Raw genomic sequence first — 141,382 nt, forward strand, 5'->3', positions numbered from 1 at the left:
CAGCTCAGGGAGTGATCCTGGCGTCCCGGGATCGAGTCCCATATTGGGCTCCTTGCAGGAAGACTGCTTCTCCCTCTGCCTGTGTCTCTGTCTCTCTGTCTCTCTGTCTCTCTCTCTCTCTCATGAATAAACAAATATCTTTAAATAAAGGGCTGATATTATGAAATGTTGGTGAGGAAATGAAGCAACTGGAATGTTCACCTTCTGCTGGGGAGAGTAGTTTGCAAATTGACTTTACCACTTTTGGGAACTAAATAGAATTAGAATTAGAGCCATGAGTTATTGGGGACCATTGAGGCACTGGGGACCCCCAAACACCTTACCCACCTGAATTGAGTCTTGTCCTTTTTGCCCCAGCCCTACAAAGTAGGAATTAGTATTGGTGACATTCTATAGAAGAGAATAAAGGGGCATAGAGCCATCTGCAGGAAGCATATGGTCTGTTCTGGTTGCTAATGCTCTACAAACAAACCACCCCAAAACTTAATGGCTTAAATCAGGGTGTCATGGACTGAATGTTCATGTCCTTCATTTCATATATTGAAACCCTAACCACTAGTGTGGCTGTATTTGGAGTAAGGAAGTAATTAAGGTTAAATGAGGTCATAGGGGTGGGACCCTGATCCCACTGGATGAGTGTCCTTGTAAGAAAAGTCAACAGTTTTCCCATTCTCTCCCTCCCTACCACGTGAGGACACAGTGAGAAGGTGGCCATCTGCAAGCCCAGAACATGGCTCTCCCCAGAAACTGACCCTGTTGGCATGCTGAGCTCAATTTCCAACCTCCCGTACTGTGAGAAATAAATTCCCATTATTTAAGCCACTCAGCCTATGGTAGCCTGAGTAGACTAAGACACAAGACTTCGCACATTTTTTCTATAAAGGACAAGATGGTGAGTGGTTTAGGCTTTATGGGCCATGTGTTTTCTGTCGAAATGCAACTTTGCCGCTGTAGTGTGGAATCATTCGTCTGTAGCTGTGTGCACATGAACGGGTATGGTTGTGTTCCAATCAAACTTTGTCTCTATAAACAAACATTTGGCCCCTGACCTATAATTTACCCGACCTCTGCCTGGCTTAACATAACAGCAGTATTTATTTTGTTCAGAAATTGAAATTAAGATGGAAACAAGTGTCCACTGATGGATAAATGGGTAAAGAAAATGTGGTGTATATACATATAATGGAATATTATTAAGCCATAACAAAAGAAGGAAATCTTTCCATTTGCAACAACATGGCTGGACCATGAGGGCATTATGCTAAGTGAAATAAGTCAGTTGGAGAAAGATAAATACCATATAATCTCACTTATATGTGGAATCGAAAAAGACAAAACAAAACAAACTAAGCTCATAGATACAGAGAACCGACTGGTGGTTGACAGAGGTGCAAAGTAGGAAGTGGGCTGAATGGGTGAAGGAAGTTGAAAGGTACAAACTTCCCACTATAAGACAAATAGGTCACAGAGATCTAACGAACAGCATGGTGACCATAGTTAATAATACTGTAGTGCATATTTGAAAGTTGCCAACAGAGTAGATCTGAAAAGTTCTCATAAGAAAAAAATTGTGTCGGGCAGCCCAAGTGGCTCAGCGGTTTAGCACTGTCTTCAGCCCAGGGCGTGATCCTGGAGACCCAGCATCGAGTCCCACATCCAGCTCCCTGCATGGAGCCTGCTTCTCCCTCTGCCTATGTCTCTGTCCCCCTCTCTATCTCTCTCTGTGTTTCTCATGAATGAATGAATGAATGAATAAATAAATAAACATTTAAAAAAGAAAAAAATTGTGTCACTATGTGTGGTGATGGGTGTTACCTAGACTTATGGTGTTGACTATTTTGCAATGCATATTAAATCATTATGTTGTACACCTGAAACTAATATGGTGTTGTATGGCATTATACCTCAATTTTTAAAAATTGAAATCATGACAAGGCACAGTGAAGAAAGCTCCATGGGTGGGGGCTCTGCTCCATGTGGCAATAGCCAGGGTCACCCGCCGGGAGCTGGAGGATCTGCTTTGGAAATGGTACACTCATGCAACTGTCAGCAGTTCTGGCTGTGGGCTGGGGGTCCAGCTGCTGATGTGGGCTGGAAGCTCTGTTTTTCTCTCTCTGTGTGCATCTTCACGGGCTGCTTGGGCTTCCCCATAGCATGGTGACTGGATTCTAAGCACAGCATCTGAGAGTAGGAGCAGAGACTCTGTTGCCATTCACCTGACCTTCAAAGCCATGTTGTATCACTTGGGCTACACTCAGCAGCAATAGGATTGTCGGTGTCCTGTTGCAGGAGAGCACACAGAATGGGACAATCCAGTGTTCGGGTAAATGCAGACATGACAAGAAGATGAGCAAGTACCTGTGAGCTGCTGCTCAGTTGTCTGAAGGAAGTAAACAGGCTTCTGTGGAGATGTAAAGGGGCGGTGTCCTTTATCTAGGGAACCCAGGAGCCTTTCTGGGTCTGAAACCGGAAAACTTCTGGGCCATGGGGAGAGATAGAAGGCAAGGGAGAGGCAGTGCTCACATCTGGAGGCCAGAGAGCTTCCAGGGTGGATGAGCAGTCGACTTGGGCAGCAGTCCTGTCATTCTGTTCCCTTCCTCCGGCCACTTTTTGGAGGCAGTCTCCAAGTCGGTTCTTAAGAAAGGTGAGTATGTAAGTGCAGGTCACCTGAGGAGTATCTGTGAGGTCACTATGGCAAGGTCCTCATCCAGAGCCTGAGGCACAGAGCCATGAAATTCTAATGGTGCTATGGCTTTTTTTTAAATAAGTTTTTTAAAAAGATTTTTATTTTATTTATTCATGAGAGACAGAGAGGCAGAGACATAGGCAGAGGGAGAAGGCAGGCTCCCTGTGGGGAGCCTGATGGTGGACTTGATCCCAGGACCCCAGGATCATGCCCTGAGCATGACACTCAACCAGTGAGCCACCCAGGCATCCCCATGGCTTTTTGTTTTTTTCTTCTGGTTTTTGTTTTGAAATTGCTGGGTTGTACTGTGTTTATAGCCTTAGAGAGTTTCCTCCAAAATGAAATCAATACCACCAGCCATACTTCATGGGAAAATGATTTCCAAATGGCACAAAATGAATGCCTCTAATACCTGCATTTCGGAGAATAAAGCCTGTCAGTGCTGAAGCTAATGTGACCATGCGTGGGAGAGGAGGCAGGTTCGGCTTAGAGCGGTCAGAGGACGGGTCTGTTGGAACTGCCAGGGGAAGGGTATGCATTAGCCAGAGGTAGAGGGTGCTGACCAGAGACTGCTTGAGGCCTCAAGTCCTCATGTTCCAACAAGACCTCAATTGTGATCCACCACTGGTGTGAGGAAGGGCTGCTGAATCAGCAAAAACTGGGTTGGAAATAAAATGGAAGAAAGGAAGTGCAGAGTGTACAAGGCAATGGCAATTTTACTTCAATGAGGCTTGGGGGGAATGGGCGGGTGTCCCATGTAGGAATCCATGACCTCCGCTGAGGGTCTGGACTCCTGATGACAGCGCCACTTCCCCTTCTTCAGTGCTTACCATGCCCCCGGTGTCAGCTCCTTGAATCCTCACAGTAATCTTATAGCAGCTAGTAGATGCTCATTTCACAGATGAGAAAACTGAGCACAAAGGTGGTAAGTGTCTGCCCAAACCCCACAGCTGGCCAGCTCCAGAGGCAGGATTGGAACCTGAATTTTGTTTGTGAGGAGCATCTGCAGCCCTTTGGTCTACACATTCACAATATGTAATTTTTCATTTACACCAAACAGTCCCTGAGACACTATTTCCTATCTATTTAGGATTAACAGAAGAGGGGATCCCTGGGTGGCTCAGAGGTTTAGCGCCTGCCTTTGGCCCAGGGCATTATCCTGGAGTCCTGGGTTTGAGTCCCACATCGGGTTCCTTGCATGGAGCTTGCTTCTCCCTCTGCCTCTCTCTCTCTCTCTCTCTCTGTCTCTCATGAATAAATAAATAAATAAAATCTTTTTTTTTTTTAAAGGATTAGCAGAAGAAAATAAATGGAAACAGAATATTAAGTCTCATAATACCAAGGGGTGGCCAGGGCACGCGGAGAGCCAGAAACTCGGGGCACTGCAGGGAGGGAAGGAAACCGCTCCAACCTCTATTAAGTCCAAGATGTGCTTGGCCCAACAATTCTACCCCTAGGCATTTAGAGAAACCTTCCAGGTCGCTTAGGGAGGCAGACACCAACCAGAAGGCGCATTGAATCATTGTTACCGCAAATCACAAAGCAAAGCGGAAAACTCCCTACATGGACCTCCACTTGCAGAGTGGACAAGGTGGTGACTCCTCTCCAGGCTGGTGGAGCTTCAGGCAGGGGGCTTTGGCCGAGGGCAAGATGGAAAGTTGAGCTTGAACTCTTGAGAGTCCTGGACGGGCTGATTTAGCCAAATATGGGAACAAGGAGGGCAGGACGAGGTGTGAGCTGGGCCCCTGGTTGACTGGGAGACTTCAGATCACGCCTCTTCCTTGGGCTAAGTCTCGGGCTCTACTGCCTGGCTTGCAATTCCTGTCTCCCTGCAGGCGGAGTCTCTCTCCAGCGGCACTGCAATTAGCCGGACCCTGCGCTATCTCCTCCCTCCCCCAGCAGCACTTGTCTGCTGCCATTTGCCGCGCACGTTCCGTTCCGGGAGACCTGAGAACCGGGCTCCTGCCTGCGGATTTATGGTCCAGGAAATGCATTTTAAATTGGTCCCAGGATACTCGGATCCAGGAATCAGACACCATCACTTGGGGGTGGGGGGCGGGAGTATGTATGGAGAAAGACCCAGTAACGCCCTGTGACGATCCCACTTTGCTCCCCCAAAGTGCAACCGCTCTCGGACTTGGGGGCTACCTGTTGGTCAGGGCGCAGGTAGGGACAGCATTTGGGTATCTTTACTCCAAAGCAGGTGTGTGTGGCCGGACTTTGTCAATTGACGGTGATGCATGTTTTCTGAGGTGATTGCCCCCCTTCCTCCCCCACGCAGACCTCAAACGGCCCCGTAAGGAAGAAGGATGGATTATTTGTCCTAGGGAAAAACCACCTGTGGTCTGCCAAGAGCCTCTCCAGGCAGGCCAGGGACAGGTGCTGGGCGCCAGAGGCGAGGCGCAGGGTGGGAGGGAGCGAACACGAGGGGCGCCCCAGAACACCCGGGGCCTGCTCCGCCAGGCTTCACCCCGCGGCTCCCGGGAGGGGAGGAGGGCGCCCTGGGTGCTGGGCGCCTTCCCGTTACGCAGTTCCTGTCCCTTTAAATCTGAGTCCCGGGAAAGGGGGGCGGGGGCGACCCGTCTGGACCCCTATTTCCAGGCCAGCCGCGGCAGAGGAAAAGCCGGGCGGGCGGGAGCGCCGCGTGGGGGTGCGGGGGTGCGGGCGCCCGGGGTCCCAGCCCGCGCCCCGCGCCCTCCACCCTCCGCCCTGCGCCCTGCGCTCTGCGCTCTGCGCGGGGAGGGGCAGCGGGGCCCGGGGGCTGGTTCGGGCGCGCGCGGGGCCGGGAGGGGCGGGTGGGGCGGGGAGCCGGCGCGGGGGCGCGCGCGTGGGAGTCGCGCGGGCGGGCGAGGGGCTGAGCCGGGGGCGGGAAGGGAGGCGCGTGAGCGGAGGGTCGGCTCGGGGGCGCGCAGGGGGCCGCGCGAGGCCGGGGGCCGGGAGAAGGCACGCGGGCGCCGGAAGGGAGCGGATCGGGGGTGGGGGGCGCGGGCGCGCAGGCCGGGGGCGCGGGCGGGGGGTGCAGGCGCGCAGGCCGGGGGCGCGGGGGGGGGTGCGGGGGGCGCGGGCGCGCAGGCCGGGGGCGCGGGTGGGCGCGGGTGGGTGCGGGCGCGCAGGCCGGGGGCGCGGGTGGGCGCGGGTGGGTGCGGGCGCGCAGGCCGGGGGCGCGGGTGGGCGCGGGTGGGTGCGGGCGCGCAGGCCGGGGGCGCGGGTGGGCGCGGGTGGGTGCGGGCGCGCAGGCCGGGGGCGCGGGTGGGCGCGGGTGGGTGCGGGCGCGCAGGCCGGGGGCGCGGGTGGGCGCGGGTGGGTGCGGGCGCGCGCCGCGCCTCCCCGAGCGCGCGAGCCGGGCCCGGAGCGCACGCCGCCGCCGCCGCCGCCGCCGCCCGCCCCGCCGCCCGCCCCGCCGCATTGCTGCTGCCGCCGCCGCCCGGCCCGGTCCGCGGCCCCCAATATGGTGCAGCCGCCCGCGCCGCCGCCCGTGCCGCCGCCGCCCGCGGGCCCCGCCGCCGCCCTCGGGCGCCCGCAGCGCGGCAGCCGCAGGTGGGGGGCTGCGCCCCGGGCCTGAGCCGCCCGCCGTCCCCGCCCCGGCCTGCGCGGCCAGCCCGGCGGGCTCGCCTCCGAGGGGCACTTGCCGCTGAGGTGGAGCCGTTTGCACCAGACGCTCCTGCTCCTGCCCCCTCCCTCCCCCTCCCCTCCCCTCCCCCTCCCTCCTCCCCTCCGGTCCTGTCTCCAGCGGGAGCGCGAGACGCTGGTCAGGCTCCGCGGCGCAGCTCGAAAAGGAAGAATCGCCCCCAATTGACTTAAATTCCGCCGAAGCCGGCGCCGCGGCCGCCCGCCGCCCGGGATCTGCTCGCTGTGGTGTTTGCTTTCTCCATTCTTCCTTAAAAAAAAAAAAAAAAAAAAAAAAAAAAAAAGGCAAAACAAAACCAGCCAGCCAGCCAACCAAGAATCCGGTTTGTTGATCGCCTTGGTTTTTTTTTTTTTTTTTTTTTTCACCGTTTGCGGGATTTGCAAACCGAGTTACATGCATGTCCAGTGGGGGTAGGTTTAATTTTGACGATGGAGGGTCCTACTGTGGAGGCTGGGAGGACGGCAAGGCGCACGGCCATGGCGTCTGCACCGGTCCCAAGGGCCAAGGCGAATACACCGGCTCGTGGAGCCACGGCTTCGAGGTGCTGGGCGTCTACACCTGGCCCAGCGGCAACACGTACCAGGGCACTTGGGCGCAGGGCAAGCGCCACGGCATCGGCCTGGAGAGCAAGGGGAAGTGGGTGTACAAGGGCGAGTGGACGCACGGATTTAAGGGGCGCTACGGGGTGCGGGAGTGCACGGGCAACGGGGCCAAGTACGAAGGCACCTGGAGCAACGGGCTGCAGGACGGCTACGGCACGGAGACATACTCTGACGGAGGTAGGTGCCGCTGGCGGCGGCCCCCGGGCAGGGCAGGGCAGGGCAGGGCAGGGCAGGGCAGGGGGCTGGGCGGAGGAGGGACCTTCTCCTCTGCCTCTTCTGTTTACCTCTGGGGAAGTTGAGCTTCTCCCTCCAGTGGGGCCGTCCGTGTGCACCTGGGGCATTTCCTGGGGCTCCCTGGAGGCCATAGCTGCCCTGGCTACAGGTTGCCCCACTGCCTGGTGGGGGACAGCACCCCTGTGCCAGCTGACGATTGTTGGGGGCTTTCCAGGAGCAGAGCCAGGCCCAGAGCCGTGGGGCTGAGCAGTGTCAGTGCATCATCCAAGCACAGGCCAGAGACCTGCTGGAAAGGCCAGGCTGGGCCCCAGGCCCTGGGCCCAGGGCCTCATCTGGGACCCACCAAGGGTGGAGGGGAGCTGGGAGAGGCCCCCCCCCCGGCCCGTGTTGGCAGAGCTCCCTTGGTGCTGGGCCTCCAGAAGTCAGGCCCCAGCTCTGCTTGTTTTCCTGCGGTGCCGAAGGGCCTCCCTTAGTCCTGATCAACCCAAGCCAATGGAAAGGGAGTGATTGGGAGAGGAACACAAACCCAAAGCAACACAACACGGCAATAAACTTCTAGGTGGTTGGACGCGGGCTAGCGCAGCCAGAGAGGCTGCTAGAGGGAGGGAGGAGGAGGCCCATCTGTTTAGCGAGAGCCCAGGAATCTTGCCTTCCAGTGGCTGAATCATTTTCACCGGTAGTTTAGGGAATGCTCTGTGCCTTCATTCTAGCATGCCACCACATTCAGGGCTGAGCCTGCCTGCTTGCCTGCCCTGGCTGCAAGATGGTTTCTGTGCAGGGAGCCTTGGCCAGCTTTGCAGCTGCCCGCTTGTCCTGGACACTCCAGTGTCCACTTCTCCGTGCATCGGAGAGGCATGGAGCATTTACTGTTCCTGGAAGCCAGACCCCAAACAAGCCTGCTCTCTAGATGCCCCCGGCCCCCCATCTGGGAGCTTATCCTCAGAAGTGGCTCTGTGACTTCCTCTTGGTAATTTGTCAGGCATGGATGCCTGGGAAAAGCATGGGGCACAGCAATGACTTGTGTGCTTCTGCTGGGCATGGAGATCATGAACGTACGTGTGGTCTTCTCCTTGCCTGCTTGCTGCCTCCACGTCTCATGAAGCAGGCACTAAACACCTGCTCCCCGGCCACATCCAGGACTGATGGAGGGCTGGAGAGTAATTATTATTTTGGCTTATGCAACTGAGAGGCAGGTTCATTATTACTCAAAGGAGAGAAGGCGTGGGGGGCAGTTAATTATATAATGCTCCTGCCTGTCAATGCCGTGCCCGGCCCTGTCCCAGGCGGCCTCTTCTGTGCTGTTGTTGTTTTCATGGAGCAGGTTGGAGAGCATCCCTGACCCTGGCGCGCAGGGGCTCAACTGAGCAGACTCTCTGGGTTTTAGGCGGTGCGTGTGTGCGCGCGCACACAGCGAGGCTCGGGCAGCAGATGTGGGTGGCTGAGGTGGGCGACTCAGCAGCCTGGCGCTCCCAGCTGGGCTCCTCGGGAGCCCAAGGGTAGTTGTCACCCTGGGGGCTCTGGCTGTGCTGCTCTGCGGATCTGTGCTTCCAGAGGTGCTGCCAGCTGTGCCTGAGCCAGGAGAGCAGCTTCGCGGTCTCATGTGGGAGCCCGGGGAGAAAGGAGGCAGGCCCCTGTCCCTGTGGAAGTCCCCAGAATATCTAAGAGTGAAGTCTAGCCCTCCAGGCTGTCCACCTTCCCGGACACCTTGGGTGGCCTGCAGAAATCTCTCCTTTGTTCAACAGATACTGAGTGCCTGCTATGAGCAGGTGCTCTGGGTTCTGGGAAACCAGCAGTGAGCAAAACAGACAAAAGTTGTTGTCCTCAGAGAGCTTCCATTTTAGAGGGAAGGGTAGGAATTCCTTTGTGCTAATGGAGGGAAGAGACCTGATTCTGTGGCTGGCCATGAGTTTAGGGTCTGATATGTTGATGTGAGAAATGCTTCCTTCTGTGGATTGATGTTCTTGGGTCCCTATCCCCCATCCAAGCAGCTACATAGCCTTCTGCTCCCCAAAGCACCTCCTTCTACATTGCCCTGCTTGGGCCCTCCCATGGTGGAGAGAGGGGGACCATGTCCAGTTTACAGATGAGGCCGGAGAGACCCAGGAGCCCGTGGGACAGGCCAGAGCCCCCCACCCACGGTGGCAGAGTCATGGTTGGAACTTGGATTTGTCCAGAGCGGAGCCCCCAACCCCCCCCTCCCCCCCCCCGCATCACACCACCTGTAGGCCAACCAGGGTAGGCTTAACAGGCACTGGGTGCGGGAGCTGACTGCTCCCTGTCGGTTGGTAACATGGCATGATGGAAAATTGAATTGACCCTTCCGGCCTGGGATAATCAGGCTGGACATCTGGGGCCACCTTTCTGCGACATGGTCCGTGCTTATCCTCAGGAAGGAAGTGACTGTTGAGAATGTGTGCCCTGCAGCAGCCCATTAGGCAAGCAGAACCAAAGCGGGGTGTTGCAGCTGTGAGTCTGGATGTCCCGTGTGTCCCCGCTCAGCTGGTGGGTGTGGCGGCTCATGCTTTGGGGAGGGCAAGCAGAGCCCTCAGGGAGTTCATGGTCCTGACTCCGGTCTGACTTTTCCCTTGCACAAGGGGTGGGGAGATTGGGCAGGCATCAGCCCAGCTCGCAGTGCTGACTTTGGGAAACGGGGATTTTCATGAATAATGCAGAAACGGCAAATGTATTCTACATTTGGCTGGAATTGGTATGGACTCCATTTCAACTGGGGCCGCCTCTGCCAACTCCTCCTCCTCTGGGTTCATCCTCCCCACCGAGTGCAAGGCGCACGCTTTCTGCCCAAGTGAGCCCAGTGACTTCCAGGGTCCATCTGTTGGGGGGACACCTTGGAGATGGGGAGACTGCAGGGGCCGGGCCCGCAGGAGCATGTGCTTTGGAGTTGCAACCCTTAGGCTTTGTGACCTTGGGCAAGTTCTTGAACTTCTCTGAGCCTCTATCTCTTCATCTGTACGAAGGGCTGATAACATCTGTAAAGTAGGTGGGGATTGATTGAGGTGCGTGCACGGCTGTGCTAGGATCCTAGTAAGCTTTCATCATTACTTACCACTATTCTGCTCTCACGGTACACATGCAGTGAATGCCACTTACAATGATCATTACTGGAGCCAATAGCCAGGTGTGATCATGGTGATAATGATGATAAATGGCAATATCAAACACTTATTAAACAGGTACTGTGTGTCAGGCATGGGGCACGTGTTTGCATGGATTCTAGCACTTAATTCCCGTACCTCTGTGGGGTTAGTTTTCTTATTTCTCCCATTTTCCCACATTGGGAAGCGGAGGCTCACAGAGGGCAGAAGACCTGACTGGCGGGTGCCGGGCAGCACCAGGATTCGCGCTCAGGACGGTGATTCCAGAGCCTGTGCTTTTGTGTGGAACACATTCTCTAAACTCCCTTGTGCAAAACGACCTCCTCGTTCCTTCCTCTTCCTCCGCACCCCGCTTCTTCTTGGGGCGCGGCAGCCCGGAGTTGTAGGCAAAGGCACAGGTGCACACCCAGCTGCTCCCTCCAGCCCTGCTGGCACTGCATGGCCCCTTCTCCACTTGCTGGACTCCGCACAGGTAAATATTTCCTCCTGGTGCCGTGTACACAGGACCCCTCGGACCAAAGTTACCCCCACAAATAAACCCTCCCACAGCCTGAAAGATGTGAGTCATCTCACACACCAGGCCTCCCCCCTCAAATGCAGATTCCGTTCACTGGCCCAGATCCCTCGGCCCACACAAATCACACACGCCCACAGTCTAAATTCTAGTCCCTCTGCGCCTGTGCGCGCGCACACACACACAATACACCTGTCACCCAGAGACGTTTCCACCTCGTCCCCCAAAACACAGCCACGTGTACCCTCCAGATCCCTCCCAACTCCTGCTCCTGAGAAGCAGGTGTCCCTGTGAAGGGTGAGTGCCAGCCTCCTAGGAGGGTCAGATGGAGCTCTGTTTCCACTTTAAGCACATGTTTATGTAGTTAATGCCCCTTTTAAAGGGGAAGAAGCCCTCATCCAAACAAAATAAATGACCATGGGGCATATTTTTTATACTAGGCCATGAATATGTGAAAGCAAACTTAAAAAAAAATCCACATGCCCAGGTTAGGGAGGAAGCAGGTCCATGGACATGGACGGACGGACAGACCACGTAGGCCAATTGGAATTCATTTCGGAAACAAAAGCAGCTCCTGAAGATAAGCATCTCCTCAGAGATTCTGGTTCAGCCACTTTGGTGAGGGAAAAGGCTCCGGGAGATGAAGGGAGAAAGAAAAAGCAAATAACTAGTTCTTTGTTGCCAATAATAGCTGAGGAGGAAGTGTTTCTGCACGCTCCCCTCACCCAGCGCAGCCCTGGAGCGATGTGGGTGCTTCAGATCAGGCACCTTACCACACGCGGGTGAGGAGATGAGGGTCAGCACCCTCCGGAAATAGCCGCTCCCTGGCCGCTGAGGTAGCGAGGAGCCCTGGTTGATGGTGACAGCACAGCTGACCGAGGGAGGAGGACTGTGGGCTGGAGGGGGCATGGCTGGGAAGACAGAGAGTGGTGGTGGCTCCTGGGGCTCCTTTTCCTCCTCGCTTTCCCCCAGCACAACTCTGGATAAGTGGTTGTCGACTCTGAGCTGACAGCTGTGTATCTAATGCTCAGCATCCTTCGAGGACAACAGGATATGTGGATTTGTGGGATCTAGAGGGGGTGATGTTTCTTTGGATTTCCCACCGTGGTCGCCCCCTCTTAGATCAGCCACTCCCCCAATTTACAGTCTCCCGACTCGTGCAAGGCACATGGTGGGTGGAGTGAGCGCTAACCTGGGGTCCTGGTGTTGCTCTGTGCATCCGACCAGGGGTTCCCTCAGACCCACAGGACCCACTGTGTCTTCCTTTAGGACAGAGGAGCGGCTGGTCTCTTCAGCACCGTGGAGAGCGCCGCACACACGCGCCCGTGCTTTGCTCTCTTTCTCTTCCAGCCGGGCCGCCAAACTGAGCCTCCCGGCCGTGACCACTACCCCTGACCTGTCCAGCACCCTCGGCCACCAGAAGTTTTCCCGTTCCTGCCCGCCCTGTCAGTGTGTGGGTTCCATATTCCAACAAACACCGCCCCTGGCGGGGGGGGGGTTTGCTGTTTGCACCCCAATACTGTCAGGTCGGGTGCCTCCTGGTGTCTGCTGGTGACCTAAGAGTATCTCCTGGATGGTGGGGTGGGTCTGGAGTGAGGTCTTTGCCTGAGGCTCACTTTTGTGCCTCTGTGTGCGCCTCTGCTCTCGCGAGGTGTGCAGAGGCTGTAGGTGTACAACCAGAGCCAGGCAGAGGGATGATCTTGTCTGTAGCAGCCAGTAAGAGACTGCTGTGCCACCTTTCTCCTTAAATCAGTGCTGGGGTTCCTCACCTGTACCAACCCTACCCAATACAGTGGCTGCTGGCCACATGTGGCCTTTTGAATTTAAATTTGAATCATGGTGAAACACAATGTAGATATTCAGTGTTTCCATCTCACTAGCTGTATTTCATGTGCTCGATAGCAATGTGGGACTTAATGGATGGTGCAGAGATAGAACTTGTCCACCATCACAGAAGGTTCTGCGAGTGTGTAAGCTTCGCACAGGGAGGGATGGGTCTATGCCGGTCACTGCCGTGTGTCCAGTGACTGCGGTGGTGCCGGCATGCTGACTGTGGATGAATGAGGGCAATGTATCACTACCATTACGCCGCACGTCCACTTCATTGCAAGCACTTACAGCTGGGCATTGAGCATTAAAGGGAAAGTTTTCCCTGAGACTCTCATGCCAGTAGGTCACCCTCACTCATGGTTCTCTGAAAGCATCTCTGTGATAAGTCCCTGATGGGTTTTGTTTTGCTCTTGGCTCTGTCATTGCTTGTAAGGCTCTGCCATTGTTTCCCAGGAGTGAGATGGATGGTATAGAATAAAGGGAACCCATTCTGATGGTGTTCCGACATCCTGAGGGTGCGACGCAGTTGTGACCAGAGGGCACGGTGGGAGCACTGTCTAGTGAGCAGCGTTAGTGGCAAAGTGCTGGGAGAGATGCAGAAAAACAAGCAGCCTTTCCTCCACCTGCTTTATAACTCTCTTTGCTGCTATAGTTGCCTTGGTTTGACTCGTCCAGTTGCTGAGGTGCGTTTCGTGAGTCTCTACTATGTTCAGGGGGGAAAGGACACACAAGCCCAGGGTGGCCTTTTGTGAATCAACCTGGAAATAGCTGCTGAGCCTGACTGTGCTTGTGTCTGTTGGGGCTGCTGTCACAGAATTCCACAGATTGGGGGCTTCTGAACAATGACATGTATCTCTCACAGCTCCCGAGGCTGGGAAGTTGGAGGTCAAGGGGCAAGCAGATTGGTGTCTGGTGAAGGCCTGCTTCTGGATTGCAGACTGCCATGCTCCCTGTGTCCTCACGTGGGGAAAGGGCCAGAGGAGTGCTCCGGGTCTCCTTTATCAGGCACTAATCCCATTCCTAAGGACTCCCTGAAGGCCCCACCTCCTAACACCATCTCATTTATTACCTGTGAATCTGGTTGATGCCCGAGGTATGCCGTATGTAGTTTGCAGCGATGTACAAGAAGCAGGATGAAGTGACTTCTACCAAAAAGTCTGGATGTGAAACTAAAACATGTAAATAATCAAGGGTTTCTCATTCTGGAGTCGGGGGGGCTCTGATGGAACCCCGCAGGCGAAGGTTCTGAGGAGGGAAGGGGGAAGTGTGTGTGTCCCTGAGAGCAGCAGAGGTGTCCAGGGGAGGGGACAGCCGAGCTCAGGCTGAATGACAGCGGGCAGGGGGCCGTGGCTTCAACACTAGCATTGCCGACTCTGCAGGAGGCATGTCTTCTGTGGTGGAGCCATCACACTCTTTGCCTCTCTCCATGTGCGGCTCCCACCTTCCTGGGTGTCCAGAGAAACCACAGTCCTCTGTGCTGCTGATAGAGCAGGTGTTGGGCAGGGGGCTGGCCCACCACTGTCGCTATTGGCCGGAGTGTTTTGCAAACTTGACTGTGCATCAGAATTGCCTGGAAGGTGCCCAAAGCAGATTTGCTGGCCCCACCCCTGAATTTCTGGTCTGAGATGCTGCCTGACGATGTATGTTTCTAACAAGTTTCAGTTGGTGCTGCTGCTGCTTCTTGTCTGAGAACCCTACCTTTAGAAGCATGGCTCTAGGCTGGTGCTTCTTGTTTCTTTTTTTAAACTTACATTCAATTAATTAACATATAGTATATTATTAGTTTCAGAGGTAGAGTTCAGTGATTCATCAGTTGCCTATAACACCTTGTGCTCATCACAAAAAGTGCACTTCTTACTGCCCATCCCCCAGTTACCCCATCCTGCTATTCCCCTGGCCTCCAGCAACTCTGTTTCCTAGAGTTAAGAGTCTTTTGTGGTTTGTCTCTGTCTCTGATTTCACCTTGTTTTATTTTTCCCTCCCTTCCCCATGTTCATTTGCTTTGTTTCTTAAGTTCTACATATGAGTGAGACTGTATGGTCTTATCTTTCTCTGACTGACTTATTTCGCTCAGCATAATACTCTAGTTCCATCCACGTCGTTGCAAATGGCAAGATTTCATTCTTTCTGATGGCTGAGTAATATTCCATTGTGTATGTAGACCACATCTTCTTTATCCATTCATCTGTCACTGGACATCTGGGCTCTTTCTGTAGTTTGGCTATTGTGGACATTGCTGCTATAAACATTTGGGTGCAGGTGCCTGTTCAGATCACTATGGTTGTATTTTTTTTTAAAGATTTTATTTATTTTTTCACGAGAGACACACAGAGAGAGGCAGAGATACAGGCAGAGGGAGAAGCAGGCTCTATGCAGGGAGCCTGATGTGGGACTCGATCCCAGGTCTCCAGGATCACACCCTGGGCTGAAGGCGGCGCTAAAACACTGAGCCACCCGGGGCCGCCCCACTACATTTGTATTTTTGGGGTAAATACCCAGTAGTGGAATTGCTGGATCATAGGGTAGCTCCATTTTTAACTTTTAAAGGAAACTCCATACAGTTTTCCAGGTGGCTGTATAGGCTGGTGCTTCTTAACCCCAGCAGCACAGCAAAGCCACAGAAAATGGTTCCCCAGGAGACTGTTAACAATGCAGAATCTCAGCCCCCCACCCGCAGCCCTGGCCCAGGGACATCCAGGGCCAGAAGCCGCATGTTTGCAAGATGCCCGGGTGGCTCAAATGTAGGAACAACCACTAGTCCCAGTCTCAGCTACACGTGGAATCATGTGGCTGCTTTGGAAAATGCTGAGGCCCAGGCCTCACCCAGAGATACTGACTGAGGTGGTCTGGGTGCAGCCTGCGCATTGGGATCCTTTGAAGACTGTCCTGGTGATGCTGGTGTGCATCTGGGATGGACGGCTGGCTATGCATCCAGGGTGTTGCAGGGAGGATGGCAGCGAAGACCCAGCTGGAATTCCAGCCAGGCTCTGGGAGGGTGGCCTCCTGGCCTGGGTCTGTGATAAAACCCAGCAGGGCTGAGAGCCCCTGCTCTAGGTGGTTCTTCAAACGCCAGGTCAAGTGGCTCATGAAGTAGATGCTGTGCTTCCTTAAAAAAAATAAATAAATAAAACAGATGTACAGATTTTCAAGCATTTGCCCATGTTCCAGCGAGGGGAGCTGCTGTGTGTGTGTGGCCCCCACTCTGTCTCTGCCTTTTCCTCTTCCTTCCTTACAGGGCACTGTCCCTACATTTAGGGCCAAATTCCAGGATAGTCTCTCCAGATCTTTAATTTAACTTCATTGCACCCACAAGAACCCTGTGTCTGTGCAAGGGCATATTCATGGGTGTTGGGGTTGGGACAAGGACATGTGTGTCTGGGGGACACTAGTCACAGACTTCAGTTTGAAAGTGCTCCAGAGCACATATGTGGTCACCTACAATCCCAAAGCCATGGAGAGTCCTTTGAAGGAAGGATACTCAAAAAATTTTTAAAAGATTTTATTTATTTGAGAGAGAGTGAGAGAGAGACAGAGAGAGCAGAGGGAGGAGCAGAGGGAGAGGGAAAAGCAGACTATCCGCTGAGCAGGGAGCCCAACAAGGGGCTGAATCCAGGGCCCTGGGATTGTGACCTGAGCTGAAGGCAGATGCTTCACGGACTGAGCCACTGAAGTGTCCCAGTACTCACTATTTTTGAACGTCTCTGTGCTTTACCATAGATGTTATCCCTTTTAGTCCTTAAAATAGTGCTTTGTGTTGAGGCACGCAATGTGCTCCCATGAAAGAGGGGAGAAGGTAATGCTCCCAGCACTGGGTGGCTTGGCGAGGCCGCAGGGCCGGTGGGCAGCGGGGCTGGCCTAGAGCTGTCTGCAGCACTGTGGGGACAGTAGCGTCAGCTACCCCCTTGGTCTACAGTTGAGGCAGCTGAGGACCAGGGAGGCACCCACGGTCCAATAGTAACACAGAGGCAGGGACGAGTGGCCGCGTCTTCTGAAGCTGGGCCCTCGGTGGCTCTTTGCTCGGCATTCATGAACTCGTGGGTTTTCCAGACTCCTCTGAGAGTGTAGTGGAGCTGAGGGTCCTCTCCCAGGACACATGCAGGTCCTTGCACACGTGACGTTTTGTGGGTGCTTGTGGGGGTCCACAGACTCCCTAAGACTCATCCATGGACCCCAGGATAGGAACCCTCCAACTTTTCATGGTGCCCAGACACGATCATCAGTGTGCACAGCAATTGGGACCCGGAGGGAGGGCAAAGCCAGCAGATGCCTGCAGCCGGTGAGTCCAGAGCAAGGGCTGGAGCGGGTGGCACTGGCCTTCCCCTCCTCCTGTCCCATGAACACGCCCCTTCCCGTGCCCAGGCCCCAGGGCCCTCAGCTTCTCCTGCAGGACCATCGGCTGGTCCAGGCAGTATTTGACCCCTGAAACTTCTTCATCCTGCGCCCTCCCCACCAGTTCAGCTAGACTGGAGTGTTAGCAGCTGTCTGGTCAGGAGCTAGTTGCTGCCTGTGCCTTCCTTCATTCGGCCTGCCTGGAAGGCGTCACTCCCCCATTCTGGAGGGGGAAGCAGAGGCCCAGTGAGGCCAAGGAGATGGGGGTGCTGGCTAAGGGTCTCAACAGCTAGTGATCTACTCCAGACCTTCCACCCTGGGCTCCCCAGGAGGGAACCTAGCAGAGGACACACGTCTGGGGCCATCTGGGGCCAGAGTCCTGAGGACCACACCTGAGAACCACCTGCCCCTTCCCGTCAGCCTCTGCCTTGGGCGAGGACCGCTAACCGGAGAAGAGAAGACCTCTGAAGGTGCCGGAGGGTTGGTCTCACTGTAGGGAGCTCGGGAGGGTTTTTCGGTGGAGAGGGTTCCAGGTACTGAGGGAGGCCCTGAGGGTGCGCCCAGGAGTCCCGCCGGGTGGGGGGTGTGCATGGCAAACCAGTGCAGGGTTTCTCGGAGGCTGGTTGCAGAGGCTAAGCCGGAGGACCATGAGCTAGCGCCCCTCTGCCCACCTGGGGACTGGGCAGCCAGCTTCTGTGCACGACCATTCAGTGCCCCCTCCCTCAGCTGTCTGTTTGCTTGCTGCTGAGGTCAAAGGCCTGGCTGGCGGGGGGTGGCTCTGGGGGAGAAAAGGCAAGAGTTGAATGCATTTTGATGAGCCTGGTGTGGGGCGCCAGGGCCCCAGAGTGCCTCTGGGCTCTCCATGCACACATGCTCCCGTGAAGGTCCCGTCCTGTGGACCGGAGGCTCTGGGCGGTGAGACTGGGTCTGGTGAGTTCCTCACTGTGACCCCGCAGCAGGGAGAGCTCTGGAAATACTGCTTGGCTGATGCATGGATGATAAACCCGTGGAGAGCTGGAGGATAGGAGCGGCAGCCTCATGCAGAGCAGGAGCAGGGGTGTGCAGGGAGGGAGAACAGCGGTGCAGAGGCTCACAGGCCACAACAGGTGGCTCATTAACCTAAGGAAAGGGGTCCAGGGGCAGGGGGTCTGAGCCTAGCTGCCAGGGCCCCACCGGAGGAAAGGAGGTTCATACTCTTGTAGTTAAGTTTTCGTTTCAAGATGCATGTGGACTCATCCTAACTAACACAGAGGCATCCCCTGTGAGACTAACACAGAGGCATCCCCTGTGCCCTCCACCCAGTCTCCCCAAAGGTAGCACCTGACGTAAGAACCACACAGCGTTGCAGCCAGGATGCCCACAGAGACACAGAGCGTTTCATCAGCAGGGACCCCCAGCCGCCTTTCAGAGCCACACCCTCCTCCCTCCCATCCCTGGCACCCACTCATTGCTCTCCCTCCTGTCATTTTCTCATTTCCAAAATGTTCTATACATGGGATTATATAGCATGCGACCTTTTGGGACTGGCTTTCTTCACTTACTGTGGTTCTCTGGAGACCCATCCATGTCGTTGTGTGCATCCATACCTCATTCCTTTTTTCTGCCAGCCGGGGTCCTGGGCTGTGCGTGTGTGCAGACCACACTGTGTAACCATGTACCATGGAGGGGTGTCTGGGGCCGTGATGAATACAGCTTCTGCAGATTTGCATGGAGAGGCTCTTAGGTGAACATAGCCTTCGTGTCTCTGGGATATATGCCTAGGAGCGCAACTGCTGGACCATTGCTGCTTGTGCGGTGTGTTTGGGTCATCGCTCTGGCTGCTGGCGGGGAAGGAGATGGGAGCCAGAGTAGAAGCCGGAGACCCCTGGGAGGGTGCTTGTGTCCAGGGGAGGAGAGATGATGGCTTGGGTCTGGATGGGGGCAGTGGGTTGGGCAGAAACAGAGGCCCAAGTGTTTGGAGGTTGGCTGAGCAGTGTGCGGAGCCCAGACAGCCAGCTCTCAGTTGTGAGCGACCTCCTGGACCTTCCCTTTCAGACAGTGGGGACCTGAGGGCTGAGCGGGTCTATGGGCAAGAATTGCATGTGGGACGAGTGTGGTGTGAGAGGCTTCATGTGGCCAGATGAGGGTGGAAGGCTGCAGGGAGATTGTACACCTAATCTAGGTGAGGGCACCACCCACTGGGACTTGTCCCATGAAGTCAGGAGGGGTGGCACTAGAGGGGAGAGGCACCAGGACTCAGAGCGAATGGGAGAGCTGGTGAAGGTTTCTATGCATGTGCCTGCTGCATGCAGATGTCCCATGAGCCAGCTGCCAGTACTTTGTGTTGTTATCCGTTAAGGGCACCGGTGCTGGATTATGGCCCCTGCTATGCACCTCACCTTCTTCCCACTTGTCCTTTCTGCACCCTAGATGTGGTTCTGTGTCTGCACCCTGAGAGGGGGCAAATGGTAGCACCGTGATATGTCTTTGGTATCACCTTTGTGGCGGTGTAAGTGACATAAAGTTTGCCTTTTCAAGCGTACGATTCAGTGGCTTTTAGTATGTTCACGAGGTTGCACAGCTGTCACCACCACCTGATTTTAGAACATTAAGAAATATTTTTTTCAAGATTCTATTTGTTTGAAAGAGAGAGAGTGAGAATGAGCGGGGTAGTCGTGAAGGGAGAGGGAGAAGCAGGTTCTTGGCTGAGAAGGGAGCTTGTTGCGAGACTCGATCCCAGGATCCTGGGATCATGATCTGGACTGAAGGCAGACGCTCAGCCACTGAGCCACCCATGCACCCCTAGAACACTTTTTATGACCCAAGAGAGAAACCCCTCGTGCAGTAAGCAGTCTCACCCTGGACAGCCCCCGATCTGCTTTCTGTCTCTGGGTCTGGATGCTTGGTGTGGATGGGGTCCCACAGGGAGCCTTTGTGGCAGGGTTCGCCCTCAGTGTGTTGTTTTCCGAGTCATTCACGGATGTCCCCAGGCCGTCACCTGTGCCACGACTTGATTCCTCCTTAAGACTGAATAATATCCCATGGTGTGGTGAGCACACGTTTCATTTATCCATACATCGGTCCGTGGACATTGAGGTGGGTTCCACCTCGGGGCCAGTGTGAAGAGGGCAGCTGTGAACAGTCCTGGGTAAGTTGTTGTGCGGACATGCGGTTTCGGGTCTCAGTTCTATAGAGACCTGGGTGGGGTGATGGGGATTGCTGGATCCCAGGGTGACTCCGTGTTGGGCCTTGTGCCGCCGTTGTTCTGTTCTCCACGGCAGCTGGCCATCCTGGGCTCCCACCAGCACTGCATGGGGGCCGCTTTCCCCATGTCCTCACCAGCACCTGCTACGCTGTCCTTCCGTTCCGGCCATCCTGGTGGCTGTGAAGTGCTGTCTCCTGTGGTTCGGATGTGCGTCTCCCTGAGGACTGGCCGTGTTGGATCTCTGTCCACGTGCTCGTGGGCCACATGCAGGTCTTTGGAGACATGTCTGTTCAGGTCCTTGCCTGCTTTAAAACTGGCTTGTCTTTTGATTGTTGAGTTGTAGATGTTTAAAATACATTGTAGATAGCACATTGACTTAAAGTCCAGCGCCCGCCTCCTGACTGCCCCCCAGGATTCCCCTGTGCCTGCTGCCTCCCCATTGGATGGTGGATTCCTTGAAATAAATCTGATGCCTTTCTCTTGCCTGTAGAGTATGAGCGCGGTACCAGGACACAGTAGGTGTTCAGTAAATGTTGGCTTGACAGAACTGGAGCCACTGCCCACCGGCTAGGAGGTCAGAGTTCCCATCCAGGCTCTGCAGTGGAGGCTTTGAGGGGCCGCATTTAGGGGCTGTTTCACCAGCAGGGACATAACAGCCGTGGTGTCCGCAGGATAGTTGGGACCCACACAGGTATTTATTGAGCACTGACCATGTCCCTGGCAATGAGCCGGCCCCAAGTATTATGGTACTATTGGGCCGGCTGAGGGGACCTGTCCGTGCACCTGTTACATAGCTCCCCTTTTACTGCTGACAGGATGGAGGGACCTGGGCCAGGGCTTTCCCACAGAGACCCAGAGGATGGTGGAGGGGGGCTGGGCAGCCTGGGAGCTTGCAGATGCTCCAGGAGGAGTGTTTTTAAGTGTGCGTGTAGGCAAAGGAAACAGGACCCCCCGGGAGCATGGGGAACCAGCGGCTGTGGCTGTGGTTGTGCCAGACTCAAGGGGCAGTGTCCAGGGGTCAGGCCCTGCCTGGGTCTGCACAGAGCCAGCCTGACTCTTAGGGGCCAGGAGGTAACCCACTGGAGATGAAGATCTCAGCCCAAAGCTGGCCTGGAGCCTCCCTGGGCTCAGGTGTCCCCCACCACCTGGACGACATGGGGCTGAGTGGCGCGTCTGCGGTGCAGGGCCCCATCTGGAGGAAATTAATTGTGGATCCCCGAGACAATGCGGCAGAAATATAGCAGAGGTCAGAGTTTTCTCGGGACTGGAGGCGGCCCTGGTGACAGTGACCATGAAGTGTTCACAAGTGCAGAATGCCCTGTTAGCTGGAGGCCTGAGCAGGAGGAGGGCAGGGCAGGAATGTGCCAGCCAGGGGAGGAAGTTAGTGGAGAGACAGAGAGGGAGGGAGGGAAGGTGGGAGAGACCAGGAGAGGGAGAGAGACAGGGGGAGACAGAGGGAGAGAGACAGAGATGGAGAGACAAAGAGTCAGAGAGGGAGAGACAGAGACAGAGATGGAGAGACAGAGACAGAGATGGAGAAAGACAGAGATGGAGAGACAGAGACAGAGATGGAGAGAGTCAGAGAGGGAGAGACAGGACAGATGGAGAGAGATAGATGAGGAGAGAGAGAGGAAGAGAGAGAGGGAGAGATGAGCCGAGGGAGGAGACAGGGAGAGGGAGGAGGGATGCACACCTACTACTTCTCACCCGTCCTTTGTTTTCACTGGCACCGAGCATCTCTGGGCAGGCACCCCTGCCTCAGTTTCCAGCCCTGCCCCTGCCCCTCAGGCCTGTGAGGAGCAGGAGCCTTAAATGAGAATGAGGTCCCCAGAGCATGGGGGATTCATGATGCCCATGAGCACAGCTCTCCACCCCTGGCTGCCAGAGCTCATCCCCCCTGAGCTTGTTTCCACGTGGCCCAAAGTGGAGAGGTGAAAACCCTGCCTTCACCTGCCTGATGCAACAGGGTCCTGTCCTGGGGACCCCCTTCTGTCTGGAGCCCTGGCCTGGGGGCCCCCCTCCATCCTTGCAATGCTGCAGGATCCCAGGTCCCCAGCAAGGCAATCAGGCCCAGGGCTGTCTGAGCTGATTCTGAGTTGAGGGGTCAGCACTGGGGCTTCCTCATCCCTCAGGAGGGCCTGCAGACCCCTGCTTCTGGGCCTTCCCCTCCTCCCACAGCAGCCAGAGGAGTTCCTGTAGAAATGTCCAGAACTCCCTCGGGGGGTCCAGGCCTTCCAGCCAAGACACCCAGGAACCCGCCTGCCTCGCGGTGGAACAGTCTGGTTTCTTCCTCGTTGCAGGGAGTGGGGGACCCTCCCATGGAACCATGGGGCCAGAAGTTAGAGCCTGCTGTGGGGCTGGGGCTCTGGGTGGGTGGTTTGGGGAGGGCGGGGTTCCCTCTGCTCTTCCTCTCTCAGCCTCCAGGACTCTGGCTGATGGCCAAGGGAAATGGTTTCGGGAAAACCCAATCTCAAGGGCCTGTCAGCCGGACTGAGACAGCTGTCTGGACAGAGTCCCCAAGGGCGCAGGTGGACAGGTCTGTGCGGGTACTCACGGGCCATCGCCCCGCTGGCTGGGCCCCTCCCTGTCCTCCCTCCGCCCTCCAGAGCTGCTCTGTGCCGAGACGCCTGTGGAGCTTCTAGTATCCCTCCTTGCTCTGGACAGCAGCGCGCTGGGGGCCTGAGGACACACTGCTGGACGTCCCTCCCCAGGCCCAGCACGCATTTGGAGCTGGCGACCACGGGGGCCGCAGGGGCAGGCGGGGACCCCAGCCCTGCATGTCCTTGGCCTGGCCCACCCTCAGCCGGCCACACTGCCATCCAGCGGGGCAGGTGTGAGGTTCCTCCTGGGCTCTGGCCCTGCTTCTGGGGGGCAGGCCTGGGGTGTCTTGCTCCCCCAGGATATTTGTAGTTACTCTCCCGGGACGTGCCGTTTCTGTCGCTGACCAAATCGCAGGTTTGGCCACTGGCCACTGTGGTTCGCTGCCCGTCTAGACCTCAGGTAGAGAGAGGGTAGTGAAAATAAAGGTGTAAATTCTTTCCCCACGGCTCCCAATTCCATCCACGGACCTGCTGGGAGTCTGCACACTCGTGCTGGGGGACCGTGCTCCCACCTCATCCCTTGGGAGCAGATGTCATGTCTGAAATTGGACTGTCCACCTCCGTGTCCTGTGGGGAGTCCTGCCCCGAGCACTCTCCACTGCACGGGCCCGTGGGACCCCCTGGGCCATAGAGCAGAAGCCCCCTGGGGCGCCCAATAAACAGGGGGATTGAGGAGGGTTACTTGGCAATTCTGGGAAGTAGGGGTGTGTCCCCCTGCCAGCAATGTCTGTTGGGAGGGGTTGAAACCCCGTCTCCCTCCCCAGGAAGGCTGGAGCTGCCTCACACCATGGCCCGTCCTTTGCAGGGGCTGCAGAGCGGGGTGCTCCTAACCCAAGGCTTTAGTTTTTGTAATTCATTGAGATAGAGTTCACCTAGCACACATGACACCTACTCCAAGTGCACAATTCAGTGATTCCTGGTGTGTTTGGAGTTGTGCACACATCACTGCCATCAACCAGAGAGCACTTCATGGTCTCAGAGAGAAACCCCGTACCTAGCCGTCCTCTCCCCAGCTCCCCACTCCCCTTGGCAACCACCGAATCTCCTCTCCGTCGCTGGGTTGGCCTGTCCTGGACACCTCATGTCCTTGTGTCCTATTTGACACGGGGCCTCTTGCATCCTCAAGTCCCTTACCATTTTCTACGGGAAGTGCCAGAGCTCTGCTCCTCCTGAAGACTTTGCAGTACCCCAGGGCATGGAGGGAGCACATCTGGCTCGCCCAGTCATCCGTTGATGACCATCTGGGCTGTTCCCACCCTTGGCTGTTTGAAGAACGCTGCTGTGGACGTTTGTGTGCGGGTGTTTGTGGGACAGGCGTTCTCTTTTCTCTTGGGGGTGGACCTAAGCATGGAGTTGCTGGCACATATGGTAATTCCTGGTTTAATGGTTTGAGGAACTGCCAGACTGTTTCCCAAAGTGTCTGCACCCTTGTACATTTCCACTCAGCTTATTTTTTAAGAAGAATCTTCTGGAAGCTAAGAAGTCCTTCCCAGCATCCCCCCACCCCCAGGTGGGGGGTGGATTTATTCCCCAACGTGGCATATTCTGTGTGTGGAGAAAACCCTAGCAGGGATGGGGATGGCAGTCATGCCAGGCATGGGGAGCAGCCCTCAGTGCCACCTCCTGCAGGTGGTCCCGCCACAGCCCTGCCCCTCTGCCTCTCCCCTGCTCTCATCCTCTTCCTGCCAGTAGTGTTCTCACCCTGTCCCTCTCAATCTCAAGTCCAGGGGGTTCTTTGTTCTGCATATTCTCTGCCCGGGTACGTGGATGGTCCTTTGCAGGTAGTGGCTAGGTAAATGAACGTTATTTAGAGAAGGGGTCTTCTCCCCACCCTGCAGGAAAGTGAGGCCTAGGGGGTGGGGAGGGACCTAGAGGGAGCTCTCTAGCTAGGTGGTCATCGCGATCCTGCTCTCTACAGGAGAGGTCATGGCAAAGGACACTGATGTACAAGCTATCCCCGACCACTGATCAATCTGTTTTTGTCTGAGAGGGTAGGCTCTGGGAGAGACCTGCATGGAAAGGCGACAGAGTTCTGGGGGACCCCTCCAAGAAGATAACAGGGACTTGGAGATCCCCGAGGTGATAACGTGTACCTGGGGCCTCCATCGGGCCATAGTGGGCAGGTAGGGCATTCTGTGGGGCCATAGCGGGCAAGTGGGGGCTCTGTGGGGCCATAGCCAGAAGGTGGGGCCTTCAGGAGGATAAAAGAACACACAGGGCCCCGTCCCTCGCTCTCTGCCCACATCCTCCTAGGTTCTCATGTTCAGTCTGTCTGGCTGCAGTCCTGTGGATTAGGGACCATTGGCTTCATTTGGGTAAGTAGCTCGTCCAACTCATGGCTGATGGTGCATGCGAGTGGCCTCATAGGAGTCCTGGCTACACTCCACACTTACCTGGGCCTGTCCCTTGGAACTGGCAGCCCTGCATAGAGACCACCTGCCCCAAGCCCTCTGGCCCAGAGCTTGGGAAACTGAGGCCTGTGGAGGTCTCACAGGGACCTAGAGACGCCTCGAGGGGCTAGAGCCCTTGTGTCAGCTGTGGTGTCTTCCTGGGATGATGGCTCATCAGCCACATCACGAACATTGTCTCAGTGCGGGCCCAGGGCTCGAAGGCTGGACGCTCAGCAGCGTCCTGGTGTACCTGTGGTGTGTGTGTGACACCCCGACCCTGCGAAGTGACATAGGTCAGAGGGAGATTTCCCAGCACTGTGAGCGGTGGACGCTGCTGTCTGAAGGCAAGATGGAAGCTTGCCCAGCAGGTGGCTTTTCAGGAACAAGCTCATTGGTTCTCAAATGACAGACTGTAAAACAGAAAGTGATGGTGGTCCTGGAGCAAGAATGTCTTAGGAGCTTTTGGAGTTCCCTCCTGCTGGGACTCTGCCCAGAGCCCCCCGGGGCCACGCTGCTGGGCAGGCTGAGTGTCCCTGGTAAGTCCTCACAGCTCTCCAGGTGATGCTAATGGGAGGATCTGGGTTCTTGACCCGGAGTGGCCTCAGTCACATGGAGGGTGAGTCTCATTCTGGAGTGCCGGCCCGCCTCCAGGGGCTCTGCTTCAGCAGGTCCAGGGGCCTGGGACTCTGCATTTCAGCAGTTCCCAGGTGGCGTGGGTACTGCCCAGGAGAACTGCACCCCATGGAGAGCCTTCCAGTGCCCCCTCTGCTCAGTCACTTCTCAGCCCACCAGAGCGCGGGCCTGACCTTACAGGGGCTAACCTTGTGGGCCTGGGGCAGCTGCGGAGCCTCCGTGCCCACTGGGTGACCAGAGCAGGGAGCGTAGCACCAGGAAAGGTGCTCTCCAGACGGTGGGATGCAGAGTAGCACCTACTCTGTGCTGCGTTCAGTTCTGGCCGGCCTCCCCTGTGAACACCCAAAGGGAGGGTCCCCCCTTTTTTTTGAAGGATGAAGTAGTGATCCAAATTGGCGACCCCCGAGGTCCCCCTTTATTCTTGATAGCATTGAGCACTGCATCTAGATGCCCAGCCACCAAAGTGTGGATTAGATGGATGAATCTTTGCTTTTGGTCTCAGCTTAAGGAGAGGAACCTGCGCCTCAGTTCTCACAGCTCTCCGTCTGGTGAGGGTCTGAAGATCTGGGCCTTCTAAGGTCCTTCTTGGTTTGGGGCAGGCCCTGCTCCCTGAGGCCAGGCAGGACGTGGGGCTGAAATCTGGAAGTTGGGACTGTCAGACACAGCTTCCCAGGTCCTGTCAGCCTGCATACCTGAGCCACCCACCCAGGGTCTCACTCAGCACGAGTCCTCTCACCACCGGCCTCATCCCGCAGGAGCAGCTCTGCGCACGAAGGTATGAGAACCACCAGGCCCCGGGGGGCACGGGTGCAGTTGAAGCCAGAGCCTGTGTTCCTTGCGGCAGACTTCTTCCTTATATTTCAGGGCGTAGTGGAGAGAACTGTCCAGAATGCAGGCCTGGGTGTCAGGCACCCTTGGGTGGGGTCTCAGCTCAGCTGCTACTCTCCATGTGGGGAGTTCGGCCAAGGGACTCTGGGCACCAAGTGGAAGAAGACCTCTGCATGGTGCAGACACACTGTGTACCCTTGGCCGTGTGGGCTGTGCCATTCCTCTTGGCAGGGGAATGAGCCTCTGCCCTGCTCTGCGAGGTCAGGGTGACGAGGCAAGCAGAGTCAGTCTCCTTAGGGGACATGGCTTGGAAGGAACGACACAGGGACACCTGGCTGGGGTCTGCAGACCCCCCTCGACTTCAGATTTGCCTTGGACTCTCACCGACCAGTTGACCTTCCCAAGTGTGGGCCTCCCCTGTGGTGGGGACCAGGAGGAGTCAGAGGCTCCTTCCAGCTCAGGGACAGCCAGATCTCCTCGCTCTTCCTGCTGTGTGGCCTTGGACCAGTGCCCTCGTCTCTCTGAACCCCCATGGGCCCTTGTGAGATGACCACACCTGGCACCCTACCCTGAGTGCTCAGCAAGCGTCAGCTGCCCATGTCCTCCAGCCTCGGTGGCTGTGGTTCTTGACAGCCAGCCTACCCAGCGGGGTTAGCCAGGTGCCCCCAGGCTGAGAGGACAATGGATAGAAAGAAATCTCAGTGACCATCAGAATCCCTGACTTGAAAGAACAGTCCTTATTCTGAAATTTTTGTTTCCTTATGTGAAAAGCACTTTCCCTGGACTCGTAATTGCCAAGACTTGGAAGCAGCAAAGCTGCCCCTCACCCGGTGGTGGATGACCACACGATGGTGTGCAGCCTCGGGAGAGCAGAGTCTCAAGTGCTAGGTACTGTGTGCAAGAGGCCAGCCAGGAAGGCTTCACTGTGCACGATCCCAGCTCTGTGACACAGGTCAGGGCAATGCTCTGGGGGACGGTAAAAGGGTCTGTGGCTGCCCGGGGTTGGGGGAGGGGGTAACAGAACACAGGACTCCTGTCCTGTGGGCAGAGTGATACGTCTGTAGGGGGTGCGTGTATGCTTGTCCAAACCCAGATTGTCCAAGTCCGAGCGTGACCCCTGCCATCAGCTGTGGACTCTAGGTAGTGGGTTGATACTGGCACATGGACTGCAACAAATGCATTGCACTAATACAAGGTAACAAAATGTGTGTGCAGGGGGCACCTGGAAAGTCTGTGTGGTTCCCACTCAGTTCTTCTGTAAACCTGAAACTGTGCTTAAGTTGAAAAAGCCCACCCATGATGGACGGGCGTGGGGAGCAGAAGGGCACCGTGGACACTGCCATGAAGCCCCGCACGCTGAGGACCGTGGAGATGCACGGTCCACCCACGTGGAGGGCTCCTCGTGCCCACCCCAAGTGAACTCCAACTGAGCGTCTGGGTGCACTGCCCGCACCTGGGGCCTGTCTCTTCGGGGCTGCAGGAGGATGAAGGAGGATGAACAAGGAGCCCGTGTGGTGGCTGTGTTGGCTCCACCCCCTCCTGACCCCCGGGCATTTCCTGGCTCATCTCCTGCCCTCAGTGCCAGAATGACTCTTACCTGTTCCCGCTGCCCAGGGTCTGTTTCCTGCCTCCAGTCTGCACACATCTGACCTCGGGGAAGCGTCTCCCTTCCGGCCCAAGGAGATCACTGACATGAGGCCTTGCCCCCGCCCCCACCCTGCCGGGGCCATCCCCACCACCCTTCTCAGTACCTGGGCACAGCAGTCAGCAGGCTGGTGTCCTCTGTGGGGTGTGGGGCTTTGCGTCGGCACCTGGCACCCCACAAGGTCTGAATCCTACTTGAGCCCTGGTTTCCACCCTGCAACGGTGAGGATGTGATGACTGGTGACAACCCTTTGTGCAAATGCTCCTCCCCTTCCCCCTCATAGTGTGTCCTCTCATCAAGATAACGTGTGCTCACAGCTGAAGGCGTCCTTTAGGGCCCAACACAAACAGCCCCCAGCCCCGGCCCCACCTGCCCACGCTGCTCACCGTGTGCACTTATTGCTTGTTTGTGCTTGTAGTCATCATGTGTGGACTTGTGTGCCGCATGGAAAACTTTGAGTCTTCGAGAACCCAGCCCCTTCCCTAATTTTCCGGGATTGAGGACATATTTTGTTAAGCCCAGAATTGGTGCACTTTGTAAGCACAAGGCAAAGGTTTACTTTGGGGCCAGGCCCTGCCCCGACCCCTCTCTCCTCCCCGCGTCCCCAAGCACAGCTGAAGCTCCTGACTGCTGCCCCTCTTCAGCTGCATGGTTTCTCAACCCCATTCTTTCCCCACCTTCCACATGTTCTGTGGAAGACCTCCGTGTGCAGCTTTGCATGTGAACCAGCCTGCCAGGTTCTCTACCCCTACCTACAGAGGCACACGTACGCGTTATGTGTGATACACATTTTCTCTGTTTCTCTGTTGTCTCCTGGAATTCCCGTGTCTATACCCTGAGCTCTCCCGTTCGTGGAATCTCCCCGCGGCTTGCTTTATCATGCTTTACTCCCTCACCGTGCTGGTGTGCGTCCTGCAGTAGCTTCGTAAGGAAAGATGCCCGAATGTTTTGTGGCTTTACTGATAAATTGGTCATGTGGGGAATTCTAGGCTGAAATCATCCAGGACTTGGGGGCAGCGGTGGTGGTGGCGGCACCTGCCCCTGATGACTCGGTTTCACTGCTGCAGAGGAGGCCCATACCGCTCAGATTCTCCATCCCTCACACGCAGTTGCCCCCCTCCCCATCCCAAAGTGGGATCTTTGCTCTTTGGGGGACGGGGATCTGAAACCCCACAACATCGAATATTGGTGGACTCCTTCTCCTCCATCGTGCTGGCGTCCGTGAGCCCCTCCAGCCTGGACCCTTCAGTTCTGGGAGCTTTCCCATTGTTAGCCTTTGGTGATTTTCCGGAACTCCTGCCACACAGACTTGGGGCCCAGCTGACTCATGCGCGACTCTGATTTTCTCCTTACTGTTTCTCACTGCTTTGCCCACCTCTTCTTTTTGTTCCAGTTTCTGATTTTCTTGAATTTATCTTCCAACTCACTTACCAAAATTCTTATTTTAGCCATCATGCTTTTAATTTCCAGGAGCTCTCTCTCTCTCTCTCTCTCTCTTTCGTTGCATTTTATTTGCACTGTGTGGATGCGGTGTCTTCTCTCTCTACAGATTTAATTTCTGGGCTCCCTGATGTCTTTCATACTTTGCATTTTTCATGATTCTCTCCAATTCCCCAACCCTCCTCCTGCCACACATTTATTTGTATGTTGGAGCCTTTCTTCCTGTGAGAGGCTTTCTCCAAACATCTAATGACCCTTGACTGTTCTTTTTTTTTTTCTTTTAAGATTTTATTTAAAAGTGAGCTCAAGCAGGGGGAGGGGCAGAAGGAGAGAGTCTGGCAGACTCTGGGCTCCATCCCAGGACCCCCAGACGATGATCTGAGCTGAAGTCAGACCCTTAACCAACTGAGCCACCCGGGCATCCCGGGGTGTTTAGTAAAGCAAGATAACAAAAAGTTGGCTGGCCCTGTGCAGCCCCTTCAGAGGATTTCCCTCTTCCTCCTGGCTGCCGTCACCCCAGCCACCAATCCCTCCCTGGACAGACTGGCCATGCAGGCAGGGACTGCCTCCTAAAGTCCTGTGTCTGGTTCCTCTCTGCCGAGTGTCTCTCGGGTATGATTTTCTGGTTCTGTATCTCTAGAAACTTTTGTGTCCTGCAGGACAGAACGTGCATATGTTCTCAGCACCCCGGTTTTTATCCTCTCTCTTGGTTTGTCCTCTTAACTTTGACTTACATGTATAGTTGCATCACCTGGCTGACGATGGAGGATTTATATTGGCTTGTGGGGCTGCCGTAACCGAATGTCACAGACTGGAGGGCTTAACCACTTGCTGTTTGTCCTGTTCCCGTTTGGAGGCTGGAGGTTGAAGGTCAGCGCGCCAGCAGGTTGGGCTCCTCTGAGCCCCCTCTGCCGGGCTTGCAGGCGGCCACCCTCTCACCACCTCTTCCTATGCTCTGTGCCTGTACCCCTGCTTTCATCTCCGCTTCTTAGAGGAACTATTGTATTAGGGCCCAGACTCAAGCCCTCTATTGTTTGTTGTGGTAAAATACAACATAAAATCTACCATCTTAACTTACTTTTTAAAGATTATTTATTAGAGAGAGAAAGAGAGAGAGAACAGAGGGAGAAGGAGAAGCAGATTCCCACTGAGCAGGGAACCTGATACAGGACTTGATCCCAGGACCCTGGGATCATGACCTGACCCGAAGGCAGAGGCTTCACTGACTGAGTCACCCAGGCGCCCCTCATCTTAACCATTTTCAAGTGTACAGTTCACTGGTATTAAATACAGAGTGTTCAGTAGTTCCTACCATCTATGTCCAGAAAGCTTCTCTTATAAAAAACCCCTGCACCCATGAACAAGTCCCCTCCAGGCCCTGGTATCTGGTAGTTCTGGGTTTATTGTCGGGGGAGCCACTGTGCCATCACCCACAGCAGCTGCACCATTTCACGTTCCCACTGATGGTGCACAGGGTCTCTGCTTTCTCCACTTCCTCGTGGGTGTGAGGTGGGGTCTTGCTGTGGGTTTGATGTGTGTTTCCCTGATGGCGAGTGATGTTGAGAATCTTCTCGTGGTGCTTATCGCCTCACCTTTTACCTTAATCCTGTGTGCAAAGACTGTGTCACCAAATACAGTTGGTTCTAAGATATTGGGGGGCAGGACTGTAACATGGGAGATAAATTCTGTACCCTGACTCCCGTGGTAACTCTTCAGAGCCTAGCTAAAACCAAGCTTTAAAAATGATACTTGCAGGGCACCTGGGTGGCTCAGTCATTGAGCATCTGCCTTCATCTCAGGTCGTGATCCCGGGGTCCTGGGATCAAGTCCCATATCAGGCTCCCCGCTGGGAGGCTGCTTCTCCCTCTGCCTGTGTCTCTGCCTCTCTCTGTGTCTCTCCTGAATAAATAAATAAAATCTTTAAAAAAATGATACTTTCTAGCGTTGGTGATGATGAGGGGAAGCAATCACTCTCGTGGTCCTTTCCAAGGGTAGTGTATCAAAAACCTTAAAACAACAGAGAAAAAAAACTTTTGAATGAGCAAATTCATTCTAGGAGTTTATCCTGAGGATATAATCTGTATATGAAGATAAATTATCAAAAATGAGGAATGACTTTAAATGTCCCACAGAAGATGGACTTGTAGCTTCTATGTGGTGGAACATTCATGTGTTCGGCTAGCTGCAGCCATCCCTAATGATGCAAAAAAGGTGGAAGGAGGTCCAGGGTACATTTGGAAGAAGGTTCTAGAACCTAGTCTGTCCACACGATGCTGCCTCCCTGGCTCTGCAGCCCACAGGCCAGGTGTCCTTGGCCCAGGTTCTTCACCTCCTGCCACATCCCTCACCCCAGGGATGCCCCGACCAGAAGAATCAATCACCTGGGGGTGGTAGCCAGTGCACATCACCTGGTCTTCCCTGACCATTCTAATTTCATAAGTCAGAGTTTGGGCCTGGAACTGTGGTTTTCCAAAAACAAAACAAACCAATTGCAACAAGTGTCTTTCATGTTGATGCTCGTGCAGGAAGCACTAGTTACCTTGTTTGGGAGTCCTGCCTGGCTTGGGGATTCTGGGGTCGGCCTTGGTGTGTGGAAGTGCTGGAGGGTAGTTTGCACTTGGGGTGCAGTGCACTCTGCCATTCGTTTCCAGAAACTCTGGGAAGCCCACTTCCTGGTGAAGTGTGAAGCACAAGAAATACGGGGTGCATCTTGACTGCTCGGTGTGTCGTCTCCAGCTGCTCAGATGGCCCCTGTGCCCCCCCCAGGCCTGGCTGGGATGCAGAGATGGAGGGGCCTCTGTGTGTCCTCCTGGGCATGAAGGTGGGGATGCAGCGTGCTCTGGCCAGCCCTCCCTCCCCCCGCCACTGAGGACAGAGGAGCCTGGAGCCTTGTAAACGCCATCTGTTCCTCGCAGGGAGACACCTGTTCAGCATGGGGCCCTCACAATCAGGTGTGACACATCCTGGGGTGCACAGACATAGATCCTGAGGATGGGGGTGATTCTGGGGTATCTCAGGGAGTGTTTGGGTTCAAGGGGCACATGGGCTCTCTAGAAGGAGTGAGGGTGTCCTGGGGACCCGGCACTGGAGAAGCATCTACCCCTGTGCCTTGCTCTGAGGGAGAAGACCCTGGCTGCTTCTCTGTTTCCTTCTCTGGCAGGAAGCAGTCATGCGGGCCTCCTCACCTCCTGGCCGACGTCCCAGAGGGAGAAGGTGGTCAGTCACCCTTCTGGGTCCAGTCACTGTGACGGGAGGGGAGGCACCGCACCTGGTGCCCCCAGGAGAGGATGTCCCTCTGGGAGGCAGGCCAGTCTGGGTGGGGTGGGAGGTTTCTGGAGGGGGCAGTATGGCCTGGGTTGTGGTGTTGGGCTGCGGAGGCAGGTGTGGGGCTGACAGGCCCGAGGCCCTCCAGGCAAGCCTCAGGCTCGGCTCCAGCTGGGCCCACATCCCACTCCTGTTGGTGACTTTGGGTGTCTCTTTTGCCACAAGCCTCAGTGTTTTTTGTCAGGTGAGCAGAGTGTGTCTGGAAGTCACAGCTCTTGTTCCACTCCCCAGCTCCCCTTCCTTTGCCTCTGGGGTGCTCCCCTGCTCCCCTGGGTACCCTCCAGGGCGACCTGGCCTCGCCCCACCCTGCCCTGGGCCCAGGAGGCAGCTTCCCCAGGCTGGGCGTCTCTGCGGATGCTCAGCCCCAGTGGCCGGGCCGTGATGAAGGCTGCGTTTGCCACCAGGCTGGTCCTCGGGGCTGTGTGACAAGTGCTTTGGAAGAACTGCAGCTGAGAGTCGAGGGTTTCGGTCAAACAGGCGTGTGAGAGGCGTGGAGGCCCTAGTGGGACTTCTGTAACTCGAGGAGAGCAGGCTGCCCGCCCGGCCCGAGGTACTAGATGCTGAGGGCTGGGCTTGGACGGGGTGGATTCCTGAATCTGGAATCGCTGGTGCCCACAGCATGCCCGGCAGCAGCCCAGCCAGATGTTGGACCTCCGTGGGGCCCCACGCACAGCATCAGCCTCACCTGGGGGATTAGGCATGCAGGAGCTCAGCCTGCACCCCGAGTCGGGAAGTTGGTGGGAGGTTTAGCACCCCACCCCCGCTGGCCTCGTCCTGTGTGCTGCTCCCTGCGAGTGAGCCCCGCTGGCTTCAGGGGGCATCTTGCAGGTGAGGCCCAGGGAGGCTTGCCCGCTCGCCTGGGGTCCCCTTGGGTTTCCTGATTCCGACTTCCAGCTGATGGGGATGGAGGGGTCAGTCCGTTATCTTCATTGTGGTGGGCAGGTGAGGGGGTGGCAGAGTCGGTGGGAGGGTCCCCTGCTTTCCTGAGTTGACTTGGAGGGTGGAAGGGATGCCCTCAGCGATCCATCCACCTCTGGGTGTCTTCCTGTGAGGGGCAGCCCAAGGTCAGGGTGAAGGTGTGCGTAGGAAGCTGCCTCTGCTCCAGGGTCCCTCCAGCATCCAGCGGAACAGCACCTGTTGGGGCCACTTGGCTTCCCCTCGAACTGGGCACCCTGGCTCCTGCCTCTTCACACACAGGTTGCTTGGGGTGTAAAATGAAACAAAACACTGGGTTTAATGGTTTAACGGTGTGCAAATAACCAGTTGGATTCAAACAATCACAGAAATTGGGGTGGGGGAGCTTGAAATGAACCCTTTATCACCCTAGCCCGCCAGAGGACTGGGGCAGAGAGGAGGCTGGGAAGGAGGGTAGAGGGGAGCCTCCCCTCGGGAGAAGCTGCCTCCCCATGGCCTGCCTGGTCGCAGAGCTGGCCTGGGTCTGGTCTCTTGATGCCTACATGCCCTTTGCAGCAGGTGCTCCCAGGCCGATCCTAGCAGAGCTGGTCTGCAGTTTCCGAGATGTCGAATCCAGTTTCTTCCTGATGTTGGCCATACTCAGAGATGTGTTCCCACTGGGGGTAACCATGCAAATACAACCAAACTGCAGGCTCTGACCAAGAAAGGCTCCGCCATGGCCAGCTCTTCATGTGCGTGGGTGCTACCTACTGTCTGTGTACCATGTGGCGGGCGCAGTCATCGCCCCAGGCCGCCCAGATCGGGGCTCGGGCTGCCTGACTCATGGTATAACTCCCTGGGCTCTGCTCAGCTGCACCACGTTGGGCACAGGAGTTTATTTTATTTTATTTTATTTTATTTTATTTTATTTTAATTAATTAATTAAAGATTTTATATATTTATTCATGAGAGACACAGAGAGGCAGAGACACAGGCAGAGGGAGAAGCAGGCTCCTGAGAGGAGCCTGATGTGGGACTTGATCCTGGGACCTTGGGATCACGCCCTGAGCTGAAGACAGATGCTTAACCACTGAGCCACTGAGGCATCCCAAAATTAACCATTTTATTTTATTTTATTTTATTTTTTTATTTATGATAGTCACAGAGAGAGAGAGAGAGAGAGGCAGAGACACAGGCAGAGGGAGAAGCAGGCTCCATGCACCGCGAGCCTGATGTGGGACTCGATCCTGGGTCTCCAGGATCACGCCCTGGGCCAAAGCCAGGCGCCAAAACGCGGCGCCACCCAGGGATCCCGAAATTAACCATTTTAAAGTGAACAATTCATGGGCATCTGGCACATTCATACTGCTGTGTGGTCACCACTGGTACAGAACACCAAGTCATTTTCATCCCCCAAAATGAAGCCCTGTTCCCCGTCCCAGCAGCCACCACTCTGCTTTCTGCTCTGGATTTGCCTGCTCAGGACATGAAGGGTCCTTCCCCTGGCCTTTGCCCCTATCTGGCCCTGGAGCACGTGTACATTTTTTCCCCTGATCTGTAGAAGGACCTCAGGAGTCCCAGAGCTCAGGAAAACTACATCGAGTCCTTGCTTTTGCTCCACCGCCATGGGAACTGAAGTTTGCAGGGGCCGTGGCTTGTCTTGGCCGTGCTGCTCCTCACGTGGCCTCTAGAAGGCCAGTGTGGCCGGATGCAGGTGCCTGGGGAGAGGGGCGAGGATGGGGAGCCCTAGGTTCAGATCTGCCCTCCGGCTTCTGGCTGAGTGTGCCTGGGTGGGCCTGTGTTCCCTCAGGTTTGGATGAGGAGTGTTGATAACCTTCAACACTCTATATCCGTGACCCCCTCTATACCTGCACAGCTGCCTTCCTCACCTTATAGATGAGGAAACTGAGGTTCAAGGAGATGTTCCCAAGGTCACAGATCCAGAAAGCATGCAGTCAGGACTCGAACCCAGGTCTGGCCCTTTCCTGACACCTTCCCAAGCCCCTGCTGGTCACAGCCTCTGCCAGGCTGTGCACGAAGCTCCTGGAGGTGCCTTCACTTTATTAATTTTTAAAAATTTGGCAAAATAAACATAAAATCTGCCATCTTAACCACTTAAAGTGTACAATACTGGTCCACGCCTGGTCCCGGGGTCCTACTCATAACCCTGGCTGCTGTGAGCCACGGGGTCTCTGTCCCAGCATGAGACACACCGGCACACCGCATGGCACGGAATCCACCACCACCTTTGTCTGCCCCATGACAGTCACCTGCTTACAGCCAGGTTGGCTCTGGGAAGGGGTGCAGTGGACGCTGTGGGGCACATGGGTAAAGCCCACATCCTGCCCTCCCATGGGGAAGGGGCCACGCCTGGCTCATGCAGCCTGAGGTGGGAGGAGCTCTTGGTTGGGGCAGGGGTGGGAGCTGGGGAGAGGGTGAGGAGCACCCCTGCTGCTCTGCATTTGGGCCCTGGGCTACGTCCCTTTGTAGAGCATGCCCCCCACCCAGCTTTGGGGCTACCAGATGGCTGTCTGCTGTGGGGGTGCAGAAGCCCCCACCTCAGGGTGGGATGAGTCCCACGGGATTAGGCTAAAGCACACGTGCAGCTAAGACGCCCTCCCTCATGGACATGTCCAGGAGGACACTGGTCTCAGGCTTGGCTTATAGAAAGTACCTTTGTGGGGGTCACTTGTTCAGTGGACAGGCCACTGTCTGCTGGAGCACAGGGCTCCCAGGTCCCTTGCCCTGGCCTCTAGCCCCAGCTACATCTCTCCCCAGCAAGGCCAGGCATGAGTTACCAACAGAATCAGGTGTCTGGTTGTGGGGAGCTCGCAACCCACTTGAGCAGGAGACGTGTCCTGCAAATGTGTAAGACCCTCCAGAGTCTGCCTGTGGAATGCTGGATGTTGGCGTAAATGCTGCAGGTCCTGTGCGGGAGCATGGTCAGCTCTACGGGCTGGGGTACCCCGAGGTGTTACTGAGGAGGGGGTGCCATCTGGGTTGGATTGGGTGGGATTTGAATCCCGAGGTCTCAGACAAGCCCGTGAAGGGTGGGGACCTGTTCTGACTTGGGCGTTGTCAGTGACTGTGATGGGCAGTGACACAACAGTGACTGAAGTTCTCTGGGGCCACATGGCAAGGCTTTGTGTCTTTCCTCTGGTGTAGGGCAGGCATGTGATGGAGAGGGCCTGGGTGGGAGACAGTAGGGAGGAGTTGGGAGTGGGGCAAACTGGAGGGGGCACCCGGTTTGGAGTCCATTTGCTGCTGGACTCCACTCCATTTTTCCATCTGAAAACAAAGATTTTGGCTTGCCAGAGCCTTTACATTTTTAGGAGAAAGAAGAGCTGAGCTTTTATGTGAAACGTCTCGATTTTGAAATGTTGGCAATTCCAGTTTTTTATAAAAACACCATGGGACAAATAAAGCCTGTGTATTGGTGAGTTTCTGGTTTGCAGCCCCTGTGACAGTGAGCTGGAAGTGTGGTGGGACAGATTCTCCCCATTTTCCCTGAAAAGCCCGTCCGGGGCGGGGACCCCATCAGTGGAGCTCAGCGGGGGCCCGGCAGTGAGTCCAGGAATGCTGGGGGCTGTTCTCCTCTCCCGGTGACGTAGGTCCCCTTCTGTAGACGAGGAGACTGAGGGTCAGAGAGGCTCCCATCACACAGGGGTAAGTAGAGCAGGGACATGAGCCTGGTTTTATCAATTTATTTTCCCCTTTAATTGTGTTGTGGTAAGATATTCTACGTATCATAAAATTTGCAGCTGTAACCACGCCTTACACAATTCAGTGGTGTTATATTCAGGGTGTTGTGCAACCATCACCTCTACTCTACTTTCAAAGCTTCTCCATCACCCCAAGTAGAAACTAGTTCCATTAAAGGACAACTCCCTGTGTCCCCAACCCCCGCCCCTGGCACCTGCCATTCTTCTGTCTCTGAACCTGACTGTTGGAAGGGCCTTGTGTCAGTGTTCTCACATGGTGTTTGTCCTCCTGTGACTGGCTTGTTTCACAGGTTCCCCTGTGCTGTAGTGGGTGTCACTTTTAAGGCTGAAAAATATTCCATTGTTTGGATGGACCCCATTTGGTTTATCCATTTGTCCATCAATGGACACCTGGGTTGTTTCCACCTGTCGTCTATTCTGATTAAGCTGCTGTGAGCATGGGTGTGCAAATAGCTCTTTGAGCTCCTGCTTTTGATTCTCTTGGGGATGTTGGGTTTGCTGGTTGCAACACCTTAATGTGCCTCAGTGCTCTTGCAAACCCTTCTTGGATACCCCCAGCAGTTGGGAATTTACTGCCTCCCGGGGCAGCCCTTTCACACCGGGTTTGTAGCCGGGATCTGTGTCCCTGTAGCTGGACTCCTGGGCCCCATGACCGTTTGGGGCCACTCACACAGCACCTGCTTCTTTCCTGCCCGCTGTGCTCCTCCCTGTCTTCTCAGGGTGGGGCCTCTGCCTGTGTGCAGGGGGAGCTCTCCGGTTCGCTCTAGACTCAGTGCCAGACTCTTTTTTTTTTTTTAAAGGTTTTATTTATTTATTCATGAGAGACAGAGAGAGAGAGAGAGAGCGGCAGAGACACAGGCAGAGGGAGAAGCAGGCTCCACGCAGGGAGCCTGACTGGGACTGGATCCCAGGACCCCAGGATCATGTTCTGGGCCCAAGGCAAGCGCTAAACCGCTGAGCCACCCAAGGATCCCTCAGTTCCAGACTCTGACACCTCGCTTCCCTTTCCCAACTTCTAAGAGAAAGAAATGCAACGGCGCAAAGCAGGACCGGTGCGTCTTCAGCAAAAACCATGGGTGATAGAGTCCTAAAAACAGGCGGTGGTCTGTCTGCCTCCCAGCAAAGCCACCAGGTTGTCCCAGGACAGAAGCGTGAGGGCTCGGGCCACAGCGCGTCCTCCCGTCGCGTCGCCCCCCAGAGGCTCACCTCTCTTTCCTTTGTGTCTGCAGGGACCTACCAGGGCCAGTGGGTCGGCGGCATGCGGCAAGGCTACGGCGTGCGGCAGAGCGTTCCCTACGGCATGGCAGCGGTCATCCGCTCGCCCCTGAGGACGTCCATCAACTCTCTGCGCAGCGAGCACACCAACGGCGCGGCGCTGCACCCCGACGCCTCCCCGGCGGTGGCCAGCAGCCCGGCCGTGTCCCGAGGGGGCTTCGTGCTCGTGGCGCACAGCGACTCCGACATCCTCAAGAGCAAAAAGAAGGGGCTGTTCCGGCGCTCGCTGCTGAGCGGCCTGAAGCTGCGCAAGTCCGAGTCCAAGAGCAGCCTGGCCAGCCAGCGCAGCAAGCAGAGCTCGTTCCGCAGCGAGGCCGGCATGAGCACGGTCAGCTCCACGGCCAGCGACATCCACTCCACCATCAGCCTGGGCGAGGGCGAGGCCGAGCTGGCGGTCATCGAGGATGACATCGACGCCACCACCACGGAGACCTACGTGGGCGAGTGGAAGAGCGACAAGCGCTCGGGCTTCGGCGTGAGCCAGCGCTCCGACGGGCTCAAGTACGAGGGCGAGTGGGCGGGCAACAGGCGGCACGGCTACGGCTGCATGACCTTCCCCGATGGCACCAAGGAGGAGGGCAAGTACAAGCAGAATGTCCTCGTGAGCGGCAAGCGCAAGAACCTCATTCCGCTGCGTGCCAGCAAGATCCGCGAGAAGGTGGACCGGGCCGTGGAGGCTGCCGAGCGGGCTGCCACCATTGCCAAGCAGAAGGCGGAGATCGCGGCCTCCAGGTAGGAGGGTGTGGCGGGCAGGGCTGGGTTGCAGGGCCTGGTCCTCTCAGCTCTGCTGTCCTCAGGATAGGGACCGGTGTTTCTCGAACTGTGCTCCTGGGAACCAGGGGGCTCCTTGAAGTTTCTTGTGGGGGGCAGGCCATGGTTGGTCTGAGCGGGTTCTGGGCCCCCCAACAGCCTTTCCTGCAACAGAGCAGCATCTCCTTTGTTCCATGTGCTGGTGTTACTTGTGGGGTAGCAGGTGCATAAAGAAGGTAGAAGGTGCATAAAGAACAGTGCATAAAGCACTGTTCTGCTGGTGACACGAAGGTGTGACGGCCGTGCTCCCAGCACTGCAGACATGTGAGGCTGGGGAGGAAGCTGCGCTGGTTGTCTGTGGACTCAGAGACAGCCCAAACTGCACGGACCAGCTGGGGGCCCCCGGCACGGGGCCCATGTGATATGTGGTGCTGTGGGCCAACAGCTGGTGTGAGATGCAGCCCTAACTGGGTTTGGGTTCAGCGGGGCTGCCGGGCACTGAGCAATGGGTCCTGAGGTGGCTGCTGGTGGGCACTGTGTTGGTTTCCAAGGTGACTTTAGTGTTGGGTACAAGCTTCAGGGCTGGAGGAAGGGGCTCAGGGCCCAGCTCCCCTGGAGCTGCAGGGGCAGGTGCATGAGCAGGGTCTGGGCCAGGTGAGGGGGTAGGTAGCTGTGGATGGCCCTGGAGGGCAGGGACCATCTGCTGCAGCTGGATGGGAGTCACCCCATTGAAAGCCAAGGTCTCCGTGGGAGGCTGCACGCCTTGGTTCTAGGGAAACCATTTCTGAGTTAGCCAGAGCTTCCTGCTGTCTGTGTGCTTTCCTAAGTCAGGGTGGGACCTGGGGGTCTGCCCCGTGGGGCCTGGGTGGTCGTCCCCAGGACCTCTTTAGAAGCTGCAGCCTGCCCAGGCCAGAGGCATCTGGGAGGACAGACCCTTGCATCTTTCTGGATGATTTTGTGTCCCCAGCCAGGGGCTCACTTACAGCTCAGGCTGTCCAACCTCATCACTAATTAAAGATTTAGTTTATTTGGCTCTGATTTTTCTGTGACCTTTGATCCACGGTAGAAGGAAAGTGGTAGCCTGGGTTTATCAGCAGAATATGAGCTGCTCCCCACATCCGAGATTTTAGAGGGAAGGAAATCCATTCTGAGAAACCAAGACAAAGACGGAGCCGCTCCCTGAGCACTGAGGTCCCAAATTGCTCTGCTTACCACCCCCCCGACCCATCCACCAGACATGTTCAGGCTCGGAAACAAACAGGACCAGCATTTATGATGACTCCCCTGGGAGATTAAGATGAAATCAGGTTTATTGGTTATCTTTTTCCATCCTGAATGTGACACTTGCTTGTACAGAACATGGAATGTAAAAGGAAGAAGCGTCATCAGCTCTCCTTGGCTCCGGCATCCAGACAGGCTGGCGTTTGTGTGTATTTCTTGCCTTCCAGTTGTGTTTGGTGTGGTTTGTTGACATCCATCCATAAAAGGCAGTTACAGGGCTTGGGGAAGTGTGCTCCAAGGTGTGGGGTCCTCGGAGCAGTGCCTGTCTGGCTGCAGGTCCGTTCTCAGCCCCCGGGTCTGTGAGGCAGCCCCAGGATGTAGCCGACCATCTTCTGCAGAAATGACTTTAACGTCCAGCGGCCAGGAAAACTTGATTGGGACTGAGGCCTAGGACGCAGGGCAGTTGTCCGACAAATCCCACAGAGTTCATGCTGTGAGCAGAGCTCAGAGTCCACACACCTGATGAGCTCCACTTAGGGCAGAACCTCTGCCCATGACAAAGGTTCAAGAACTCCAGTGACAGCAGCTCCGAGTACTGGGGGCCGGCTCAGGGGGACTGCAGACACCGTCTGGCTTAGGCCCATCGCTGCTGAGCAGCCTGGGGTGGGCTCTTCCCCTCTCTGGGCTGGGCTCCCTGTGGAAGAATAGGATAATGTGGTGCACAGTGCCCTCAGCCCATGTGGGGTTTGGCGCAGGCTGTGGTTGCCGTACCAGCCCCTCTACCCCAACCCTGAGACCTTTTGGGGATGTGGATGTGCCTGCGGTGTGACCCTGAGCCACATGGGCCTGCTAGTGCCCAGGGTCACCCATTGGAGGCAGGGGTGACAGCGTCCTGTATCCCTACAAATAGAGATGGGGATGAGCCTCCTTTCTAGGCTGCAGGATGGAGCAGTGCTTCCTGCGTTTTTTCAATGGGCTTAGATTTGGAAAAAACAGGGCATGAGCATCTGTCCTCGATAGCAAAGCCCGCAGAGGAGAGCTGGTCCACGCCCAGAACCCCCGAGGCCCACCCTCTGCTGGAGCATGAAAGTGGCCTTGGCGGCTGGGAGGTGGCTGGCCCCAGGTGGGCTTTGGTCATGGCTGCTGCCAAGAGAGGCCAGGCCGTGAGGGCAGCAGCAGAGAGGCGCCGCCGCTCCCTCCTCAGGGCCCAGCTGAGCACAATTACTGAGCCAAGTCCATAGAGACAGTGTGATGTCTCCTCATCAGGGCGCCCAGGCCCCTCCCTGGGGGGACAGCTCTGTGGGGACAGCTGCCGAGGGGACAGGGACATGGGCTTTCCTGGAAAACACGCTTGGGGGGTTGGTGGCACCCAGAGCTTGAGTTCTGAGAGGTGGTCCTGTGTTTACCACCCAGTAAGCAGTCAGCGGGGTTGGGGGTGTCTGCAGCCTGGTTCTCGGCCCCCAGTCTGTGCATAGGAATCACCTGGGGCCCTAAGGCCCTGGAACTGCTGGTTCGGAGCGTCTTGGTGTGGTCTGAGAACCTGCATTCCTCAGGAGCCTCTAGGATGCTGGGAACTGCCAGCTCTTCCGTGTGGCAAGAGGCCCACAGGGTGGAGGTGCTGTAGGAGACAAGTAGGGGAGAGTGTGCCCGGTGGTCGGTCTGGGTTGCGGTCAGAGCAGAAGGTCCTGCTGTCCTTCCCCTGTGACTGCCTGTAGAGTCCTCTGCCCCCATTGGGATGGCTGCCACCCTGCCCTGTCAGTGACTGGGGGACCCCTGAGTACCCTTGGAACCTGCTCCAGGCGGCTTGTATCCCGTGAAGCGTCCTTCACAGCACAGCATACGCGTCTCTTTTGCACCTGCTGCATCTCCATCGCCCCTCCCGGTGCCTGTGACAGACATAACTGGTTGATCACAGTGCTCCTGCAAACGCTCTGGCCTGGAGGACAAAATGTGACAGCTGTGATCTCACCAGAGGAGCTGGTCTTCCTGAGGACCAGCTCGGGGTCTGCTTGGAAGTCAAAATGCAAACCTGTCCCCTCCTGGTGAGGAAGGATGCCTACAGGACACCTGGCCCAGAGGCTGCTGAGCTGAGGGTGGGCCTGTCCCTCCCTGCTCCCCACAGGGGGATCCTGGGACATAGCACCCGGGCTGCTTGAGAAGGTGACCACCAGAGTGCAGTGAGCCCCCTGCCAGACGAGGGTGGGGAGGGGTCCAGAGCCTGTGAGTGTTAGGAGGGGCTCAATGGTGGTCGTGAGGGGCCCCTCTGTCTGCTGCCTCTCTTGGGGTACCTCTCAAATGCTATTGTGAAGAGCTGTCAGTGGATATGCAAAGCCCTCACATGGGCCGAGGGAGCTAGGCTCCAGGCCAGGGGTGTTTCTGCCACTGCTGAACCCCTGGTGGCTGGGACGGTGCGTGGCTCGGTAGTGGAGCATCTGTGCAATAGCCATGCTTCGTATGAATGTATAAGTGAAGGAATGAATGGTTCCCTGGGGGCTGGGAACCTGGGAGTGTGGTCGTGGCCATGGCCTCCTGGGGAGCTAGGGTCACCCCAGTTACGTCGTCCTTTCCCAGGGGACCACAGGAACCCTCTTGTTCCTGGGCACCCATGGATTCTGGTGGGTCCAGCGAGACAGTGCCTCCTGGCAAAGTTCAGAGAAGCAAGAACTGCATTTTCCTGCAGGGTTACTTTGATGTCACAGCTCCGGGGCCCTGACATCCTGCAGATGGGATCAGGTCCTGACCGTGGGGGCTCACTGTGCATCCATGGGTGGGTCACCGGCTATGCAGGGGGGTGGAGGTAGGTTCCCTGGCTGCATCCTGCACCGTGAGGATTACATGAGATGGTGTCTGTGCATTGCTTAGCATGGTGCAGGGTGTGGTGGGCCCTCGTGCAGATGAGGATGAGAACTCACAGCATATGCCCCTCCAAACACCCCCCAGCACACACACCAGAGACCCCTGCAGGGGCCAGGTGCGCCTCTGGGCCTGCTCCTGAGATTAACAGTGGCTGGTCAGGGGATGGAATGCCAGGACATGCTGGGCAGGAGCAAGGACAGTGACCCAAGTGCTCTCTCTCCCGCCCCCTCTTCCTGGTCTGGCTTCCCTCTGGCGCTCCACCTGCAGCCTGGCGCCTGTAGCCAGCGGTTTCCTGGCAGTGGCCGTGGAGCTTGGGGTGAGTGATGAGGAGGTGCAGGGGCAGCTGTGCTGTTCAGGAGGGGCTCTGTTCCCGCGGGAGCAGCCCCAGATGGGCCACAGTGTGTGGGTGGGAGGAGGGGCTGTGCTGGGAGGCCCTGGGCTGGGGCAGGTGTCCTCGTGTCTGCACTGGTGGGGGTGGGAGGTGCCCCGGTGGTGGCTGGGTGGCTGAGGACACCTCTTCCTGTGTGCAGAGGCTGGCCAGGTCATCCTGGCCACGAGCAGGGCAGACAGGGGCAGCAAGACATGGATGCTGGACTGAGTGAGCAGAATTGCAGGTGGGAGGAGATGGGAGCGTCCTTGACCAGGCATTTAGATGGGAGATGACATTCCTGCCACACTGGCAGCTGGCCCCTCTCTCTGGCAGACGGGGCTCCCTGACCACCACGCACTCAGGATCCTCCTGCCAGGCAGCCGGCCCGTCTGAGGCAGGAGCTGTCCCTGCCTGCAGGGTGGGGACGTGAGCCGCGTGGGCAGAGTGGCCGAGAGCCGGCCCCCAGGTTCAGCGGGCAGTGGCCCAGTCAGGCCTAGGTGCACACCTCCACCCTCTCCTTCTCTTGCCCTTTCAAGCCTGACCGAAGTCTGGGACCCCTGAATACGGGGGCGCTGGCTAGGCTCCGTGAAGCGCTCTCTAAATACAGTGTTGCCACTAGGACAGGAAGGATTTGGTGCCCAAAACCTCCATGAGGCCTGCTCCAGGAGGGGCTTCCACTCCTCCCCACCCCCCCACCCCCGGCCGCTTCTTGAGCACCTGCTGTATGCCCGGGCCGAGCTGGTGTCTCTGCAGCCGGGCCTCAGGGCGCCCTGCTGCTCTGCCTTCAGCTGAGCTCCGTGGCTTCAGCTTCTGTGAGGCCTGGATCTGCCCCGGGCCATCCCCAGGGCTTGGGTGCAGTGTCGTCATCATCATCATCATCATTGGCCAGGAGATTACCTGGGAGCATCTTTCCTTCTTAAAGGAAATGAAACCTTTCAGGATCTGAAACTGGGGGAGGATGTGGCTTGTTTTTTTTTTTTTTTTTTAATTTCTTCTTGAAATGATATATCCACGCAGAAACAGTAAGGCAATAAAACAGATTGGTGTGGTGGCTGTGTCCCACCAAGACCAGTTCATCTCCTTAGAGGGAATTACAGCGGTGGTCCCCCTCATCCTCGAGGGATCCCTTCCAAGACCCCTGGTGGATGCCTGAACCCATGGATAGAACCAAGGCCCGTGCGCCGTGTTTTCCAGGACTCTGAACCTGTGAGGAAGCTCAGCTGACAAATGAGGCAGAGTAAGGGATTTACAATAAAAATAAAATGGAACGTCGACAACAATATACTGTAACAGAAGTTGAGGGAACATAGTCTCTCTCACCCTTCTTCTGTGGCGTGGGACGGGGACGTGCCCCTGTGGGGAGATGGAGTGCGAGGAATGACGTGGGTGTGTGACAAAGCTAAGGCCACCTCTGACCACAGGGCAGAAGGGGGATCGCCTGCTTCCAGACCTTGGTTGACTGTGGGTGGCTGAAACCATGGACAAGGGAGGACAAATCTGCATCTTTTAAGTAGTTTCCACACCCATCTTGGAGCCCAACTCGGGGCTTGAACTCAAGACCCTGAGGTCATGACCTGAGCTGAGATTGAGAGTTGGATGCTCAACCAACTGAGCCCCGCCCCCCCCAGGTGCCCCAACAATCATACATTTTTTTAAAAGATTTTATTTATTTATTCATGAGAGACACACAGAGAGAGAGAGAGAGGGAGAGGGAGAGAGAGAGAGGGAGAGAGGCAGAGACACAGGCAGAGGGAGAAGCAGGCTCCACACAGGGAGCCCGACGTGGACTCGATCCTGGGTCTCCAGGATCACGCCCTGGGCTGAAGGCGGCGCTAAACCCCTAAGCCACCCGTGTTGCCCCATTCGTACGTTTTTGTCCGACTTTTTTCCATGTCTGTGCAGATAGAGGTCTCACAGCCTTGTGGTTTCCTGTTAGTGATGGGACCGTGCTGTCCGTGGCCCACTTTTCTCCTCACCTATGTCAGGGACGTCTTTCCGTGTCAGGATATCCAGACCTGAGTGTTTCTCTGATGGCTGCATGATATTCCATGACATGGACGCACTGTATTGGTCCAACCCTGACTCTGTGAATGGGTTTTGGATGCATCCGGTTGTTCAGTCTTACAGACGAGGCCGCAGAGGCTGTGCTTGCCGCCCCCTTTGCTGCTGGCTTGCAGATAGATGCGTACGTTTAAAGTCCGTGGTAGATGCCGTCACGTGGCCTGGCAGGAAGGCTGCCCTGATTGACCCTGGCTGGGAGGGAGGGAGGGAGGGAGGCCCACAGCAGGAGGTGGGGTGGCCTCAACAGACCGCTCTGTCACAGTCAGAGGCTGACCATGCCCCAAAGATGCCGTCCTCCCAATCCCTGGACATTGTGAGTTTGTGACCTAACACGGCAGAAGGGGCTTTGCAGATGTGGGGAAGGATTTTGAGGGGAGGGGACCATGCAAGACAGGGGGGCACTGTGATTGTAAGCGTCCCTTAGGAGGTGCACGTGGGGTCAGGGTCAGAGGGCTGATGGTGGAGGCCCAGGTGGGCAATGCGGCCTTTACTTGCGCTGTGACTTGGGCCCCCGAGACCCTGGCTTCTGCCCTCCAGGGATAGAAGCCAGCCAATGGGTGTTAAAGCCGCTGCATGTGTGGTGATTTGCTGTAGCTCCTTGGGAAGCGTGTCACTCCCTGCTCGGCTGAGGGCAGGGTATGTCACCCCCGGTCCCCTCTGGAGAGTGGGCATGCCCATCCCTTCCCTCCCCGCCAGTGCCAGGAGGCCGGCTCTTCCAGGCCCCGCGGAGCCAGGCTCTCTGTGCAGGGTACGTGAGCTTCCTGCCTCCGGGGGAGGGCCCGCCACCTGCTGGGAGAGGCCTTCTGGTGGGCGAGAGCCATCTGTTCCGGCTCTGGCCTTCCGACATAAAAACCGGAGGAGACACTGGGGAATGGGGTGCACATCCTGGGAAGGGGCTGGGGCCAGCGCCAGCCACGCGCTCACTTGGGGACAAGAGGTTGCTGCTTCTGGGGCTGCGTGCGCCCTCCCCCTGTCCCGGGAGGCCGGGGGCTCTTGAGTGTGGGCCTGGGTCCAGGGTCCTCCGTGGCGCTTCACGGGGATGGGCTGGTGCCGGGGACGTGGGGCGCGGCTCCTGCCCACACCCCTGCACGCCGTGCCTTGCCCCATGGTGCCTCACCCGTGCACACAGGGTCAGGGGATATGGGCTGTCAGATGTGATCAGGCTCGTGGCTGCACTTGTGCCACTTGTCAGACAGAATGCACACAGCCTGTGACTCAGCCCCAGGCAGCGTTCCCACCTGGCCCTGAGACAGGCACCTTGGATGACACGGGACACAGGAGCCAGCCGCACCGGCCAAGTCCAGGAGAGCCCTGCGCTGGGGGGCGCAGGCCCAGGGCAGGCCTGGGGGCCGTTTCACGTGTCCTCCCCTGACCTGGCCGCCTCTCGAGGGAAGCAATACTTCTTAAAAGGCCTGGAGAAAGGGACTGCAAATCGGTGCCCACAGTCCATCCCCAGACTTGGTGACTATGGAGGATTGCTCCTCCGTGGGACCTGCAGCTCTCCTGCTGCAGCCAGAGCCCGTTTCTTCCCCTTGGAGAGAAGCAGTGAGTGGTCCTGCTGTGTGTGCAGCGATCTGGCCTCCGGCGAGGCCTGAAGACTACCCAGGCTGTGTCTTCAACTCTGTAAAATGGGTTGAAAGCAGCAGGTGCCTGGTGGGGTGGCAAGGACAGACAGGAGACACTCAGTTGTCTGTCTCTGGCACGTTACAGCAGGCAGGGAGAGAGGGGCAGAGTGGAGTGAAGCCCCTGCCCTTGACCCCGGGTGGTCACCGAGTGTCTGTGACCCCACCTGAGTGAGGCACCTGCACACTTGGCACCCAGGACACCCGTGTCCATGTTGGTCAGACCTGAGAGTTTAGTTTTACTGGAGTTTGTCTCAGTCAAGCCTGGAATCCTGTAAGTGCTTGTGGCAAACTTTACATTCGTTTTGTTTGTTTCTCGTTCCAACCACCACCACCCCTGGCCGTGCCCTTTGCCATGGACTTTGGGGTCCCTGTACCTACAGCCTTAGTCGTGTGCCCTGTTTGGTCAGTTGGATGAGGTGGGAGTAGCAGCCAGCCCCAGCTCGGCCCTTGGGTGCTCTTGTCAGCACCATGACAGCATGACCCACAGACTCCTGTCCCTGGGGATGAGAGACCCCTGGAAGACCCCAATGTATGCCAGCGAGAATAAATGAGTATTTTAAGCCACCGTCTTTGGGGGGGCTGTTACACAGCATTGCAGCTGACTGATACAGTCTCCTGTGGGTGGTTCTTGAGGGAGGAAGGAGCATCTCTGCTGTGTTTCTGCCATGCGTGACTATTGGTCCTTTTGGGGTGAACACTCCTGATTGTCCCCATGTGAGTGTCCCAGGACCACTATGACAACGTACCACCCACTCAGAGCAGTGGGGCCTGAAACAACGGGAATCTGTTCTCTCCCAGCTCTGGGGGCAGAGGCCTGAGATCAGGGTGTAGGTGGGGCTGTGCCCCCTCTGGAGGCTCCGGGGGAGGGTCCATCCTGCCGCCTCCAGCTCTGGGGTCCCAGGGATTTCTGGGCTGCTGGCCATGTTCACCCAGTCTCTGCCTCTGTCCTCACTTGCCCTCATCTTGTGCTGGTGTCTGTGTCCCTTCTTCTAAGGACACATCATGGGGTTTGGGGCCACCCTGACCCAACCTGACCTCCTCTTAACTAGATCTGCAGAGACCCCAGGCCGAGTAAGGTCATGCTGCAGTTTTGGGTGGGTATGACTCTGGGTGGAGGCTCCTGATTCAACCATGGTGTTCTGCACACCTGCACCACAGCTAGGCTGTTCCAGTGCTTATGAACACTGTTCCGCTTGCTCCTGCACCTCCCATAAATCACAGTTCCTGTCTGTGGAATCAGTGTATCCTTCAGAGGGCGGGATCGGAACTCACCACCACCTGCTCAGGCCCCCGTGCCAGGGCAAGGGCTTCCAAGAGTTGCTGTCAGGCACAGCTGGATCCAGGGGTCCAGATGATGTCGGGGCTCGCTCTCGTGTATTCTCTCTCTCTCTCCTCTCTCACCCCCTCGGCTTGCTGCCCTCTGTGTGTTCATCTCCTTTTCCAGCAGGTTCCCTGCATGTGGTAGGAAAGACCAGCAGGTCTGTGCTCACGTAATCCTTACAGTCTCGATCCAGAAGGATAAAGAGAGTGTTGGCTCCCAGCACCCATGTCGGAACGATCTGGAAAGGCCCGGAGAGGCCAGACTGGGTCATGTGTGCACCTCCAGAGTGAGGCAGGTGGTGGAGGACCAGGACCCTGACCACCGCTCCCTGGGATGCGGAGCGGGGCAGGGATGGTCCCTGGCGGCGGATGCGCGCGGCCTCTGTGTATCCACGCCCCGAGGGCAGCCATTCGGGCTGTTTGCAGCTTTGTGATGAATCCTGCCGTGCACACCTTCATGTACACAGTTTTGTGTGGACATATTTTGGCTTCTCTTGGGTATACAGCAGGGGCGGAATGGCTGGGCCATACGGCATTCCTAGGTTTAACCTTCTGGGGACCTCACTGTTTGCCGTGGTGGCTGCCCCGTGTTACGTTTCCGCCAGCCACACAGGTAGGTTCCGGGCTCTTCTGTCCCTGCTGGCTCTCGTCGTCCTTTGGTTTGCTTCTCTCTGCCCTCGTGAGCATGAGGGGGCATCTCCCCCAGTGGCTGATGACGGTGAGATAAGGATGCATGTGTTGGCTGTTTGTGCATCTTCTTGGGGGGCCATCTGCAATCTGGGTTTTTAATATCGTGTTCTCTGCCCTGTCGGCCGTGCTTACCTGTTGGAGTCTGGCTCCCCACCTGAGGCCGAGCTCTCTGAGGGCCGGGCCCTGTGTGCTGCCTGTGTTCCTCAGTGTCCAGAGGGCCTAGGCCGTGGTCTAGGGAGGCCCTGAGGGAGGGACCCTTTCCAAAGCTGGCCGTGAGCCCTTGACCCCAGGGGGCGCTGTGTCCAGGCTGGGGACAGATCTGAGTCTCTGGGGTTGTCACCAGGAAGACTCAGTCCCTCTTGCCCTGAGGCCGTGTTGTGCTCATCTTCGAGAGATGTTGTTGCAGGGCCTCCCCAGCGTGGGTCCCTCGGGGAGGGCACTGCGGCTGCTCAGGACCCTGACCCTGATCCCTACCTGCCCGTGGATGCCCCCCCCAGCACCCAGCACGTCGCAGGGTGTCAGGGAGGCAGGAGGACATCCGTCCCTCTCTTATCTCATCTCAGCGTCTCTGGCTCCTACACCCGTCCCCTTGAGCCCCCAACTCTGGGCCTGTAGTGGGTGTGTAGACATAGAGTCCCAGCCCTGCCACCCGGGCCTCCCACCATGCTGGGTAAGAACTGCCCCTTGAGGCTGGCCAGAGGCTGCATGTATGGACAGTATAGCCCTGCCTGTCATGGGGGCTGGCACTGGGGTGAACGGTCCCCCAGACTCACACCCCCCCAGAGCCTCAGAAGGGAGGCTCACATGCTGATTCTCACCGTGACTCTGTTACCCACCATTGGTGCTCTCAGCCCCTTGTCTCCACAGCCGTGACAGGAGGCATCACACCCCCTGTGGGTCCCACGGCCACCTGCACCTGCCTGTCTTGGCTTGGGTAGATTCCTCACTTCCTCTCTGGCTTTGAATGCTGCCTTGAGCAGGAATTTTCATGAGGCCACAAGAAAAGTTAAGACAAGGGAGTTTCTGTCCCTGCCCTGCTGGTATTGGTCAGCGTGACCATGCGGGGCTGGCTTGCTGTCCACTGACCCGTCCCCCTGCCCCCTGGGCGCACAGCGGTCCCCGTGGTGGGGTGGCCACGTGCTGGACACATGCCAGCAGAGCAGGAGCTGGCGTGAAATGACCCTCTCCCTGGGTCCACGGCTTCACACACATGGCAGCCTTGGGAGCCAAGGCACTTGGGTCCCATGTCCCCCTGGAAGGGAGCCACGGCCACTCAGAAACACTTAGTTATTTAAAAGACTTACCCGTGGTAAAAAAAACATACAGCATTGACTTTACCAGCAGAGCTGTTTTTAAGTAGACGGCATTACGTACATTGATCGTGTTGTGCAACCACCATCTCCATCTCCAGAACCTTCTTATCCTCCCAGAGTGGAGCTACGTCCCCATGGAATAGCAGTTGCCCACTGCCACCAGCGCTTCCCACCACTTCCCGTCCCTGTGGATCTGATCCTCCAGGGGCCTTGTATGAGTGGAACCCTACGGCATTTGTCCTGTTGTGATGGGCTGACCTCACTCAGCATGTCCTGGAGGTCCCTCCGTGCCGTGGCAGGTGTCACGAGAGCCTTCCCATTGTCAGCACAGACCCTGTTTGCTTCACCCAGCAGTGGACGCTCAGGTTGCTTCCACCTTTTGGCTGCTGTGAGTAATGCTGCTGTGAAGTTGGGTGTGTCCTTTTATTGTTAGTTTGTATTGGGGAAAATTTCCAATACGTATGAAAGTGGAGAGAAGTGTCTCTGACACCCGGGGCCGCTCACCTGGCTTGAGCCATTAAGAGCTCAGACTGGTCTTGTTCACTTGACCCCTGACCTAGCCTGCCCTCCAGGGTCGCTTTAGGAGCAAATCCTGGGCATCCTGCCATCTCATCTATAAAGATAAAAACAATTAAACCATAAGCTCAATATTATCCCACCCGAAAAAAATAGCACCAATACCTAATATCATTAAAAATCCAGCTATGCCCTCAGTCTGCTGTCATTGGCTGGTATGGCTCTGGGGTCTTGAGGCTTCAGGCTCTCTCTACCAACCTGCTCTCCTGGCAGCGTGTTTGTTGAACAAATCAAGAATGTTCCACAGTCTGGGATTGGCTGAGTGCTTCCAGGGTGGGCTTAACTGGCTCTCCGGGCCTGTGGATTCCCCGAAACTGCTAGTTAGGCCAGGAAACTTTATCAGAATCTAGTTCCGTTTGCTTGTTTTCCGCAAGGACACGCCCTTGGTGAGGTCAGTGGTTGGCTGCAGCCGCTGCCCGGTCCGTTGTTTCAGGAACACCCAGTTTTGGCTTGATGTGAACAAGAAATTCATGTGTGTCCGTCTCAGCCGTTGCCCACTGGGCCTGCTTGTTACACAGTTGGCCCAGTCTGTAGCCACGGCCCATGGGTTCGAAAGCTGGAGGTCCTCCTGATGCAGCACAGCGCCGCCAGCCCAGCCCGCTGGGCACTCTCGAGGCTGCTGGCCAGACCCCGGGGTGCAGAGGGAGGAGCGGGGAGGGAAGGGGCCCATCCACATGCCGGTTTATGTGTTGGAGGGCGCAGCCGCCAGGCGCTCCGGAGCCCTGTGCTGTTTGGATGGATCCAGGCGATGCTGGCCCTGCGTGCGGCAGAGTCCACTTGCTGTGACCCAGAAGGCAGGGGAGGGGGCCGAGCTGGCAGTGGGATCCTGTTCCCAGGGCTCAGGAGCAAGACCCCTGGCCTGGGGAGCTTTTCTTCACTTCTGTCTCCAGCTGGCCTCTGGGCCTCTTGTTTCCTGCTCCGCCTGTTCTGATGTTACGATTCCCTTCCTGTCACTGAAGATGGGGAGTCTGAGGGACACCCGGGCTCCCAGGCCATGGCCTCCGGCGCCACCGTCGACATGTCCCACTGTCAACATGTCGGGACTTTCCCGTCAAGGGTGCACTTCCCCTGCACATGTGGACGCACATGCCTGCGCGGGAGGGTGTTAGGCTGCTTCTGGAGTTCTGTGACCATGCTTCCGACCTGGCGCGGTGTCACAGCACCGGTTAGACATACGCCTTCCAAGGTGCTCCCAACGTGAGGCTCCGGGAGAAATTCAACACCCTGTGTGGAACACGATCCTATCTTTGCAAAGGAAGACAGAGGTATGTGCTTATGAATATTCAGATGCTCGAGTTTTGGCTTCATGGCTTAATACACGTAACTTCCCCAAGCGCCCCAACTTTGCCCGTGGCTAGCATGGCGCTGTTGGCTCCAAATGTGGCGGTGGTGAGCAGCAGGGCCTCGGTGGGGTCCCTGCCGCGGGGGCTGTGTGCCCTGCTCCTCTCCGCCGCCCCCTCCCCCCCCCACGGCACAGACCAGGCCCAGGAGGCCCTCAGGGAGGGCTCGGCACCATGCCCACCAGCCCCCTTGACTTGGCGTCCCATCCCCTTCAGGACCCCAAGGGTTGGCTGAGCTCGAGGCTGTGACTGCTGGTGCCACCCCCCGAAAAGACTTCAAGGCATGGTCTGTGGGGGCTGCTCTTCTAAAGGGGGCCAAGCACCTGCTGCTGACTCTTTGGGAACGAGGGAATTTTGGGGAGTGGAGAGGAGGTCAGGTGGTCAGGGTCCAACCCCACTGGGCGTGTTCTTCGACTCGGACGCAGTGGCCAGGCTGGCCTCCAGATGCCCATTCCTCCAGGAATGACCAGGAGACCAGTTGGTGCAGACTAATCAGTGGCGGCCTGTCTCAGGGGTCTGGGACCTGTGAAGGGGGATCGATCAGCTGCGTGCAAGGTCTTTGCTGGTGCAGAGAGGCAATGATGGGTACCCTCCTCTGGGGGATCTTTAGCATCTCCTGTCTGCTGGCACATCAACAGCCGATGAAGAGGAGTCTGGTCTCTGTTCCACTGCTTCAAAATCTCTAGGATATGGTCCAGGCTCCCCTGCTAATCATAGCCCTCCTTGAATTCTGGCCTCGGATCTGCCCCTGCCCCACCCTGGTGGGAGCCTTCCTCTGGGCAGCCTTCCACTTTGCACATTCTGTTCCCTCTGCTTGCAATGCCCTTCCTTCAGCCTAGTGAGCTCCTACACAACCCTCAAGACCCAGTTCAGATGCACCTCTCAGAACTCATCCTCAAGTTGGAGAAGAAGAGTCAGCTGCCCCCTCTCAGTGATCCCTCCATGTTGGCATCTGTGTTGAGGTGCAGGAGTTTTTATCGTGGGGGGACCATGAGCCCCCTGCAGTCAGGGCTTTGCTTCTCTGTGCAGCAGACATAGGAAGGAAGAGCACAAGGAGGGAAGTCTTCTGACACAGATGAACTTATCTGAGGAGTCAGCGTCATGTGCTGTAGGGTCAGTGCCTCAGTTTCCTGATCTGTACATCGGGCACCACTCCCAGGGCAGTAGACTGGGACAGGAGGGTGTTCATGGAATGCTCAGCACGTCCCTGCCAACAAACAGCCCTCAGGATTGTAATAGTCTTCAGCCTGAGATCGTCCAGGCTGGCGCAGAGCTGCAACAAGCTCACTAACGGTCCTCCAGCAGGGCTCTGGGTCCTGTGTCCCCAGAATTCCCTTGGGTTCTGATCACGGCTGTGCCCAGCCCAAGGGAAACCACGCACGTGCATGCTCACCTGGCAACCTCCTGGCAGAGCTGCACGGTGAATCCCGCGGAGTCTAGAAAACATTGTCCCTGCAGACGAGCGGCTCTTCGTTGCAAGCACCCGGAGATTGTGCCTGGCGGGTTGCTGTTGTTCGCCTTGGTGGGGGCTGGTGGCAGCCGTGAGCCTCGGGGGCAGAGTGGTGGCGCCCTGGGGCTCTCCAGGGCCTGCCTTCTCCTTGAAGATCTGGTTCCATGTGGCGTGGGGACCTCGGTGGGCAGGTGTCCTATCACACGGAGGCCCCCAGACCTGGCTCCTGCTCGGGCCCCCTTGGCTTGGGGCTTTGCTGCCCGGTCTCCATCTCCCTGCCCATGGGGTGAGCATCTTCCACTAATATTTTCATCTTCATTTTCTGTGCTTTCTATACTCTCACTTCCTGGGGAGATGGTGAAAGTATTTAACAGCCCACCTGGTGTGGTGCCAGTGGGCCATCGTCCTGCCTCCGCAGAGGTGACATGTGTGACCATCACAGGTCCACACTGTGCTGTGCCTGCCTCCCAGGAGGTTCCAGATGAATCCAAGGGAACGGAACGTGCATGCCACACCTCCACCAAGTACACACTGGGATCACGGTTGCCGCTCCACTGCCACCCTGCCCGACGAGTCCCCTTCCCACCCACCCGACGGCTTCTGCAAAACTGTGCTGAGTTCACCACCGCCTCCCACATGGGGTCAATGCCCCTCGGGGTCAACTAGCCAAGGTGCCCTGACTGTGAACCTCCCTCCTCCAGCTGTCCCACCTTGTAGGCCGTGTGGAACCCTTAGGCCTGGTTCACAGCTGAGCGCCGAGCCTCCTCTTGTCCTGGCATGTCTGCCCCCCCTCCACCTGCTGTGCCGGTCGGCTCCGGCTGCCGTGACAAAGTGTCGCAGACCAGGGTCTCCTTATGAGCGGGGGCGGGTTTCTGTGTGGGGTGGGGAAGAGGCTCAGTTACAGAGCAGTGTGACCTGCCTGGTGCCGCTGGATCATGTACATAAAGGGGTTGACTTGGCAAAATTTGTGGCAAATATAACATAAACCATAATGAAAAAGTTCACGATGGCCTAAACCAGAGAGATGCTTATTTCTCACAGGTGTAACATTGTGGCCGGTCCCTCCTCCAAGGTGTGACCAGAGGGTGGTTGGACGCTGTGCACACTATTGGCTCTCAGTGACGCGGCCACTCGGCCACCCGGGAGGCTGGGACACATAGTCTCCATCCTGGGCGCCCGGCTGTGGGGGAGAAGGGCAAGTGGTTCCTGGCCACAGAGTGGTCACTTCTGGGGTCTGAGTGTCCCCACCCCATCTCCACGAGGCCACGTGGCCAGCTCTGTCTCTCCCACCTGCCCAGCCTCCCTCCTCCTTGGGGGCCGAGGTGCTGCCTGCGCGTGAAGCTGTGTCTCCAGGGCCTGGCCTGAACCCGGCTCCAGGCATGTGCTCAGCAAATACCACGCGGATGAGTGAGAGCCGGACAGTGAGAGTGACTTCCTGAGGTCGCGGAGCCCCTGAGCGCCCGGCTGGAATTTGAACCCACACACAGTGCCTCTGGATGGAGAATTCGGCGTTCTCTGAATTCTGGGAAGGGCCTGAGCATTGGGACAGGGATCCTGTCTGTCTCCACCCGTGGGTTCTGACAGGCTGAGGGCTGCCTGGCAGGGGAGGCCTGCAGGTGACCTCCTCATCCTCCACGCCATCTGCTTGGGGATCTGGACCTGAACCCCTGTCCGTGGGTCAGCAGGTGACTCTGGAGCGTGGCGTCTACACCCACCCCTGTGGCCCCGGCTCCCTTCCCCTCTGACTGACCCCCCCTCCTTAGTTACTGGCTCAGTAGGCAGCTTGGCTGGTGCCTCCGGGAGGGAGATGAGTTGAAGTGGCTGTAGAGGGAGCAGGTCCCAGCAGGGCCACTCTCCCTGTGACTGCAGTCACCAGTGGCACAGCTGAGATGCATGGCTCTCATAGCCGAGGCCTGAGCCAGCCCGCCCGTGTCCAGAGCGGCTTCTGGGTGGGTGCTGGCCACCATCCACCAACTGGTGTGCCTGCCCAGGGCTCTGGGTCTCCAGGGATGCAGAGGCCAGGGCAGGGCTGGACCGGGGCCACCAGAGGCGTGCATGTCCTCTCCGGGCTGCCTCGGGGTTTGCAGGAGAATGGATGCAGGAGGACCTCTCTCCGGTGAGCTGCCCTCTCTGGTGGCAGGTTTTCCGAAACTTGTGTTGTAGGGAAATACACAGAACATATGCCTTACCACGTGGACCACCCTTAAGTGACCGGGTCAGTGGTGCTTCGTATATTCACACATGTGCCACTGTCCCCACGACTGTCTGCAGAGCTCGCCTATCCTCCCAAACTGGATGCTGTCCCCTTGACGCACTGACCCCGCCTCCCCAGCCACACTGCCCATCAGCTGCTTTGTGTCCACGGGTGATGCCACCAGGGCCTCACATCCATGGGACTGTGCAGCGAGTGTCCCTTGTCCATGGACAGATGACACCGGGGCCTTACGTCCATGGGACTGTGCAGTGTATGTCCTGTGGCCCTGGCATCTCACTGAGCACAGTGATGTCCTCGAGGTCCCTCTGGTTGCGGTGGGCCTCAGGCTTGCTGTTCCCTTTACAGCCGAGGGGCGTCCTGCCATGGGGATGGGCCTCGTGTTGCTCACCCCCATCCTGCGGTGGACACTTGGTTCCTTGCACGCTCTGGCTGCTGTGGACACATGCGCACAGCTCCCTTGTGAGACCCTGCTCTCCGTGCTTCTGGGATGGGTCGCATGGTGGTCCTTGGCTGGGTTCCTTGAGGAACTGCGGGGCTTTTTCTGCAGCACTGCTCCGACCTTTGTTCCTGTCAACAGGGCCCCAATTCCCCCACATTCTCTCCAACACTAGCTGTGTCCTGGTTGTGTGACGGTGGCCACCTAATGTGTGAACACTGGTAGCACTTGGCACAGCTCATGTTAAATGTCGGTCTCCTGTCTCCATGAACAGCCAGGTACCCACTCCATCCCGTCCCCTCCCAGTCTGTGGACATCCTTGAGGGCAGCACTGTGTCCTCCCACCCTGCCCCACTGCACACTATAGGTGTCAACCAGCGCGGGCTGGGTGAGACGTTGGGGTCCCCGCCTGCCCCCCCTTCTAGGCCGCTCCTCTCTGCTTTGGAGGAGAAGTCTTGCCGGGCCTCCCAGGTTGGGGCAGCTCAGGCCCTGGACCTCTGCTCACTCCTCCACGAGGTCCTCATGGAACAGGGGCCGGAGGGTCAGAGTGAGAGATGAGACCAGGGCAGCAGAGGTCGGAGAGTGAGTGGGTGCCGTCACCCGTCTGTGACTCGAGCTCCCCGTCTGTAGAGGAGCTGGGGACAGAGCTGCGCTGGTGCCTGGGCATGGAGGCTTTCGTGTTGGTGTGACATCCCTCCAAGAAGGGCTTCCGGAGCCTGTTCCAGGGCCGCGGGCCTTCCCCCAGAGCGGCGATGGATATCTGCCCATCGAGGGCAGAGCCCACGAGCCCCAGTGGGATGTCGGGGAGGTGGAAGCAGAGTGGGGGGTGCCCGACACTCATACCCAGGTCGTCCCGTGGTGTCCAGGCCACACCCACGTCCCCACTGCAGCCGTCAGCCGCAGAGTGGAAGCCGCACCCTGCCAGGCGGGTCTCCAGCCTCCCACCAGCTGACTCCCCGGACACGTGGCTCCCACACCTCCCCTCCCCGAGCCTGTCCTTGTCTGTGAGACAGGACGGCAGCGCCCACCCCACAGGCATCCTGGGCACTAAATGACAAGCCCACATGAGGCTGGAGAGACATGTCTGGGGGTCACCTGGCTTGATGTCAGAGCTCAGGACCCCGTATCCTCCTGGTTCGCATTTGCATCCGCTGGATCTCCTGCAATCCACCCTAGCTTCTCTGAGCCTCAATTTACCCGTCTGTCAAATGGGACACCAATAGCCCTGGCCGGGCGGGGAGCAGAAGAGGGCATGAGGGCATCCTTGTGCCCCATCCCCAGCAGGGCTGCAGCCCCAGGTGCCCTGGGGCCCTGCCGTGGCCCATCGCTGCTGTAACAAACACATCTATCACCTCGTCCGTCTGGAGGTTGGTCGCATGGTGCTCGCCCTGAAGCCTGGGTCAGCTGTGAGCAGGGCTGGATCCTTTGGCGGCTCCAGGGTGCATCCCTTCACTGCCCTTTCTGGCTTCCGGAGACGCCGCGTCCTGTGGCTTGTGGCCCCTCCTCTGCCCCCATGGCCAGCAACATAGCTTGGTCTCCCAGCTCGCTCTCCGACCTCTGTGGCCCTGTCTCATCTCTCGCTGTGACCCTCCTGCCTCCGTCCCATCTGCCAAGGACATTGTGGAGACACGGAGTCCCCCTGGATAGTCCAGCACGCTGTCCCCGCCTGGAGATCCCTGATTGAACTGCAGCTGTGGAGACCCTTCTGCTACGTGAGGGGCACTCCTGGGCTCCAGGGCTTAGGGCATGGACGTCTTGGGGCTGGCACTGTGCTGACCGCCCGATCCCGGGTGCACCCTCTGAACCTGGGGATGACAGTAGATCCTTGTGGGAGGGAGCGAGGCCTCCGCCCCGAGGGTGGACTGGCCTTCTGGGGGTCGGGCTGCCAGGGCAGCTGCACTGAGGGCTGTTATCTGGGGAATGTGCCCCTCACCCCCAAAGCACCCCAGCCTGCCAGGGGTCAGAGCAGTGTGGGTGCCAGGGGCTCACGACCAGCTCCGGGGGGAAGGAATCACTTTCTCTGCTGTGCCAGCCTCTGTGAAATGTGGTTTCCCAGCGGGTGTTCTGGCTCTGGTGTCTGGAGCATCCACGTTCATCCACCAGGGGAGGGTCGGGCGGCGAAGTAGCGTTTACCCAGCACCCGTGGGTCACGGGCAGCATAGGCCACAAGCGTGGCTTGTTTCATGAGTTCATCCAGAAGCACGGCGTGTGCCCGCGTCTCAAATATGATTTGTCAATAACATTTCCAGTAATTGGTTTCCTTGGTGGCCTCACGGGCTGTAGCTCACCTACTGAAAACCACCCATGGCTGGCACAGGCGAGTCCATGGTTTCGGGACGGCCACCCCGTGTTGTGACCGGGACGGTGCAGCCCTGTCGTCAGAGGTGCGCCACGGGAAACGCTTGCCTGGCCTGGGAGGTGCCCCTCCGACCTCTGAGGATGCTGAGAACCAGCAGGCCAGTGGTTTCTGTTGGCCGCAGACTCCGTGCACCCCTGAAACCCAAACGACAGCTGGGTTTTTTCCCTGCTGCCTGGTTTTGCCAGGGTCGTGTCTGATTTCCTGGGACCATCAGCTAACAGGTCTGGGTTGGGACTGGTTTGGGTAGAATTGGACGTTGGGGTCTGGCTCACTTTCTAGGTATTTGTTTTGGGTCAGGGTCCTATGAGGGGCGCGAGGGGAAAGGGGGCCCTGGCACCCCCCACGGTCAGTCCTGGGTCTGGGCCTTGTGTCCACCGAGCCTTGCTGAGGGTTTGGGGTGAGGCGCATGCCCTCTGCCAGGGTTGGTTGGCTGGCTCTCCCCCTAAATAAAATGTTGGTCAGACGCTAATCACCTGCCAGCCAAGGGCCTGACGGCCTCCTCTCGGCTCGCTCTGAAGTGACCCGTGCCAGCTCTGCTGTGGCCCGCAGGGACGAGCACAGGACCCTCGCCACAGCATCAGCCCCACGGAGTCCGGCGCCAACCTCCCGGCCCGGCGGTGCTCGCCAGCCTTGCTGTCCGGATGTGCGCCGGGGCCGGAGGGGACGAGCAGGTGAGGTGTGATCAGCCTGCAGACCCGGTGACGGGATGCTTTCAAGGTGGCTTTCTGAATAGCGTAGACGTGCCACCAGGTCGGCTACAGTGTTTGCTCCCGACTGGGGAGCAATCTGAACATGACCTAAGTGGCGTGATTTCTTGTGCGTGATTTCATCCTCCAGAAACACAGGGTGGACAGGCAGCCGCACCCCCGAACTGAGCCATCAGGGACAGGGCACCCCTGAGCTTGCGAGCCGCCCTCCTGCCGCCACCTCAGCCCCCTGAGCAGCTGCCCCTCCCACCCCCCCACCCCGGACTGGGTCCCCCCCAACCCCCGCAGTCCCTGCAATCCCATCGAGCCGCGAGCCGTGTATATTGTGGTCCTGACGTGTTCGACCCTGAACGCACGTGAAGCTGGGCTGCCGTTTTATCAGGCTCCCGTCTCCACGCGTCGCTGATGAAGGGTTTGAGTCTCCCCCACGACCCCTGCGGTACATGTCGCGGGATTCCACACGGGTGCTGCGTCCCAGCCCTGACTGCGCCGTGTTGACAGGAGGCAATGCCCTTGATTTCACGAAATGCTAAAGAATTTAGAGCTTAAAGCTGTTACCTCCCCAGGGGCCTGAACCCTGGCTTGCCGTCCGGCCCTGAGGGCGTCCAGGGGGCAGTGGGGCCGGCGGAGGCAAGGCGCAGGCCGCGGCGCCCATTCCCCCTTCACCCATGGAGCTGCTGGCATCGTTGGCCTCCCCGGGGGGCTGGTGGGGGGAGCGCCCAGGATGGGGTTCGGGCAGCCTGCAGGGAGACCCCCACACCTCCTGGCGTCTCCCGGGGCCCTTCAGAACCATAGTCTCTCCGGACATTACTTTTCTCCAGACTCTGCTCTTCCAGTTAATACGTATCACAAACATTTTTACCAAATGTTTATTTAAACTTCCTGCAAATAAACCCTGGCGCTTCCCAGCCCGCTCTGACGGGTAAGGCCCAGCGTGGTGGTGACGACAGGAGGGATGGCCCTGGGAAACGCCTGCCAGCAGGTGTCGGACCTGCTTCGCATAGACCCGCGTCCACCCGTGGCATCCGCTCCTGGGGCCCCGTCCCACCTTCACCCCGGCTGATGGTCAGCTTACAGTCATCTCGTCGGGGCCCAGAGCTGGCCCTGTCCCAGCTGCTCACGTGTGTGACTTGCCCACCTGTCACCGTCCCACTTCTCAGGTGATGAGGCAAATGCAGGCGTGCAGCTGAAGGTGTATGGCTGGGTGCAGCCACCGGAGGGCACCTGGAGGACTGAACTAGCATCCTGGTGAGGGCAGGGCCGGAGACTGGTCACCACGGGTGGTTCAGAGGGACACCCTGGTCTCTGCTGCTGGACAGGCATGTGGCTCCGGGCCATCTAGTGGATGGATGGCTGTCCCCAAGTAAGTGGCTCTGGGGGAGGCTGCTGGCAGGACAGAAAGGCCCCCAGAGTTGTCCAGCCTCAGGGCTGGCCACATGCCCTTAATCCAGTCACACCAATGAGATGGGAGCCATGGTTCATGTTGCACACAGGGAAACTGAGGCTGAGCTAACAGCTGCTCCTCCCCTGCCCCAAGCCCCTCACTCCTTGGATGCAGGGAGGGGAGGCAGCAAGCCCGTCTACCCAGCCCTCTGCAGCGTGTTCCACTGGAACCTTCCAAGGATGGGCACCCGGGGTGCTGAGCTGGGACCCCACAGGACTTGGCTGTTTGGGGACCTGCTCTTTGCTCTCAGGGGCTGGCTCCAGTGGGTGACACATGGGGCACACAGAGGCCTTGGTTTCTGCCCCACAGGCCGGTCCCGGTGAAGGGCCTATGGGACGCAGCAGCCACAGACCCTGGCAGCGGGCCCTGCTTGAGCCGTTGTATCCATAATGACGACCACAGGAGAACCCTGGTGGTGGGCTGGTGCGCCCCAGGAACAGTCCCCCATGAGGCCCTGGCCTTGTTGGGTCAGCCACACATCACAGATGCTCTCAGCAGCCCCTCCTGCCACCCTCTCTCTGGCTGGGGTCCGAGGGTCCGGGAGGCAGGGGCTAGGAGGGACATGGATGCTTGGCACCTGCCCTCGGCTGTCCCTTCCTCCTGTCTGCCCTGGGTCCTGCTCCTGCTCACCCTGTTGGCCACAGCTACCGCCTTTGCTGAGGCCACTTTCACAGAGCACCGGCTTCGCTATCTAGAATGTTCTGTCCCCAGCTAGAACTCTGGTCCTCATGACTCCCTCCTCCCCTCTAAGTTGGATCTCATTGTTGACCTCTGACCCCAGGCAGCCGGGCACCCCCCTCACCCCCATCCTGCAGCGTGGATGCAGAGCCAACAGACGCAAACCTAGGATGCAAGGCCATGGCTAACTTCAAGATGCACATTCCCCGTGGTGACCACCACCCCTTCAGCTGTCACAGGGACCCTGGGAGGCAGGCATCATTGTGTTCCCACGTCCCCGTCTGTAGAATGTGGAAAGCCAAGGGGACTGTGACTCTCAAGAGCTCGGCACGGTGGCACTGAGCCCAGCTGGCCCGCTGCAGCCCTCTGGTGCCCCTGATGGCTGCGTGAGTGTCTCCATCCCCCGTGGGCTGGGTCTTAGGAGCCTGCCATTCTGGAGGCCAGAGGCCCAAACCAGGTGTGACAGGGCCTCGCTTTTGCCATGGCCGGGGGAGGGTCCTTCCTGCCTCTCCACGCTCCTCCCCAAGTGTTTGTGGTTGTGGCCACATCCCTTCACTCCCTAACTCCGTGGCCATGTGCCTCCTTTCCTCTGTCCCCTCTTCTAAGGACACTCGCGATGGCATTTAGAGCTCACCCCATAATCCAGGATGATCTTCCGTTTCAACATCCTTAACAAAATCCTATCTGCAAGGACCCTCTTGCCAAATGGGGTCACCACTCGACCCACAGCTGTGCCCTGCTGCCCTGAGCCCGCTGTCTGAGTGCGGGCAGAGGAGGAGGGTGTCACATCTGATCTAAGAGTCTCTCCTCCTCCATCTGCTGATCTGCTGTCCGCCTCTCCCCTCAAGCCCCAGAAATGAAAGAAAGAAGAGCGCTCCCCCCAGGCTGGAGTCAGGGCCCTGCGGATCCCTCTTGTGGTCCTTGGGGCCGAGGATGGGATCATGGGCTGTGCCCGGCACCGGGAAGCCTGCCCTCAGTTCTCCATGGTGACAGCTGCTGTGTCGGGTCAGGTGCCACCCCTCTTGGAGCCCCAAAGATGGAGAGTTTTGACACTGGCCCTCAGAGAGCCCCTGGGTCAGGTCCACACAGTGTCTCAGGCTGTGCTGCCTCTGGGGTCTCTGCTCCCTTTTCTCTGCAGCCCCTATAGTGTGAAGCGTGTCCCTCCCGGCAGTGGCGGTGGACCCTGCCTGGTCCTCAGGCGTCTTTCCAGGGTCTGTCCCTGTTCTCGCTCCGCGCACAGAAGAGCAGAGCACCCTGGCGCCACTGACCTTTGCTCCACGCTCTCTGCTCTGCTGCTCCCGGTGCAGCGGCTTCAGCTGCGCTTCCTCCGAGAAGTCCTCCTGGTGTCCTACCCCAGACCCACTGACTTTGCCATGTGAATGCTGCTTGCTCAGAGGCTGGCCTTTTGCCCTGACAGATCCCAAGAGAGGGAAAGCCAGCATTTTGGGGTGTGGGAGGCTTAGGGGGAGGGCTCCCTCTGCTCAGGGTACTCTCGACATGCCGCCCAACATTCCTTCCCTTCTGTAAAGTGGAGGACGCCGCCTGGCCTGCCAGGTGTGTCTAGAGCAGTCAGTGTTGCTGATTGGGGCCTGGGTGATGCCCGTGGCCTGTAGGCCTTACCCTCCCCACCCCACCCCCCATGGAGTACGGCCCCTGGACAGGTGGCTCAGTGGTCAGTGTCTAAGGGGTCCTTTGTGGCCAGCTCCTCAGGTGCTCACCATGGCAAACCACAAAACTGGGCTCTGGGGGGGCACCTCCCCGTCCTCCTCCATCCCCAGGCTGGGACCCCGGCCTCAGAGCCCCTGCACCCATCCCGCCACCTCAGACACCACCCAGCAGAGCTCTGGCTTGCTCCTCACACACCTAGGTCTGGTCTCCGGGGAGCTCCAGACACTTGACAAACATGTCGCTAATCCTCCCTGTGTCCTGGGATGTTACCTCCTGAGGCTCTGCCTTTGGAGAACTGCATGCTGGCATAGAAGCCTCTCTCAGCTTCTAGGACTTCCAGGGAAGCGTCAGGATGCTCCTGGCACCTGCTGTCTCATCCCAGGTGGGGGTGGGAGGGGGCAGTAGAGGGTCTGCCCTGGGCCCTCACAGCAGCAGGGGGCACAGGGGGTGCAAGGAGCAGACCCTGCTTCCCTCCACCCCAGTAGGAGGCCCAGTCGAGGTGTCGCTGAGTGACAGGTGTGGGACCCGTGATGTTCACCTGCTGGGTGGGGCGGGCTGGGGAGGCTGAGTGCCCAGCAGCACCCAATCTCCTTGCCTGACTTGTGGGAGGGGCTGAAGAAAGGAGGTTTGGCTGCCTTGAGGCTGAAGCTTGTGCCTGGACCGGTGCTCTATCATGGTGGGGATGAGTGGGCCCCTGGGCCACACACTTGCCTGTTCTCTCAGGCAGGTTGCAGAACATTGTTGCCTCGGGGTCCCTTTCTGTAAAGTGACCCCAGCAACAGGTGTGCTGACGGGTTCCATGTGGGAAGTGCAGGGTGTTGGCGGTCTGCAGCCTGGGGTGACAGCTCCAGCCTGGCTCAGGGGTGGCTGGGACCAAGTGGCATGTGTGTGTGAGCATCCCCGGTTTGGGGGAAGAGGAGGCCAGGCTGGATCCACTGTTGGCTGTAGCCAGAGCAGCAGCAGCGCCCAGCACCCTTGGGGCACGTCCGCAGGGCCTGGCTCTCCCGTGGGGCTGTGCCTGCAGACTCTCTAGATCCCCCAATTTATGTGTCTGGCTGCACATGGAACCCAGTCACCTCCCTGGCTTCCTGGGGCTGCCGCGGGGGCCAGCCCACCGCCTGCCTCCTGCACATCTCCACCCTTCCACGGATGGAGACGAGGACATGGGGAGGTTTCTGTGGCAGCAGCAGCAGGTCAGTAGCAAGCAAGGCCCGTCCCTCAGGCAGCCGGTTGCTAGAAGCTGAGGCCTTCAGCGCAACTGGCGTCCCTCCTGCAGAAAGGATGAGGAGCTGAGGGGTCTGGCGGGGTGAGTGATGTGGGGCGCCCTGCAGCAGGGATGGAGGCCTGGGGCGGGGAGCTGCTGGAAATATGGTGTGTCCTATAAATGGCCTTGGTCTCCATTTGTCCTGTAACTGAGCCCCTGGGAGAAGCAGGCCAATGGGTGAGACCCATGGGGGTGCAGGTAGGAGCAGAGCATGGCTGCCGCCTGGCATCCCTGCCACCAGGGGTCTCCGAGGGCCAGGCCTGGCTTTATTTCATTTATTCTATCAACAAATGTGTTGATTCTGCTGTGTGAACAGTCTTGTATCCGGTACCAGGATCCACAAGGGTGGAGCACGGGCGAGCGTCTGCCGCAGGATCCTCCTCGGCGATCACCTGTCAGTCCTCCTCCGTGCCTCTGCTTATGCTGTTCCGTCCTCCTTTCCACACACTGATATCTCGAGTGTCTGCTGTGCACCAGACACCGTGTGCTGCGGGACGGTCACAGTCCTGCTGGGAGAAGGATATGTTTCCAGAAAACAGCAGAAGTGTGTTGATGGATCGGTTTGACGAATGTCCATGTTGGTGCCTGCCTCGCGCCAGCCCTGTTCTTGGTTCCTGGGATGAAGATCCACCCTCTGTGAGAAATACAAAAGGAGATAAAAGCCCCGTGCCTCTGGGAGCTTCTAAGGAGGGGGAGGCGGAGGCTACCTGCCCCGGCCTGGCAGGGGTTTGGCAAGTGGACAGGAAGGACTTGCCAGGAGAAGCACCACCTGGTCAGAGGTCAGGGGGCCTTAGAGATTAGTCCTGGCCCTTCCTGAGTCAGGAGACAGCGTAACATCACCAGAGGGTGGCAAGGTGGTAATCGGGGTGGTTTTGTGGGTGTGCAGACGGTGCACTTGCCACCGCACACCCACAGGGGCCCCGCTCTGGGGGTTTGGTGCCTGGGGTTCCCATCTTTGAAATTCCCAACCTCGGCAGCTGTGTCATGTAAACGTGGTCTGATGGGACCACGAGCTGCAGGCTTGGCACCTTGGCTTCCGTGGGACAGGTGCGCAGCTGCCAGCCCTCGACCTCTCCTGTTCCTTGGCATCCCCTTCATCATCCCACAATGGTGACTAGGTGATGTTGGTGAGGGACGCAAGTCCCACCATCACCCGCTGCCCCAGGGTGCCCCAGGCACCATCACCCGCTGCCCCAAACATCACAGCATGTTTGATGGGCCACATGGCACGGCCCCTTGCTCTGCTCCATCAGACAGTGGCATGTCAGGGCCTGGAGATCCTGCCTCCACTGGAGGCAGGGACAGCAGGCCCCGGGAGGGCGGAGTGACCACCAGGTCCCGTTTATCACTTGCACCGGGGCCCCTGGTGGTAACCTCCAATGCATGGTCCCTTCTCTGCCCTGTTGACGTGGCATTGACCGGCCCGTGCCGTGCCGAGGTTCCTGGAGGGGGCAGGCACCTTTCCTCTCCAGCCCGTGGAGGCCAGTGGTCCTGGGCCCAGTCCAGACGTCATGGCCACATGGGTTCCTTTACTCACGGAACATACCTGAGTGTTATTTCAAAGATCAGGTTTTGGGCAGGGTGTGAAGTAGGCAAACCACAGAAGGCAGGGGGAGGAGCTTCTTCTTAGGTAAATGTGTGTTCCGTGGAGGGAGGCTACTGAGAAGGACAGCACCCACCACGTGACTTAGCTCTTCGTACACCCAGGATATGCCTGTGCCTGGCCCCCCATCCTTGGCCCCTCACCCCCTGTGCTTCTCACCCCCTGGGCCTCCCACCTCCCGGCCCACACTGGTGCCCTGCCCCCGCCCTGTCCTGTGCCCTCCCACCCCTTAGGCCCCCCATCTTCTGGCCCCCTGGCCCCCAGGCTCCCCACCCCCTGCCCACACTGGTGCCCTGCTGCCCGCCCTGGCCCCATCCCGGTGCACACATAGTCACAGGCAGAGGTGGCCTGTGCGCTCGCCCGCGGGTGGAAGCGCAGCACTCAAATTAGCCATCTTTCCACTTGCTCAATGGGTATGTAGGCTACTCGCAGGGTGGCGGTTCGCCTGCTATTCCTGGTGTGCGGGGGCTTGGGTGTGGGGTGAGGGAGGAGAAGAGGGGGCGCTCAGTCTAAACATAGACTGGGGCCGGGAGGGGCGGCGAGGCGGGAAGGGCAGAATGATGTTGGAAAATCAGCTCCTTAAGAGAAGCGGGTGCCTGAGGAGAGGAGCCTGTGGGTTGCCATGGCAACCAGGATGCACACCCCCAAGCCCCCCAACAGGAAGGCTGGGGCCTGTGGGCATTCTGGCTGGGCTGGGCTGTGGGTGGCAAATACACCTGCCATGCCCCAGGGGGACTTGCTGCGGGAGCCTCAGTGTTCTCACCTGTGAGATGGGGATGGCAGGAGCGGCCTCCCTGTTTCTCTGTAAACTCCTCCACCTTGGGGTGCCCGGGTGGCTCAGCGGTTTAGCGCCGCCTTGGGCCCAGGGCGTGATCCTGGAGACCCGGGATCGAGTCCCAGGTCGGGCTCCCTGCATGGAGCCTGCTTCTCCCTCTGCCTGTGCCTCTGCCTCTCTTTCTCTCTCTCTCTCTCTCTCTCTCTCTCTCTCTCTCTCTCTCTGTCTTTTATGAATAAATACATAAAATCTTTTAAAAAAAATAAACTCCTCCACCTTAACAGGAGAAACCCAGCCTCCCTCTTCTTAACCAGAATGCAAATTAAAACAACAATGGAATCACGCTGTGTTTTACCTGTCAGCTTGGGAAGGGCTTTTTTAAAAAATGACAGTCACCAAATTAGAGCAGATGTGTGGAAACGGCAGCTGTGCTTCTGGAGCGTGTCCTTGAAGACAGATATGTGTGTCGAGATTCAAATGTGCCGGGATATCGTCGGATCGTGATTTGTAAAAGCAAAACCAAAAACAACCTCCATGTTCATCAGCAGGAGCAGGCACAGTTTATTTCGGGGGAAAAAAAATCCATTAAAAAGAACAAGAGAAGAGAGCTCTGTGATTGCTGGTGTGGAACAATCTCCCAGATACAGCGTTAGGTTGGAAAAAAAAACCACCAACAAAATGGCATGAGGCAGAGCAGGGCGCGGTGTGCGAACATCTGCGTCCGAAGTTTGTGATGAGTGTGCGCGCGTGGGGGCTGCTGTCGGGCCGAGCGGCGCGATGTCATGCAGGCGCCGAAAGGGATGAGGGAAACCTCAGTGAACTCGTATGCACACCTGTCCGTGACACATTAGATGCAACACAACTAATGGGAAAAGAATATGTAGCGTATGGCGCCGTTTAGGTTTCAAAAATAAAACGTGAATGCCTCTAAGTCCGCAGACGGTGCGCCGGGCCAGAGTCCGCCAGAATTAAGAGTAGTTACCTGTGGGAGGGACGTTGGATGGGTGGGCAAACAGGTGGAAGTGGAAATTCACATTCATTCTCTACACCTGAAAAAAAAGGTTTTAAAAGGACTCCTCTTGCTTTTGTATATTTAGAAATGTGTGTGTGTCCAGCTGTCGTAGCCGGTCTTTAGGATGATCTCCATCACCCACTGTCTCCCTACAAGGCAGATCCTGCTGCCCCCCCACCTCACCTCCTTGTTTTCTGATGTGCTGCACATTGCTCGTTCCCCTGCCCCTGGGCCTTTGCACTCGCTGTCCCTTCCTCCTGGAACTCACCGCCTGGCCAGCCCCTCATTACCTCCAGCTCAGGGATGCCCTGTCCCCCTGCCCCAGGGCATTGGTGGTACCCACCGCGCTGTGGTTCTGTGCACCCCAGCCGTCCCCATCAGACGTGCCACCTCCTCAGGGCAGGACCTGCCTCGTGCTTTGAGTCCCTGGTGCCAGCACGTGGTCGATGGGCACACCAGGCCCATTCTCTGTGGTGGGGGTGGCCGGTGGGCTACAGTGATTGAGCAGTGCTGTGGGTGGGGTGGGGGGTGCTTCTGTGTCTGGGGTGAGAGTGTGAGCCTCCTTCTGTCTTCTTTGCTGTTCTAAGACGGTGGTTTTCTGGAGTTTTGTCTGTTTTTGTAGCAAAGAGTTTCTCTGAGCTCCAAGAGGAGCTCCATGATGCCAGGTGGGAGGCGGCCCGGGTGTGGCCGGAGAACGGGTGGGGACCCCGCACAGTGGCACCACAGCCCCAGACTTTGGGTCCTCGGCTTCCGCCTGAGAGAGGTTCTTTCGACACAGCAACCAAAACACAAGGCAGACGAGCAGGTGCAGGAGCTGGGGGCGGCAGGAGCCGTGAGAGCGCTGACGGGCGTGAGCTTTCTCGTAAGGGCGATGTTATAAAATTAGCTTATGGTGATGGCTGCACAGCTCCAAGTACGCTAGAAGCCACCGACCTGCACCCTCGGAACCGGAGGCTGTCAGGGTACACGAACTGTAGCTCGATAACGCTGCTGAACAACGAAACCCACAAAGCAGCCGCTAACAAGTGGCTGTGTGTGGTCTACGCCCAGCTCCTGGCGCTCCGGAGAGCCCTCCTGCGGGACCCTCGCTATACCCGCTCCACAGTTGGGTAGACTGAGGCTCACGGGGGCCCGACCTGCCCCAGATGGAGTGTTCCTGGGAGCCGGGCGCTGCGGGGTGGGGGGCAGGTGCAGGACTGCTTCCTGGGAGCATCTGGCCCGGGACGGAGGGTCTCGAAGGGCGGGCCTCAGGGGACCCGTGCAGCGGACCCTCCGGCCGTGCCTTTCTTTGGAGCGAGGTAACTGCGATGTGACTGAGGATGTTGAGATGAGGTCATCCTGGATGACGTGAGCCCTACGTGTAGTGACCAGTGTCCTGAGAAGGCAGAGGCAGGGCCCTGGGTGAGCGTCTGCAAGCCAAGGAGCGCAGACGATGACGGCAGCACCGGGGCTGGGGACCAGGCAGGGGGCCCGGGCCGCGATTCTGGCGAGAGAGAACACGGGTCTGTCGCTCCCGCCCCCAGGGGTGTGGCGGCCTATTCCTGCCGCCCCAGGACATTGGCACAGCCCCCATCCTCTGGGCACAGCCTCTGTGTCAGGCGAGGGCCGTTTCTGGACGGGCGTGGAGTGCTGGCGGCTGGCTGTCCCTCTGTGACGGCACCTCCGTGACCCCGTCGGCGTCTGGTCGCCTTTGTGAGTCAGCCTTGCTTGACCCCGTCAGTGCGCAGGGCAACATGTCCTTCGTTAGATTTTTTTTTTCTCTTTCTTTCTTTGAGGATTTTTTAACAGGGAAAGAATGGGGGTAGGGAAGGATCTGGCGGGAGGAAGAGAAGCCAGCTGTTGTGGCTTGATCTAGAATGTTCCCTGGCTTTGCAGGCCGCTCCAAGGGATGTCTTTGTCATTCTGACCAGATGACACATGCTTTCCAGAGACAGGCGGGACTTAGGCTCTGCAGAAACCTGCCCCCCCACCTCCCATTTCCCTGGCTCTGGCTCCCATAGAAAAGCTCATTGAAATCACCACCACGAGGGCTTTCCTCTCACTCTTTGGCTCTGTTTGAGTTCCTGTCTGGCTTGACAAGGGCTTAAACATCCCACCAAACCCCACAGTCCTCCTGTGGACCAGCCAGGTGCTGCTGCCTCTGCTGCTGGGGCTGTGACAGGTGACAGGCACCGCGGCCGCCCAAGTGGGTCCGTCCAGAAGGGTTAGTTCTCCACCGGGCCACCTGCGTCCCCTCTGTCCCCGGCCTGTCCTCCCACACCAGCTGTGGGTGCCAGTCCCCACCTGCCCAGGCCCCTTAGGAGGCCCCTTGCTGGTCTCAGGAGGAGCCCAGACTCTGGGATCCAGCTCCTGCCCCATCCTCTTTCTCTGCTCATGTCCTTGGGTGCTCTGTGACCTCATTCCCACCCAGGACCTCACGTGTCCCAGTCTCCTCCACTCACCTTTACTGGTCTCCTCCTGGTCCTTCAGATCCCAGGTCCCAGTCTGCCTCCTCCAGGAAGCCCTCGCTGACCTGGTGCTAGCCTGGGGATGTGCGGCATGGTGGTGAAGGCCCGTCTTGCTCTCTGAGCCTCCTAGGGGCAAGAGCTGGGTCGTGCTCTCTCCCGCGTCCGCAGCACCTGCATGGGGTCTGACAGTGGTGGCACTCCAGGACGGCTGGCCGTGGGGTGACTCAGAGCTGAGGTCTTCCCGTCTCTGGCGTTGGCATCCTCACCTGTCAGGACAAGCTGAGTGCGCTGCCCATCACCCACACCCTGTGCAGATGCTGGGGTCCGGCCCTCATGTGCCACTGGGGCACCTTGAGGGTGGGTGCTGGGCACTCTGTGAGCACCGGCTGTTGGCAGGGTGCTGGCGCTGGAGCGTCGAGGCCCTGACCCGCGACTCTGGGAGGCTGACGGAGGCCGGGAGAGGCAGCGCAGAGCTGAGGATGCACCTGAGAGCCTCCAGCCTGTCTGCTAGGCTTCTCGGCTGGCGCCTAGGACAAGCAGCAGAAAGCCAGTGGCAATGTTTTCCACGGGGTGTGCGCCAGGGGCTCTGGGCCAGGCACCCGGCTCTGAAATGAGCCCCCAGGCCGTGGGACTGTCCCACAAGCAGCCCCCCTGGACAGAGCACCTGGCAGAGGGCTGAGGGACGGTGGGCCTTGGGAAGGCAGCTCCCTCCCTGGGGAAGGAGGGGCCTCCAGAGGAAGGTGTGCTCTGGAGCTAACCTGACAGATTATCTCCAGGGACGGCCCCCACCCCGGGCTCCCGCCGCACTCCCTGCCACACCCCTGCCCAGACCCCATCCCAGGTGCTGATGAAGCTCAGCTGACAAGGCCTTGACCACATAACCCCATAGGCGTTTTGTCTTGTTTGCCTCTGCTGATGCGCTTTGGGGTCCCCCACCCTGGTACTGGCTCCTCCCATGCCCTCTCAGGGGGCGGGGCTAGCTTGCACAGACCCCCCAGGACCTCACTGTAGGTCGCTCCTCCTCCAGCTGATGCGTCCCCGTGATGGGGAGGGTTGGGCACAGGTGGGTGGGTGGGGGCCTCTGATGGGCATGTGCGCTGTGCGCGGTGCATTTAGGACCATCAGACTTGGCTGGGGTAATGTGGCAGCACACCCAGGGGCGGCACGCAGCTCTCAGCTTGTCCGCTGACCACGGCTGCTTGGGGCGGCTGAGAGGAGGACCCCCCGGAAAGAATGCGGGATTGCTCAGTGCTGTCTGCCCTGGAGGGGCGTGGGAGCAGCCTCCGCCCCACTGCTGATGTGGTTTCCAGGGCCACCCTCTGCACAGCTCTCCTGTGGTTCCTGAAATAAAGCAGCCTCGGGGTTATGCCACCAGGGATGTTCCGGGGCCGTCCTCCACCCCAGGGTCACCAGGGCCTCCCGGTCTGCTCTGACTGAGGCAGCTCTCTCTGATGCCCTCTCCCCGCCTGCCCCCTGGAGTAGGGGTCAGCCCTGTGCCTCACGCTCCATGGGCCCTGCCAGGGGCTTGCCCCCTTAGATCGGGGTCTGGGGGATGGACCAGGACCTTCTCCACTGATGGGCGGTGCTGCCAGCCAGGCCAGAGGGGGAACCCAGCTGTGGGTCCCCCGGGCGTCCTGTGTGCTGGGCACGTGCCGGCAGCATGGCCTGTGCGGCCTCTGTTCCACGGCCGCGAGGCTGGGGCCCACGGGGCCTGGTGATCAGCCCGAGGATCTGGAAGGCCTCAAGCCCAGGCCTGTAAGGGCACATCCAGGGCTCTCTGGCCAGGCTCTGGTGTCCTTCCAAGGAGAGCCCACCTTCCTGGCACCCCTGAAGGACAGAGGATGGAGTCCTGGTGTCAGGCAGCATGCTGGAGGCTCAGTGGCCTGGTGGCCTTTTCTGATCTGGGTTCCTGTGATCGTGAGGTTGACGGGGCCTGAGAACCTGCATTTCTGGCCAGCTCCCGGGTGGTGCTGTGGCTGCTCTCACGTGCTCTCCCTGCCAGCATCTCCCTCCCCTCTCCTCTTCTCCCCTGCACCAGCCCTGACCCTGCTTCTGCCCAGCCCAGCCCAGAAAGGGTCCACCTCCTTACAATGTATCAGAGAGTGGACTCACAGGGAGAAGTCATGTGGGTTTGCAAAAGCTGCAGCCTCTGTTTACCGTCGTGGATCTGAAGGGGCAGGTGAGGGCAGGTGGGGGCAGTGGGAGGCCGGGGTGGGTCACTGGCAGGTAGGTGGTCCTGCTCAGGAGGCCCCGAGCACACCCGGGCTGCAGGACAGCACCTCATGGGCAGATGTGCAGAGCAGGCCAGCTGTGGGCAGATTGGACTCAGAAGCTGGCTCTGCGTCCCCTGGGCCTTTGTTTCCCCTTCTGTACGAACAACGCCCGTTCCTACTTGGAGCCTCCGCTGATGGGTGCTGGGCTGCAGGGCTTGGGGAGGCTTGGGTCCAGAGAGACAGGCTGGGGGTGCTCTGGGCACTGGCTCAGAGGGGGTGGGAGCAGGCTGCACCCCAGCAGGGGTGGGGGTCCTGCCCTAACAAGGGGGAGCTGTCACGGCCGTGTCTGCAGGAGCAGCTGGCTCCGAGTGGGCCTTCCCCATGCTCCGTACGGAGGTCGGGTCGGGCTCTGGCCTGCTGGGGTGGTGGAAGGGCTCTCTTCCTTCGCTCTTGGAACTGGGTTTGGCCTCAGCGTCTCGGAGCCACCAGGCCAGTGGGACTGGCTCGAACCAAAGGCCCGAGGGTGACTCGGGGACCAGAGCTGGCTGAGGAGGAAGTGATGGTGCCAGTAAGGGGCTCGTTTGTGGAGGAAGCAGCACACCCTGTGTCAGCTGGGGCCACGTCCCCAGGTGCTGCAGGGGGCAGGGGGGGGCAGCCAACCAGAACTGCTCACCCCGGGTCCTGGGGGCTGGACGTCCGAGGGGGCGTGTGGGCAGCCTGGACCCTCCAGAGGCCTCTGTCCTGGGCGTGTCTGTGCCCTGGTGTCCGCTGCCTGGGGGCCACCCTGACAGCCACATCTTAACTCCATCAGTGGTCATGCCAACTGGTACCGGGGTTAGGAGTCCCAGTGTGTCAACTGGGGGACACAACGTGGCCCTTCACTTTGACACATGTCCTCTGAGGCTGCAAGCCTCCAGGGCTTAAGAAAGACAAAAGCTGCATTTTCCGGACGGGAAGGGACATCCATGGTGCCCCTGGGTGGCTGCTAGAGCGCAGCTTTGTCACACGCGGTCTCAGAGCTGCCAACCGCCTCCCCGGGTGCCTTGCCGGGGGTGCCCCTTCATTTGGTGCACTGGCGCCTGTGCGGGCAAGAGGCCTCCGAGCCTCCCCGTGGAAGAGCGTGCTATTCCCGCTGCGGCCCGTGGGTTCCCGCCACTGCCCTCTGGGGCGGGGGACGCAGCCGCATGTGGGATGCGGGCAAGACCTCGAACCAGGGGCACCTGGTGGGCACACGGGATGTGCTCCTGTTCAGTGACATCAGGCCCCTCCTTAGCCACGCGGACCCCCATTGCCGGTGTCCCTGTCTCTGCTGCCAGTCCCGGGGCAGCCCGCTGTCCCTTCCCTGCGTGGGGCAGCACGGACCATGGGGGGCCCAGGGCTGGGCTCAGGGGGCCCAGCAGACGGCGCACCAGAGGGATGGGTGGGGGGAGCCCGGCACACACAAGCGTCCCTGAGGGCCGCCCTGGCTCGGAGCACCAGTGGGCTTTCTGTAGAGCGAGCGCAGCCCTCCCTCGTGACGGCTGTCAGCGTGTCCCTTAGTTGACTGACCCACTGCTCTCCAGCAGGTTCAGTAACGTAGAAACAGGGCTCACGGCGCCAGCTCGCCGCCTGGGGAAGGAAGGATTTTGCGTTAATGGGAAATAATTGTTCTGGCCCTGAGCTGCCAGCTTTTTTTCCAAGTCCTTCCCTGGGCCCCATGCAGGGTGGGGGCGGACGGGTCGGGCACTACCTGATTGCGGGGGGAGGTGGTCCCCAAACCCGCAGCAGGCTGAGGAGCGTGTGCGGCCCGGAAAGCCCTGGCCACGTCGCAGCGTGGTGACCCTCAGACATGGATGCGGGGGTGTCACGGGACCCTAATCACAGGAAGGGGCCAGAATCAGAGGCAGATGGTGGCTGCCGGGGGCGGGGGTGACTGCTGATGGGGCCGGGGTTTTGGAGCTGGAGATGTTCAAGAGTCAGTGGTGATGACCGCCCAGCTCTGCCCCGAGCTGTAAAAGGGTGAACCACGGGGTGGTTGGTGTAAGAGACAGGGAGCAGGTGGCAGTCTCAGCATCTGGACGCCACGGCCAGTGTGACCTCTCCCGGGTCGCCTCTCGGGAAACATGGAGGCCCCCTGGCCAGTGGCCCTGGCGGGAGGGGCAGGTGTGGTGTTGGGCAGGTGCCTGGGTACCATGGAGGCATCCTCAGCCCCGAGGCCTGAAGCCCTGTGGGCCACCCTGGGACCTTGTGGGGTCACGAGGGAGAAGGGACATCTGTTTGGACCTTCGTTCAATGGACCTTCAGTGTGCCCAAAGTGTGTCTCCCCCTGTGAAAGGCAGGCCCTCACGTGGCCCGAGACGCATGCGTGTCTTGCCCCGCTTCCAGCCACACCCCCAGGGCCCCTCTCGGCCCAATCCCTCCATCTCCATCCTCACAGGGCCTCCGCTGTGCATCTCTGTCCAGCTTATGAGGACATCAGTCATGGGATTGGGGCCCCTCCCATTCACAGCGACCTCATCTGAACGAAGCACATCTGCAAAGATGCCATTTCCAGATAAGGTCACATTTGGAGGTTCTGGATAGATGTGAATTCTGGGGGAGGCTGTTCACCCCCTACAGGGGCTTTCAGAAAGCAGATGCGTTCGGATGGCGGTGGCAGCCTGAGTCACTTATCGAGACTCCTGACACCTTTCTGAGCTGGAGGAGAACTAGATCATCAGGCCAGACCTCTGTGCCTCAGTGTCCCCATCTGTCCGGGGTGTAGAAACGAGGCAGGAGTCATGTTGCAGTGTGGAAGACCCCTGCCGCCAAGCTGGTGAGGGGTGCGCCCCTGCAGCAGGGCCCCCGTAGCCCACCTCTGACACCCAGCACGACCCCCCCAAGCACCCCCAGCCCCTGCCAAGGCCCCTTCAGCCCCTCGGTCACCAGCACTGGTGCCAGCAGGGGCCTCGCAGCCACATCCTACGGCAACCTGACGTAGGACCCTGGGCCCCTCCTTTCCAAGAGACCTGCCCTCACAGAGTAACAAGCAACAGAGGACTGTGAGGAAAGACACATTCTGAATTGGGTGGTGGGGAGTCCGGCAAGGCTGGAGACCCCAGAGCTGGGGAGCCCGTCACAGGGTTACACGCACCCCCTGCTCTGGGTCTGGGGTACTGCCTGGGGGCAGGATGGCCTCAGTCCAGAGTGGGAGTGGGCAGGCGGCTGGCTGTGGGGTCCGACTCATGCACCCGGGAGGAGGGGGCCACCTGGGAGGGGGCGCTGGATGCAGAACCACTGCGGGCGGAGGGGGAGTGGGCTGCAGTCAGGGAGGGGGCATAGTCTGGGGGCTCCGGCGTGTGGCGCAGTGGTTCTCAGAGGTCCCCGGCCCGCCGGCAGCGTCACCGGAGCAGCGGGAATGCAGGTCTCTGGGCCCAGCCCCGCAGAGTCAGACACTCCGGGGCAGCCAGGATGTCCAGTGTGGCCCATCTGGACCCAGTAAGGTCACAGTCCCAGGTTCTGGGTGGACGGGGTGCCGGGGGGACCGGTCCAGTACAGGTTGCAAGGGTGGAACTGGGTGGGGGATGGACTGGGACAGGTCACCCGGCATCCTCTGCCACCCTGTCTCCAGTAGCCCGAGGTGGTGGCCCCTGTCAGAGGGAGCCGTGGGGCGCCGCCCCCTCCCCGCCTGCCCGCTGGGCCCCTGTGGGGGTTGTGGGGGCAGGGGGCTCAGGCGCCTGGGGCTTCACCCCTCCACTCACTCACCCAGGGGGCCTGACTGCCCGGCCGGCCCTGAGAGTCTCCCACAGAATCAGCCCTCGTGACGCGCCGGGAGGCTTTCTTCTCTATTAAATGCACTCTTCTTGATTCAATTTTATTTTAGGGTTGGCACAGCACAGTCTTTCTCTCTATGTGTGAATGTATGTATGTAAATACACGTACGATGTTGGTGAATTAACGTTTGTGGTATTTTTACCAAGCGAATACATGGAAACCAAACAGTGGCCCCTGCAGGGGTGGCATGTGAGTGGGGCCAGGGGTGCAGCGCGCCCTCTCTCCGGCAGCCTGCCCACCACGGGAGGGTCCCCTGGGGGTGGGGGCTGAGGCCCTGTTCCTGGGCTCGCAGGACCACGCCCCACTGTGCTGGCCTGGAGGACCCACGCAGAGTGGCTGGGCTTGACGCCGGGCGCTCACGGACGGTCTGCAGGTAGTGACCAGGCTCTCGCCGGCCAACGGGCCAGGCCCCACGAGCGAGGCGTAGATGCTGCCCAGACGTGCTGTGTCCAGCAGAACCCCTGCTCCAGCAGCAGACCTGCCTCACCCGGAGAAGGCGAGGGTGGGGAGGGGGGCTGGGGGTGTGCTTGACTTTGTTTACAGGGGTTTGGCCAGAAATGGAAGGGAGCATCAGTCTTGATGGGCTTTTTATTTTTATTTCAAACATTTTATTTATTTCAGAGAGCAAGTGCGCACGCACAGGAGCAGAGGGAGCGGGAGAGGGAGAAGCAGGTTCCCCGCTGAGCGGGGAGCCCGATGCGGGATTCCATCCCGGGACCCGGGATCAAGACCTGAGCTGAGGGCAGATGCTTCACCAATGGAGCCACTCAGGCGTCCCTTGATGGGCTTTTTGGATGCGCCCCCCATGGGGGAGGCTGCTGTGGTCCAGCCACGTGTCCAGTGGGGACGGAGGACTGGGGGGGAGGTGGCACCCACGTGTTTACACGTGTTGTTGGGGCTCCAAACAACGACCCGCTAGCCCAACACTTGGGATTTCAGCCGAGTCCTGCAAGGGGGGCTGCATCATGAACGCAGGCTCTCGCTGCTGCTGTAGGAGCCCTCAGACTCGCTGCTTTAACCAACATGAAATCTCATGCACGTTTTCCTGCAACTCCACCCCGTGCGCCACCGTCTAATCCAGCCACCTGCACTTGGCTGTCACTCTGAAAGCTCTAACCACGCCTCCTCAGCGACCGTCCGTGGCAGGGTCTCTAGTGGCCACGCTGTGCCACCCGTCTCTCAGTCCAGAGCCCTTTGGGCTCCACATCCACCCACACCTGATCGACACCAGTAACTGTTGGGAACGGGGAGACCTGTCGCTAGTGGGCAGCAGAGGACGTCCCACCTTCCTGGGGAGGGGCCTGGCGGGGGTGTGCGCCTGCCCTAAGCCCCCCTCGTTCAGCCTAATAGCGCCGGGCCCTGAGCCAGACCCTCGATGCTGGGCTTCAGGTCGTCCTGGCCCCTCCAGTGGTCTTCCCTGAGCTCACTTGCTGTGGCCCCAGCCGCCTGCAGTGAGAGTCTTTGTGGGAAGCCCCTGAGGCCCCTGTGAGGCCGAGAACCTTCTTCCAGGCCCAGGGCCTGGCCATCCCTCCCGGAGCCACAGGTCTGACGGTGCCTGACGTGCCCCTCGCACCCTCTGGCACGCCCCGTGTGTGCGACCGGCTGGCTAGCTGCTCTCCTAGGTCCAGTTCGCTCGGTTTGCTCGTGAACATGCCCACGGGTCAGCCTCTTACTGGAAGGCGCCGCGGTGCGGACCCTCATGGGGCTGCAGACGCCAACAGGCCTGCCCGTCGTCTGTCCACGGCGCCCCCCCCAAGTCCAGGAGCCCCTGGGTCCCCTCACCTGACCCTCTCCGTGGCTCCATTCTCAGCCCGCACGACATACTCCTTGTTCAGCATCCCAGCTCATGGGCAGGAGTGCCCTGCACACCCACGGGCCGGGCCTTCCTGGACTCGGTGCACGAATGTGTCCAAAGGCCCCTGTGGACAGCACCTGCTCACTTGCCAGCCGCGTACCCAGGTCCTGGGTGGGGGGCGCCACAGTGTGGGATGCGCGGGAGCCACACGCACTTGGGCCCTGTGACCATGGCGGGTGCCTCGTCAACACCACGTGGTTATTCAGAAGCCCCCACGCTGGGGCAGGGTGGGAGGGGGACGGGCCTCCCTCTGGGTGACGGAAACGTCCTGGAAACAGATGCTAATACTTGTTGCACAGCCTGGTGAGCGCGCTCACTGCCCGACTGCGTTTCTGCCTTGTTATGTGAACTTCAATTCCGTTAAAAAACTCAGTCCCCAAAGAATCATCTGGGCAGGAAGTCCAGAGCAGGCCCACGGCCTGACAGGGAGGCGGGGGCCCTGGGTGCTTCGGGCCGTGGGGAGGAGTCACTGATGAGAAAGGGCCAGGGCCTGGGGAGTGCAGTGCAGGCGCGAGCATGAAGACGCTGGAAACCACTGGGGACCGTAAATGGGGCAGTTGTACAGCACGCAAGTTATCGCTGGATGGAATGGCCATTGCCGCAAACCAAACCACCACACGGAACATTCTGGGAAGAGCTGTGGCATTCCCCCAGAGCCAAGCTCCGCTACTGTGTGGTTCTGGGCATGCTGAGAAGGCCCCGTCAGCAAGAGCACCTCTCCTCCCCGGGCCAGGCCATCCGGCTGGGCCCTGTCTGTCCATCTGTGTTCGGGCTGCGTCTCCGCCTCAGGACCTCGCCGCATGGTGACGGCCACCGGCCTTGCAGGGCCAGGAGAACACCGTGTGGGGCGCTTTGAGCAGAAGGTCAGGGGGACATGGGGACCCACCCAAAGGCCCCTGTGCACCAGGGCTGCGGCCGAGAGCCTGGGCAGGGTGTAGCAGAAGCGGCTCCTCCAGGGCTCCCGGGAGCCCCGGCACCTGGGGAAGGGGTCCCCACCTAGCAGTGACCACTCGTCAGCTGAGGAGTCATTGAGGACAGTCTGCCCCTCTCAGGGATGGGCGGTGGCACGCTGGCTGCTCCAGGGCTGGGAAGCAGTGCCCTGGGGCCAGGCCAGCAGGCAGGTGGGAGGCTCAGCCACCCCGCCTCCAACCGTTAGAGCACGAGGAGGAGGAGGGCCCCCTGGGGTCCGGAGCTGGAGACTCTGGGACCACTCTGGGTGGGGAGGTCGTCCTGCCGGCAGGTGCACCACCACCCACCCTGGGGTGTGGCACCATCAGGCTGGGCCACTGGCACGTGTATGTGTGTGGAAGAGTCGCCCATGTCAGGCCTGAGCTTAGGGACTTTGGGCCCACACGTGAGGTCAGTGGTGCCAGAGTCTTGCCGGGGGGGAGCTGAGTCACACAGAAGCGTGACCTCCCGGGGCCATGGCTCCCCAGGAGGGGCCATGCCTGGGCTCCATGTGGCAGTCACCCCCAGTTAAGAGCCAGTGGGAGATGGGCTTCTCCCAGCGCAGAGCCCGTGGGAAGCGGATATGCTTTCTCTCTAGAGACCATGATTCATGCTGACTTGGGGAAACCTCTCAAACTCTGAGCTGGTCTCCTCCACGCGTACAGGAGTGATACCAGCTTCCAGAAGGTGCCAGGTGATGGCCAAGACCGTGCCCTGCAGCGAGTGCTGAGGGTCAGGTGGCCGTGGGCCAGCCACTGTGAATCCAGCCCCGTCACCCTGGCTTCCCTTCCCAGAGCCCAGAAGGTGAGGGAGGAGGGCACGGCAAGGGGGTAGAGGCGGCCACGGGGTTGGCGCTGTCTCGGGAGGGGAGTCTGGCTCTGACACGGTCTCCAGCGCTGCCCGCCGATGCCCTCACTGGGCCCGGTGCCAGGCCTGGAGCTGGGGTTCCTTATGCTCTTGGACCTGGTCCTGGCATCAGGCCTGGCCTGTTCGGGCTCTGGCGCCCGGCCGGCAGGTTGCTCACCCCCATTTGTGGCTGGGCACAGGTGTCCCCCAACTCTTCCTTCCCGGGCAGACCAGCATTGGTCAAGCTCCTGCCTGTGTGGGAGGCTCAGAGATGAGATGGCCATGCGTTTTGTCCTCCAGGCTACGGACACGCCACGGGGAAGGAGGGAGGCTCCTTACCGCGGGAGCTGGTGCTCGCTCGCCCGGGGTTGAAGGCTCTCCTTTGGGCGCAGACATCTGTCCGAGGCCAGGTCCCGCCCTCGCTGTGGGGGGCCCTGTGCCTGGAGGCATTGGCAGACCCTCAGCCGGCTGCTGGGTGGGCAGTATGTTGGCTGAATGACTACAGGAGACTCGGAGGCCACTGGCCCTCCGCCTTGCTTCTGGAGCCCTTACCGCCCTCCCTGCCTCCCCTGCCAGGACCTCCCACTCCCGGGCCAAGGCCGAGGCCGCCCTCACCGCAGCACAGAAGGCTCAGGAGGAGGCACGCATCGCCAGGATCACTGCCAAAGAGTTCTCGCCTTCCTTCCAGCACCGGGAAAATGGTGAGTGCGCATCCCACAAGGGGCATCCGTGGCACCGCAGCACACGCCTCCCTCAGACGTGCATGTCGGGGTGCGAGGCTTCAGCGTCACCCGCCCCTGCATCCCTGTGCACCGCCATCTGTGCACCACGCCTGCTTTCCATGGAGGTCACTGTCCATGTCCTGTCCCTGCCCTTCCTGCTCCGGTCATTCTTCTGTAGCCACTCTGCCCACCCGGTGGCTCTCAGCCATGCAGAGGCTGCTAGGACAGCTGAGGAACTAGGGCTTCGGTCGTCATGAAATGTGGATCGCCACATGGGACTGGGGGTGCTGGCCGAGGTGGTCGGCGCAGCTCTAGGGCAGGGGGAGCTCTGGGCCCCTCCTCCGGCAGGTGCTAGAAGCCCGTGCATGTCAGCCGGCTGTATGCCCCTCTTCCATCACGAGGGGTTAACAAGGGCACAGCCGCATGCAGCCCGGTGAGCCCACAGCTGGGGGCCAAGAGGTGGCCTGGAGCCTCTGGGGTGAGTGATGACCAGAGGCTGCGGAGGCCCTTAGGGTGGACCAGCCGCCCCGTATCTCTCCACCTTTGGAACCCCCGAACCACAGGTTAGGACTAGAGAGCAAGAAACCACTCAAGGTTTTAGAGCCATGTGCCAGTCTGTTCTGAGATCACCAAGCTCTCCTACAGCTCGTGGCTCTAGGCCTCGCGGGTAGGGGTTCTGGCCTCCGGGGCGGCCAAGAGGCCAGGCCTGTTTCTGGGAGGCAGGAGGACCCGAGTGGCCTTGGCAACCCCAGGACTCTTGCAAGACAGGGGACGCCAATGTTGGGAGTCCAGCCACTAGTACTGCATGTTCTGCCCTGATCCGGACAGTGATACTTCCAGGAATGACTTGTGCTCTGGAACTAATCTCAGCTGAGAATAATCTCCCAGCTGGTGGCCTGGGCAGTGGAGGTGCTGGAGCCGCACAAGAGGGCACAACTCCCTCTGCTGTGCGGAGTCCACAGGGCAGCTGGACCTGCAGCCTCCTGGTCTTGCCACAGGGCATGGCGTCCTGGGCGCCCTGGCTCTTGGAAGTCCCAAGCACAACAGGGCAGGGGTGTGATCACTGGCCCCCTAGGAACTCCAGGGCGGGAACCAGCCCTCGGTGTGGAGCTTCAGACCCTGTGCTTGAAGGGGTACACTGCGCCCCCAGACACACAGCCTGCCCGGGACCAGCTGGGGCCTCCTGTGGTCACCAACAGCCACGGTGACTACTCAGGTGTCTGAAGCTCTGCCTTGTACTGCTCCCTGCCCCATCTCGATATCCCAGAGGCAGGAGCAGGAGCCTTATTGGCGTGTGTGGCCGATGGCATGGTGCACCTCTCCTCCCTTATAGACGGAGGGGCCGGGGCCCAGCCCTTGCCAGGCTGGGGGGCCATGTCTCCCGTGGCCCTTGCTGCTGCAGCTCAGAGACTCCAGCATGGGGGTGGAGAGGGGACAGCACGCTGCACCCAAGGAGGCCATGAGACCCTGGAGAAGGCCTCCTTACCAAGAGGCTTCTTTCACCTTCTGGAGGGACCTGGGGTACGGGTGGGCCGTGGGAGCACTAAGCAGGCTGGCCGTGCACTTGCACACTGAGCCTTGGGTCTTGAGTGTAGCCAGGGGGGTGGACTGGAGCCTCCGTCCACCACTGCACTGTGGGACCTACCGTCTAAGTGCCTGCCGGGTGGGGGGCCTGTGGTTCTATGAAAGGGCTTTGGGCACCATGGCGAGGGCCCTCGCCCCATCCTGCTCTCCTGCGGTCCTCTGGTGAGGTCAGGCCTCACGAGACACGGAGGGTGTGAGTAACCCCACCCGTGTGTGCTTCCCGCCCCTCCATAAAGGGCTCGAGTACCAGCGGCCGAAGCACCCGATCTCCAGCAGTGATGTCGAGGTGGCCTCCACGGGGACGCCCTTGCAGCAGGAGAGCCCCGAGCTGTACCGCAAAGGCACCACCCCCTCGGACCTGACCCCCGACGACAGCCCCCTGCAGAGCTTCCCCGCCAGCCCCACGGCCACCCCGCCCCCGGCCCCTGCCTCACGGAACAAGGTTGCCCACTTCTCCCGGCAGGTGTCGGTGGATGAGGAGCGAGGCGGGGACATCCAGATGCTCCTGGAGGGCCGGGGAGGGGACTATCCCCGCAATAGCTGGGGTGAGGAGAAGGCCGGAGGCTCCAGGGGCATCCGCGGCGGTGCCCTCCGCAGCGGTCAGCCTGCGGACGACTTCCGCTCCCGAGGCTCAGGCCACAAGCAGCCCAGCAACCCCAAGTCCCGGGAGCGGCGGACGGAATCACCCCCCACGTTCTCCTGGACTTCCCACCACCGGGCCGGCAACCCCGGCTCTGGGGGTGCCAAGCTGCTGGAGCTGGACGAGGAGAAGCTGAGCAACTATGAGATGGAGATGAAGCCGCTGCTGAGGATGGACTCGTACGTGCAGGAGGTGCACCCCCAGAAGAGACGCTACAGCAAGGGGGCGGCCTGCCGGGGCTTGGGGGAGGACCACCGCGCCGACGACCGGGGCTTTGGGACCCAGAGACTGCGGTCCAAGTCCCAGAACAAGGACAGTGCCAGGCTGGGCCCCTGCGCGGAGCCCGCGGTGCAGAGGTTGGAGAGCCTGCGGCTGGGGGACCGGGCTGAGCCACGCCTGCTGCGCTGGGACTTGGCCTTCTCCCCGCCCCAGAAGTCCTCACCTGTGGCACTGGAGTCGGACGAGGAGAATGGGGACGAGCTCAAGTCCAGCACGGTGAGCGTCAGCGGCCACTGGCGGTGGGGGGAGGGATCCTCCCCTCCCCAGAGGAAGCCTGGGTGGGCAACAGGGTATGCACTTGGGCGGTTCTAGAAGCTCCCAAAAGAAACAGGGCTGTAGCGGGACTCCACTGCCTCTGAGGGCCCTCCCTTGCCCTGGCAAGGACCCCTTGCTATCACTGGGTTTGAGGACGGTCCCAGGTCCTGGAGAACACAGAGAGCTGGCCGAAGCAGCTGGGGCATTGGGCTGCACCCGGGCTCAGGACTGCTTTGTCCAGACCACACCTCTCTCACCTCTCTGCTTTGTCCAGACCTTCCCTTGGGGGCCAGGCGCTGGGGTCCTCCCACGATGCCCACTCTCATGGGCAAGGCCATCCATGCCAAGGCTTCCCTCCCCACGAGAGCTGCAGTCTTCACAAGTAGCCTGAGAATACAGCCTCTCTGGCTCACCTGCCTTTGGGATCTGACACTCAGGATGGGGTCATGATCTACGTCACCACGTCCAGTGGGGGACACCAGGGCTTGCTCACGGTCCTTGTACGCCTCCAATGGCAGGCAGCATAGAGGATAGAACGTTGGCTCCTGGGCTGGACTGTGTTGGGCCGGGTGGGTTCTCACACAGGAGGGACCTTCTAGGACCCTTCCCCTGGAGGCTTCCACCCAGGGGCAGCCCTGTCCTGCTCCCCTGGCCACAGCTTCTCAGACCCGCCTGGGCCAGCTGGGACCTGCATCATCACCCCACGAGGGCCTGTTCACCTGCTGGTGAAGGGCCACACGCCTGCCCCATGGGGTATGCAGAGCCTTGGACACATCTGGGACCCAGCAGAGCTGCCAGGCGGAGTCAGTGTCCATGCCTGTGCCTAGGAGTGGCACCATCTGGCACGTCAGGGCCCTGTGCTCCTTGAAGGGAGGCTTTCTGGGGTCAGGTGCCTCTGTCCTGTTGGTGGGCTGGTTCCTTGGTGTTTTTGCCTCCCCGTGCCCAAATCCCACCACAGAGCAGCCCTGAGTGCATCTGCTGGGCCAGATGAGCTGGGACCCAGAGCTCCGGCCACTGACCCAGCAGCCAGAAATGTCTGCACATATTTGTATGTGGTATGTGTGCCCATGTGTACACACATGTGCACAGTGCATGTGAGGTTATTTTAGGAAGCTGGATGAGGGACAGGGGTGGGAGAGGACCATGTTGGTGCTGGAAGATGAAGCGCCCTGGGGGAGAGGCACAAGCAGGTGGCTGGCCTCCAGCTGGGCTCTGCTGGTGCCCCTCGTCCAGCACGTGGCCTCTGCACTCCTCAGCGTTGAGGTCCCAGGGACAGCCAGCCCCAGGAAGGGAGGCTGTGGCCCAGGCAGCCATGCTCCAGGGGCAGGAAAGGCCGGGCGTTCTGGGTGGGCCACATGGGAAATCCCGGGGACAGTCCTCTTTCATTCCAGCTGCAGAGCTGGGGACATTTCATTGAGGCCACCTGGCGCATGGGGAGGGAAGATGTACAGGGGCTTCCCGGACCAGTCACTGCAGCCTGAGGAGGACGACCCTCTCCCGGCCTTGGGCCACCCCACTTCGGCGGGCCGCCCTCTCAGCACCTGCTTTGGGGAGGGGCGGGGAAGGGGCAGGCCGGGTGTGGGCTCAACTCTCCTGTCCTCCTCCTGTTGCAGGGCTCGGCTCCCATCCTGGTGGCCATGGTGATCTTGCTCAACATCGGAGTCGCCATTTTGTTTATTAACTTTTTCATCTGATGAGATGTCGCGTTAGCAAAAACAACGACTGGTGTACAAAGGGACCTTAACACACGACAAAAGGGAAGGATCGTAACTCGGACAGCCCGACAACCACTTCCGAGTCTTTTCACAGAACAACATGATTGGGTATTACTCACAGTTTGCCTTTTTTTCTGGGTAATGTTTTTTGGATTTTAGCCAAAATTCTTTGCTTGTATAACACGATGCTGTGTGGCATGGCAGAAGGAGGCCAGCACGCCGACCCTCCAGCTTGGTGTGGAAAGGAAAGGGATCCCAGCAAATCAGTGGCCGAAAACTAAAGCGGCCACGGTCCTCGCCGCCATCACAGCCGGCCTGGGACTGGAAGAGGAGGCAGTGGAGGAAGGCCCCCGCGTGTCCAGCTGTGCCCGGCCGATGGGGAAGCAGCTGCTGTCAGGCTGAGCACAGGAAGTCGGCTACCTCTGCTTTTCCTCTGGGTCCTGGCAGAGTGAGCGGGTGACCGTATGGGCGTGCAGCAGGGGGGAGAGGGAGTGCCGTCCCCGTTGGCAGCAGCCTGGGCGTCTATTCGGAGTATGTGCTGTGTACTTGAGGAAGCAGGGACCTGCTGCCTCTTCTCTTCCCCCTGAAACGCCACATCCTGCCCTCTGCTCCCTCTGGCCTTGGAGGTGAGGCTAACTCCCCACAGAGTCTGAAAGGAAGGTCCTTCTGCTCCCCGGGTCTGCCCCCACACCCACGCCCACCATCCTTCCCCCCAACCCCTCCCCCATCCCCAGGAAGCAGGGCTGCAGACAGGACCGAGGGTGGAGAGTGGCATGGGGCCACTTAGCCCTCAGGCTGGCCCCAAGTGTGGCATTTGTACACTTGGCATGCAGCAGGTGTATCCAGGTCCCCTGGCCCCGTCCAACGTCTATGGCAGTGACCTGGCCCTCCGCGCCATCCTCTCTCACGGTCACTCAGCACACGATCCCTGCAGCTCTGTCCTGTGTGGGGGCTCCCTTCCCCCTCCCGATGTGCACACTCTGTCTAGATGCCTCATTCGTACCCTAGAGCTGAATTGGTCCCAGGACAGGAATGTGAACGAAAATTCCTAAGCAGTCGTAGCTTCTCCCTCTCACCCGAATACACGTGGTTGAGTTTGGGTCTATATCCTCTACCACTGTTGCTCCATCATCCAAATGAAAGAAAAAAGGTTCCAGGAGGTTTGGGCGCCCCATGGTCCTAGCGCTGGAGCCAGCCCCAGCCCGTGGGTATGGACGTGTCTATGGGGCATGGCCACGTCCATACGCAGGCCTCTGCGCTCACACCTGGGACGGCCCTCACCGGGAGCTTCCACAGCCGTCCTGGGCCCGGCCCGGCTATGGACTCTGCCTTGCTTTGCTTATGTTCAGCTGTTTCTCTGCTACCTTTCAAGCAGATTTCTTTACTACACTGCACTGGATTGCTATATTTTTAACCAGAAATAAACTAAAGATTAGAGCATGTTCCAGTTAAAGCCAGTTTTATTTTTTCCGTTCTACATTCACTCCCCACTTCTTCTCAGTTTGGCTTAGTCTGGGGGTCTTTTTTGGGGAGTGGGGACATAGGAGAGGGAGGCGAGGATCCATAAGAAATACGTTGCTGGTAATGTCACTTTCTAAAGGGAAATTGCATCTTTTTGTACATCTTACTTTCCGTTCTTTTTTTTTACTACCGAGTGGTTGCTGCAGATCTGAGGTGAACCAAATAAAGACTCCTGCTCCTTGCAGCTCAGAGTCCTCCATGCTGGGACACGGGTATTATAGTTGTGTTTGTAACTCTTCATAAGGACCACAGATTTTAGTACATTTTGGTAACAGCATGACACAAAATGGTACCTACATTTGGTTACACACACACGTGTGCGCATGCATGTGCTGACCTGGGAGGCGCTCAGATAAATGTGTGTATGCCGCCCAGTGAAAGCAGGAGGGGCTCACACAGTGACTGGCTTGGGTCACGTCACGCATCTGACCACTGAAACCACAGCTGTGGAAACCAGAGCGCTTTGCCCTTTCCCTGCCCACCGGGGAACGACCCGTGGGTTCCACGAAGGCCACAACGTCCCAGGTCTCAGAGACTCTAGAAGTGTATCTTGAAGTGGTTTCCAAACTGCTTAAGGACCGGGCAGCTCAGCAGGCATGAGTGCTTACGTACACCTGGCTGGCTTCTCCTATAGGCCCCAAGCCTTGGGATCCCCCAACAGGTGTGCCTGTCCTACTTTGGGGCCGGGGCAGCTAACCAGCGTCTCTCCTGCATGTTCCCGATGGACGCGCATGTGGAGCTAGACAAGTCACACGGGACTGTCAGGAAGCATGGACGGACGTGCATGTCAGGGCTGGCCCCATGTGGTACCAAGTGTTGACAAGTTTTAATTACTCCCAGAACAACCTCATGAGAGTCCTTTTCTCCCCTGACAGCTGCTTCCATGTGCTAGATGTGAAGTCAGAGGCCAAGAGCTCCTGAGTTGGGGCCTGTGGGGAAGGGGGCAGCCAGGTCACCGCTCCATGCCCAGCTCTTGCCGCCCTCCCTGGGCTGGGAGCCCTGAAGTCACATGTCACCTGGGCAGGATGCTGCCCTCCCCTCCCCGCCCCCGGGGTCAGCAGGGGAGCTTGTCTGTGCCCACGGTACACCTGCTGCATTTACCAAAAATGTGAGGAAACTTACATGGCAGGCTACCTATGCTTTCTGAAATTTGCTCAGGGCCTGTAAAGTGATTGGATGATTTCAAGCACATGAAAAATTATCCACACTTCCAAGCTTCCTCATCATTAGCGCACGGGATTCCCAAAGACACAGAGCAGGGATGCAATACAGAAGCCCAAATAAGTGACCAGGAAGAGGACATCGATGGAAAAAACTTCCGGGTACCCAAAAAAGTGCAATGCCCATTGCCAAAATCGCTCTCCCAAGAAGTCTACAGCCACATTTACCAGTTGATAAACTCACGTCTTTGTTGAAGCTACTGCATGGGCTATGAGCACGTGTACGCAAACGCAAACACACACACACACACACACACACACACACACACACATACACACAGTGGCAGAGCGGGCTCCTCAGCACCTGTGCCAACCCAGATGCCCTGGTGCCTGGACTCGGCTCAGGTCTCACCAGCCCAGATGCCCTCGGTGCCTGGTTTTGGTGCCCACTCCAACAGGCACCCCACATCCTGGCCAATACCTGACGTCCCCACGTGGTCCTAGAAACACTCCCTTTCACTTTCAACAGTCCCAGTTTGGAGGATAAATTACACGGGCACCCCACTTAAAACCAAAGGACGTTACTGAGAGCCTGACGGGCTCCATGTAGACAAACACTGGGGGTACGAAGAAGATAATGTGCTGGTGTTTTCTGCATTTTTTTAGTTTGGGTTTTGGCCACCTTTCTTGATCCCTCCTGAATCAGCACCAGTTGTGGGTCCCCTCTGGAGGCAGGTCTCATGGGCACTCGGGTGGACACGCCTCAGACACCCACAGTGCCCTCCTCTGGAGGCAGGTGCTCGCTTCCTCTTTACAGACACAAGAGGACACCTCTCTAGACTAAGGAGAGGGCCAGCCTCAGGTCTGGACTAAGCTCACTTTCTCCAACTCCTATGGGTCTTGTCTTCCGGTTTTTCTTGCCTTTGGTCTCAGAAACTTAACATAAAGGTGCCTACTAGATTTTAAAGCCTCTCTGTCCACAGCCGCGTGTGCGGCCTGACCCCACATAATGGCCAGTACGGAGCAGAGCAGATGGCGTCTCATGTGTCCATGGTGTCCTGCCTTGGACAGGATTTGCTCATGTCAGATAAGCATAAATGTGAAGCAACAGGACCAGTTCAGACAAAACAATGAGGAACAAGGGTGAAGTGTGCTCTTGCTGGCAAATGCAAGGTGCCTTGTTAGTTTTGTTCCCTGTCCAGGCCTGGCCATGTGTCCCGCGATACTGTCCGTAAGAGAAGACTGGAAAAATTATCTGTCCTCAAGCGTCCCTGAGATCTGTTCTCAAGAAATGTTGCTAACTCAGCCTTAAAAGCAGAAAAAGTGCAGTTGCCTTTGTTCAAAAACAGAAAAATGAAGCCGTATTTTTACAGTCTGAAAGCTCTGGAAACCAAGGGTCGCAGGTGCTGAAAGCCTCCATGGAAGAGGGTGGGGAGGACACCAGGCACCTAGGAAAGCTGCAGACAGGAGACACCAGCACCATGTGGCGCCCAGATGGTGAATACTACTAAGGACGGCCTCACCTTCTCCAAAACTACAGCCCATGAGCTAGGAACAGAAGTCGCTTTCAGAGTCTGCCTCTGCGTAAAACCCCCACATGGAGATTCTTGAGAGGTAGGGGGACAGACGCACGCTCTCTGGCGTGTCCTTTGACCTCAGAGAGGCAGGCAGCCCTGCTGAGGGCAGATCTGCGCAGTTGAGAGCAGCCCAGGGCCAGTGTAGGTGCGGCAGCCCCGGCCTAGGGGTTCAGGGGATGGCGGGCAGGGAAGGCAGAGAACAGCACACCTCATACCTACCTCACTTGTCTGCCCCCCACCACTCCCACCTGCTGAAGACCCCCCACACACACCTCATTGCTGTGTCTGCGCATGTCCTCTCCCACTGCCCTTCCATCCTGTCTGAGCCGCAAATGCCCGGTGACACAGGGAAGTGGCAGCCCAAACTCATGAAGGGCAGGAGGCCCCAAGGGACGGCAGGGCAGGTGGGCAGGGCAGGTGTGGGCTGGGCCCTGCTCCCCCTACTTGTTGCTACTAGCACCTGCCCCGACGATTCATTCCATGCCCGCTATGAAGGTCAGAGGTCAGCATGTGATCTAGCAGAGCAGCTTGAGATTTCTAGTCCCCTAAGATCAGAGTTATTGTCTCCCACTGCTTCCTGTGCGAGGACACACGTCACAAATGAAGGGCTTTCCTTCAGATGCTGTTCAACCATGAGGCCAATAGCACTCCTGCCACCTGAGGGGGTCTCCTTCCCTGAACACTGTCCATCCCCAGGATACCCTATACCCTCGTCCGCCTGCGGAAGGCAGGAGTGAGGAGGAGAGCTGCCCCCCAGGCACCCAGCAGGGAGAAGAAAGGTGTGGGTACAGGAGGGGGGTAGTCAGCTCCACAGGCACGCCCCAACACAGGCTGCTCCTGCAGCCCCAGCTTGGGATCCCTGGGTGGGCCCTGCTCTATGTAGCACTGTCACTGCCACCACCAGAGCAATGTGGCCTGCACTTCCAGCCTGATGCCCGCTGGTGCTGGGTCGGCCCCGTGCGCGGAACGCCGGCACTCGGGGTTACTGGCAGGCGGGGACCCCCCACTGCCGAGCTGCTGGTGCCTCCAGTGCACTGAGCTGATGAACCCACAGCTGGACTCTGCTTACTTGTACCATTCACCACGTCCAAAGAAACAGCAACCGCTGTAGCCTGATCGAAACAAAACCGACGCAGCCCTCACTGTTCAGGTGAGCAGCGTGTGCACACGTGCCCTCACACTACACAGGAGACCGCTCACCCTGACAGAGATGCCTTTTTGTGAATTCTGACATAAATCGGTCTCGATCTGCGTTTTCTCTTTCCCACTTTCCCCCTGGTGCATGTAAACTTTAATACAGTGCAATCGTTTGTGCATTGACAAAAAGGGAATGTTAACTATGTTTTGATTTTTCTTATTGATGAAGCGGCTAAAAATGTTACCTCGCCATTTTATCTTTTAGCTGGGAAAAATAGCTTGGTTACTTATAAAATGAAAATTAAATACTTTTCCTCAATGAATGTAACACTTCAAATCATACCACTATTATGTATTTCACTATCTGAAAGCAAGGGATACTGTCAAGATTTAAAACAATTTTGCTCCTTTTAGTAATAAACATCATTTGAAAACTTTGGGTCCCTTGCATCATCTCATTACAGATCAGGGTCTTCACTGCAATCTCCTTCTAATGCCAAAATTTTGAGAGGGAGAAATGTGAATTCCCTCTTGGGGCAGAGCCTGCATTCCCCCTAGATGCAGCCCTGTGTCCTAGGTCTTGGGCAGGAGTGCTCTGGGAGCCCAGCCTGACATGCACCCCCCCCTCCCTGAGTTAGCCCCACCAGCACCACTGGCCCCACACACTCCCCTCCACAGGCTCTGCCCCAGGGTCTCATGGCATCGCTCTGTTCAGCCTACTTTGATTTATGTTCATGGGGAGCTTACTCAGCCTTCCTTTCTGACGAGTTTCTCCCACCTCAGGACCAGCTCCCTAGATACACTTGTGTCTTTCCAGACCCACCTCCCCAGTCCAGAGCCCTGGCACATGGCTCCCCCACTCCACAAGCCCAGCTCAGGTCTGGTCCAGAAGGTCCCACTCCTGCTCGGCACCAGCATACCAGGCCCAGCACTGGCTGCACCCATGGGGGCTCAAGTCCTGATGGCTTATATCCTTGGCCACTGGCTGCACCCTAGCTTCTCACTGGGCACCAGTGCTGTTGGGTGACCAGGCCCAAACTGAACCCAGCACTGCTCATGCTCTCTCGCAGAAAAGAAATGAAGATGCCTCTGGTTATACTCAGGAGCCACTTGGGCCAGTAAGACAACACCAGTCTCTGGTGACCATGCACACAGCCTGCTCCCTGGTTCAAGACAGCCGGCACATACATGGCAGTCACTTCGAAGGCTGCTTCAGTGGACGGCAGATGGATCTCACACTCACTCAAGCAGAAGCAGGTCATACCCAGCCCCAGTCAACACCATCACCATCTCCTCACCCCAGCACAAGTGGGGGGCTGGTTTCCAGGTGTGAACCTCACTTCGGTCACCTGAGCCTGACCTCCCCTGGGTGGCAGCCTATGCCCCCTCGGTGTGTCTCCACCAACAGCTAGCTGCTGACTCCCTGCCCGTACAACTTGGTAAATAACCCAAAAGATGTCAAAGTGTAATAAATACCATCTCGTATCTTCTAGAGACAAATGGAAAAACACTCTGAATGGTAAGGACGTCCAAGCTTAACTGGTAGTTCCCGGATATTTGTTCTATCCAACCCTACCCCAGAAATCCACCTCTGACCAGCCCTTTCGAATCCATCCTCCTGCAGCATGACCCAGAGAGCTGCTGAGCCGCCCCCGGGGCTCGGGGAGGATGGAGAACTGTTCACACTTGGACCCCCGCCCCCAGCCCCCTAGGAGCTCTGCTGGTGTCTGAGGGGGTGCAACCAGCAAACAGGCACTGTAGAGAACAGGGCAGAACCCAGTAACTGGGCCGGGGGCTTACCGACACCTCAGCCAACCAAGACAGAGAAGACAGAGCAGAGAAGACAGGATGTACAATCCTCTCAGAGCCCTCACTGACCTGGAACACAGCTGTTTCCAGCTGTTCTGACTCCAGAGATGCAGGCAATGGAGGCCTCAGGCTTCATACTGGCCACTCATGCCTGTGGTGGCCATCAGAGTGTCCAGAATGTCCACTGGGCACACCAGTCACCGAGAGACCTCACAGTGGTGTGCTGGTCCCGCTCCTAGGGATTCTCATGATCCGAGAACACATGGCCGCCTCTCCCGCTGCTGAACATCTAAAGTACGCCTTTCCTGGTGTTTGAATCACAGCAATTACGCAGCAGAGATAGCTCTTTCTCTGAAAGCTTGTTTGTTTATTCTCATTGGTCCACTCAAACTGAGTTTTTAGCATTAACCCTATGGATATGATGGCAGAACAAAAACTTGTTTGTAGAAGGAGTTTCTTTAGAGGATTTGCTAGTTCTCTTTCAACTTGGCTGATCCAAAAATACCTTCTGTCAAACCTGCTCTATCATACAATCAGTAACACACAGGCCTCTGACAAGACAGCTAGGGCAGAGCCAACACGCTCTTGCAAGGACCTCCTCCTAAAGCAGCCACACGGCAGGGGCTGGGGTGCCACGTCATAGGAGTGGGCAGGGCAGGCACCCAGGGGACCCGGGAGGCCCTGCACACCAGCCATGGCATTACCAGCAGCCATGCCTGAGGACCTTCCAGCGAGATTCCACCCCGAGTGCCCAAGGAAGACCTGGACTGCCCCAGCAACCAAGGGCAGTGCTATAAATACACCACTGGAGCCAGAGCACCCAGCTTGTCTACCAAACCCAGCCCACGTCGACTGAATGGGTGCTGTGCTGCCTGACACCCAGCCTGGCCTCTCTCCAACGCCCCCACAGTACTGCCCCCAGAGCGGGACTCGGGCAGGCAGACACACGGACAGGTTACCATCAGGGGAAAGCTTGCAAGTTCTAATCTGCTGGTGAGAGCCCATCCACTCCAGGCAAGTCTGACACGTGAGTTCACGCTGTCAAAGCTGTTGGGGACTGAGCAGCGTGACGCCAGGATCAAGTCAGCCCTCGTCCTTCCATGAACACCTTCCCAGGCCAGGCTCTGCTCTGCCACAAGTGGGCAATACCACTCTTGTCTGGTAGAGTCCAGGCACTGTGGGGGATGGCCTGTTCCAGGGGACAGATGGCATGCTGGTCCTGTTACTAAAAACTCAAAATCTACATTCTCATTTTAACAGATATTCAAGGTGAAAAAAGGTACCGGGTATGATTTCAAGGCCCAACTTGTGACCCCAATTATATGACGAAAACCGGTCCCAGCCACGAACCCTGGAGCAAGCACCAGTTGGTGGGGCACCATAGGCTGCCACCGTGAGGAACACCCACTCCACAGATGCTAGACAGCAGCACCATGTGGAGACAGCGGGGTCCCTGACCTCAGGCTTCCCATCCTCTTGTCACTTTGCCAGTGACAACCTGGAGCCTGAAAGGGAAAGAGCAGAGGGTGGCTCCTTTTCCCACAAAAGGCTGGCAGAGCAGTTCTGAGGAGTCAGGAATATTCAGAGGCCCGAGCACAGCCAGTGGCAGAGAAAATGCAGAACCACCCAGCCAACAGGAATTTTATTTCAAAGATCTGCAGAGATACACAGCATGTAAAGGTGGTCAGGGGGCTGCCACCAAGAACTTCCAGAAATCAAGGCTGAGATCTCCCGGCTGACAATGTACTGTCAATCAGAATGTGCGCCTCATCTGGCAGAAGGGAAACCGCACACAAAGCATACCACATGCCGCCTCACCCTCACGGCACCACTCAGCGTGGTAGGGGGGACATCCCACAGGCACCACTGGGCCGCACAGAAGATCAGCTGTGCTGCAGCTTCATCCTGAGGCTGAATTATTTAAATCACACCCAGTGATGCTAAGGGAAGGCAACTGCACCTCACTCGGGTTTACTTCCAGCCCAGTAGGCGGGGCCTTAGGCTGAGTCATCACATGAAGTGCTGGCCACGACGTGGGCTGCTCTCTTCTCCATGTGGGGCCCAGTGTCATCCAGGGCGAGCTCCACCCGATACGATTCAGCCCGGGCAGGCAGGCTGCAAGCCGCTTGGCAGGCAATGGCGAGGGGGCTCCTCCTCAGGGAAGGAGGGGGTGGGAGCAAAGCCTGGGTCAGGCAGCTCCAGAGGCCACCCCCCGCTCACAGCCTGGCCGGGTGAGCACGAGAACACCAAATCTAGAGAAATCACATGGTGAGGAAATCTTCATTCCATCAAAGAAACCAAGACGGCGCTGCTCAAACGCACTCCACATACAAATGTTCTTTCAAAAACTTAAGCTTGCCGTGAGAGCACATCTACAAAGCAAAGCCAAATTTTAATAAAACTTCAGTAAAGCGTTTGAGTCTCTCGTTATCAAAGTTAGGGCTTCGGGAGCGAAGTGACCCCCGAAGTCGAGGTTTGGTGCAGAGCCCTAGGCTCTGGAGCGGCTGGGCCGTGGGTCTCCTGCTGCCCCTGGTGGGCACACGCACCACACTCACCCCCAGCCTCCTTGTCGCTCTCGCCACTGTCCTCGTCCTCGGTGCCCTCGCTCTCATTGCTGTCCTCTTCCGAGTCTGACTCCTCCAGCCACTCTTGAGTTCCTTGAAAGCAAAAGCACATGTTCAGAGTGTCAACGTGGCAGGGCAGCCCCAGAGACTCGTGGTGTGGGAGTGGCCCTGGCCTGGCACCTCTGCACGCTTAGAGGAAACGTGTTGTTTTCTCTGGGTCTCTGAGCAGAGGTGGGGTGAAGTGACTGGCAACGATATAAGACCATGCTGAGTTCTCTCCTGATGCCTGGCTCTGCATTATCTCACTGGAAGACAGATGCTTTTCACACCAGCCACTGAGTAACTTTCCCTAAGAGTGTGGATTTTAACTTTATTTCTAGTCTCTGGTCTTAAAAGAAGTGGTAGCCTGTGTCCAGCAGCTGCCAGCATGCAACGAGGCAGCGTGGGACCAAGAAGTATGGGTCAGAGGAGGCCTGCGGGACCCTGCGATGGTCATGGGCCTGCTCTGCCCTCACATGCTCAGAAGCTGCGGTCATGGGGGGAGGGCCTCCGCGAGATGTTTTTGCTACAGCACACCTCTGAGCAGTACCAGGACACGCCTAAGGCTCACGGGAGTGCTGGAGTGAGCAGCCTACCCACCTCTGCTCCCAGAGCAGGGATGGACATGCACAGGATGTGGCCCTCACCATGGCCAGGGCCCACCCTGCTATGAACGGCCAGAGGTGAGGGATACAGGGCTTGCCCACTGCAGGCTCAGTGGCACAGGGTAGATGTGAGGGGGCACCTGCAGGCAGATTTCACAGATAGCTCTTAGGGGGTTCCCGCCCCACCATGTGGAGGAGCTTATCTCCGACTCAGCTCACCTGGATCCATCTCCACCAAGGCCGTCCACTCCTGCATCTTTTGGAGATCCAGGCAGTACAGGTCACTGAGGGTGATCTGGCGGTCACCTGCTTCAAACATGCCCCCGTAAAGGTAGAGCCGCCCGTGCTTCACGGCCAGCATGGCGTTTGAGCGGGGGCTTGGCTCCACCACAGGGCCACCCACTTCATCAGGGCTGTCCTCCTCGTTGGACTGAGGTTTTCCAGCTGGCCCCGGGGTGGCAAACATCTGTTTAATGGTGATCACGGTCCCGTCTTCTGTGACCACCTCTCTGACCACCTCCAGGGGCTCTTGGGCACTGGTTCCCCCATGTTCCTGCCTGTCAGGACCCTCGGGCTCTGCTTTTTTGCCTCTCCTACGTTTCCTCTTCTCAGACTTAGGTCCCTGTTGATGAAAAACAAGGCCATGCATTTTAGCAGCAGGCAGCTGTGAGCAGGCAAGCAACCTTGAGTAACATGGGTTCAAGTGTGACTCCTCCCAAGGGGGATTGGGCCACAAAGCTTACACACCTGCCCTAACCCATGTGCTATGGTTCACCCAGGGGGCACAGAGACTCTGCCTATGTGTGACCTCTCTGAGAAAAAGGTAGAGAGGGCCACGAGTCCAGACACGAGCTGCACCGCTACCCGATTCCTGGCAGAGATGCCAAGGCTCTTCAACCAGAGTGGGCTGCCTCCTCCAGCCTTGAGGCCGCTCACCCCATCAACTCATCCAGACCAGAAGCTCATGGGGAACCCCACTGCTGGGATGGCTATCCATGGTACCACTGCAGAGTGGGCAGAGGGGCAGGGTGGCCTGTTCCTGGCCCCTTGGACAGTAAAGACAGAGAGCTCATATGGAGCCCCACAGACAAGAGGGACTGGGGAGGCCCTGGGCATCTTGACACCTGGCCAGAAGAACCAGCTGACTCGACAGAGGCAAACAGGGGCAGCCCTGTGTTGGGGTTATATGTCTGATACGTGGCCACCGTGTTATACACTTTGGGACCCAGTTCTACCTTGAGCTGCCCCGTAAACCAGCGGTTCCTGGTGGCATCGTAGAAGTGCAGGTCGTTAAGGAAGTCCCCCTCCAGGCTCTCTTCCTCTTCCTCATCACAGACTCCCCCGAAGAGCAGCGTCTGATGGTTCGGGGTCACAGCCACCGAAAAGCCAGACCTCGGAGTGGGCTTGGCTCCTGCAGGATTAATCCGAGTCCACCTCCAGCTGCCTGTAGGAGGAGAGGGAACACAGCGTAAAAGGGAGCCAGCCACAGTCACATCCAGTATCACTTGGCCCTGAGTGACCGGGACAAGTGGAAACAAGACTGCAGGCGAGAGGGCACCAGGGACATTAGCTCTGAGCCCTTCGCAGAAATATAAAACACAGCCCAATATGCCCTGGAGTTTCACCCTACTGCTGAAAGTCCCACATGCACTAGGTAACGTTTCCACACACCCGCTCCGCCAAGCACTTCCTGGCTGTAGCTCAGAGGCCTGGCCACGAGTGAGGCAGGCAGGCAGGCAGCAGTGCCAGGAGGGCCTCCCATTGTGCCATGCCCTGGGGCAGAGACCGCTGTCTCAGGCAGCTGCTCTGGTCCCACCGCTGCTAAGAACTGCAGACAGCCCACCTGTCCCATAGGCAACATGCTCTTCTCTCATGGCAGGTGCCTAATTAACATGGTAACCCTCAAAACATGACCTAGTATGAAGCATGGGGGAAAGCCTTCCCACTACATCTAGAAAAAAGAACTGAGATTTTTTTGTTTAATGAATGCTTAAGAAAAACTTAACAGAAGCAACAAATGGCAAATGCCCTACAATGTCGTGTCCAACTGTTGTTCATCAGTGCACAGCACAGGCGCAACTTTGGTGGCGGGGGTGGGTAACCCATTACTGGGCCATGAGGTCAATTCGTTAGTCAGCATTTTAATGGTTTAGGAAACAGAGAAGGAAAAACACCAGCGTGCCCTGCCTGTAGTCTGGGAAGACACTTTTTTCAATTGTAGGAGACAGGCTCTAAGTGTGCACCAGCTCATGACGCACCATGTGCTGCTCACCAGTGGCTGACAGCTTGATGCCCAGACACAGAGGTTAGGCACACAGGCTCAGAACACAGGTTCCAGCTCCAGCTCACTGATATACAAACCAGGCAAGTTTCTCCTCAGCTTCAAACTGGTTCCCACTGAGGAAAAGTCCTCATGGGTCACTGTAGGGCCGCAAGGCTGGCTTCCTGAGAAGCACCAGGCTTACTAAGGGTTAGGGTGGGAGAGCGGGAACAGTGCTATGCAGAGCAGTCCCGTCATTCTACACAAGACAGCCTCACAGGGAAGGCGAAGGGCCATGCTGTGGGTGCCCAAAGCAGATCCAGAGCCAGACTGGATCACTTGGGTCTAGCCCAGCCTGCTCATCCCAAGACTCACAGACAGGGCACCACCTTACTTTCTGAGCTTTAGAAAGTGAGAGCAGGGGCCACTGATCCACAATAGCCATTCCTCATGAAGCAACCCTAGTGGCTACTTGTTCTTGAGCGAGAACAAGTCAGGGAATGACAGACAAGCAGCAGTTCCCACTTGCTGTGAGGGGAACTCCTGCGTCCACAGTGCTTGTGCTTTTAGGCCAGGCCACCCCAAACACCTGGGGGTGAATACTCCTCAGCTGTCCCTGCTGTGCAGCCAGGCACTTAGGGTCGCGCGTGGAGTGCCGGGCTTGCCCACTCAGGCAAGGACTTGCCCATAGCTCCAGCGCAGTGTGCAGGGGCTCACTGCCACTCTCCCATCCCCCTATCCACAGGGCAGGCGGGCTCTTGGGTCATTGCCCTGCTTCTTGTAGGGACCCATAGACCACCCCCATGGCCCATCCTTGACACAGTGCATGTACCTTCTTTTCCATCCTCGGGCTGCAGCAGGTACATATCTGAATGCTGGGTGCCTCTGTCCACATCTTTTTTGACTCTCTGCAAAAGGAACAGGGAGTCATGTGAGAACTGGCTAGATGCCTCCTACAATGTTCCACACAGTCCCCTCCCTCAAGCCTGTGGTCTGGCTTCCAGCTGGGAGGTGTGGGGGTGGGGGGAGGTACCCCTGAAGCCTTCCTTCACCAGCCTCAAAGAAAATCCAAACTATGACCAGCTCAACTCTGACCTCATTGAGAAGATATAATAAAAAATGTTGGTATGATTTATTAACCAAGAAAAGATTTTGAACTTTAAAAATTCACCATTCTAACCACCACCATCATGCCAGGAACACCCCAGTGCTCTCTTGCTGGTACTTCCATGGCTCTGCCTTGATCCTGTTCTAGGTGGAGGGTCTCTCCCAGAGATCATGGAGTCCTCCCCAGAGACCATCAAAAAGCCACCTTCCATCGCAGTTCCCAAGTGTCCCAACCCCATCATCTTTCAATTCATGTCCTCAGACTTCGCTGAGAATCACATTCACATGCACTATGGAAGCCAGCCAGCTGCTCCCAATTAAAAACTTTTCTGAGCATCTCAAACAACAAAACACTGGTTTCTTGGCCCTGAGTCCTCAGTATCCCATTAGCCACACAGCATTGGCCCAACCAGGCTCCGTTGCCCAAATGCCAACCATGTCTGGAAAATCACTCAGCAAAATGGCAGTCCTGTGGGGAGGGATCTGGGAGTTTTCATTTCTTCTTTGTACCTATCCTGTAAATCCCTTATTTTTAACAAACTTTATTTCAGGTTAGTTATATGTTCACAGAAAAATCAAGCAGCTTGTACCCAGTTTCCCCCATTACTAACATCCTCCATTTCTGCACTACGTCGGTCACGATTAAGGAAGTCCCCAGCTGACTCACACTTCGTTTCCCCCAGTGAGGACCCTCCTACCTCCCACCCCCAAGGGTCTCATAGACCTGTCTGCTCCAGGGTACTGCATGATGCATGGTCATCGCAAGCCCCAGGCTCCCCGCCTCTGGAGAGCTGCTCAGTTGTGCTGCATCACGTGGCTATCCTGACACTTGTCCGGTACTTCCATCAGGGCTGCAGGTAAAGTGCCCTTCTCAACCAGCACTCCAGGGGTGCATACTGGTGCCATGACTTCCCACTGCTGCTGACCTTGGTCCCCTGGCTGTCACATCCCCCAGGCCTGCAGCTTCCCACAGTCCTCTAGGGAAGGATGCCACTCTACACAGCCGTGATGGCAGAGAAGAAAGCTGTGCTCCACCCCTCAAGGGTGGAGCTGGCTGCATAATTTATGAGGAATTCTGCATAGGGATCTGTCCCTTTCCACTGATTTATTTATTCATTCAATCATTTGCTTATAATTGTATGGACTCATAAATTTTTATATTATGCTCTGGACTGTAATCCAATCCACTTAACTTACTTTGTTGCTAAAACAGTTCGAGCTTTAGCCACTGGGAATCCTTTCAATGGCTCCCCGGTCCACTGTGTGGGTTTCCTATAAGCACTTCCTTAGGTTGGCACACCACAAGCTGCTCCAGCCTCAGCCTGTACATTTCTTACCCCAGGCCTGGGATCAGCCATTTCCTCAAGGAGCCCCAGGTCCCTTCACGGGAGATGGGGTTAGAAACCACTATGTGGACACCAGAAGTGCTGGCTGCTACTGTCATGTCCACTTCCATTCACCCACCACAAGACAGGATCAGGAAATACATATGCATATTTCTTTTCCTCCCAACCACAGGTGTGCATTTACTACATGGGGAGAAGCTGGTTTCCTTTTGGAAAACAAAGCCAACGATTTAGCTGCCAGTGGACTGGACACGTGACCTGAATATACTATAGCCAGGACGTTTGGTCATCAGCCACATGTGGAGAACAGCCATTATCTCCAGGAAGAAAAATTGGGTGTGCGCCTCTCTTGTCTTCCTCCCATACACAACTGCAGGATTCAAGTGAGGCAATGTCTGCACATTAGTCATTCAGACTAGACATTCTCTTGCTCTAGCAGATTCGCCCAGCAGGAGGGACTACCCTTCCACACCAAGAGACCTGGCATGTACAGGAACTGAATTCACACTCACAGGTCCCACTCACTGATGGGACCTGGAAGGAATTCAGCGTCCACTCTGTTGTTAGAAATACAAATCACAGCTGAGCTATGGCCCCCGCCATCACTGCACCTGTTGACACATGTATTGTTTGCTGCAAGCAGTGGTTAGAACCTGGTAGTTAAGGGGGCTTTTCTAGGCTAGAATTTAAGCACCTTCCCTTGAGGCCCACCAGCCAGAACCCTTCCCAAGAAGGGTGAGGTGACAAGCCCAGGGCCACAGCTTTGGTGCAGGCTGGCACTTGGCCAGGGCTATGGCTGTGGGGCAGGGAGGGGGAGGCGTCACACCCGTTCGGACCACAGTGCACACTGGCACAGCGTTGGCCCGCCCCACCAGCTAACTCCTCCCGCACAGCAGTTCCCTTCCTTGTATGTAGTACAGGGACTTCACTTCACAAATCCCATCTCCTGTCCTCACAGGGAACAAGAGAAAGCTGCCCTGTGTAATTTTTATTGTGGATTACCCACGGCACATTCTGTTAAGGCCTCCTGGCTTTAAACGCACACAGCTAGTCTTTCCATGAGATTCAACAGATCTGGAGGAGGAAGCAGAGTCTCCAGAGCCTGCAGAGATGTGGAACTAACTCCTGCCTAGGGAGTATGACACTCCACACAGGGTCTCAGCCTCTCTTTAAGGATGAGCACTGCTGTGAGAGGCTCAGGGCGGCTACCAGTCACACCACACAGCAGAAACTGTGTGCATTTTACAAAGAATGTATTCCCCTACTCACACATTCCTACTATAGTACTAATGGAATCTGTGGAATCCAGATACTTTTGACAGAGATGTGTATCGGGTGTTACAATATCACACTGAAAAACAACACAACTCTTTCCAAAATGACTCAGCATGTGCCTGAGACCCAGCACCTCCTCATGCCGCACTCAACGCCCTGCACTCCTATCCTCTCACCAGCGCCCTCGGCCTCAGACTTGGAGATGGACTCCCTTCAGCCTCCGGGGCCCCCACTAGACACCCAGTTTCAGGGCAATCTGACCCCGGCAAGGGGTGATAACAGCTCTGAGACCAGCAAGGGCCCTGCGCGGCTGCGCTCTAAGGAGCCTGTGTTTGTTAACTGTCCACTCTTTGAGGCCTTCCCCAGCTTGTCCCCAAAGGGCAGGGAGAGGTTCCACATAGAGTATCTGCAACCTGATCAAACTAAACAACAAAGATCACGTGAAAAAGCACATTCAAGAGTCCCGTGTTCCCAGGACCAGCAAAAGCAGCCTCCTCAGGACACCCCAACCAGGGCCCGTGGGGTCAAAGGAAGATATCACATGTCATAGGAAGAAGGTGCTCCCATGGTTCTGGGGTGGGGGGGCAGGTAGGGAGGCCCACGGCCATGGTGCTCCTGTCCTGATGGCTGAGAACCAGCAGTGGATGGCCCACAGAAACCACCCCTTGTGCATGAGACATCCTCCTCATGGGCAAGGAGGAGCTACTCAAAATAAACCACGAAGGCCTGGCTCACGAGTACTTCACAGCAGCCAGGACTCAAACCTTTCCCTAATTGTGATAAATCCCCCAAGAATCCAAACAGATTAAGCTTTTCACTGTGATTCAAATGCCAAAGGCCAAAAAAAAAAAAAAAAAAAAAAAAAAAAAAAGCCAAAGGCCTGGAGAAAATGGCCACTCAGTGAAATGGACTTGGTGTGTCCACACCCCTAGCTGGAAAGAGCAGTTGTTGAGAATAAGGCACTATTTTGATTAAATACCATATCTCTTTAAAATGGCATTAGCGGGGATCCCTGGGTGGCGCAGCGGTTTGGCGCCTGCCTTTGGCCCAGGGCGCGATCCTGGAGACCCGGGATCGAGTCCCACGTCGGGCTCCCGGTGCATGGAGCCTGCTTCTCCCTCTGCCTGTGTCTCTGCCTCTCTCTCTCTCTCTGTGTGACTATCATAAATAAATAAAAATTAAAAAAAAAATAATTAAAATGGCATTAGCTTCACAAGGTTCCCTTCTGGACACTGCCTGGTTCCTTCTATGAAGCACAAGATGTGGGCAGAGGCACAGCTTGTGGCCAAAGCAGCCTGTACCTCAGGCCCTCCTGACTGTCAAACAACTAGCTGAGTCCAGAAAACAATCAACATCCTCTGTCCAAAACAAAGGCTGGTCACTTCATGAGCAGCAGGGCCAACACTTACTGGGCCAGAGGGGTGAGAAATAGAGCAGACACAGGACACTCCCCCACTGCAGGTTGGACTCCTTGCCTACGTTATCCTGACCACCCACAGGCGACCTGCTCAGCCCAAGTCACAGGGCCCACTCCATCTGTGGGAAATGAGATTTAAAACCACAATGAGACAGACACCACACATCTGCCAGAATGGCTGAGAATAAAAAAGACTGGTGCCATCAAGTGTTGGCAAGGGCATGAGGCGACTACTGTGGGAAGAGCTGCAACAATCTCCACCCTGTGACCCAAGCTGTCCCACTCCTGGGTACTTGCCCCAAAACTCAGTAGAGCCATAGTGATCTATACAAGGAACGTTCACAGCACCTTTGTCTGTAATGACCGAAAACTGGAAACAGCCCTGTGTCCATCGATAAAAAATAAACTGTGTGTGTCATAGCAGAATATGGCTCGGCATGAAGAAGCAAGCAACCAAAATGTATAACTCAGTCGGATCTCAGAAGCATGTTGAACGAAGGAAGTCTTCCTCAAACAAGCCCATCTGTCAACAGTCCTAGAACAGGCATGTCGAGTCTAAGGTGGGGCACAGCAGACTGGCACCAGCCTCTGGGTGGGGGAAGGGCATGGCAGATGAGGGCTCCAAGCACCCACACCCATGTATGAGTCACAATCCGTAAGTACACACCTAAGACATGTGAACTTCACCACGTATCAACTGTACATTAAAAATGGAATGTTGGAAAAAAAAATGGAATGTTGAGGGATGCCTGGTTGTCTCAGCTGGAAGAACATGTGACTCTTGATCTTGGGGTCAAGAATCTGAGCCCCTCAATGGATGTGGAGATTATGTAAAGTAAATATAGGTAAAATCTGGGACGCCTGGGTGGCTCAGGGATTTAGGGTCTGCTTCTCCCTCTGCCTCTCTTTCTCTGTGTCTCTCATGAATAAATAAATAAAATCTTAAAAAAAAAAAAATCTGGACAGCCCTGGTGGCTCAGCAGTTTAGTGCCGCCTTCAGCCCAGGGCGTGATCCTGGAGACCAAGGATCGAGTCCTGCGTCAGGCTCCCTGCATGGAGCCTGCTTCTCCTTCTGCCTGTGTCTCTGCCTCTCTCTCTGTGTCTCTCATGAATAAATAAATAAAATCTTAAAAAAAAAAAAAAAATCTGAATGCTGAACTCTACTGGCTGATACGCCTGCCCCAGTATTCAGGGGCAAGTGTACAGGTGTCTGCACTTTTCTTTGAAATTCACCCAGAAAGATGGGTGGATGGACAGCAGCATAGATGTGAACCACTGTGTGATGAAGCAAGGACAGCAGAGCGCTAACTACTGGAGGCTCTAGGTAGGAGGATGTTAAGTCTCACCTCACTAAGTCTTTTAAGTCATTCTGTGTTGGAGAAATTTTTTAAATATAGAGGCTAAGAAAAAGCCTGCAGTGCGACCCCACTCCATCCCTCTGGGGCTCACGGGCATGTACAAGCTGATGAGGTGCAGCTTGTGGGCTTCAGACGCTGTGAAGAGCACCTCGTGTGGGGGATACACACCAGAGCCAGCAAGTCACACTCACACACATGCACCCAGAGAGGTCACTTCAACGTGTCTGTGTGGCTTGGAGCAACCATGGCCTGTTCTACCTACTAGAAAGCACTGTATGGTAGGGTCTGTGGCTTAGGCATCAAGACCCATCCCCCCACTTCCACTCCTCCACCCTTGCCAAATAGGAATTATTCACATTGCAGCATGTTTGGGGCTACATGGGTTACAACACAATATGGGTGAAAAAGTCTTAATATGTTCACAGGGGAAGAGATGAACATTATACCCATCTCTATTTCGATATGCAATCCTATTTGGAGGTTTTCATTCTTGTTGAAAGTGAAAGAGGCAACGCCAGAGAGGAGGGCCTGTTTCTCTACGTGCCGTATCCTACCTGCTTCGAGTAGCCCCCATAGATGACAATGCCACCCTGGGGAGTGACAGACATCTGGCAGCCTGATCTGGGTGTGGGCCCAGCCCCTGACGGGGATAGTCTACTCCAGGAGAACGTGTCCAGGTTGAAGGCGTACACATCATTGTAGTAGATGTAGTCTCTGGTTATCACACAGAAACACAAACAAGAAAACAGGGACATTAAAACATGAACCTGATTCAAATTAAAGGTGAATTTTCTGCCATTTGTAGTAAGTTACCAGTTTCATTACAGTCTAAATCCACATGAAAGGACCACAGGTATATATGAGTTTGCATCTGGAGACTAGAGATAATGCTAGCTCACAGAAATACAGTAATTTGCCAGGATCTGAAAGCCTTTTTAGTCTGAAAGTTATACCATACTTCCTTACAAAGTTTACAAAATCACAGCCTTGAAAATAATTACATTAAGTTACCACGTGTGTAATTTTAAGCTCATAAATTACAGAGCCAAGTGAACACTTAGAAAGGAGACACCTAAAGCTAGTCCAGAACTGTGAGCCAAGCTGAGTATACCTGAAACTGGCGCGTCAGAGGCCAGTCCCTGGAGCCCAGGAGCTGGGTGGCAACAAGGGGGGGCCCATGGTTGCGTCTGGCCTCATGCTTCTGGGGCTTAAGAGGAAAAGGACTTGAATGCAGAAGTGGCCTTGGCAAGGAGTCCGTGCATGGGAAAGCAGTGCCCTGATGTAATGTCATATACAGCCACAGGCAAAGCCAAGGAGCCCGGGTCAGAATGACACCAGAATATGAGATGCTCTCCAGGTTGTTCAAAATAGCCAGCCAGGACTGAACTGCAAAACCATCCAAGGGTCTGAGCAATCCTGTCCACTACCCTGAGCATGGCACCCTGCAGCCAGTGCCGGGAAGGGCCTCCAGGGGAAAGTGCTGGCTGGGGTGCTCAGCTGCACACAGCATGGTACACAGGTGGCCCTGGCGGGCGACCCTGCTGACCAGCACCCTCTAAGATGCAGCCACCACGGGATGGCTTTTCATACATGAACTGAGGAATAGAGGCTCAGAATTCTGAGAAGGCATCACTAGATTCTATGTTTCCTTAGATTTCACACTGCAGATTTTCAGTACAAAAGTTCTATTCCGCACATAAATTCAACTGTTCTTTGTTTTGTTTTTTTTTTAAGATTTTATTTATTCATGAGAGACACAGAGAAAGAGAGGCAGGACACAGGCAGAGGGAGAAGCAGGCTCCATGCAGGGAGCCTGACATGGGACTCGATCCCGGGTCTCCAGGATCACATCCTGGGCTGAAGGTGGCGCTAAGCCGCTGAGCCACCTAGGCTGCCCTCTTTAGTTTTGAAAAGTCAAACTGATTTTTTTTTTCATATGGAAGGTAACTACATAGGTAGCTTTACTAGTATCTTCGTTTTTTTCTGTGTGTTTACATACTTTAAAAACAATTTTATGCAAGGTAACAGATGATAACAGTTTTGAAAACAGTTCTGATTTTGAAAAAGTTGCAAATTACAACCACAAATTAAACCTGTGAGCTCCCAGGGGCAGGGCCCGTGCTGGCCCCACCATCTCTTGCAAAAGTGGTGAATTAATGCACCAAGACACCTATGAATCCCCATGTGACACACTCATGAATCCCCGTGCATACAACAAATAATTCCTTGTTTTTTTTTTTTAAAAAAAGTGTCAAGAATAAATAACACATGACAATCCCTTAGGTATAAAGTTTTAAAAACAGCCTGGGCTCTCTCATCTAAAATGGTGGTAAGGGGGATCCCTGGGTGGCTCAGCGGTTTGGCGCCTGCCTTTGGCCCAGGGCGTGATCCTAGAGTCCCGGGATCGAGTCCCACATCAGGCTCCCGGCATGCAGCCTGCTTCTCTCTCCTGTGTCTGCCTCTTTCTCTCTCTCTCTCTCAAATCAATCAATCTATCTTTAAAAATAAAATAAAAAATTAAAATAAAATAAATATAAAATAAAATAATAAAATAATAAAATAATAAAATAAAATAAAATAAAATAAAATAAAATAAATAAAATGGTGGTAAGTTGCCGCACACCTGCAGAGCAGAGAGGGTAGTGGGGGGGGGGGGGTGCCTACACACAAGCACTCCACCCCACTCAGCCCTGGTGAGCCTGGCTTCCTCATCCATGACGCAGGAGCATAACCTGCCCTGCCAATGGCATGCTCTTTGAGACTCAGTATTAAAGCATTATTACAGCCAAGTTACACATTTAGGGACACAAAATCACTACTTAACTTGAATTATGCTTTTAAAATCCCTTCTGAAAGCACTGAAGAATTTATATCTCCCTTTCTCCATTAATAAAACGTCTTTATTCATGAAGAAACACTGCAGCTTTAACTGAGTCAAATCTATACCACCACATCTCAATTAAGACTGGATTAAAGGGGGATGAAAACTGCAAGATGCCTAACTTGACCTCCTTCACATCCATGTACGACAACTGACTTAGGAGCCAGTCATTATCAGAAAAAAAATTTGTGCAAATGGACCCATAAGGTGACAGAAATGTGAGAGTTGCCATGACAGTTAATAAACTGAGGACTCTGGACAACCCAGGTGGCTCAGAGGTTTAGCGCCGCCTTCAGCCCAGGGTGTGATCCTGGAGACCCAGGATTGAATCCCATGTCGGGCTCCGTGCATGGAGCCTGCTTCTTCCTCTGCCTGTGTTTCTCTGCCTCTGTGTCTCTCATGAATAAATAAATAAAATCTAAACAAACAAACAAACAAACAAACAAACTGAGGGCTCTGCTATTTCCTAAGAGGTTAGGAGAGGGAAGTGTAGAACACAGCCATTAGGAAACACCCACCTACCCTTCTCCACGTGGGGCCTGCTCAGAGGCAAAGCCCAACGAACGGGACGTTGCCAGACAGGACAGCTTAGCACTGCATTATGATGGTGACAGACAAAATGACCTGTCACCACACATCTCGTTTCTCTGGACTGAACTCAGGACACTTGAGAAGCTATGGTGTGGAGGACAGGCTCCCAACAAGCAGAGACCCTGTTAGGTTGGCCTGCAGTGAGCGCACACATGGAACCCATGATCATGGCTCTTACCAATGCTGCCACACACAGGCACATGGAAAGCCCCTCTTCAGACATCACTGCTCTTTGTTGCATTCCCCAACCCAGATAAGTTAAAAATTATTTTAGCCCAGAAGCTCTCAGAGTGGAGTGCCCTGGCCAGAAGTACCAGCATCGCCTGCAAATTTGCAGAAATGCAGATTCTTAGACCCTGCCCCAGGCCTAATGAGTCAGAAACCAGAGGGTGAGGCCCAGCAACCAGACTTTTAACAAGTCCTCCAGAGGATTCTGTATCAGGCTAAAGTGTGAGAATCCGGTGTTAGGACTGGCCAGATCATTTGCAGGTCTCAGTGTAAAATAAAAATGAAGAGCCTATTACTCAATGACTATTAAGAATTTCAAGACACTGGGACACCTGGGTGGCTCAGCGGTTGGGCACCTGCCTTTGGCTCAGGTCATGATCCTGGGATCCAGGACTGAGTCCCCAGTCAGGTTCCCTATGAGGAACCTGCTTCTCCCTCTGCCTATGTCTTGGCCTCTCTCAGTCTCTGTCTCTCATGAATAAATAAATAAATAAATCTAAAAAAAGAAAAAAGAATTTCAAGACACTGACAGCATCCACAAAGTTGGCTCTGGTTTTAGGGGATGAGCAGCATTTTCTATGCGTATTCAGAAAGGTTCCTCCCACAAAAGGTCCACTCCTTACTGTTCCCAGAAAGAAAGATGTTCTGCTATTGGTACCAACCTTGTACTCTCATGGAAGCCACCAAAAAGGATTAACTGTTTCTTCCAGGCTACCATCCGATGTCCACTCCGACCTGAAGGGCCTCCTGTTGATCTAAATGAAAAAACAAAACAAAACCCACTTTTTTCACCAATTTGTTTCATAAGCATTAAGTATGTTTAATTTGACCACAAGTAACCAAGACTGTTCTGAGTCTAGCTAGCTGCTGTAAACATGGGGAATAAAAGAGGAGACAGTCTCCAAGACCTTGGAGTAAAAATCTCTGAGAGCAAGCAGGGACTCAAGATACAGAAATTGGACTCCATTAAAACAGAAAATCTCAGCTTTTCAAAATAAACTATTAGAGAATAAAACCGCAAGAGATCAAAGGGAGAGAAGATTTCTGCAAACACACATCTGACCAATGACCTGCACCCAGAATAAAGAACTGTTGTGCCTTATGAGTAAAATAAATCCAATAAAATTCTAGGCAAAAGATGTGAGCAGAAGGCTGAAATAAAAACAGGAAAGAAAAGACAAACAAATGACCAACAAAGAAAAAGATGGTCAACACCCTCAACTGTCAGTAGTTCAGTCAAGCTGAACGCATACTGTGCTCCCTACTGTATACCACTAGTGGCCAAAACCAAATGACAGGATCAAGTCATCACAAAGCCATGAGCCAGGAGCTGGCTCGCTCACACAGCACTGGGGCAGGTGTAAGATGGCATGGCCACCACCACAACCACTCCTTACACTGTGAAATGCACTTGGCACACAACCTGGCAATGGGATGGCAGATACTTATTACTCACATATGAAAACACAAGTGCATACAAAGACCCACATACACACATTTAGAGCAGCTTTATTCACAACTGTCAAAAACCAGAAGCAGACAAGAGCTGCTTCGACGAGTATATGAATAAAGTGTGTGTGGTACAGTCACAACAGAATACTTGTCAACAACGAAAGGGGAAGGTCTCCTGATATATACAACATGGACAGGTCACACTCCAAGAAGCAGGCATCAGAAAAGCATGTACTGTAGGATTCCACTTATAGGAAAAAAGGCAAAAATCAATCTCTGATGATGATGGCAGCTGCCTAGGGCCAAAGATGACACAGGGACTAGACAACAAGGGGGCAGGAGAGAATTTCCTGGAGGGACAGACACCTTGTCTTTCTCAAGTACGGTGGTGGTTCAACAGGTCTGTGGGTCAGCTGAAACTCCTAACTGTCCAACTAAAAGGCAGTCATTTAAGTGAATGTGATTTTCTCTCATTAACATGTATATAAAAATACACAGCAATAAATACCCAAGAAAAGGGACTTCTGAGTTCTGGTTTGGCATCCAAGGGACTTGGAGTCACCACACTGTCCCAACAAGTAAAAAAGCTGAACAGACTGAGAATTCAACAAGTCTTCTTGGATCATACCCAGGTCAAACTGCTGGCCCCTGATTACAGACAGGAGAATACAGGAAGCCCACCTCCAGAAGCAGGGGCCTACGCACAGCCAACTCAGAGAGGAATACGGGGGGATCCAGTCACAGGGCCCCCACGATACTGTGAAATTTACCCCGGAGGCTCAAATGCATTCCCACAGTAAGCAGCTTCTGGCAGGGGTGGGAAGAAGGCACCATTCTGAAAAGCCCCTGAGCATCCTGTTCTTAACAAAGCCTGTCCTCTAACCAGAGCCAAGCTGACCTGGAGGAAGAGAAATGCCCAACTTCAGCTCCCTCTAGGCACACTGGCTCACATAGCAGGGGAAAGAAACCGAGAGGCACCTGTGAGGTTTGCAGTGGGAGCTGAGCCCTCCTCAACAGGGAGACCGGAGACCACACCACCATACTCCTGCAGGCTTAGGTACAGCACTTCCTCGTAACTGCTCCCTCATGTCCTGCTAGTGAGAGGCCACTTATGAGGTGCATCAAGAGGCAAAAACACAGTCTGAGGGTTCAGAGCAAGCACCAGAACCAGACAAGCAGGGGTTGTCTGAATTACCAGAATTACCAGACCAGGAATTTAAAACAACTGTGATGAATACTCGAAGGGCTGAGACGACATGCAAGGACAGATGCACAATGAAAGCAGTGAGACTGAAATTCTAAGAACCAGAAAGAAATATGAGAGATCAAATCGCTAACAGAAAATTAGACTACCCAGAATGGCCCCAATGGGCTCGTGAGCAAGATGGAGCTACGAACCCCAGAACCAGAGGACACAGTAACGAAGAACTCAAAAACCCAAAACCAAGGAGAACCAAGAATGGAAGAAAAACTCAGGACAGAATATACAAGGGGACAATGATGCTAAAGGTGTAAAAGAAACATAATGGGCTTGCCGGAAGAAGACAGAAAGGAACAGAAGGAAAATCTGACACGAGAATTTCCCCAAACTCAACTTTGACCTCAAACCACACAGATGGAGGATGGTCAGGGGACTAAGCGGGATATATGTCAAGAAACGATCCCGAGGCCATTTTCAAATTACAGAAAACCAAAGGTAAAGGAAAAATTCGCAAAGAAGCCATGGGAAAAATACCACCTTACCTACAGAGAAACAAAGATGAGAAGCAAATCCAACTGTTGCCAGAGACCATGCCAGCAAGGAGAGAGTGGAATGAAGCACGAGGTGTTGGGAGAAAAACATCACCAACACACAACTGTGTGCTCCGCAGGAGTACCAGTCAACAGTGAAGGAGACGTAAGACCTTCTCCAACAAACCAAAATTAATGGAGTTGGTTGCCAGTAGACCTGCCTCACAAGAAATGTTTAACAGTCTTTTAAAGAGAGAAGGAAAAAATATATATATACACACACACATATATGGGTCAGAAACTTGAATCTACACAGAGAAAGGAAGAGAACTGTAGAAGGAATAAATGAAGGTAGAATAAAAACATTTTTACTTTTTCTTAATGGATCTAACAAATAATTTATCTGCAACAACAGTAGCAGCAATGTGTCTGCTGTGTGTGCTTCTATACACACGTTCTTCAGCACGTTCCTGTGTCAGTGAAATGAAAGACAGCAATGATGCAAGGGACAAGTCTGCTATTTCAGCGTATCCGCATGACTCATGAAGTGGTACAGTGTCATCTGAAGGTGGACTTGGATTAGTTGTGAATGCACAATGCCAACACTGGGGCAGCGACCAAAAATAGCAAAAACACAGGCATAACGGATATGCTAAGGGAGAAAACCAGAATCCTACAACGTGCTCAATTAAAACCACACACACACACACACACACACACACACACACACACACAAAGTCAAAGACAAATAGAAACAAAGAACAAGGGCAATGAACAGAAACAGTAACAAACACGGCAGATGTTACCCAGGAAATCAATAATCACTCTGAATGTTAATGGCCTAAATGAATCATTTTATACAAAAGAGCTCCTCAGAGTAGATAAGAACAGAAGACCTAGCTACATGTTGTGTACAAGTAACCCACTTCAAACATAAAGACACAGGCTAATTAAAAGTACACACATGGAGAAAATATACCATGCTGACAACTAATCAAAGAAAAGTAAGAGTAACTACATTTCAGACAGAACAGACTTCAAAGCAAGGAAAGTTACCAGGAATTTAAACGGGCATTACCGAATCCTTAGGACACCTGGATGGCTCAGTGGTTGAGCGACTGCCTTTGGCTCAGGGCATGATCTCAGGGGTCCCAGGATCAAATCCCATGTCAGGCTCCCTCTGAGGAGTCTGCTTCACCCCTGCCTATTTCTCTGACCCTCTGTTTTTCATGAATAAATAAATAAAATCTTAAAATAAATGAGTGAATGAATAAATGCATAAAATAATCAGGCATTACCTACATATAAAGGGATCAACTCTCCAAAAAAGACATACTCAACATGTACATACCCAACAACAGAATGTCAAACTATATAAGGCAAAAACTAACAGAACCACAAGGAAAGACAGACATATCTGCCATCACAGTTGGAAAATTCAATAACCCCGTCTCAAAAATGGACAGACACATCAACAGAAATCAACAAGAACAGAGCTGAACTCAACAACACCATTAATCAATGGGATGTAACTGACACCTACAGACCACTTCATCCCACAATGGGCAGAATACACATCCTTCTGAAGCTCACCTAGAACATTCACCATGACAGACCACGTTCTGGGACACCACAAAACACACCATAACGAATTGAAAAGAACAGAAATCACACAATGTTTGCTTTTAGACCACAGGAGAAGTAAACGAGAAGCCAGTAACAGAAAGACAGCTGGGAAATCCCCAAATACACAGAGATTAAACAACACCCTTATAAATAACAGGTGGGTCAAAGAAGAAATAGGAGAAATTAAAAAATATTTTGAAATAAATGAAAATGAAAACATAATTTATCAAAATTTGTGGAATGCAGTGAAAGCAAGTACTTAGAAGGAAATTTGTAGGACCGAATGAACATATTAGAAAAAAGATCTATAGTCAATAATTTTCCACCTTAGGAAACTGGAAAAACAAGAGAAAACTAAACCCCCAAAAGCAAAAGAAAAGAAATAATGAGAGCAGAAATTAATATTTTTGAAAATAGAGAACATCAACAAACCAAAAGCTGATTCTTTGAAAAGATTGATAGAACCAACAGGCTTCTAGCCAAGCTAAGAAAAAAAAAGGGGGGGGGGGGACATAAATTACTAATAGAGAAATGAAAGAAGGGGCATCACTATAGATGCCATGGAAATTAAAAAGATAAAAAAAGCAACACTATAAACAACTCTATGCCCACAAATCTGATAACCTGGAGAAAGTGGATCAATTCCCTAAAAGACAGAATTTGCCAAAATCCACACAAGAAATAGACAATTTGAATAGGCTTACATCTATTAAAGATGTTGAATCAATAATTGATAATCTTCCAAAACAGAAAGCACCAGGCCCAGAGGGGTTCCACTAGTGAATTCTACCAAACATTTAAGGAAAAATTTATACCATTCCTCTATAATGTCTTTCAGAGCATAGCTTCTACTGTCTATCCAGCACTACCCTAATACCAAAACAAGATAAAGACATTACAAAAGACTACAGACCAGTATCTCTCAGAAACATAGATTCAAAAATTAATATTAACAAATCAAATCCCCAAAAAAGTATAAGAATTACACACTATGACCAAGTGGGATTTGTCCTAGGCATGCAAGGCTGGTTCCATTCTAAAATCAATTAATATAACCCATCCCATCAACAGACTAAGAAAGAAAAGTCATATGATCATACCAATAGATGCAGAAAAAGCATTTGTCAAAATCTAACACTCATTCATGATAAACTCTATCAATAAACTAGGAATAGAGGGGGAACTTTCTGAATTTCATGAATATCTACAAAAACCTATGGCTAATATCATACTCAATAATGAGAAACTGAAAGCCTTCCCGCTAAGATCACGTACAGAGCAGGGATGTCCCCTCTTGCCACTCCTTTCAACATTGTCTTAGAAGTCCTTGCTAATGCAATAAGGGAGAAAAAGGAAATAAAAGGTAAATAAAAGGCATAAATATTGGGAAGGAAGATATAAAACTCTGTTTGCAAATGACATGATCTATGTATAAAATCTGAAAGAACAGAAAAAAAATTCCAGGAACTAATAAGTGATTATAGCAAGGTTGTAGGCTGCAAGACTAATATACAAAAGTCAACTGCTTTCCTACAGAACAATGAACAAGTTAAATTTGAAATTAAAAACAATACCATTTATATTAACATTCCCAACATGAAATAGTATAAATCTAACAATATGTACAAGATGTATTTGGGGAAAACTACAAAAGTATGATGAACAAAATCAAAGAACTCAATAAATGGAGGGACATTCCGTGTTCTTGGATAGGAAGACTGGGTATCACCAAAATGTCAGTTCTTCCCAACATGATCTATGGAATCAACGCAATCTCAATCACAATCCCAGCAAACTGTTTTATGGATATAGACAAATGGATTCTAATATTTATATAGAGAGGTAAAAGACCCCAAATAACACAATACTGGAGAAGAACAAAGTTGGAAGACGGACGCCTACCTGACTTCAAGACTTTCTATAAAACTAATAATCAGGCAGCCGGGTGGCTCAGTGGTTTAGCACCTTCGGTCCAGGGCCTGATCCTGGAGACCCGGGATCGAGTCCTATGTCAGGCTCCCTGCATGAAGCCTGCTTCTCCCTCTGCCTGTGTCTCTGCCTCTCTCTCTGTGTCTCCCATGAATAAATAAATGAAATCTTTAAAAAACGAAAAAACAAAAAAACTAAGTAATCAAGACAATGTGGTGTCTTGAAAATAGAGAACATCAACAAACAAAAACCACATTGTTGGCGAAAGAACAAACTGATCAATGGAATAAAACAGAAAGCCCAGGATTAGAGACCCATGAATACAGTCAGCTGGTCTTTTTTTTTTTTAATAATAAATTTATTTTTTATTGGTGTTCAATTTGCCAACATACAGAATAACACCCAGTGCTCATCCCGTCAAGTGCTCCCCTCAGTGCCCGTCAGCCATTCACCCCCTGCCCTCTTCCCCTTCCACCACCCCTAGTTCGTTTCCCAGAGTTAGGAGTCTTTATGTTCTGTCTCCCTTTCTGATATTTCCCACACATTTCTTCTCCCTCCCTTCTATTCCCTTTCACTATTATTTATATTCCCCAAATGAATGAGAACATATACTGTTTGTCCTTCTCCGATTGACTTACTTCACTCAGCATAATACCCTCCAGTTCCATCCACGTTGAAGCAAATGGTGGGTATTTGTCATTTCTAATGGCTGAGTAATATTCCATTGTATACATAAACCACATCTTCTTTATCCATTCATCTTTTGATGGGACACCGAGGCTCCTTCCACAGTTTGGCTATTGTGGACATTGCTGCTATAAACATCGGGGTGCAGGTGTCCCGGCGGTTCATTGCATCTGAATCTTTGGGGTAAATCCCCAACAGTGCAATTGCTGGGTCGTAGGGCAGGTCTATTTTCAACTGTTTGAGGAACCTCCACACAGTTTTCCAGAGTGGCTGCACCAGTTCACATTCCCACCAACAGTGTAAGACGGTTCCCTTTTCTCTGCATCCTCTCCAACATTTGTGGTTTCCTGCCTTGTTAATGTTCCCCATTCTCACTGGTGTGAGGTGGTATCTCATTGTGGTTTTGATTTGTATTTCCCTGATGGCAAGTGATGCAGAGCATTTTCTCGTGTGCATGTTGGCCATGTCTATGTCTTTCTCTGTGAGATTTCTCTTCATTTCTTTTGCCCATTTCATGATTGGATTGTTTGTTTCTTTGGTGTTGAGTTTAATAAGTTCTTTATAGATCTTGGAAACTAGCCCTTTATCTGATACGTCATTTGCAAATATCTTCTCCCATTCTGTAGGTTGTCTTTGAGTTTTGTTGACTGTATCCTTTGCTGTGCAAAAGCTTCTTATCTTGATGAAGTCCCAATAGTTCATTTTTGCTTTTGTTTCTTTTGCCTTCGTGGATGTATCTTGCAAGAAGTTACTGTGGCCAAGTTCAAAAAGGGTGTTGCCTGTGTTCTCCTCTAGGATTTTGATGGAATCTTGTCTCACATTTAGATCTTTCATCCATTTTGAGTTTATCTTTGTGTATGGTGAAAGAGAGTGGTCTAGTTTCATTCTTCTGCATGTGGATGTCCAATTTTCTCAGCACCATTTATTGAAGAGACTGTCTTTCTTCCAGTGGATAGTCTTTCCTCCTTTATCTAATATTAGTTGACCATAAAGTTCAGGGTCCACTTCTGTGTTCTCTATTCTGTTCCATTGATCTATGGGTCTGTTTTTGTGCCAGCACCACACTGTCTTGATGACCACAGCTTTGTAGTACAACCTGAAATCTGGCATTGTGATGCCCCCAGATATGGTTTTCTTTTTTAAAATTCCCCTGGCTATTCGGGCTCTTTTCTGATTCCACACAAATCTTAAAATAATTTGTTCTAACTCTCTGAAGAAAGTCCATGGTATTTTGATAGGGATTGCATTAAACATGTAAATTGCCCAGGGTAACATTGACATTTTCACAATATTAATTCTGCCAATCCATGAGCATGGGATATTTTTCCATCTCTCTGTCTTCCTCAATTTCTTTCAGAAGTGTTCTATAGTTTTTAGGGTATAGATCCTTTACCTCTTTGGTTAGGTTTATTCCTAGGTATCTTATGCTTTTGGGTGCAATTGTAAATGGGATTGACTCCTTAATTTCTCTTTCTTCAGTCTCATTGTTAGTGTATAGAAATGCCACTGATTTCTGGGCATTGATTTTGTATCCTGCCACACTGCCAAATTGCTGTATGAGTTCTAGCAATCTTGGGGTGGAGGCTTTTGGGTTTTCCACGTAGAGTATCATGTCATCGGCGAAGAGGGAGAGTTTGACTTTTCCTTGCCAATTTGAATGCCGTTAATGTCTTTTTGTTATCTGATTGCTGAGTCTAGGACTTCCAGTACTATGTTGAATAGCAGTGGTGAGAGTGGACATCCCTGTCTTGTTCCTGATCTTAGGGGAAAGGCTCCCAGTGCTTCCCCATTGAGAATGATATTTGCTGTGGGCTTTTCGTAGATGGCTTTTAAGATGTTGAGGAATGTTCCCTCTATCCCTATACTCTGAAGAGTTTTTTTTTTTTTTTTTTTTTTTTTATGATAGTCAGAGAGAGACAGAGAGAGAGAGAGACTGAGAGGCAGAGACATAGGCAGAGAGAGAAGCAGGCTCCATGCACCGGGAGCCCGACGTGGGACTCGATCCCGGGTCTCCAGGATCGCGCCCTGGGCCAAAGGCAGGTGCTAAACCACTGCGCCACCCAGGGATCCCCACTCTGAAGAGTTTTGATCAGGAATGGATGCTGTATTTTGTCAAAAGCTTTCTCTGCATCTAATGAGAGGATCATATGGTTCTTGGTTTTTCTCTTGCTGATATGATGAATCACATTGATTGTTTTATGAGTGTTGAACCAGCCTTGTGTCCCGGGGATAAATCCTACTTGGTCATGGTGAATAATTTTCTTAATGTACTGTTGGATCCTATTGGCTAGTATCTTGTTGAGAATTTTTGCATCCATGTTCATCAGGGATATTGGTCTGTAATTCTCCTTTTTGGTGGGGTCTTTGTCTGGTTTTGGAATAAAGGTGATGCTGGCCTCATAGAACGAATTTGGAAGTACTCCATCTCTTTCTATCTTTCCAAACAGCTTTAGTAGAATAGGTATGGTTTCTTCTTTAAACGTTTGATAGAATTCCCCTGGGAAGCCATCTGGCCCTGGACTTTTGTGTCTTGGGAGGTTTTTGATGACTGCTTCAATTTCCTCCCTGGTTATTGGCCTGCTCAGGTTTTCTATTTCTTCCTGTTCCAGTTTTGGTAGTTTGTGGCTTTCCAGGAATGAGTCCATTTCTTCTATATTGCCTAATTTATTGGCGTATAGCTGTTCATAATATGTTTTTAAAATCATTTGTATTTCCTTGGTGTTGGTAGTGATCTCTCCTTTCTCATTCATGATTTTATTGATTTGAGTCTTCTCTCTCTTCTTTTTAATAAGGCTGGCTAATGGTTTATCTATCTTATTAATTCTTTCAAAGAACCAGCTCCTGGTTTTGTTGATCTGTTCCACAGTTCTTCTGGTCTCGATTTCCCTGAGTTCTGCTCGAATCTTTATTAACTCTCTTCTTCTGCTGGGTGTAGGATCTATTTGCTGTTTTTTCTCTAGCTCCTTTTTGTGTAAGGTTAGCTTTTGTATTGGAGTTCTTTCCAGTTTTTGAATGGATGCTTGTATTGCGATATATTTCCCCCTTAGGACTGCTTTTGCTGCATCCCAAAGATTTTGAACGGTTGTATCTTCATTCTCATTAGTTTCCCTGAATCTTTTTAATTCTTCCTTAATTTCCTGGTTGACGCTTTCATCTTTTAGCAGGATGGTCCTTAACTTCCACGTGTTTGAAGTCCTTCCAAACTTCTTGTTGAGATTTAGTTCTAATTTTAAGGCATTATGGTCTGAGAATATGCAGGGGACGATCCCAATCTTTTGGTATCGGTTCAGACCCGATTTGTGACCCAGTATGTGGTCTATTCTGGAGAAAGTTCCATGTGCACTTGAGAAGAATGTGTATTCAGTTGAGTTTGGATGTAAAGTTCTGTAGATATCTGTGAAATCCATCTGGTCCAGTGTATCATTTAAAGCTCTTGTTTCTTTGGAGATGTTGTGTTTAGAAGACCTATTGAGTATAGAAAGCGCTAGATTAAAGTCACCAAGTATAAGTGTATCATTATCTAAGTATTTCTTCACTTTGGTTATTAATTGATGGATATATTTGGCAGCTCCCACATTCGGGGCATATATATTGAGGATTGTTAAGTCCTCTTGTTGGATAGATCCTTTAAGTATGAGATAGTGTCCCTCTTCATCTCTCACTACAGTCTTTGGGGTAAATTTTAGTTTATCTAAGGATGGCTACCCCTGCTTTCTTTTGAGGACCATTTGAATGGTAAATGGTTCTCCAACCTCTTATTTTCAGGCTGTAGGTGTCCTTCTGTCTAAAATGAGTCTCTTGTAGACAGCAAATAGATGGGTCCTGCTTTTTTATCCAGTCTGAAACCCTGCACCTTTTGATGGGGTCATTAAGCCCATTCATGTTCAGAGTTACTATTGAAAGGTATGAGTTTAGTGTCATCATGATATCTATTCAGTCCTTGTTTTTGTGGATTGTTCCACTGGACTTCTTCTTAAAGGGGAATTTTAAGAGTCTCCCTTAAAATTTCTTGCAGAGCTGGTTTGGAGGTCACATATTCCTTCAGTTCCTGCCTGTATTGGAAGCTCTTTATCTCTCCTTCCATTCTGAATGAGAGCCTTGCTGGATAAAGTATTCTTGGTTGCATGTTCTTCTCATTTAGGACCCGGAATATATCCTGCCAGCCCTTTCTGGCCTGCCAAGTCTCTGTGGAGAGGTCTGCTGTTACCCTAATACTCCTCCCCATAAAAGTCAGGGATTTCTTGTCTCTTGCTGCTTTAAGGATCTTCTCTTAATCTTTGGAATTTGCAAGCTTAACTATTAAATGTTGAGGTGTTGAACGGTTTTTATTGATTTTAGGGGGGGATCTATTTCCTGGATCTGAATGCCTGTTTCCCTTCCCAGATTAGCAAAGATTTCAGCTATGATTTGTTCAAATACATATTCTGGCCTTCTGTCCCTTTCGGCGCCCTCGGGAACCCCAATTAAACGTTAAGTTTTTCTTCCTCAGGCTGTCGTTTATTTCCCTTAATCTATCTTCATGGTCTTCTAATTGTTTGTCTCTTTTTTCCTCAGTTTCCCTCTTTGCCATCAACTTCTATGTCACTCACTCGTTCTTCCACCTCGTTAACCCTCGTCGTTAGGACTTCTAGTTTGGATTGCATCTCATTCAATTGATTTTTAACTTCTGCCTGATTAGATCTAAATTCTGCAGTCATGAAGTCTCTTGAGTCCTTTATGCTTTTTTCTAGAGCCACCAGTAGCTTTATAATACTGCTTCTGAATTGGCTTTCTGACATTGAATTGTAATCCAGATTTTGTAACTCTGTGGGAGAGAGGACTGTTTCTGATTCTTTCTTTTGAGGTGAGGTTTTCCTTCTAGTCATTTTGCTCAGTGCAGAGTGGCCAAAAACAAGTTGTATTGGGAAAAGGAGAAAAAGAGAGGAGAGAAAGAAGGAAAGAAAAGAGAAAAAGAAAAAAGAAAAAAGGAAGAAAAAAAGAAGAAAAAGAGAAAGAAAAAGAAAGGAAAAAAGGGTGGGGGAAGCAAACAAATCAAAAAGCAAAACAAACAAACAAAACACGGGGGAGTATCTTCCTATTCTGCATACTTTAAGTCCCTTGACGTCCCCTGGAACTTGTCCGTCTAGTTGGTCTTCTGGGGGAGGGGCCTGTGGTGCTGATTTTCAGGTGTTAGCACTTGGGGGAGCTGCTCTGCCCCCTGCCTGGTGCAGGGCTCAGTGGGGGTTGTTTACCCCGTGAGGCCCCAGGAGGAACAACCGCAGTGGCGGGGCCAGCTCTGGAGCCCTGGATTCAGCTCCCGCAGTAACTACAGAGCTCTCAACCTGCAGAGGCCTGGATGCTCCGGGGCGGGGCCGCTGATCTGCTCAGCTCGGGGCAGGAGCGTCCTTGCGGTGCTGTGCCCTCCCGGCCTCTGCCTGTCCTGGGGGGAGGCCGGATCCTGGGCTGTGTCCCGGCGCCCAGTGCTCCCGGGCCTGCGCTGTTGGATTCGCGCTCCCGGCCACGCAGCCCCCCTCCGCGGAGCCTCCGCCCAGCCTCCGCCCGAGCCCCTCCGAGCTGCTCCCGGGGCACGCAGCCCGCTCTGTGGAGCCGCCCCCTGAGCCCCTCAGAGCTGCTCCCGGGTCCAGCCGTGCGTGCGCGCGCTGCAGCCCTTTAGGGAGCTCGGCGCACTCTCCCCGGTGCGCAGTTGCTCTGTTAGTGTTCCAGGGAGCCTGAGGGCATCCCCGTCATTCCTGGGGTCCTACTCTAACTCCCTGCGAGTGCCTTTCTGCCCGGGAAGATTGGTGAAGCTCCTGCTTCTCTGGGATGGAGTTTTCCTGTCCTGGGGGCACTCGCCCCGGCCTTAGCCCCGCTCCTCGCGGGGCCCCTCCCCCTTGGATGTCTTTTGTTTCTTTAATTCCCCCCCCCATCTTCCTACCTTGATAGAAGCGCGAACTCTTCTCACTGTAGCATTCCAGCTGTTCTCTCTTTATTTTTTATTTTTTTTGTTCTCTCTTTAAATCTCAGGCTGAATTCCTAGATTTTCAGGATGATTTGAAGGTTATCTAGGTAATTTGGTGGGGACAGGTGACCTGGGGACCCTACTCTTCAGCCATCTTGCCCCTCCTCCCAGTCAGCTCATCTTTAGCAAAGGAGCAAAGGTAATAAAATGGGGCAAAGATAATCTCTACAACAAATGGTGCTAGAACTGGACATTTACATATCAAAAAATAAATCTACACAGACCTCACATCCTTCACAAAAATGATCACAGACCTAAATGTAAAACAACTGATAAGCTGAACTTTATTAAAATTTAAAACTTCTGCTCTGCAGAAGATAATAATAAAAGAATCAAAAGCCACAAGAGAAAATATTTGCAAAGGCACACCTGAAAAAGAACTAAAATCTACAAATAACTCTTAAAACTCAATAACAAGAAAACCTGGTTTTAAAAGAGCTGACATATCTGGGCACACTTCCTAGATTCTTAAAGATTACAAGCCCCAACTCCTACATGAGAGCCAAACTCTAGATGTCTCTGCTTCCTGCATGCTGTCTTGGTGGCTCTCAAGGCCTAGCTCTCCCACCTACAGAATTCAGTCATCAAGTCCACCTCCCACAAAGACCTCAACAACTCCAGGCTACAAAAGGATGGCTACAACCTGAACCATGCCGTCCAGCACTTATTTACACAATGCATCCTTCCTAATTTATTTTTGTGCATTATACAGAGCTTCCCCAAAACCAGATGCTGAAAAAGTAAATCGACATGGGTACTTGTGTGGTGCAGTGGATTTCAGCTCAGGTCATGATCTCAGGGTCGTGAGATCGAGGCCCATGTCAGACTCCACATTCAGCATGGAATCTGCTTGAGATTCTCTCTCCCTTTCCCTCTGCCCCTCCTGCTTGTGCTCACATGCTCTCTCTAAAATAAATAAGTAATCAATCAATCAATCTTAAAAAAGAAAACTATCAACACACAGAATCTCAAAATGAAAAGTTTGAACAGCCCAATGTCTCGTCCTTGGCAAATTCCAGATTAACAGCTTGTAACACTCATCCTGTAAGGACCCCCAGGGTTTTCTCTATTATAATCTAGAACCAATTCCATTCTTCTCACCTTTCCCCAGATACTTGATCACCTGGTCTCTCTCCCATAATGCCCTCAGTTTATTAATGTCCTACTGATTGTGTCACTCAAAATGACCACCACACTCATCAGTAGAAAATTAATCAAAAGTAATCGATGCCTGTTCTTCGATGCCATATCCTGTCCATCCAAACTTTAAGCATTAGCCTTCGGATAGCCTCACCATGTCTGGTGCCAACCAGGATTACAAATTACTAAAACTCTCCTCTTCTACTAGCAAGGGCAGCTTTTTATAGTCAGCTCTCTTATTCCTGTATTTACATGCAACCTACAAAGGACACTCCTCCCACCTCAATTCCATCCTGTTGGATTTGGTAATTTTGGATGCTGAATTTGTCAACCAATTTATTTGCTCTCCATTCTAGCTTTGTATCACCCACAAATTTAGTAAGCATATTTTTAAGTCTAAATTCATGATAAAAATACCAAAGGAACAAGGCTCAGAAGGAGGGTCTGGGTCCACCATGATACCACCACTGGCAGATTCATGCAGTTGGTGGGTGCTGACTTCAACTGCCAGCCTGCACAGTGCCAGGAGTGCTCTCAGAGCTGGCCATGCTCCACTGTCCCCTCTGTGCCAGCTGCTGAGGAGATGGGTCACACTGCATAGCTGCACATGACACAGGCTGAACAAAAAGAAAACCACTATGCATGGTGGCAACAAGTAAACCCCCTTTTGAGAAATCTTCTGATCTAATACTTTAAAAGTACAACCTGGGGAACAAGTTTTCATTCAATAACTAAACTGGTATGGTGATTCCAATCCTACTTCAAAAAAAGTTACACATAAGAGTTCAAATGCTATATCAACCTAAAGGCCCACTGTCATGGCTGAGGGACACCAGCAGCCAGGATGCTGCAGGTTCAGGACTGCTGCTCGGCTTCCTGTCCAAGAATCCCAGGGGTGCTTGGTCCTCTAGTGAGCCAGGCACAAAAGGCTCAATTCCCTTTTTCTGGCAGCAGCCAAGTATCACTGTTTTGTAACCAAAAAGGGAAATTTTTCTATAAAAAGACCCTATATACTCCTTTAGAAAAACAAAGCCAACCCAAAAAGCCTGTTTATATCTGAATCTCCAACAGGCACTTTTCAATTGCCGTCACTCCTAAATATGGAGTCTTAGAAAATTAACAAGTCCTACTCAGCCAGATCTATATGTGGCACAAAAATACATGTGTAATGTTGTGGGAGTGAGTGCTTTTAAGTGCTTCTGAGCCATGTGCAGACTGGCATTCCAACAGGGCTAGCTGTCACTCAGTATCACCTGGACCCTTCTACTGGCCACAGCACTGACATTTAACAGGAAACATACAAACACCAACTAAGCCCATGGCTTAGGGCACAAACAGTGGTAAGCACTTGGTACACAAATGATTCCCTCAATTATTTTAAAGTTTACACCTTACACTATAGTACCCTACCATACCAGGCAGGCCCAAGACATCTGGTGAGCAAAGGACCCACTTCTCTCATAATCCCTGAGACTCAAGGTCACACAGGTAGAGCCAACAGGGAACTGAGTCTAGCAGCTCATCCTCAGAACAGGAAAGGTCCCTCCTCCAAGAATGGTTACAACATGGCCTGAGCAGGAAACCTGTACAAAAGCATCTCCCTTTTCATTTCAAACAATGTACCTTTGGAATTTGGTCCCACTTTTCCAAAGATCAACAAATTCTGGGCTTAGTAAGTGTAATATACTCAATCACATTGTACAGAATAATCAGTAGCAGTCTCTAGAACCCAGGCAGCCTAACAGACCATATCCTTGTTTTGTTTTTATTTTAACGATTACTATTACTGATAAAACTACTATTTGTGGCATATTTATCTTATGCTAGGCATGCTCCTTTTATGGGCTTTCATTCCTAACAACGACCAGATGGGCAGATACTATCTGTAATCCCATTTTACAGATGAGAACATCAAGACCTAGAAGTCAAGAAACACACTAGGCTGGTCAATGGCAGAGTCAGAACTAAAAGGAGACAGTCTGCCCCGGAACTCATGTGAAACCACTGATTAAGACACTAAACCACCCCAAATGAAGTCACAGGACTGAACACTAAAGAAATGTATGCATCACTAAGCCTGACCACTTACCCTAACGACAGTTTTGAAGTCTCACACCCTCTGTGTGCTGGAGCCCCCTGCTCGCCCAATCACATCGAGAGTGATGGTCAGTCAGCAGGGAAGGAGCAAGGGTCTACACCCACTCCTGCTCCTACTTCCCCAGGGGCTGGGCTCCACACACAGCTGTAAGGGAAGCCCAAGAACACTCAGACCACATCCACTGGCTCACTGCAGAACCCAGAGACCAAGGAACACGTGTGTCCACTTCTATGTGCATTTCAGGTCCCAAAATTCATACACTTTAAAATTACAAGGCATGGTCCTCACAACCAATCAGTCAAGAATTCTGACTCCCTGTGCGATGGTTCTTTCCTAGGGTGCCCATTTTTCTCAGATGCAGCATTTATATACAGGTTTCACTGAGGACCAAATGTTCGTTCCTTTCTCAAAACAAAACTGTTCACACACACACACACACACACACTTCTGTGTATTTTTTCATTCAACCATTTGTTATTGCTCATCTACTAAGTACTCTGATGCACATAAAAATGTATTAGTTGTACACAAAAGTTCTTGGCAGCATTTCTTGCAAGATGGAGCAGTGCAAACAGCCCAAACGTCCATCAAGGAATGAATAGATAAACAAAATGTGGCCCATCCATATGATGGAATATTATTTGGCCATAAAAAAGCACTAAATACTGATATAGACTGGACCTTAAAAAATTATGTGAAGTGAAAGTCAGCCACAAAAGAACAAATGCTGCAGGACTGTACTTGTATGAAATACCTAGAAGCGGGGGATCCTTAGACAGAAAGCAGATTAGAGACGACCAGGAGGAAGCAGGGAAGTAGGGAGTGGTAATGGAAATGCTCAATGTGTCGGCAGTGATGGCGGCACAATTCTGTGAAAAGCGTGATTTCCTGGCATGCGAAAATCTGAAAATGTGATCTCTGTAAATAGCCTGGCCTCCCTCTGTCTGGATCTTTGAGTCACAGGTAAAATCTGGGGTGGCCCAGGTTCAGAAATAAATGGAAAAAGGGTGCTCACCTCTCTGTTCCCTTGTCTAGTTGCATGTCTTCCACATGGGCCAGAGGAAGGCAGGGTTGGCCTCCAGGAATGCTGGCTCTTGAGTATGGCAGATCGACCTGAACCAACAGGCCACCCGAACTAGTGGGGTGGGCCCACCACGGTGGAGCAAGGGACGAGAGAGCCTGAGGGCCATTCTCCTCCCATGGGCCCCTGATCTGCTCACTGTCACAGAGAAGTCCCAATGGCACAGGCAGTGCCAGTGGGAAATGGGGTATGGGAAAAGAAGGGGAGGCGCCAGGGCGTGCTTCTGCCCCCATGGTGTCCCCCACAGCACCCTCCAGCTCCACAACCTCCCCTGTGTCACACCCTGGCAGTGTGCTGTGGCCTCTTGCTGTCTCCAAATATCTCGCCTGCTATCCTCACTGGTTTGGCTTGTTCTCCACAGGTGTGACCCAGTTCCCTCATGCTTACCTGATTAGACCCTCATGGATACACTGATCTTTGTCCAAGGACAGATCTTTGCAAACACCACATGCTACCTGTCATGGGCTGAATGTTTGTGTCGACTACATCCCCCAATTCCTATGTTGAACCCTAACCCCTGATGCGATGATTTAGTGGTGCGACCTCTGGAAAGTGATGAGGGCTGGATGAGGTCCTAAGGGTGGGGTCCCAAGATGGGATCCTCAATCTTATGAGAAGAGGAAGACAACTCTGTCCACGAGCGGAGCAGTTGTGCAGGCATCCCCCAGTGAAGACAGAGACTGAAGGAAATCTCAAAATATTTGTTAAAGCTGCTCATACACACCCACTGTGAGATAGCCAACCAACGTGGACACCTAAGCTTTGGCCTTCTTAATGTCAGCAACCCTATAATATTTCCTCTTATTTTAAATTGATATTATGTCAAGTCAACATCTGTTGCTAGAAATGAGAATGTGAGTAAGTGAAGATGAGACAAGACCACTAATGTCCACCTGGTGTTAAATGTGCTACAAGAAGCACAGCCAGAGATGGAGCACAGCCCCACAGGGCTGGTGGCTGAGTGCATCAGCATCACCAATGTGCAAAACTGTTTGCCAGCTATGCCAGAGCTGAACATGCACAAACCTCTTGACCCTGTGGCTTTATTCTACTTTGACATACATTCAACAGAAATGCACACATATGCTAACATAAAATGCATCCAGGAATGTTGACAGAACCATCCCCTTGCAATAACCTGAAACTGGTGACTTTTCAACATCTGCAAACCACCAGATACAGTGTCCTATTTCCCTAGGAGAATATCATGTAGCCCCAAAATGAGCAAACTATTATCAGAGGCAACAGAAACAAAGCTCATGAAAACAATGCTCAGTGAAAACAACTGGGAGAAGCAAGAGTCCGTTTAAAGGAGTTCAATATCAAGCTAACCTGCACTTGGGGTAGGTGAGAGGGGGTGACTGCAAGGGGACTCACAGGGGCTTGAAGCATAGTGATACGGTCTTTTCTGGATCTGAGCACATAGGCGTTTGCTTTTGTAAAACTCATCAAGCTGCACAGGACGATGAAAATTCATCAGAGTCTACTTTTTAAAAAACCAAACTGGCATTTGGTCCCTTTGGAGCTGTCAGCACCACGTGGTGAGGCCATCCTTCAAGTAGATGGTGGCCCCAGAGGTGCTTCTAGCAGGCCCGGGAGCTAGGCAAGGCCCAGAGGCTGCACCTGGTCCTTGTCACATCCACACGGCTGTGAAACAAGGGAACATGCTGGCAATGGTCCATCAAGGTGCTCCTTTCAGTGACCTGACTTCAGACCTCAGAGTAGCAGCTCTTCCCTGAATACCCAACACAGGCCCTGCCTCTACCTGCTGGTGACCTGAAATCATTTCCCCAAAACGCAGTTTCTTCAGACCAGCCCAACATTCAAGGATGGGCGGGACATACCTGCTGTATCAGATAAATCAGAAGTCACCAGCGACCCAGAGGTAATCCATCCTGCCCTCCCACAAGAAAAACCTGTTTGAAAGCCAAGTGACTATATTTCAGATGCCAATCAAATACTACTATACTGGCCCTGACCTCTCTCTAGGAGTCTCCTCAGCTGTAAAACTAGCCCTCATGGGAGCGAGAGACATTTACGGAGAATCAAATTCAGTGTGCCGGGCCAAAAAGCATTCAAGTTCATTGAGGGTTCTGCCTATATCTTCCAAAGGATGTGGGTTCTTCTGGACTCAGCGACTTTCCCAGACACAGTAAACCCAGTCTGCACTCTGAATGAAATCTCTCTACTCTGAGACAAGAAGACAAGATCATGGAGGCCACAGTGCCAGCAGCCGTCCCCTGTGCACAGCAGCTACCACGCCAGGGCTCAAACCCAGTCTCATTCTGAGGAGCAGCGCTGTGGCCTACCCTGAACTCAGCAGGCAGGCCTTCCTTGTGAGTCTGCCCCCACATTCCTGGTTACAGAGGCTGAGGTAAGCAGGTATACACAGCCTTGCTGGGAGGCAGTGCAAACAGGTGTGGGGTTGGGGCGGGGGGTGGGGGGGAGAGGGGGAGGAGATGCTTTCAGTCTGCAACATTACAGAAGCACTAGCTGCGCTGTGTTCCTGGTTTAGGATATAAGGCATTTTACATGAGTTTTTTTCCTTTTGAAAGGGCAGCAGGCATTTTCCACTGTCATGTCAGTGAACAAGGCTCAAAATAAGCACAAGACCCACTAGTCACCAAAGCCAAAGGATTAGTAACTGTGGCCTGCAGCCAGGAACACTGAGTGGGGTGGGAAGGGCTTAAATAAAATACAGATTTTAAACCTGCTCTGAACCAGACTTAACATACTGGGGTGAGGCGGCCAGGGAGGTGTGTATATAAAGCTCCTTTGGTGCTACTCGGTGCAAAAAGTTCCTAGAATGAACAGAGATGCTATCTCAGTGGTAGGCGGTGGCCCCAGGCTGACAGGTCTCCCAGCCACTACCACACCAACTCCTGCTGGGACACCACAACCATTCTCTAGGGAACCCTTCCAAAGTGCAAATAAGGACAGGAAACTACTAATTCCACAGGGTCCCACCCCACTGTCTAGGAGCTGCTACACCGAGAAGGGAGGTGTATGCCCAGCAAACAAGAACACTGAGCACCGGCACAGTGGTGGGGACAGACCCCCTCACAGCAAGGAGGGAGTGCCAGGTGGAGTCTCTGGGGGAACAGACACGAGGTGGGAGGGGCGGAAACACATGTGCCCTTTGACTCTGCAATTCTCCTTCTAGGAGGCTGCAAATTTTACTGAAGAGTCAGACATAAACCTAACTGGAGAAAAGTACAATGTTCCTGATCTGGAAGATAGGATCAGAAAGATGTCAACTCTCCCAAAGTGCCATCTATAAATAAAAGCAACTCCATCAAAATCTCATTTGAATTCTAAAAAATACAACTGAAAACCTGATTCTGGAACTCATGAAAAAAATACACAGCAAAGAAACGTTTTAAGTCAATGAGGAGGGCCAGCCCTGGTGGCGCAGCGGTTTAGCGCCGCCTACAGCCCAGGGCGTGATCCTGGAGACCCTGGATGGAGTCCCGCGTCAGGCTCTCTGCATGGAGCCTGCTTCCCCCTCTGCCTGTGTCTCTGCCTCTCTCTCTCTCTCTCTCTCTCTCTCTCTCTCTCTCTCTCTCTGAATAATGAATAAATAAATAAAATCTTTAAAAAAAATTAATTCAATGAGGAAAACCCTCCAGCTCTCGGAATACACCCTAAGGTTGCAGGGATGAAAATGGAGTGATCTACAACAGGTGCAGGCAAAGGGGAGTGAAGCAGAACACCTGGGAACAATGCAGGCCCCTCCCCATGCACAGCCGGGGTCTCTGGCCCACTCAGCAAGCACACACGCATGTACACACACTGGGCTCTTTTTTCAGGCATGTACTATTCTGCTTCATTGTTTTTGGGTATATATCTTTGAATGAAATGAGAGAGTGTGTTTCTTTAGGGTATGTTCCTAAAAGCACACTGGGGGCTGAGGTGTAGGCACATGTAAAATTCTGCTGGAATGATGGATGCTATGGACATCCTGGCCAGGGGATGTCCTGTTCTCCCCCCTCACTGCCCCAAATGGTGCCACCTTATTCTGCAGCTGGTCTGCTATGGCCCCCGCATGGTCTCCACCAAGCCGTGTGCTGCTCACTCCTCTACAGTCTCCATGTGAACATGCACTCATGCTTCCTTTTCCCCGCCAGTCTCTGTTCTCCACTTTCCTTGTGGCGCCATGTCATGAGGTCACATGTGTCAGCACTCGTGGCTTCTGGGGCAGAGAGAAACCTCTTTGCACATCTACCCATTTTGCCCTGCCTAGAGGGCTGTGGGAAGCTGGAACAGTGTGAGAGGGGGCGGCAGTTCCCTCCGTGGTCTCAGGACCACCTCTGAGGCAGGTGGGGCAGGCGGAAAGCTGCAGCCTGGGAACGGTCAGGGCACTAAGCATTTGAGGGCAGCTGGAGCTCAGTGCCCAAGGCTGACAGAGGGTAGGAGACCACAGAGACATGGAAGTGGATATCTGTCATCAGATAAGGTCTCCTGAACACCACTTACAACTTTCTGCTTCCCATCAGCAAGCTGGAGACAGAAGACACCTCCTAACAACAAGTGAAGCAGCAAGACACACCTGGTCATCTATAATCTCCTGGCAAACAAAATCAGAGGCAGAGCCAGGGACAGAACCCTCCATCTCCCAACGCCCAGGTTGCACATTCTAGTTGGGTGGACACTCCCACGTGGCCCCATGGACAGCTTACAGTGCAGCTCTGCTGGGCTCTACCAAGCTCTCTCCAGCTCACCCACCAGAACCGGGGTCCTCACCCAGAAGGCAGGCTGGAAAAACAACTCAGATACAAAGAAAAGCAAAGTACCTGCTTCTTTTCCAGCCCTGCCACACTGTCCAGACTAATGCAGAGGCTCAAGAACACCAAGGAGACTCACTGTGCAGTTTCCTGGTAGCTTTTAACAAACTTTTTCCAAAAACTCTCGAGTCAGGGCAGCCCAGGTGGCTCAGTGGTTTGGCGCCTGCCTTCGGCCCAGGGCATGATCCTGAAGACCTGGGATTGAGTCCCACGTCAGGCTCCCTGCGTGCAGCCTGCTTCTCCCTCTGCCTGTGTCTTTGCCTCTCTCTGTGTGTGTGTGTCTTTCATGAATAAATAAATAAATAATCTTAAAAAAAAAAAAAAACTCTCGAGTCATAATTACAAGAAGCATTGAGGTGTCGAGGGACCATTTCCAATTCAGAATGGGAAGTGTGGACATCATGCATGCGTGGCGAAGCCAACCGCCCCAGGTCACACCGAGGTGAGGGTGGCAGCCCTGGCTGGCTGGGAGACAGCAGCCACAGCAAGCCTCTCAAAGGACACATCCTTGAGTGGCCATGTGTTCCCAGTAACCCCTGCTTCTGTGTTACATGCTACAGTATCAGGAAGGTCTGAAGGCCATGAGAAAATGTGCATACCACAAAGCAGCTCAGGACATTCCTGTAGCTGCCATGAGCACCAGGCCCCACTGAGCCATCGTCAGAGGGCAGTACTCTCTCATGGAGCCATGCACGGTCTCTCATCCATCTGTGAATTATGGACAAAAAGCTACTCAAACTCACAGAAATTACATAAAAACTGACATAAAAATAAGTTGAATCACTTCCCCAAAAATGGGCAAGCAGCAAATAACAACTGGGTTTTTAAAAAAAACTGAAGCAAACCAATAGGAACAACAAAGCTGGCGTGCTCTGGGCCCAAATACTTTTTAAATTGAGGATGAATGACCAAGTTTTAATGTGTGCATAACAAAATCAATTTTTAACATGAAAATAATTGGATTGCTGTACCTACCAAGACAATGAACCTTTACCAAGGCAAGTAAGAGAAAGGGAAATAAAGTCAGTACTCTGAAGCGCACACTAAGGCTCCCTGGTTGCCACTTCAGTAAGACACTGTCAAGTCTTCCTCCAGTGGCCTCGCTGAGCCTGGGGGCTACAGACACCGTCCACACACACGGCAGACTCGAAGGTGCAAACACCCCAGGCCCAGAACTGATCGGATCTGGCCTCGACAGCCTGGCATCAGTCGTCTCCTAAAAGGCTCATCATTAAACAAGCCTCCAAGGTGTGACGTCCCTTCTGATGGAAGTCCTAGGACCCAAGAAGGGTTCTGCACCATGACTGAACTCTCCAATCCAGCCCTTGCTCCAGCAGATGACGAAGCTCTGGTATGCTGCTTTGACAGCAGAGACAGTACACAGGGATCATGGTGTGCACAGCCCCTGCCCCAGGGCATGTGACCCCTGAAGAATAAAGCCAACTAACACTACTTTCTACCTGTTATTCAACGGTCATTCTTGTGACATGCAGCTCTGACTGGCGGTGAATGTACAGTATGGATGTGACACACACTTTATCAATGTTATCGACAGTCAGAAATCAAGTACCAACAATGGCTGAGCCTGGTTTACTGAAGAGAAACATAAAAGCTTTCCCCACCCCAACCCCTCTTACCAGCCCTGTTTTCTATGTCAATTAGACCTAGCGAGAGCACTCCCTGGTGGTAAATACCAAGGGTCCATTGCCAGCAAGTTGAAACCCAGAGCCACCTCCCAGGGGATACACAGAGGCCCGGGAGGAGAACTGCACTCCAGATGCTCCATGCAGGTGATGAGGTTGGATGGGAAAACAGGCAGGGATACTGTGCTGCTCCCAGCAAGCCAGGCAATGCCTTCGACAAAGTCAGGTGGTCAGGTAGCTATTGCCAGGCCGGCTTCTCCTTGAAGGGTCTAGAGAAAAAGTTGAGCTCTTCCCTGACTTCAGTGACCAGCAAGAATGGTCACTCAAGGCCCTGCATTTGTGCTCCATGGGACCCTGAAATTCAAACAGCTAGGACTGCATCACTGTGCATGCAGAATGCTGGCACAGGACAGGAGCCAAGCACCGAGGTGAGTCTCATTACCTAGCACCTTACCTTACTTGCTCCCAGGTCTTGGTGGCCAAATGCAGCACCCAGAGATCCTTGTAATGGTAGAATTGCTCTCCATCAGGAGAAGCAAACTCTCCTCCAAAGACCCACAGCTGTCCTCCACCTTGAGGCACCACCACAGCCTGTGAGAAGAAAGGGACAGGTCAGAGCAACCATGCAACTCTCAGCCAGCTCCACACCCACAAGATCCACCAGACCACCTCCCATGGTGGCTGCAGCCGGCGCTCACACTCAGTGATCACCTACCCCTGTGTCTGAGGAGAAGATTCCTCAAAAATCCTGCAAATCAAACACCTACTACACATCCAGGTATTCCTAAGTTGCAAAATAGATTTAGACAACTCAGATCCTGTTAAAATGGACACAGTGGTATCAAAAGCTCACATTAGATCTAACACAAACTGACAAAGTATTTTCTTTTTATTAAATATTTATAATACAGCTGTTTGCCTGCTTGCATTAATCCCTTCCCTAGTTGTTTGGCACAGCACACCTAAAACCTCACTAACAAAACGTGCGTGTAATATGCAATGCTTATATAACATTTATCTTTAAAAGATTTAAGCACAACAGCAAAGGCAAGCAAAAGCAGTGAAAACAGCACCCTTGGGGCCACACACCCTGGAGTCTCTGGCAGTCCCACATCCATGGGGACAGGACAGAACAAAACAGCACAGGGGCCAGGCTGACCAGGCACATGCAACATCAGGCTTTTAAGACTGACATGGGCATATTTCAAAGTATGACTAGGCTCAGCAGAGTATCAAAGCTTTCAGAGAACAATGGTCCCCAGGCACATCTCATACGCCAATGCACCCAGCTGAGGATGGAGGCAAGTGAGGACAGGAACTCGGGCTCACTTCACTTCACATGCCCTGGTTACCACCTCAATGAGAATGAAGCAAGAGTACCCAGAACCCCAGAAATACAAGCATGAAACACACAACTTTGGTCAGGCCACCTGGGGTGCCTATAGTGACCATGCAGTGGAGTTCTCCTTCAACCACTGGAAATGGTCTCCAGGGGGTAAGGGCAATGCTCCGGATGCTAGAATGGGAATCACTGTGCTAGGTTCCCCACAAGAGGGAAGAAAGTCAAAGCATATGATTAAAAACGCCTTCATAGAAAAGAGAAAGTCTCGTGTACGGGAATATATTTTAGATAGACAAAATAAGAGTGACTGCTACTCTGTATAAAATGACCCATACAGATGCAAATACAAGAAACATCGATTTGGAGAATTTTGGTTTTTAAAAGATTTTATTTATTTATTCATGAGAGACACACACACAGAGAGAGGCAGAGACATAGGCAGAGGGAGAAGCAGGCTCCATGCAGGGAGCCTGACGTGGGACTCGATCCGGGGACTCCAGGATCACGCCCTGGGCCGAAGGCAGGCGCTAAACCGCTGAGCCACCCAGAGATCCCAATTTGGAGGATTTTAAAGGCAATTTCTAGACAGTCTGGTCCAGGGCTTTGGAGCTTTGGGTTGGACACTTTGGTGGAGTAAACTCATCTCCAAACAAAAGCTTAAGCGTAGACTAAAAGGTGGCAAAAGTGAAACTGGAGACCCCTGCCCAGAACCTGCGCCCCTTCTCCCTGAGGACACTCAGATCCCGCGCCCACACCTCATTTCGGAAAGACTGGCCTCTCTTGTAATTTTGCTGAAGGCTACATGGGAAGCACCCACGACCACCTGAACCCATCAGAGCCACGCATCCCACTGGCTGCCCAGTAAGAGTCCTGATGACTGGATATATTGTTCGATGACACACCACCTGGTAGGCAGCATGATTTCAAGGTCATTTGTGATTTGACGGTTTTACAGTGAGGTGAGCTTATCTGTAAACTATGTGTCTGAAGGGACAGACTTCACAGAAATGATTTCTGCAAGCCCCCTGCAAACCCAGGCTGTGATGCTCACCCAGATCACAGCAAGCACAGAGCAGATGCCAGGCCAGTCTACCTGGGATCACCAGCTATGGGTACCCAGCAATGAAGGAGCCACACAAGCATGTACTTTACGCAAAAGGGGTGGGAGACAGGAAAAGCAGAAGGGCCCTCTTGCCCAGGAGATCAGAAGTGGTTGCCATGCAAGCAGGTGGAGTGGCTGGGGTAGGGGAACTAGGTCAGGGCCATTGGGCCCTCACAAAATCCCGAGAAAATGTGTACTGAGTGGGTCGGGCAGTGGGTCCCAGGAGGCTCTTTCCCAGGGTACCCGCGGAGTACCCCAGAGCTCCTGTCACAATGCATGTCCTTACCCCTGCCTGGCGCCTATGAATGCTGCAGAACTATGGCTCTGTCACTGATGCCACTCCTGCCCTAGACTAAACTGAGGGGTCCTGGTGGCATAGTTAGGGTGGCAGGGGCCCCATCCACTCCCATTTATAGTCAGTTTCATATGCACCGTCTCAGCACAAATGACTACCTACAGAGACAAGCCAGTCTCCCATCACTCTATAACACCAGTCCATCTATGGGGAAGACACTGATGGTTTCAAATCATTAAAGCAGATGGGATGATTAGCTGAGGCTGATATCTAACAATTTTCTGAGTTCAGTGAAGTGGTACATTCATGCCATGCAACACAATGGCATTCTGAGATACTACATTATGGAAGGCTAAGTGTTATACATGCACACATAGTACATGTGTATGTACCAGTGTGTAATCCAACTAACATGAAATACAACTGTGCAGAAATAGGGATTACATGTTTAGACAGAGATGCAAAAATACAAATCAGTAGTTCTAGAAAAGACAATGGACTTACTTTCCTTTTAATTCTTTTCATTTTTTCATAATGAATATTTATTACTTACATAATCAGTTTTTCAGTCTTTTTTTTTTTTCCCCAAGATCTATTTGAGAAAGTGTGCATGAGCATGCGGCAGAGGGAAAAAAAACCCTAAGCAGACAGCCTGCTGAGCAGAGCCCATTGTGGAGCTCGATCCCATCATCCCTGAGATCATGACAAGAGCCAAAACCAAGAGTCAGACACTTAGCCGACCATGCCAAGTAGGCGTTCCAGTTTTTTCAGTCATTCTTAAAAAATGAAGTCAAACTCCAGGCAAGAAGATGACTGTAAGGCAAAGCTTGTGTTCCACATACCATCCTGCACTTAATTGCAACAGCAGGCCCAGTGAGGTGAGAACTGTGGGGGCTGCACGAAGGTGGGTCCACAGTCAGTGACCTCAGAACTGCATCTAACCTACTCTTCAAAGACTGAACACCAACAAAAAAGTTACCATACTAGTCCTGAGAAGGCTAAAGCTGTAAGAAGACAGGTATAAACCCTGCACTCCTGACCAGGAGGGAATAACCCGCCACTCACTAGCCCTCCCTCCATCGACAAGGAGAACACTGGACAGAATCCATGAAGCAGCTACAATCGGACAACAGAAAGTGTGAGCCCATACTCCCAAGAGGTGGCAAATGAAAAGAACAAGCCCTTCAACTCTAGAGGCACTTTCTGCACCCTGATGCAGGGAAATGCGCCCAACAGGGCGGGGGTGGGGGTGGGGGTGGGTCTTGCTGAGCTGAGAAGACAAAGGTCAGAGGTCAGGGATGCTGAGGGCTGCTGGAATTTGCAGGGCAGAATACTAGAGAGAGAGCACCCTGCAAATCCACACAGAGGTCCCACTGGAGCCTTTGAACACAGAGCTGCACAACTTCAGGGCAAGACCACAGGAGGCTGGGCTGACACCCGCCAGGGCAAACCTGAAAGCCTAACAACAACCCAAGCTTACAAGTGTCTTGGAGACCAGCAAGTACCAACTAGACAGACTGAAAAGTGTTACTGAACACCTAGGGCATTTGGTGGAGAACCCTGAGAGGCCATATAGGGCTAAACCATCCAGAGGGAAAGCCTCAAAAGAATCAAGGGTGATCTGCAGGTGACTAAAATGCCTGCCAGGACAAATCTCATCATTCATTGATAAATGAGAAAAATATCCAGACCATCAACAGGCAGCATTCACAAATCTAGCCAGGTGCTGCTGAGTGGCAGGAGCACCATTTGGCATCTAACCAGTATCTAATCATACATTCCTAGGGGGAAAATATGACCCATTAGAAGAAGAAAGGTCAGTGAGCAGAAAGAGACCCAGAAACGAGAGGAGAGAATTAGTATATGAGGACTTGAGAACACTTACAAATATGCCCAAAGATTTAAAGGAAAATGTGAACATAATAAATAGACATGGGAATGGCTATCAAAAATTAAACAACTTGGGACTCCTGGGTGGCTCAGCGGTTGAGTGTCTGCTTTTGGCTCAGAGCGTGATCCCAGGGTCTGGGATTGAGTCCCGCATCAGGCTCCTCAGGGGAGCCTGCTTCTCCAACTCTTCCTGTGTCTCTGCCTCTTTCTCTGTGTCGCTCATAAATAAGTAAATAAAATCTTAAAAAAAAAAAAAATGAAACAACCTCTAGCGTGAGAAACACGATCTATAAAATGAAAAATGCACAAGTTCACAATATATCCACTGTGAAAGGCAATAAAAACTACCCAAAATGAAGCCAAAAAAGAAAAAGACTGCAAGGAAAAAAAAAGGATTTATTGCCTTTTGGACAATATTAGACCGTCTAACATACATCTAACTGGACTCCCAGAAAACCACAATGGTACCTCAAAACCAATGTTAAAATGCCAAAGGTAAAGAGAGAATCGTTTAAGCAGCCTTAGAGGAGGAAACAGACATTAAATACAGAATAAAGATAAAAATCACCAGTAAACTCTCACTAGAACAGTGTAAGCCAGAAAACGGAGTATCTTTCAAGTGCTGTCAGTCAGGAATTCTGTATAATCACATTATATATAATGGACAAAGGCCTGGGAAGCTCCGTTGTTTAAGTGTCTGACTCTTGATTTCAGCTCAGGTCTCGATCGCAGGCTCATGAGTTCAAGCCCCACGCCCAGCATGGAGCCTACTTAAGAATGAATGAATAAGTATAAGACAAATACACCAATTAAAAGCAACAACTGTCACACTGGATAATAAAACAAGACCTGACTAGGAAAACCTGGAAGGCTCAGCAATTGAGTGTCTGCCTTTGGCTCAGGGTGTGATCCCAGGTCTGAGGATTGAGTCCCGCATTGGGCTCCCTGTAGGGAACCTGCTTCTCCCTCTGCCTGTGTCTCTGTCTCTCTCTTGCTCTCTCGTGAGTAAATAAATAAAATCTTTGTAAAAAAACAAGACCCAACTCAAGTGGTGTTCCTAAAAGTTGCACACTTTAAACATAAAGACACAAATGAACATAAGAGGATGAAAAAAGATACACCATGTAAACACTAATCCTAAGAAACATGAGGTGGCTGTGCAAACAGCAAAGTAAACGTCAGGAGATTAACAGAAATGAACTCAGCAAGGATAGGGAGGATGTGAACACTATCTGCCAACCTGACCCAATCAGTGCCCCACACCCAACTACTAGAGACCCTACGTTCTACAAAACACACCAAAGACGTACCAAGATAGGTATGTTAGGCCACAGCTTTAGTCTCAAAAACAAAACAAAAAAAATTTTTTTAAGATTTTATGTATTTATTCATGAGACATATAGAGAGAGAGGCTGAGATACAGGCAGAGGGAGAAACAGGCTCCCTGCGGGGAGCGTGATGCAGGACTCGGTCACAGGACCCCAGGATCATGGCCTGAGCAGAAGGCAGATGCCCAACTGCTGAGCCACTCAGGCATCCTCAAGTCTCGAAAATTTTAAAAGGACTGAAATCATGCATTAGAAATGACGAACAAAAAGAAACCCAGGAAATCCCCAAATATTTGTAAATTAACACCCTTCTAACACTTGTAACACATGGGTCAAATAAGACAGCCACAAGCAAATCAGATCACTTCAATCTGAATAATAAAATACAACAAAATTTGTGGGGTGCAGCTCAAGTACAGTCTAGAGGGAAATGTTTGTATTAGATGCTTGAAATGCTTGTATTAGAAAAGAAGATTTAAAATAAATGATCAGAGCAGCCTGGGTGGCTCAGCGGTTTAGCGCCGCCTTCAGCCCAGGGCCCCATGCTGGAGACCCAGGATCAAGTCCCATGTTGGGCTCCCTGCATGGAGCCTGCTTCTCCCTCTGCCTGTGTCTCTGCCTCTCTCTCTCTCTCTCTCTATCTCTCTCTCTCTCTCTCTGTCTCTCATGAATACATGGATGGAATCTTTAAAAAATAATAATAATAAATAAATAAAATATCTACATTTCCACCTTAAGAAGCTAGAAAAGGCAAATTAAGCCCAAAATGAAAGGAAACAATAAAGAAATTTTTTTAAAAAAGAAAAATGTATAAACATTTAGATAAATGTATAAATAGAAAAAAAAATCAGTGACCCCAATGTCAAGAAAATAGGAAAAATTATATAGAAATACTTGAATTAAACACAACTTCCGTTTGGGATCCAGTGTTGAGATTTTTAAGTCACACAGACCTTTTTTCACCTTTTAAGAATGATTTTTAAACTACTACATGAGAAGTACTAGGCAAATTACTTTCCTGTCAACTTCAAACCAGACCCATTTTTCAAAGATTAGAAGGCATTTTAATCACCTAACACAACCCCAGTTATCCAATAAAATTAGGAAATTCAAGTCAAAGAAATCAAGCAAAGGGCAAGCCACAAGTGTGCTGCTCACAGAGCAACATCAGACACACCCAGGGGTCCTTTACCTCCCATTCACATCAATACAAAGCAATGCCCCAGAGAGAAGTCTTTCGAATGTACCAAAGATGAATTATGATAAGTTACACCTATACGTCCTGCTAAATTATTTTTTTTAGGTTCTTAAGGAAATCTATAAAAAAAGAAAATCTCCCTTTACTTGCCTTCCATAAAGATGAAGAAAATTATTTTAGAGTAAACTAAATTCATCTTTTTCCCCCTTCTGCAAAAGAAAGCACATGAATTTCACTTCTGGTGGCACTCTGCTTTGTAGCATTATTGATGCTGCTTAAACTGAAACACCTTTAATAGTATATTCTCTGGGAAACTAGTTTGCCTGTACTGAAATGCACGGCAAAAAAGTCATACTACAGTAGAAATACACCCTCAATAAGGTGATGTTTTACAAGTCATTTCAAGTCACCTGCCCCAAATATTTTTTTTAATTTTTATTTATTTATAATAGTCACACAGAGAGAGAGAGAGAGAGGCAGAGACACAGGCAGAGGGAGAAGCAGGCTCCATGCCTCGAGAGCCCGACGTGGGATTCGATCCCAGGTCTCCAGGATCGCGCCCTGGGCTGAAGGCAGGCGCTAAACCGCTGCGCCACCCAGGGATCCCTGCCCCAAATATTTTTAACCAACTATCTGTGAGTAAAAAACAACATACAGCTCTGTATCAAAGTAATTAAGAAAAAAATGAAAAAAGGAAAGCTTCTTGGCTATGGAAAGAATAAGGAATGAAGTGATTCATTTGGGAATTAGCAATAGGATCTTACAACTCCAACTCAAAAGTTTTAGTCTCATTCAAGTTAAATTTCCAATTACTTCTCTATTCTGTAACTATTAAGCAAGTGGAAAGGAAGGTGGTAAGAAAGAGATCTAATCCAGGTCATGGATCTGTGCCGAATTTCTCCAAGAACTTATCTTTATCAAGGTCACTGTCAGTTAAAGGTGATCTCAGGCTAAACACACAATACTCTAAAACATCCTGCTGCAGAAGAAAAAATTATTTGCTAAAAGATATCTATAAAATGCACATTCACTTCAAAACCTAACACAAAAATACGTTATGGTCCAATAAAGAGATCTTAAAGAGTTTACTTTTTAAAAAGAAGTCTATAAGCGCTAACAAAATGACCCCCTATGATATCCTAAGATAGGGATTTTTCAATTTATCAAGGCATGGGCGGGATCATCCGGTAGCTTCTCAGGAGAGGTCTGGCCGGATTGGGCAGGAAAGCAAGGTGACTGGGCTGGAGACTGGAAGAGTCCCTACTCTGAGTTTATACCCCTGG

General features: G+C 54.4%; 2 protein-coding genes and 2 long non-coding RNA genes across 6 annotated transcripts in view; 1 reads left to right on the forward strand and 3 right to left on the reverse strand.

Annotated features, from left to right (window-relative positions):
* Window positions 1-6,252: 6,252 nt before the first annotated feature.
* JPH3 (junctophilin 3) lies at window positions 6,253-87,605 on the forward strand. The gene is made up of 5 exons (XM_072819531.1): window positions 6,253-7,093; window positions 38,826-39,603; window positions 81,282-81,406; window positions 83,248-84,146; window positions 85,799-87,605. Exons 1-5 carry the CDS (start codon window positions 6,712-6,714, stop codon window positions 85,877-85,879), a joined length of 2,265 nt encoding a protein of 754 aa, XP_072675632.1. The 5' UTR covers window positions 6,253-6,711; the 3' UTR covers window positions 85,880-87,605.
* LOC140624581 (uncharacterized) lies at window positions 65,236-67,587 on the reverse strand. The gene is made up of 3 exons (XR_012024055.1): window positions 67,145-67,587; window positions 66,761-66,873; window positions 65,236-65,848 (listed from the first exon to the last, which is right to left on the reverse strand). It is a non-coding gene; the product is annotated as an uncharacterized lncRNA (long non-coding RNA).
* Window positions 68,128-76,095, reverse strand: LOC140630030 (uncharacterized). The gene is made up of 2 exons (XR_012027840.1): window positions 71,046-76,095; window positions 68,128-70,417 (listed from the first exon to the last, which is right to left on the reverse strand). It is a non-coding gene; the product is annotated as an uncharacterized lncRNA (long non-coding RNA).
* A 7,122-nt stretch (window positions 87,606-94,727) lies between the features above and the next one.
* The window catches only part of KLHDC4 (kelch domain containing 4), a 57,448-nt gene continuing 10,793 nt past the window's right edge, over window positions 94,728-141,382 (reverse strand). For 2 of the 3 annotated variants that reach the window (XM_072819532.1, XM_072819534.1), the window contains 7 exons: window positions 133,399-133,535; window positions 109,438-109,530; window positions 105,630-105,789; window positions 99,405-99,480; window positions 97,548-97,756; window positions 96,532-96,934; window positions 95,478-95,761 (listed from right to left, as the gene is read on the reverse strand). In XM_072819532.1, the coding sequence (XP_072675633.1) occupies window positions 95,541-95,761; window positions 96,532-96,934; window positions 97,548-97,756; window positions 99,405-99,480; window positions 105,630-105,789; window positions 109,438-109,530; window positions 133,399-133,535 (1,299 nt within the window). In that variant the 3' untranslated portion in view covers window positions 95,478-95,540. The other variant, XM_072819533.1, reaches the window with a different exon arrangement.

The sequence above is a fragment of the Canis lupus genome, chromosome 3, assembly GCF_048164855.1.
Source record: "Canis lupus baileyi chromosome 3, mCanLup2.hap1, whole genome shotgun sequence".
In the NCBI taxonomy this organism is placed as follows: Eukaryota; Metazoa; Chordata; class Mammalia; order Carnivora; family Canidae; genus Canis; species Canis lupus.

Coding starts and splice junctions, on each gene's coding strand:
- JPH3 (XM_072819531.1), top strand. CDS start 6,712: ATGTCCAGTGGGGGTAGGTTTAATTTTGACGATGGAGGGTCCTACTGT. Junction 7,094..38,825: donor GGAGACATACTCTGACGGAG/GTAGGTGCCGCT, acceptor TTGTGTCTGCAG/GGACCTACCAGGGCCAGTGG. Junction 84,147..85,798: donor ACGAGCTCAAGTCCAGCACG/GTGAGCGTCAGC, acceptor CTCCTGTTGCAG/GGCTCGGCTCCCATCCTGGT.